The following is a 141,891-nucleotide window of genomic DNA, read 5'->3' on the forward strand; positions in this document are numbered from 1 at the left end:
ACCTTTTATCTGTCTCTGCAACATCGGACCAGAAGGATCAGCAAAGACAGAATTAATACAGAAAGAAACGGATGCAGAGGAAACCATAAAAAGGGGGAAATGAGACACCTTTATGTGCCACTTCTTCTGATAATAGTCTCAGGTAAACCAATTAATTTATACAAGACATTCATAACTAAATGCAACACATTTTCTGTGGGATGACTTACAGAAGGGCTGCTTTCAGAGTCTGCTGTTGCTTTATAGACAAAGTATAAATGTTGCACACAACTAAATTTGACATCAATTAGGAAACCTCTTATGTTTAACAGTCTTCGCAGCTTCTGTCATTCAAACACAACTACCGGCCTTATCTTCAAACACACAATGAATAACTTCAGTCAGTCCGCAGACTTACTGACTTTGATGCTCAGCTTCAGTTACACTGCTCTGTTAAAATTCCCAATAATTTTAGGTCTCATTTTCCTATGATATGCAGCTGATCTTTAGAATATCAAACAGAAGAGACAGCATTTCCTCAAAGAGCGGGGGAAATTTAATTTCTCAAGAGCTGATGAGTCACACCCTGACTGTTACACATTTTACTAGTTGTTTCATTGTGTTGATACAAAAGTACCTGACTATAATCCACCTGTCCATCATCAACCCGCTTAGCTCTACTGTGTCAAATATTTTTGCCTTTTTCTGATCGCTAAATTTAAAAGTCTATTTATTCAACAACCTTTGTTGTTAAGGGATAGCTGTACCGATCCGTTGTGGTGAAGAGAGAGCTGAGCCAAAAGGCGAAGCTCTCGATTTACCGGTCGATCTACGTTCCTACCCTCATCTATGGTCACGAGCTTTGGGTCGTGACCGAAAGAACGAGATCCCGGATACAAGCGGCTGAAATGAGTTTTCTCCGTAGTGTGTCTGGGCTCTCCCTTAGAGATAGGGTGAGGAGCTCAGTCATCCGGGGAGGACTCAGAGTAGAGCCGCTGCTCCTCCACGTCGAGAGGAGCCAGTTGAGGTGGCTCGGGCATCTGGTCAGGATGCCTCCTGGACGCCTCCCTGGTGAGGTGTTCCGGGCACGTCCCACCGGGAGGAGGCCCAGGGGAAGACCCAGGACACGCTGGAGGGACTATGTCTCCCGGCTGGCCTGGGAATGCTTGGGATTCCTCCTGAGGAGCTGGCCCAAGTGGCTGGGGAGAGGGACGTCTGGGCCTCCCTACTGAAGCTGCTACCCCCGCGACCCGACCCCGGATAAGCGGAAGACGACGGACGGACGGACCTTTGTTATCAGATAATTCCCAGCACAGTCCAACCGTTTTTCAAAAGTTTTATTCGTGTTGTGAAAAAAATTCAAAATGCTTTGACTGTTTTTCTCAAACAAGGCATTGTTAATGTTTAATAAATAACTGAATGTCAACCCAAAAAGCTGATATTAGGGCAGTAGTTGAAAGGAATGATTCGAGCACTGGCGTTCTTTTACCAGCAAACTCTGCACACATATAGAATAAAGGAGTGACAACTTCTCTTCAAGTTCAAGAATTTATTAACATAAATAAAATGAACATCCAGAGAACATCACTATAGAATGCTTAACTAATTTAGAACAACATTCGGTATGTGTTTCAACCCATTTACAATACAAATCCTGAGTAAAACAAAACATTATTTGAGAAAATAACATTTAAAAAGTTATTTACTCTGTAAAAAATCAATGCCTTTAGGACACTTGATTTTATTAATCTAATTATTCCTCCTGGAGGCTAGGAGCGCTGTAGCGATCGGTCACTTGCTGGGTTAATCCTAAAGTTATACACGAGCTCTCAACTCTCACACAATGACCGTGAGACACACGCATTCAACATGGTTTCATATGCACAGACGCCACACATGGCATTTCTCACACATAAAAATAACAATGAGCCAAACGGGCTCATGCAGATGATCCGTTCACAGCACCGTCCTTCCAGAGCTCGGTCTAAACCCCGCCTTCTGCGGAGCTGTTTTGCTTCCTTCATAGCTTGTGGCCATCAGTAATTATCCCTGCTGCAGTTCGTGTTAAAAGAGCAGCAGGAAGAGCGATGAGACTTCTCATAATTTTGGTCTTAACCAGTGGTGAAAGTATAGTCCGGTACTGCATCTGCAGCAGGAGGCAAGGGGGCTGAGCTGCTGTCTGATAAAGCCTTCATTAAGAACCAGTTGCTGCTGCACGCTGGATCAGAAAATATCCGCTAACCAGATGCAGTCTAAAACCCCACTTAGTCTGTTTATACGTTTTGTCTTTATTAATTCTTCATTCTTTAACTACATGTGCTGCTTTTCGGTGCCTCCACGCTCTTATTGTTGCTCTTCTCTCTCTTCCCTCAGAGCCGGAGGCTTTTATTAGCAGCTAGCCTTCAAAATGTGAACCACTACGTTTAATATCCCTTCCACCCGTAGCAAAATGTCTCACCTAAAATCAATAGGAGAGTTAGTAGTTGTGTTTCATGCAATTTTGTTTAACGACACATGCCAATGGTGCTGTGGTGTGTTGAATGGTCGCCTTGCACAGGTGGCAGGATTATGTTGCATCATATTTAGGTGCGCACTTTTTTGCTGCTAAAACTGGAGAAATGTGCTCTCATTTTCTGGTACCTGTTAAAAGAAGAACAGCAGCATTTTGGACCAGCTGCAGTCAAGCCACTAAAGTTTTAAGCCCAGTAAAGGAGAGTGTAGTAATCTAAGCAAGTTGTACTTAAAGCATAGATCAAAATCTTTAGTCAGCTGTCTCAGTTTGAAAAAGCCGGACTTGACCACGGATTTTAACTGTGCATCAAAGTTCAGATTATTCTCAAGTCTTACACCAAGGACCGTAGTCTGTCTTTAAGGTCCCAGGTCAACACTGATGTTTGATACATGCGCCCAAACAACATAAACTTATGAGAAGTCTATTTTTAGAGCAACTATTTTCCTTTTTAGTGTGATAAAAGTCTTCTGCCTGAAAAACTGAAGGCTAAACACTAGTTTCATATAACTGACTCCCCAGGGACAGGGAAAAGAGAGAAGATGAAGAGGCCAAGCGTGGAGCCTTGAGGCACTCTGCATAAGTGATACTCTAAAAATAACACTCTGTGGGGCATTATTATGGGGGCAATATTGTTGCAAAATTATTTGCAAATGTGTGTAGAGAGTTGTGTGTCTGTATCTCAATTTGTGCGCTTGCAGTGGGATTTGAAAATGTGTAAATAAATCTGCAAATGTGTGAGGAGATTTGTGTCTGTACAACAATCAACAATGTGTTGTTTTACACATTTGCAGATTCTTGTACAGAATCCGGTTTGCAAATCTACAAATGTGTGCTAAGATTTGCAAATGTGTAGATCAATCTGTAAACACACACAGAGACACTAATGTCTGAAGTATTTTCGCTCCAAGACCCAGAAATACAGTCAAATCATTGGTTACAAGTCAAGCGGTTTCTCCGTTGACTCTCTTTACACACGTGATTTTTGCTACACTTCTGCCGTGAGACATCCACAAATTTATAGGAGGATTTGTATGTGTAACCTACGGGTTTTGCCCCGGCATCCGCTCGCGGGATATTTGAGAAGATGGAGAGACAGAGAGGCGCCCTTTATTTCTTTTTAAGAAGTCGTCATTTGTCGAAGGAATATATTTCTTCACTGATGAGTGACAAGGTAAGTCACGCATATAAAGCAAGTCGCCTACTTGAAATCTGCCCAATTTGACAGTTATTATTTATAGTTAACTATATACTGAATACACCTGCAGTGCTGTGGTACCGTCTGTGGCTCTGTTTACACAACAAAAACAGGTTTGTGTTGCGTTTGTACTTTCAATTTACACGTCAAGGTTTAACTGTTGCTTAAGGTGACTTTCAGCTATAGCTGTGGGTCTATTCACAAGAGTTTTACAGCCAAAACAGTACTCCACTAACCCATGTTTTCTTCTTCTGGGCAATTTGACGTGGAGTTTCAAAGATCACAGCACTACTAGTGGTGCGGCATGGGAATTACACCGTTTAAGTACTATTGAATGATTGATGGGGCTATTTATATCAGCCCCATCAATCAACCCAGTCAACTACTGACATGCTTTAATAAGGGGAAAAAAAACTAATAATCCATTGTCATTGCTGTAAATTAAAGGTTATTATCAGAATTTATCAATAAAAGCTCCTCTGCAGGAAGGCACCACATTCTGTTTTCAGTTTATTAGTTGTTGCATTTGTTTGTTCTGATGTCTTTAAACTCACTCGGAAAAGAAAACAAATCTTAATCAACAACATTGTTCCATTGCAGTCTAGGTTTGAGCGATTCTAATATTGATACAGAAACAGATATTCTCCTTTTGATGGGGAGTTTGTAAAAGTACTTTTTTAAATTCCCATAAACAAAAACATTAAGGTAGGTGAACCAGGTTTAAGATGGCTACATTAAAAATATAGCCAAAGATTTTTTTTAAATCATGGATGTGCTGTTTTACATCTTGGAATGCCTATGCATTTGATCTGAAACTTAACTGTAAATACTTTAAAAAAAACTTTGAATTTGGAATATTTAGCTTCTCACATTTAGAAAAAGTAACGGGCTCAATTTGTAGAAAAGATAAATAAATTGTTATTTTCACCTTTGTTTAAAATAAAAAACTTGAAAAACAATAACAAAATTTCTGCCGTGTTTACAGGTTGGCATCTCTGAGGCTGAATGCATGGATGGTAACTGTCCAGTAATCCCAAAGTTATTGCTGGATATTTTGTTTCAGAAGTTGATAAAAGAGGGGGTACCACAGCCAGAATTCATATAGACGAGACAGAGAATGGTACAATGAAAGACATTCAATGATTTTTGCGTCTTGATGATGATGACAGCTATTTTGAAAACTGCTTCATTGTAGGATCCAGCACCCACAGCCAGCACATTAAGAGCTGGTGGGCTTTCTTAAAGAAACGTCATGCACAGTAATGGATGAACTTTTTTCAGATTACTTTACTGGTGACTTCTTGGATAAGCAGCTAATTCACCTGTTTAAATATCATTGATGTATGTTTGAATGTAAAAGATAAATACTATATGATACGCGCTTTTAAGAACTTATTTTCTTGTCTTTCAGAAAGAACTCCAAAAAGTGGTTCACTTATGGAACACCCACATCATTCGTAAGAGTAGAAATGCAATTGCTCTAAGTGGCTGGTCCTACATGATGTATACCCTTCCACAGCTTTTTCTTGGACAAGATAATCTCAAACAGGTTTCTGAGCTTGCACAGTCCAACGTCTTCAGAGGACCATTCACACGTGATGAGACAGAGTTCAAACTATCATACCTTCTGATGACAGAAAACTTTCTTCATGCACCGTCCACACCTGATGAAACAATTGAGTTATACTTATTTTTAAGAGCTTGTATACGTACAAACCTGCGAGACGTGTGATATTTGCTTGTAAATAATTAGAAGTTTGTGGAGCAAATGACTTTTGACTTGTCCAGAATGACCCTGTCCCTTTCCCACACAGTCAGAAATAGGCAGCTGCAGACCCCAAAACCAATAAAGGACAAGCAGACCTCTGTTTTCATTGACTCCCATGTACCTATAGGTTTCCTCATGATGTACATTTTGTGTGATTCTTGTTGTGTATCACAACAAATATATGCTGCTACATATATTAGGACAATAACAATCAATTAAAATTTGCATTTGCCTTGTAATTTATCATGCAAGACACAAAATATTTAAATTACATATGTTCTATAAACCACACCACTGCTCCTCATATTCAAGACATACATACTTTTCATATTTATAACACCAATGCTCTTATAGTTCTCTGTTACTGAACACTGAGACCTAAGTTATGTACTGTTTGACAGCGATGATATGGTCAAATGAGTTGAAAAATAAAGTGCCTATGCTTATGTTGAACATGGAAACTTTTAATGATTCTTTGGTAAAAAAAAAAAATCCATTACAAAATAAAGTGTTATGGTTTGTGATCAAATTAACTCATTCTTTCCTTAGGAAAATAACATTATATTGCAATGTTACATCAATTCACAGAAGAACTTATATTGAAAGCACCTTTAACAAGTGCCCTAAAATATCCTTTTGAAAGGAAGAGCTCTATCTCTGGAAGATGACTTAGCTAGAATATGATCTATGTGTATTTAAAAGGTAAATACATGAATCTCAAAACTGAACATGAGAAAATCCTTTCACATACAACAGACAAAAATCCTTGTAATAAATCAGGGCACTATTGCACTCAATGCATTTATATATTTTACAATCAACTTTGAAGAATATAAAAGAAAAATAATACCCTATGGAGAGAAAAGGAAAATAAATAGTGTTTAACACATGCTTCAAAACTTTTAACTTAAAGAAGCTTCGTATCAACAGCAATCATTTGACTTCAAAAACTTGTATTTCGCAATGTTGTTGGAGTAATCTTTTTAACCAGTATTTTTGCTCTATATCTTTGTCAGCAAAAACAAAAGCTAACTGATTCTATTGTGGTTCACTACCACATGTTCCTGAAAACATTTGGTCATTTTTCTGGAATGTGTAAATAAATCTGTGTAAATAAATCTGTAAATCGTTAAATGCATCCATTTGGAAGCAGTTGAAGCAGGGTGAAGGCTGGTTGTCTGAGCAGGCGGTTCCTTGGTGCCTGCAAAAGTCTAAAATTTCTTTGTGGTTTACAATTTAATCTGATTTTATCCTCATGGCTTGATTGCACAACACTGGCATCCTATCTCCTTCGTTTCTTTTTTCACTTTCATCTCTGTCTACCTCCGTCATTATGCTCTCCCTCAGCTCCCTGCCTTCACTGTTCTCAGCTGTCACCCCTGATCATATGAGCACTCTCACCAGCACTTAATGCTTTTCTCTTCCCACTTCCCCTGTATATAAGCTGCCTGGTCATAACTTCCCTTGTGTCATATCCTCCATCATGTAACCTCATGTTTGCCCCGTGCCCTGCCTTCGTCTGTGAGTTCATTTGTTTCATTAATTAGAACCATTTTCATCTCATCATGTGACTTCCAAGTTCCTGTCTGCGTTTTAGTCCAGCTCCTACTGATCAAGTTGTGACAATTAGAGATATTTCAATGTACAAACTTGCAGTAAAAATGTCTTAGTGGCTCCATTAAACCAAAACTGTACTCGTTGCATGTCTGCAGGACAGAGGTGCCTTCAGGTCCAACATGTGTGCCTGTTTACATACATTCGACCACAGTTGTCTGCTTTTGGTTCCGTTCTTACTGAATTTGAACAAAAATGCAGACAAAGAAAAATAACATTTACAAGAAGGAGGGCTTGTGAGGTTGTTTTGTTGAAAGAAATACAAAGGGCCATTTTCAAAGGGATCAAACAAAGAATTATGAACACTTCAAAGCAAGTCAAATACTGTAGGAAGTTTCATCATTCATCATTTGAGTATAATAAGTGATTGTGATCCTCCATATCAATTAGGATAGAAATATTCCTTATTGTCCCATGGTGGGAAAATGCAGGTGCACCAACAAACTGAAAGGAAAATAGGGCATCCAGGTTCACACAAAGGTAAAAAACAAAACAAAAAAGAGAGAGACAATACAACAAGGTAGGTGTTGTATGCTAACTGTTGCAGGCAAAGAGGAAACAGAAAACGAAAGCAATTGTTTGGAGATTTATGAATTCTCACAAATTGATGTTCCAGTCAGGGCAGAAAAAGATAAAAAAAAAAACAGTTCAGTAAGTTTTAGAACAATTAAAATGAGGGGAAAATGACCACAGCTTAAATATGAATCTAATTTTCACAAATGTATCGACTGTTCAATCAATGAGAGTGGTCCTGATAACCTGGATGATCATAACAAGCTAACAACATTTTTTATGAAAACAATACATATCTTTTTTGACAATTAATGGATTAAATATGAAATATAAATATATAATCTGTTTGCCCACTGCTTACATTGTTTATAGGGAAAAGGAGGTTTTTTCCGCTCCTAAAAGTTTCCTTCTCGGTTTTATTGAGTGAAAAAAAAAAAAAAGAAAACCGTTTTTGCAAGGTAGTAACTAAGATTATTTTCAGTTGTAAAACTGAGAAAAGTTGACTTTAGGTATTGGGACACCAAATAAATAAAAAGAATCCAAGGAAAAACTGTTTACATTGCATTTAGTTAAACCACCGGTAAAAGTTTGGTTTTGTGCACTGAAAGGTCTACCTTTAAATTTACATATCGCAGAACACGACTGACCGGACCAATTCTTGGCCATCCTTTCTGTTTTAGGCGATATGGACGTTAAAATCACTGGCTACCTAAAAGGAGATGTGCTTCTACAATGCGACTGCAAGGGAATGGACCAAGCTAAGGGATTTAAGTGGCAGATTACAACCAACAAGTCTTTTTGCTACCAACACAGAAGTCCAGGTGGGATGTCATCCAACTGCACGCGCCACATTGAGTCCTTTCTAAATGACAGCACTGACAACTGCGATATACGCCTGACCAACATCACCGAGGACGACAGCGGCACTTACATGTGTCTTTTTACCAGGAAGAATTACAACATAAACACTTTTTATTTAGGTAAGTCGATCCTTTTCTCTTTATTCACTCTATTTACATTTTCTCAGTAACAACTTTCTCAACCAGAGAAACACGATGACTGTTTTGACAGCTTTTCTCTTCTCGTTGCAGAAGTCAACATGACCTCACTGCTCCCAGGTTAGTGTTTGCATTAAATTGCAATATCACAAAAGTTTAAACCTATGTGAATCATTGCTGATGGCAGATTAAAATGTATTCTAACATGGAACCGATATTTGAAAAAAAAAAAAAAAACATTAATCATAACACATTCTCTGAAGGCATCCAAAAGACGCTAAAATAATTTGGTCATATTTCAGCAACACTTAAAACTTGAAGCTGCTTTGTAAAACCCAAATCTGTGCCAATGTGACTCAAAGCAACATCATAACTTTGAAATTCATCTTTAAAATCCTTGTATCCAACAAAACCTACACGATGACGCTTTTCTCTTCTGGTTGCAGAGGTCAGCACGACCCCACCACCTACAGGTTAGTGTTAGTGTCAGATTGTAGTATCACAAAATTTGAAATGTGTGTCAGAGCTGATGGCCGATTGAAATGTATTCCAACATTTAACCAATATAAAACAAAAGCCATCACAAGTCGTGACACATTCACATTCTGATGGTCTCCAAATCCTTTGGTCATTTATATTGTCACCTCCTCCCCTGACAGGGAAATCAAGGCACGCCACTGAAATCAGTACCTCCAAAGATCATCTCTGGATATGTTTTACAGTACCTGCAGTTCTACTGCTCTCTGGCTGCATTTGGATTGTTTTACGGTGAGTGCTGGAGAATGACAATTCAAACAGCTCCTACTTTGCCTATTCAGCAGTTCAGAATACCAAATATTTTTTTCAAATATTTCCTCTTTTTTTATTGAACTACCATACATGGATTTATAAGTTTACAGGTCACATCCGACCTGGACCCCGGGATGTAAATTACTTAAAAATAAGACAGAGGGAGATATCTCCCCTAGTGCCTGCAGCTGGTTTTTGTACAAACACAAAATTTCCTAATTGGTATGAACTTAGACTGCTATAAGGAGTAAAACCCACAAAACAATGTGTTTATGAACTTTAGACACCATAGTCTGCACATCGTGAACAAAACATAACACTTTAAGCTAATCAAAGAAACTTCCACTGTCTTCATGTGACGTGAAGGTCTAAGGGTGTTTTTTTGTTATTTTTTTGTCTTATTGCAGTAAATCAGATGGAAGCATATGCATCTCAGCAGCAAAGCATTTTTGTCAAGAAAGCTTTGAAGAGAATACAGACATTAGAAAATGGACAAAATATAAAAAAATGGACAAAAAATGGACAAAATATAAAAAAATATATCAACAACATTATTTTACTAATGTGACCAAAAATAGACAATAACTTTTTTTGAGTTACAAAAAACATTTTGTATCCTTAGTTTGCTCTGTAAAGTCAATTTTTATTACGTTCCTGTATTTTTTTTCTCCAGCCGTGTTTAAAAATGCAGAGGATCGTTGAGGTGATTTGAAATATTACAGGAGAGAAGGTGAATACCAAACAGCTAAGTGAAGATAATTACACTCATAACTAAAGATTGTTCCAAATGGGCACCTCTCTGTTAAGCTGTTTTTCTGCACGCCCTTGCTCGCTTGACACAACGACCGTTTGCGGAAAAGGTCGAGGGCTTCTGAGAACGAGCGACGGCAAGAAAGAGGTCGGACACTATGGAAACATGTACTGATGTGAATAAGTTGTTATAAAAGAAAAAAAAATGCTTCAGACACTTTAGGGATAACATAATTGGTTGCAGGTCATTCAGAGGCAACCGGGACTGTTGTGAGAAAACTATAATGTAATAAATCACATTGCAACATTCCTGTTAGGGTTGATCCAAAGTTGCGCAACTCTTGGCAGCGGTGATGGAAATTTCAAACGACTTTCATTATCAGCTGAAACTTGTTGGTGTGCCGTGGAATACCTTTTTCTATTTTTTCCTTTTCAACAGCGGACGGAGAAGGAACCCACCACAGCAGGCACTGACCCAAGACCATACAGAACCCTAAGCAACAAGCAACAAGCAATCACATCCTGCGGCGTTGTCATGTCAGGTCTTTATAGCTTCCCAGTTATGATCAAATGAGCCTCGTCGATGAGTTCTCGTCACTCATTGTAAACATACTTAGATACAGATTTGCTCTGATCTGCCGTTAATAAGAAAACCACTAGCAGATAAGGTTTAATCACACTGATAACATGAACATACTGCCTGGTTCTGACAGGAAGCCTTTGGTCCCCCTGCAATCAGTTAAATGTAATCTTTACCTAAAACTCCAGTGCAGTCATTCTCTCTGAAGACAGCAGCACGATTTAAAGCTTGCAGTCATCTCCAGATGGTTTTTGGCACTCATTCTGCCTTGATTAGGATTTTAATAAAAAAAAAAAAAAATCATCCAGATGAATCTGGACAAACCCAATGAAGCGACTGCTGACGTAATTCTCGACACACAGGAGGCAACAAGGCCCCTGCCATCATCCTGCTGTTAAACACTTCATTTCTCGGGGCTCTTTGTGTTGCATCTTTGTTTTTCATGGTGTAAAAGATCATTTCGCAGCTTTTTAGGTTTCACAGGATTAAACTAAGCTGATACAATAATAGCCAGATGCAAAATAAATAAATAATAAGTCTGACTATTGTAATGAAAATGTACATAAGCAGGAGAAATGCAAACAGTTTTGTTTCCGTTTCTGTCTAAAGGGAAATATTTTTTTTTTACGGTGACCTTTTTTTTTATCTGCACACTATATACGTGCAAATATGTAACAAGTATTTATAGGCAGCATGTCATTGCTGAATGCTTAATATTTCTTTCTTTCTGTACTTGCATTTCTCTTGTTAAGAGACATGGCAGTCATCTGGACTGCCATGTCTTTGGTATTTGTTAAGGAACAGCTTTTGCAATAAAGTGGATTTATGGTGAATGTGTTCTGTTTTTCTTTTTTTTACTCCTCTCACACAAATAAGGTTGATGTAAATAACTGTGTAGCTTTTGTAAGACATTCAAGATTTGTAATAGCTTTCGTTAATCCTTACATCCAAAGAAAAACTAATTTGATTTGTAGTCATTTTAAAGAGGATTTAAAAGAGGAACACTGGGAGCTGGACTCCAGCAACGCTTCACTATATAAACAGTAGATTAAGGTGTTTATGCTTGCGGGCTTCATCGGGGTCATCCAAGGCAAACTGCTGATGCAGACCATGGAGGGGTTTTTTTTAATGGAGGTAGTAAAAAAGTGAATAAAAGGTCATGGTTAGCAAAGACCTAAAGGGAAAAGCCCATCAGGACTCTTCCTTCTGCTCAGGGACGAAGGAAGAATGACCCTTCTGCCCCTGAAATATTCAGTACTGATTGTTGTTTGTTTTTTCTTTCTCGTTTTTTATGTGTCTTGGCGCCTGGCACCACTGTGATATCTGGAATCCCTGATTATTTCACGCCATACGGGAAATAATGTTGTAATGGGTCCATAAAGCCGAACAAATGTGCTAATGTGCTCTCTGTGAGCAGGTTCAGCTAGTAGCTACAAAGAAATGTACTGTGAGTCATTAAATGTGGTCAGACGAATTTTCTGTACGTTTTCTTTTTTTTTTTTTTTGCCAGGATCTAAAAGACTGATGCATAAAGTGTGTATGTAAGCGTGTTTTTAATAAAAGGTTATTTCCTTTTGCAGTATTTCGTTTCCTTTTTTATGTACTCACAAAGCATGCAGTGAGAAAAGATCCTTCATTATGTGACACAAGACAGACTCATTAGCAAATTGTACTAAAAATCCAAAAGAACTGTTCTGCTGCTAAAAAGTTTCACAGATATTTCCTGTTGGGGAAATGATTCATGTATTGTATTCAGTTTTCTTCGATCTTATACTCCTACATATAATCCACCACAAGCATTTTCCATCACAAGTCCTCTAAATAGTAAATAGGGTGAATCTGTTTGTGAATTTTCATCATTTAATCGAGCTGTTCTCAGCAAGCTTCAGAGGTTTGTCAGAGAACATCAGTAAATAAACCACATCATGAAGACTAAGGAGCACAGCAGACAGCTCAGGGAGAAAGTTTGGTAAATAAGGTGTTCTGGCCTGATGAGAAGCATGTTAGATGGACGGCGGTGTCCTGGTGAGGTTTCAGAGGACAGGTTGAACACTGATCTCCCAAATGTCCACAGCTAGGGACATGGTTTTATATTTTCTCCTGCACTCAACGCTGAGGATGTAGACCAAAGGTTCTTCCCACTCACTACTCCTCCTCTGCAGTGGGAGGAGTGAGCGGGAAGCACCTGAGATTTCGTAATCCAAATTTCTCTCTCTCTCTCTCTCGCTCTCTTTCTCTCTCTCTCTCTCTCTTTCTCTCTCTCTTTCTTTTTTTACGCCGTCTTAAAAGACAGCCCTGAATTTCCCCAGGATCATTGCAATGTAACCTCTAAGACAGATCTTCCTCTGCAACCTCAGACCAGAAGGACTCACAACTAATTAGTACAGATATATCATATTAAGGAATTCAGAGAAAACCATACAAGGAACAAAATGAGACACCTCTGTGTGCCACTTTTTCTGGTGATAATATCAGGTAAGTTATACAGTCAATTCATTTGAAGGGCAAATTTATTTTATACATTTTTATAGAGTAGGTTGAAAGGTGTTTACTTTCTTTAAAGTGCATTTAAAGGGCAATTTCAAAGGCAGTTGAATTCTCTGAAAACTTTGTGTTTTCACTTTATTTTTAGTGATCTAATACAAGTCATAGCAGGCTCTCAAGATACGGTGAAGGTCATGTTCTTACACCATGCCTGAAACCAAAGAGCAGAGTCAGAAAGTGAAAGTATTTTTTGGATGTGCAATTTTGACACTATTCTGATGCAAAAATATTATTTTATACAAGGCTGAACAAGTAAACATTTAGTCACTTGAGCCATAAGCAATTCCCAGCACAGGCCGACTTAGCTTCATTTTGCAAATTTCTAATTTATTAAACAAACATGCTATGACAGGCAAGATTACGTTTTAGGCTTTTTTATATTCTGGTCAGGACCTTAATTGTAAATCAGAAATAATGAATCAAACCCTTTCACTGTGACCGCTCTGACTGCTCCCTTTCTCTCTGTCTACAGGAGTCCCCACACAAACAGCAGGTCAGTTTTTGAATTAAACTGTCGTTTCATTAGAAATTAGGATGTTACTGTTTATAAAGGTGTTTATAGTGGCTCGATGGTTTTGCACAGTTGGTTCATCAAACCCATCGAGTTCCTGCAGAAGTACAAAAAAGTATTTTAAGCAAATGTTGCAGACTTAAAACATGTTTTCTTACTAAAGAAACAATGATGAAATTGGTTTGTATTCACAGTTGTTTTTTTATTGAATGGATTTTTATATTTATCACTCATTAGTGATGTCTTCTGTTACAGATAAGGTCAGAGCTGTTGTAGGTTACGAAGGGGACGATGTCATTCTGCCATGCAACTGTGTGAATAGAAACTTGAAAGAAGGATTTAAGTGGAAGACTGAAAATCCAGAAACACTGATTTTCAAAGTCGAACCAACTGAAGAGATTAATTGGGGAAACTACAAAACCAGGGTTGTGATGTTTGTGAATGAGAGCAGCAGTAACTGCTCTATCCTCCTGAAGAAAATCACAGAGGATGACAAAAAGACCTACACATGCAGTTTTAAGATGAAAGAAGTGCACAAGGTTCATGCAGTAAATCTGAGTGAGTCAATTATTTACTTATTATCACCATTAATGTTAACTATTATCACTTCAGCAATTAACATCATAATTCTTTATCTTAACGGACAACTTTTCTCAATAAACGCATTTCAACACCTTGCATGTTTTTGTTAAAATTCTCAAACAGTGTCTGCAAAACACAGATTCAATATTAATATGTTCCACCCAAAAATGTGTCAAAGCTTCAACTGTTATGTTTATTTCTTTTTATAGAAGTCATGCAACGACCAGCTACAAGATCTACAGCTACAAGATCTACAGGTCAGTTTTCCTATTAAATTATGGTTTCACAAAAAATAGGCCATAGGTATGTAGGTCTATTAATGATAACATCTTTAAATAAGTTATAATATTATTTGTAAACACACAATGTCTCAAACATTATATCAACATTATGTTTAATTCAGTGTTATGCGCACTGTTCTAATTTCTTCTACTGTTGTTTTTTGTTAATATGTAAATCAGTTCCTGCAGCTATCCCTACTAAAGACTCTCAAAGAGGTATCGTCCCAAGCGAACCACCCAAGCCTCCCAGGCAGTACTTCACAATCATTCCAGTAGTTGCCCTTCTTCTGATCGTGGGTTACCTCGGGAATATTTATCTGTGAGTTGTTTTTTACATGACTATTTACAGTTATATTCAATAAATAAGAATATAAATATCTAAAAGTTTTGTTTGTCCGATTGAAAGTATCTTTCAAAACAAGATTTTAAGGCAGTAAACGTATGTTTGTTTAAGCCCCCATTTCAGCATTAGAAATTTAGATTTGGTATTGGTCTGATAAAATATTTTAATCTGAAATTGGGTGTTTTTATTCGCTAGTGGTGGGAGGAAAACATAATTAACAGAAATAAAGGCTTTAAAACATTATCAGTCTGTGTTAATCTATATAATGTTATTCATTAGTGAATTGAGTTACTGAAATATATACATTTCTGAATAACATTCTAATTTATTGAATATGACCGTAGACAGTTTATACATTGCTCATTCATTTGTTAAGTATATTATTGTAATGTACACTTTTTACATCCTCTCCATTTGTTTGAGTTTTTTTTTTAATTGTTGACCTCCAGTGCATTCTTTTAAAAAAAGATAAAAGTATAAGTTTATAACCTGCCCCTCAACTTTAGCACTTGAAATTATTATGTTTTACATTATGTTTGCAAAGGAAACTAAATTCGTACTCTACCATAGCTCAAGGTCTTGCTTTAAGTAGTTACTTTAAGTCACACAGACAGAATATCTTTTGCCTGACAACTATAGAGAATGTTAAAAAAAAAAGCTTAGTTAAATATTGACCTGGGCTCAATTCAATATATTTTGATATAATTAAGCAAGAATTCAGATTTCTGAATATTATTTGCTTCACCTGTAAAGCGGTTTCATTATATCTGTATATTTACTTTGAAACCTCTTCTAAACACAGTAGTACCACTGTGTTAGGTTGTGTTGAAATCTGCTAACCTCATATAATGGTGGGCTCAACATATTAATAATGAAGACTGGCCAGATCTGTCAGTATTTTCAGCGGTCATACCAAACAGTGGTTAACAGTGGTTCTCATTTCTGATCAAATCTACATGCAGCAGAGACGATGTGCTTCCTTTTAATTAATACCGGAGACTTTCAGCGCTTTGAGAAAGATGAGAGCAGCTAAGAAAATATAAGTAATATTGAGGAAACTGGACACCATGCAAGTGTGTGATATGTTATTGCGGTTAGTTAAAACAGAAAGTGAAATGTTTCAAAAGCAATCAGAACTGTGGTATTTCTACACCGTGTCCTGGTTAACCTGTTAATCTAGAGTTGCACAGTCTTGGCAGCCGTTGTGAAAAGATTAAACTGATTTTAGTAAGAATGGTTGAATTGTGTAGTCGTTGTTGGTAAAAATTTATATTTTCATCTTTATCTATCAACAGCAAACACAGAAGGAACTGGGGAGCTCCTGACCAAGGAGATACACCACTTTCCTCTGAGGACAACGTCTAATACAGCTGCAATCTCCTCGTCTCATTACAAACCCACTGAGATACAGATTTATTCTGATCTACCAATAACAAGAAAACCACTAGCAGATAAGGTTTAATCACACTGATAACATGAACATACTGCCTGGTTCTGACAGGAAGCCTTTGGTCCCCCTGTAATCAGTTAAATGTAATCTTTACCTAAAACACCAGTGCAGTCATTCTCTCTGAAGACAGCAGCATGACTTAAAGCTTGCAGTCATCTCCAGATGGATTTGCCACTCATTCTGACCGGATGCATCTGCACAAAGCTAATGAAACGTCTGCTGACGTAATTCTCTACACACAGGAAGTAACCAGGCCTCTGCCAGCATCACGCTGCTAAACACCTCATTTCCCAGAGATCTTTGCGTTGTGTTGTTTTTTTAACATGTCGTGGAAGATTGTTACACTTTTTTTTTAAGTTTTACAGAATTAAACTAAGCTGATAAAGTAATAGACAGATGCAAAAAAAAAAGCTATAGTAATGAAAATGTACATAAACAAGAGGAACATAAAATGAATCTATTTCCATTTCTATCATAAGAAAAATAACTGTTTCTTTTTTCTGTACATATGTGTGAATATGAAAAGGATCTTTATGGGCAATGAGTGATTATTGGATAATTCATACTTACTTCAGTCGTTATAGGTTGATGTAAATAACTGTGTAGCAACCATTAGTTGAAACTGACTTCCAAAGAAAAACATTTTGATATTTAATAAAATATTTTGAACAATGGGAGCTGGACTCCAGTAAAGGTGCACTAAGAAAACAGTAGATTAAGGTATTTATGTATATGAGCTTTATCGGGGTCATCCAAGGCAAACTGCTGATTCAGATCATGGAGTTTTTTTTTTTTAATGGAGGTAGTAAAATTGTGAATAAAAGGTCAGGGTTAGCAAAGTCTTAAAAAGGGAAAAGCCAACAATAACTCTTCCTTCTGCTCAGGGACAAAGGAAAAAGTCCAGCTGTCACACAATATGGGAAAATAATGTTCAAATGGGTACATAAAGCTGAGAAAAGGTGCTAATTAAAATCCAGTTAGAGAAAGTCTGATGACATTCAGCTCTCTGTGAGCAGCTGCAACTGGTAACTAAAAAAATGCACTGTGAGCCATTAAATGTGGTCAGACGATTTTCTGTACGTTTTCTTTTTTTTTTTTTTTTTTGCCAGGATCTAAAAGACTGATGCATAAAGTGTGTATGTAAGCATGTTTTTAATAAAAGGTTATTTCCTTTTGCAGTATTTCGTTTCCTTTTTTATGTACTCACAAAGCATGCAGTGAGAAAAGATCCTTCATTATGTGACACAAGACAGACTCATTAGCAAATTGTACTAAAAATCCAAAAGAACTGTTCTGCTGCTAAAAAGTTTCACAGATATTTCCTGTTGGGGAAATGATTCATGTATTGTATTCAGCCTTCTTCGATCTTATACTCCTACATATAATCCACCACAAGCATTTTCCATCACAAGTCCTCTAAATGGTAAATAGGGTGAATCTGTTTGTGAATTCTCATCATTTAATCGAGCTGTTCTCAGAAAGCTTCAGAGGTTTGTCAGAGAACATCAGTAAATAAACCACATCATGAAGACCAAGGAGCACAGCAGACAGCTCAGGGAGAAAGTTTGGTAAATAAGGTGTTCTGGCCTGATGAGAAGCATGTTAGATGGACGGCGGTGTCCTGGTGAGGTTTCAGAGGACAGGTTGAACACTGATCTCCCAAATGTCCACAGCTAGGGACATGGTTTTATATTTTCTCCTGCACTCAACGCTGAGGATGTAGACCAAAAGTTCTTCCCACTCACTCCTCCTCCTCTGCAGTGGGAGGAGTGAGCGGGAAGCAGCTGAGATTTCGTAATCCAAATGTATGTCTCTCTCTCTCTCTCTCTCTCTCTCTCTCTCTCTCTCTCTCTCTCTCTTTCTCTCTCTTTTTTTACACCGTCTTAAAAGACAGCCCTGAATTTCCCCAGGATCATTGCAATGTAACCTCTAAGACAGATCTTCCTCTGCAACCTCAGACCAGAAGGACTCGCAACTAATTAGTACAGATAAATCATATTAAGGAATTCAGAGAAAATCATACAAGGGACAAAATGAGACACCTCTGCTTGCCACTTTTTCTGGTGATAATATCAGGTAAGTTATAAGTCAATTCATTTGGAGGGCAAATTTATTTTATGCATTTTTATAGAGTAGGTTGAAAGGTGTTTACTTTATTTAAAGTGCATTTAAAGGGCAATTTCAAAGGCAGTTGAATTCTCTGAAAACTTTGTGTTTTCACTTTATTTTTAGTGATCTAATACAAGTCATAGCAGGCTCTCAAGATACGGTGAAGGTCATGTTCTTACACTATGCCTGAAACCAAAGAGCAGAGTCAGAAAGTGAAAGTCTTTTTTGGGTGTGTAATTTGGACACTATTCTGATGCAAAACTATTATTTTATACAGGGTTGAACAAGTAAACATTTAGTAACTCGAGCCATAAGCAATTCCCAGCACAGTCTGACCTAGCTTGATTTAGCAAATTTCTAATTTATTAAACAGAAATACCATGGCAGCAGGATTAAGTTTCAGGCATTTATTTTCTGGTCAGGACCTTAATTGTAAATCAGAAATAATCAATCAAACCCTTTCACTGTGACCGCTCTGACTGATCCCTTTCTCTCTGTCTACAGGAGTCTCCACACAAACAGCAGGTCAGTTTTTGAATTAAACTGTAGTTTCATAAGAAATTAGGATTTTACTGTTTTATAAAGGTGTTTATAGTGGCTCGATGGTTTTGCACAGTTGGTTCATCAAACCCATCGAGTTCCTGCAGAAGTAGAAAAAGTATTTTAAGCAAATGTTGCAGACTTGAAACATGTTTTCTGACTAAAGAAACAATAATGAAATTGGTTTGTGTTCACAGTTGTTTTTTATTGAATGGAAGTCTGTGTTTATATTTATCACTCATTATTGTTGTCTTCTGTTACAGATGAGGTCAGAGATGTTCCAGGTTTTGAAGGGGACGACGTCCTTCTGCCGTGCACCTGTATGAATAGAGACTTGAACAAAGTATTTAAGTGGCAGACTGAAAATCCAGCAACAATGATTTTCAGAGTCGAATCAACTGAAGAAAGTTATGGAGAAAACTACACAACCAGGGTTGAGATCTTTGTGAATGAGAGCAGCAGTAACTGCTCTATCCTCCTGAAGAAAATCACAAAGGATGACGAAAAGACCTACACATGCCGTTTTAACAATGGAGTGCACAAGGTTCATGCAGTAAATCTGAGTGAGTCAATTATTTACTTATTATCCCTGTTAATGTTAACTATTATCACTTCAGCAATTAACATCATAATTCTTTATCTTAACTGACAACTTTTCTCAATAACTGCATTTCAACACCTTGTATGTTTTTGTAAAATTTCTCAAAGCAGTGTCTGCAAAACACAGATTCAAAATTAATACGTTTCACCCAACAATGTGTCTAAGCTTCAACTCTTATGTTTATTTCTCTTTACAGAAGTCACGCAACGACCAGCTACAAGATTAACAGGTCAGTTTTCTTATTAAATTATGGTTTCATAAAAATAGGCCACAGGTATGTAGGTCTATTAATGATAACATCTTTAAATAAGTTATAATATTATTTTTAAACAAACAATGTCTCAGACATTATATCAACATTATGTTTAAATCAGTTCCTTATCCACACTGTCCTAATTATTGCTACTGCTTTTTTCATTTTATTATTATTATGTGTTTATATGTAAATTAGATCCTTCAAACCACTATCCTCCAGATCAAGTCTCAGACGGACCATCCAAGCTTTACTTCACAATCATTCCAGTAATTGCCCTTCTTCTGATCGTGGGTTACCTCGGGAATATTTATCTGTGAGTTGTTTCTTACATGACTATTTACAGTTATATTCAATAAATTAGAATATACATATCAAAGAAGTTTGTTTGTCTGATTAAAAGAATCTTTAAAAAAATATGCCAGTAAATGTACTTTTAATTAAGGTAATTAAAAATGTAGCTTTTGTATTGGTCAGATAAAATATTTTAATCTGAAATGGTGTGTTTTTACTAGCTAGAGGTGGGAGGAAAACATAATTAGCAGAAATTAAGGCTTTAAAACATTATCAGTCTGTGTTAATCTATATAATGTTATTCATTAGTGAATTGAGTTACTGAAATATATAAAGTTCTGAATAACATTCTAATTTATTGAATATGACCGTAGACAGTTTATACATTGCTCATTCATTTGTTAAGTATATTATTGTAATGTACACTTTTTACATCCTCTCCATTTGTTTGGTGTTTTTTAAAACTGTTTGACCTCCAGTGCATTCTTTTAAGAAAAGATAAAACGATTATAACCTGCCCCTCAACTTTAGCACTTGAAATGAACATTGTGTTTGCAGAGGAAACTAAATCCGTACTCTACCATAGCTCAAGGTCTTGCTTTAAGTAGTTACTTTAAGTCACACAGACAGAATATCTTTTGCCTGACAACTATAGAGAATGTTAAAAAAAAAAAAGCTTAGTTAAATATTGACCTGGGCTCAATTCAATATATTTTGATATAATTAAGCAAGAATTCAGATTTCTGAATATTATTTGCTTCACCTGTAAAGCGGTTTCATTATATCTGTATATTTACTTTGAAACCTCTTCTAAACACAGTAGTACCACTTATTGTTAGGTTGTGTTGAAATCTGCTAAGCTCATATAATGGTGGGCTGAACATATTAATAATGAAGACTGGCTAGATCTGTCAGTATTTTCAGCGGTCATACCAAACAGTGGTTAACAGTGGTTCTCATTTCTGATCAAATCTACATGCAGCAGAGACGATGTTTTAGTGCATCCTTTTTATTAATACCTGAGACACTCAGCGCTTTGATAAAGATGAGAGCTGAGAAAATATGAGTAATATTGAGGAAACCGGACACCATGCAAGTGTGTGAAAGGTTATTGCGGTTAGTTAAAACAGAAAGTGAAATGTTTCAAAAGCAATCAGAACTGTTAACCTGTTAATCTAGAGTTGCACAATCTTAGTAGCAGTTGTTAAAATATTAAACTGTTTTTAGTAATAATGGTTGAATTGTGTAGTCGTTGTTGGTAAAAATTTATATTTTCATCTTTATCTATCAACAGCAAACAAAGAAGAAAGTGCCGAGCTCCTAATCAAGGAGATACACCACTTTCCTCTGAGGACAACGTCTAATACAGCTGCAATCTCCTCGTCTCATTACAAACCCACTGAGATACAGATTTATTCTGATCTACCAATAACAAGAAAACCAATAACAGCTAAGGTTTAATCACACTGATAACATGAACATCCTGCCTGGTTCTGACAGGAAGCCTTTGGTCCCCCTGTAATCAGTTAAATGTAATCTTTACCTAAAACTCCAGTGCAGTCATTCTCTCTGGAGACAGCAGCATGACTTAAAGCTTGCACTCATCTCCAGATGGTTTTGGCCCTCATTCTGACCGGATGCATCTGCACAAACTAATGAAACGTCTGCTGACGTAATTCTCTACACACAGGAAGTAACCAGGCCTCTGCCAGCATCACGCTGCTAAACACCTCATTTCCCAGAGATCTTTGCGTTGCACCTTTGTTTGTTTTTTTAACATGTCGTGAAAGATTGTTACACTTTTTTTTTTTAAGTTTTACAGAATTAAACTAAGCTGATAAAGTAATAGCCAGATGCAAAAACTAGCTATTGTAATGAAAATGTACATAAACAAACGGAACGTAAAATTGATCTATTTCCATTTCTATCATAATAAAAAACTGTTTCTTTTTTCTGTACATATGTGTGAATATGAAACGGATCTTTATGGTAAATGAGTGATTATTGGATAATTCATACTTACTTCAGTCGTTGTAGATTGATGTAAATAACTGTGTAGCTTTTACATTTCAGATTTTTGATACCATTAGTTGAACCTTACTTCCAAAGAAAAACATTTTGATATTTAATAAAATATTTGAACAATGGGAGCTGGACTCCAGTAACGTTGCACTAAAAAAACAGTAGATTAAGGTATTTATGTATATGAGCTTTATCGGGGTCATCCAAGGCAAACTGCTGATTCAGACCATGGAGGTTTTTTTAATGGAGGTAGTAAAAATGTGAATAAAAGGTCAGAGTTAGCAAAGTCTTAAAAAGGGAAAAACCAACAGTAACTCTTCCTTCTGCTCAGGGACAAAGGAAAAACAACCTTTCTTCCCCTGAAATATTCTGTGCTGGTTATCGTTTGTTTGTTTTTTTCTCACTTTCAACGTGTCTTGTTGCCTGGCATCACTGTGACATCTGGAATCTCTGTCAAAGTCCAGCTGTCACACAATACGGGAAAATAATATTCAAATGGGTACATAAAGCTGAGGAAAGGTGCTAATTAAGATCCAGTTAGAGAAAGTCTGATGACATTCAGCTCTCTGTGAGCAGCTGCAACTGGTAACTAAAAAAAATGCACTGTGAGCCATTAAATGTGGTCAGACAATTTTCTCTACATTACCTTTTTTTTTGCCATGATGTAAGACTGATATGTAAAGTGTGTATGTAAGTATATTTTTAATAAATGGTCATGAAAAAAACAGTGGTTTACTGTTAGTCTTATTTCCTCTTGCAGTATGTCATTTCCTTTTTTATACCCACAAAAATACAGAAAGAAAAGAGTCAGATCCTTTATTACGTGAGGAAGACTCATTAGCAAATTTTACAAAAGCTTCAATGGCGTACATACAACAAAAAACCCAAACTGAGTGTTTCAGAAGTGTAGAATCCCGTGAAAACGTTATTTAGCTGACACTCATGGTGTCACACCCTAATCATCTGATTAACTCAAACCCCCTGCAAAGGTTTTCGGAGCCTTTAAACAGTCTCTCACTCTGTGAGTAGGCGACACAATCATGTGGAAGACTGCTGACTTGACAGATGTCCCAAAGACAGTTATCGGCATGCTTCACAAGAACAGGACACCGCAAAAGTTCATGGCTGAAGTAGCTGGCTGTTCACAGAGGTCTGTATCCAAGCATATTAACAGGAAATTGAGTGGAAGGAGGAAGTGTGGTAGGAAAAGGTGCACAAGCAACAGGGATAACCACTTCACAAGGGGTGGACTGAGGCTGGAGTCGGTGCATGAAGAGCTACAACACACACAGACAAATACTAGACAACAGTTTTCATTTACAGTCCCAGGCTTTGATTTCCTGGGGCTTTAAGTTTGACATGTTTCCATTTTCTAAGGGCCATTTAAGTAAATCAGCCCCATGACATACGGGGAAGTTATGAGGAAAACTGAAGTACACCTCTGGTCCAGAGGGTGACGACAAGAAGACACCATAAGTCAAACAGAGAAAGGCAGACTGAGAAGATGTATCCATATCCTGCCACTTCTCCACAGAGCAAGATGGAGATCGTACAACTGGTTTTCTGGATGGCATTACACCTCATTAGCCCCTTTTACACTGGCCTTATGCTAGCCCCTTTCTACCTGGCCCCACTCTATTCTGCTGGTGTTGGTATAAATAAATAAAAATAGAACATTGCTTCTCTCTGCCTGCACAGGAATAGGATCACATGTCCAAAGCAGAGATGGGAGACGAGAAATAATTCTGATAGGTTGGATATTGGATATTCGCACTGCACAGATCAGGCTCTTCTTTCCTCCGCTTTCTCCACCACTGCCTCTGCAGAAAGCAGGTCTTTATCATTAACAACTTTAAAAAGCCAAAAACATCCAGTGGAGATTTTCACATTTGATATCTGGTACTTGCAGATATTCCCCACAAACTTTGTAAACGCTTTATATCCAGGATGAACAGATCCAGTCTCCCAGGCGAGACCAGCTCATCAGTTTGGATCTGGCGCTCTCAATGACTCTGAAAGCAGATTTAAAATTGGCTCATAACTCTTGACGAGCTCACTGCACATTTGAGAAATGGATGTGTACTTTCTTGCTTAAGAACATCTTGAAACTGCTTTTTGTGCAGTTTGTGCAAATCGATAGATTTGTTAACCCATCTTAAAATTAATTTTGGGCTGTCATATCCTTCAGCCTCATTCAGTAAAATTGCAGTAAATGTAGAACTGAAACATTTACGCTATGTGTAGAGAATCTATATATAATGTAATTTTCTGAAATGAGGGTGTTAGGGTTATTAAAGATAACCCATTTTATCCTAGAATGAAAAGCACACAACACAAGTTTCAGACTCTTCTTATAGAAGAGGACAGAGGATGACCCAAACGGAGAACTGCACTCCCTGAAAGTTTGGTATCGTCTGCGCTGGGTCATTTCTGTCCTCTTGCTTTTATTTTCACACATCAGGAGAAAAGGGTCAAGGGGGTTGGGTCAGGAGCTTACAACATGAGGGTTAAAAAAAGGGTCAGGAGGCTTCAGGAATTTACAACATGGGGGTGGAAAGCAAAGAAGGGAGCAAGGCACTCCTTATCTGAGTAGAATTATTTGTTATTCCTGTCTGAGGTTAAATACAACAGAACTTTCCTAAAGGCAAACTCTTAAAACAAGCCAGATGGCTATAACTTGATAAAAATAAGATGATTACATTCACATAATAAAATGATTACATTCACATTTTCTAACAGAGGGACAAAGAACTTTTTCACAATATTCACATTTCTTCGCCAGTCCTCCAGACTTGCAAAGCTATTATTTTATGATTCATGCTCCTCTTTTCCAATTTGTTAGTTTAGATCAGGGCTGTCAAACTCGTTTTGGTTTAGGGGCCGCATACAGCTTAATCTGATCTCAAGAGGGCCACACGAGTAAACTCATTGCAAGGTTAAATAGAACTAATCAAAGTGGACTTGTTGTTGGTTTTTATATTAAATGAATTTCACTTTTACACAATATATTATGAATAATCTCAGCGTTTTTAAGAAAAGCATGTGCAATTTCAACAATACCTTCACTCAGTTAAACATTTAGTGCATTATGCATAAGAACTGATCACAGTGATTGTACAATGTTGAAAAACATTTATTCACATTTTTTTGGAATTAAAAACACTGTCCTGCATGACAAAATACATCAAACAGATAAAAATTAAGAAATGATATAAAATCAATTTTCCACATCTGAAGCTCAGTCCTACCATCTGCTGATTAAAACACAGCGCCACTCGTGGACAATATAGGAACTGCAGTACATGTTTTTTTCAATAATTGTTTTATCATTCTCTTCCTTTTATCTCCTCATTTTTTCACCTTTTCTTTTGTCTTCTTGTTCTTCCTTTCCTCTCCTACTTTCCCACTGTAGTGTCCATATCATTTGAGATAATCCCCACATGAATCATAATAAAACTATTCACATTCATAAATCAAGCTGAGCACTATGGCAAAAGCCGTACTGCTCCACTTGTGAAAGTCAAATCTGATGAGCTCTTTTTGGCATTAAGACAACAGTTCTTATTGCCACATTGCCAGACAGGACACTGTATTAAAAAAAAAAAATCATTGTTGAATAATGATAATGCATTTAGCCACCAGGCCGGACTAAATTGTTCGGCCCAGGCCGTATGTTTGACACCCCTGATCTACATGGACGGGTGTGTCCTGGTGAGGTTGCCATCATGTCATGTTCCTTCCAGTTTCAAATGACAGGTAGAACACTGAGGTCCAAAGCTAGGCATGTTGTTTTATATATTCTCCTACACTCTGTCAATGCTGAGGATGCAGACCAAAAAGTTTAACATGCTTCTCATCAGGCCAGAACACCTTATTTATCAAACTTTCTCACTGACCTGTCTGCTGTGCTCCTTAGTCTTCATGGTGTTGTTTATTTACTGATGTTCTCTAACAAACCTCTGAAGCTTTCTGAGAACAGCTCGATTAAATGATGAAAATTCACAGATTCACCCTATTTACCATTTAGAGGACTTGTGATGGAAAATGCTTGTGGTGGATTATATGTAGGAGTATAAGATCAAAGAAGGCTGAATACAATACATGTATCATTTCCCCAACAGGAAATATCAGTGAAACTTTTTGTAGCAGAATAGTTATTTTGGATTTTCAGTACAAGTTGATAATGAGTCCTACTTTTGTCACATAATAAAGGGTATTTTCTTATTGTGTTTTCTGTGGGTATAAAAAAAGAAAATTAAATATTGCAAAAGGAAAAAAGCACAAACAGTAAACATCTTTTTTCTCCATTACTATTTATTAAAAACAGGCTTACATTTATACTTGATTTGTCTTAGATCCTGGCAAAAACAGAAATATACAGAAAATCGTCGGACTGATTTTTAAGGGCGGCTGGACTTTTTTAAGTTACTAGCTGCTGTTGCTCATAGAGAGCTGAATGTTGTCACACTTTCTTTGACCGGATCTTAATTAGCACCTTATTGGACCCATTTGAACTTTATTTCCAGTATGGTGTGACAGCTGGACAATACGGGGATTACAGGTTATACAGTGATGTCAGGGACCAAAACACATTGAAAACAAGAGGGAAAAACAAAAGACAATCCGTACAGAATATTTCAGGGGCAGTAAAGTAATTCTGCCTTTGTCCCTGAGCAGAATGAAGAGCCATGATGGGCTTCTCCCTTTTAAGACTTTGCTAAGCCTGACCTTTTATAAACAAAAATTTCACTACCTCCATTTAAAAAAAAAACTGAATCTTTTTTTTTTTTTTTTTTTGATAACCCCATGAAGCCCACAAAGCATTAACATTTTAATTGACATTTCTGCACTGTTCTTAGTGCAGTGTCAATGATGCCCAGCACCCATTGTTTATAACCCTCTCTAAAATGATTAAAAATCTAAATGTTTTTCTTTTGCAGTAAGATTTAATTAAAGCCATAAAAATGCCTTACAAAAGCTGCACATTTATTTACATCAACCTAATATGACTGAAATTAATATTAATTACTGGATAATTGATATTAGTTATCCAGTAATTAATTGGATAACTAATTAATATTAATTATCCAATAATCAGTCATAGCTTTTACATATTTGCACATGCAGATAAAGGAATTAAGTCAATGTAAAAAAAAAAAAAGGTTTGTTTTTCATTAAAAATGGAAATAAATTTGTTTTGCATTTTTCTTGTTTCTCTTGATCATTTTCATTACAATAGTCAGACGTTTTGTATCTGGCTGTGACACAATCAGCTGAGTTTGATGCTGACACAGGCTTGATGACTCGACTGTATTAGACGATCAGAAGAAAGTTGTTTCTCCTTTTTGTTAGGAGCTCCCCAGCATCTTTCTTGTTTGCTGTTGACAGATAAAGATGAAAAGATGCATTTTAACTACAACGACATTACATTTCAACAATCATTATTGTAACCACTTTAGACTCTTCCTGCAACTACTACCAAGATTGTGCAACTCTAGATTAACAGGTTAACCAGAACACGGTGTAGAAATACCACAGTTCTGATTAGTTTAGAAGAATGTAACTGTTGGTCACAGATATGTCTGTCGTAAGAAGTAAGCATAGATGAATAATAACTATAATTTCACTTTCTGTTTTAACTAACTGCAATAACATATCACACACTTGCTTGGTGTCCAGTCGATGCCTCAATATTACTCATATTTTTATCAGGTCTCATCTTTCTCAAAGCGCTGAGTGTCTCAGGTATTAATAAAAAAGGATGCACTAAAACATCGGTTCTGCTGCACATAGATTTGATCAAAAATGTGAACTGCTGTTAACCACTGTTTGGTATCACTGCTAAAATACTGACAGATTGGGCCAGTCTTCATTATTGATGTTCAGCCCACCATTATAATGCTCCCCAGGCGCCGCAGTGGCAGCCCACTGCTCCACAAGGGGATGGGTTAAGATGCAGAAGTGAATTTCTCCATTGTGAGATCAATAAAGTTAAATTATTATTATTAATATTATATGAGCTTAGGAGAGTTCAACACAACCTAACAGTAAGTGTTACTACTGTGTTTAGAAGAGGTTTCAAAGTAAATATACAGATATAATGGAACTGCTTTACAGGGGAAGCAAAGAATATTGAGCAGTCATCTCATTTCTTGCTTAATTATATCAAAATATATAAAACTGTACATATTGTGCACATAAGTTATTTTGTCAGAATGATTTAAAGTAACTACTTAAAGCAAGACCTTGAGCTATGGTAGAGTATGAATTTAGCTTCCTTTGCAGACGTAATGTAGCGCCGGTTATAAACTCATAGTTTCATCTTTTTTTTAATAATGCAATGGAGGTCAAATAGACCTTCAGTGTAACTCAAACAAATGCAATGGATGTAAAAACTGTAAATTACGATAATATACTTAACTAGTAAATGAGCTGTGTATAAACTGTGTATCTAAATAGTCTAAATAAATAAAACACTCACAGATAAATAATCCCGATGAAACACACAATGCAACCCATGAGCAGTAGAGCAACTGCTGAAATCATTATGAAGTACCGCCTGGAATCCTTGGGTGGAGTGTCTGGAGAATAGTGGTCTGGAGAAACTGATTTACATGTAAACAAAAAATAACAGTAGCAATAATTAGGACAGTGTGCGCAAGGAACTGATTTAAACATATTGTTGAAATAATGTCTAAGACATTGTTTGTTTACAAAATTATACTAGAACTCATTTAAAGATGGTAGCAGTAATAGACTGGCCTATTTTTTTATGAAACCATACTTTAATAGGAAAACTAACCTGTAGATGTTGTAGCTGTAGATCTTGTAGCTGGTCGTTGGATGACTTCTGTAAAGAGAAAAAACGTAAAAGTTGAAGCTTTGACAGGTTGTTCGTTGAAACGTATTATTATTGAATCTGTGTTTTGCAAAAATATGCAAGTTGTTGAAATGCGTTTATTGAGAAAAGATGTCCGTTAAGATAAAGAGTTATGATGTTAATTGCTGAAATGATAATAGTTAACATTAACATGGATAATAAGTAAATAATTGACTCACTCAGATTCACTTTATAAAACTTGTGCACTACATTCCTTATAAAACGGCATGTGTAGGTGTTTTCGTCATCCTCTGTGATATTCTTCAGGAGGATAGAGCAGTCATTGCTGCTCTTATTCACAAAGATCTCAACCCTGGTTGTGTAGTTTTCTCCATAATGTTCTTCAGTTGGTTCAACTTTTAAAATCAGTGTTGCTGGATTTTCAGTCTGCCACTTAAATACTTCTTTCAAGTCTCTATTCACACAGTTGCATGGCAGAAGGACGTCGTCGCCTTGGTAACATACAACATCTCTGACCTCATCTGTAACAGAAGACATCACTAATGAGTGATATATATAAACATTCATTCAATAAAAAAACTACTGCGAACACAAACCAATTTCATTATTGTTTCTTTGTTTGAAAACATGTTTTATTTCTACATCTGCTTAAAATGCTATTTCTACTTCTGCAGGAACTCGATGGGTTTGATGAACCAACTGTGCAAAACCATCAAGCCACTATAAAGACCTTTATAAAACAGTAAAATCCTAAATTCTTATGAAACGACAGTTTAATTCAAAAACTCACCTGCTGTTTGTGTGGGGATTGCTGTAGACAGAGAGAAAGGGATCAGTCAGAGCGGTCACAGTGAAAGGGTTTGATTCATTATTTCTGTTTTACTATTAAGGCCCTGTCCAGAAAAGATTTGCCTGAAACTTATTTTTTACAGAAACTGTTTTTTTTTTTTTAAATAAATGAAAATTTTGCAAAATCAGCTTAGGTTGGACTATGCTAGGACATGCTTATGGCTCAAGTAACTATAGCTATTATACACATATAGATTTAGAAAATTGGTAGACAGAATCATTATTTATTTTACCTTGTATAAATTGAGTGGAAAAAAAATTGTACACCAAAGAAACGCTATCGTGAAGGCCTTCTATATTAGACATTTTAGGGAATGACTGCACACCATTCTGCAAAAGGTGAAAAGCAGTCCAAAATTCTGTTAAATATTACACCTGTTTTCTGTCACACCAGGTTCTTTTATCTGATAATGTGGTGTTTCTATTGTAGACAAAATCCAACAACAAATAAACAAAAAGCTTGAAAACTGTTGAAACGGCCACACACTCTGAGACAAAAAAAAAAGTTTTGCACAGTGCAGTGCACCGATCCAAGGTGAAATCACATAAAATAAACTATAAAAAACATCAAAGTGAAATCACAAAGTTTTCAACTAATTCAACTGTCTGTGAAGTTGCCCTTTAAATGCATGTTAAAGAAAGGCTGTTTGGCATGGAAGTAAATACCTTTTTTATACAACCTACTCTATTGTATAAAAATGCCTAAGAATAAATGTGCCCTCCAAATGAATCGACTTTATAACTTACCTGAGACTATCAGCAAAAGAAGTGGCAAGCAGAGGTGTCTCATTTCTTCCTTTGTAATGATTTCCTCCGAATTTCCAAATCTGTTTTATCTGTACTGATTAGCTGCGAGTCCTTCTGATACGAGGTTGCAGAGTCAGATCTCGCTTAGAGGTTATATTGCAATAATCCATCTGAAAGCCAAGGCTGTATTTTGAATCGCTGGAGCACAAAAGGTGGAGCTAAAAGAGGTTGAGCACAGGTAGCCACAGGTAGGAGCTTTGATCCTTTGATTTTGAAAGGCATGCCCTGACAAGCGATTCGTCCTGCTTGGGTTCGCACGTCTTTCTGTTATCCATCCATCCATTTACTCACACACTTATCACAGTATTGTATAGTAACGAAGTAAAAATACTTCACTACTGTAGTACTACTTAAGTATATTTTGGAGTACTTTATGATTTTCTCAGGTATAAAATGTTTTGATTACTTTTACTTCACTATATTTCCGTACTTAAATGCATACTTTTACTCCGATACATTTTCAATGTTTGGTTTAGTTACTCGTTACAAAAAAAAGTGTCGGTTTTGTCTCAGCCAGGCGTATATGTACAGATGCGCCCGGAGCGCCTCTGTTTGAAGCCCTAGGCGTTTCATTTCAAAGTTGCTGTGCGCCAGCGGGGGCGGGGCCTGGCGCTCCACGCAGCCAATCAATAACGCGCCTGGCCTTTGATTGACAAGGTAGAGACCCCCTTTAACTCCGCTCTTATTGGTTGTGCTGTCTTAAATACCGCCCTCCCTCTTCCTGATTGGCTGTTTTCTATTGCGTGTGTGTGTGTTGCATGTTCGTACGTGCTTGGAGCACGAGATTTCAGTTTTGATTTTAACTGGGATACTGCCGTTACCACAATTAATACTAGACTACGAAACTAGTTCCAGTTAAGAAACTAAATATTATCTGCACTAAAATAGGTGAAAGCTGCTGAGTGCAGTTCTGAACAGAAGCAGCAGAGAGAGTTTTGAATTGTTGAACTTGAGAAATGTAACGTTAATATCTCAAAAGAGCATTTAATTCTGAAGTATAACACATTTTATCAACAAAAACCTAATCTCCTCTACAAAACTACATATTCTGTGCCAGGCAGGAGTTCTGAAGACTGCTGGAAAGATGGAAAAGCAAAGACTGTAGGTCATAAAAAATTCTGATTCTTAGCCACAGCCGTCTGAAAAAGGTGAGAGTGTCACTTTTACCATTATTTCGTTATTATTGTTGCTTTCATTTATTTTCGACCATTTGAGGCAGTTGTTACTCTTGTTTAGACCTTTGCGTAGTTATAATAGTATGATTAGGGTTCCACAAAATAATAGTGTTATTCATTTGACTATTTCTACTTCTAGAATTAGGATAAAGACAAATAAAACAAAGGAACACAATTTACATTGGTTTTATTGTTCATAGATTTCCACACTGTCCATTAATAAATTAGTATAAACCAGGGCCGGAGCTAGCAGATTCAGAGGGCAGAGAATTCCCAAAGTATCTAACATATTCTACCTCCTCCAATGGAAGGGAAATATTGTTATGGGCTGGCTAATATACAGCAGGTCAAAAAAGGCCATATTTTGGCTGCAGTGCTTGCTGTTCTCTTATGAAGAAAAGATCATCTAGTGCACTAAATTCAATAGCTGGGTTGAAAATATCCAGTATAAAATACAGATTTGTGTGTGTGGTGTGGTGGCAGAAGGTGTTAAGGGGGGGGGGGGGGGGGGGGGGGGGGGGGGGACTGTGTTGTCCCGGGCCCTAGCAAAGCTGTCAGCTGGCCGGCCTGCAGGTGTATCTATTAGCAGGTTTATCACTTCCTGTAGGTTAACTAAGCCTGGTTTATCACTTAACCATGTTCTTAGTATACACCCTGTTTGCCTGCACTTGGTTGTGTGTTGGTTGCTTAGCACTGACCTTGCTTAAAGAAGGAAAACTGAAAAAAGGTTGTATTTTCTGTCTAAACTTGGTCTAAATTTCTCCTGCACTTGGTTGTTTATATTATTTTAAGTGAATTTGACTTTCAAAGTTGACCAAAATCTAAAAAATGTCATTCAAACTGCATGTGCTTCGTTTTACTTTTTACTTATACTTTTCATTACATTACTTGAGTGCATCTATTTTTACAGTAATTTTCAGATACTTTAAGACTTTTACTCAAGTAACATTTCAGTCAGTGACTTGGACTTTTACCAAAGTCATATTTTGGAGAAGTACTTATACTTGACTCCGAGATTTCAGTACTTTATACAACACTGATCTCTCATAGGGTCATGAGGGGTGCTGGTGGTGCCTATCTGCAGCTATCAATGGGCGAGAGGCGGGGTACACCCTGGACAGGTCGCCAGTGTACCATGTCTACCATGTTATCATTTACACAAAAAATGGATTAAATGAAAATAATTATAAAAATGAAAAACGCGAATTTTATGAGGAACAGGAATCCTCCCAGGAGAACAGGGTTCCTACCCAGCATCTTGACTGTGTTCGCCAGAAAGTAGTCCACGGATGAGTTATCGCTTTAATCAGCATCTCAATTGATCCACAGCTTGATGAGTGGTCGCTTCTCCATCATTCACATTTTACACCGAGACAAATTAAAACTCTTCAAACATTCTAATGTTTTGGCTATTTTATATTTGTATTCATTTATTTTTATTCAGTATTTTATACTTTTAATTATACTAATTGCTCTCTTATTCTGTAATTTACTCCCAACTCACCTCTGTTAGTTTTTCACTCTTCGTTTTTTAACTCCTAGATCCTGGGTCCAACCATCCACGCATCCAGTATGTGTCTTTGGGTGCCCTGTATAAAGCCTAACCTCTTTGGGAATACAAATAACTTCATAATTGCAGTGAACTTTTTAATTTATGTAGTACTGAATTCTGTGATCCTTTGAAAGTTTCCTGCCCACCCTGTGGTAAACTTTCCCATGTTGGGTGACCATACGTTCCTGCAGGCTATGATAGTCCTGTAGGTTATAAATCAGAAACATATATGCTACTTGTTGTGAAGCAATTTTTTAAAGTTTGCATAAATAATGATAGACAGATGACTGATAACACTGATGGATACTGAATGCCTTTCCCATAGATGGATATTTTATGCGGATACGGGCGTGTACCATCACAAGCCTTAAGATTAAGGTTCTCAAAGCAGTGGGGATCTTTCTTAACTACTTCTTAATTGTTTACTATCTTTGGCTTTTTGTACAACATATTTTTCTCTTATGTCATATAACCAATGACATCCTCTGGAGGAAGCGTAGAAGAGCCTAGGGCTGCCTTACCGCTATGTCACCACCACACTTCTGCAAACAACCCCAATCAGGGAATGTTTTATTTTACATAGAGCATTACTCATGTTGCTATTGTGAAAAATGCTATATTTAAGCGTTGACATTATCTCACTAACAGATAAGCATTATTCTGACATAGGGGCACTTTCAGCTGCTCTCTGGCCGGAGGTCCTAGTATCACCTCTGCACAAAAGAACCTGAATCATTCAATGTTTTCTGGTAAAATCCTGCAGGTAAGAAAAAGATTGTTGCTCAGATAAAATGTGCTTGGCCTCACATATATACGCATCAGGGTAATGCACCCCCCTCCCTCCCTCCCCCCCGTGCTCCAATCCAAACATATCCAGCTTTACACCGCCACCTCCGGGAGGAAACAGGGAAGGATCACCGGGATCGGAGCGCCTCGGCTGGCCCGCTTTAATCTCTTCGGACGTTTTCTCCTTTTAATCCCGGCGACACAATCCGTGGTAGGGGGTCGCGACGGTGGTGCTGGATCTATCGGGAGGCCGGTATGGGGGAGCACACGGCGTTTCTGCTCTTGCTGGTGGCGACCTTGACGCTTTCCTCTGAGGTGAGCACGGTTGGCGGAGAAAGCCGCAGCCCGTGGCGCGGTGGCTCGGCGAGCCGATCCCGGCGGACGCCCGAGAGGCTGCGGCGGGCCTGCCGGGGAAAGGACGGCGCAGCCCGCTGTGGCGCATTCAGATCACGGCTTTAACCATTAGGCGTCAAATAATTACCTTTACCAGACAATGCATTGATCTAATAGACGGCCCCCGCTTACATTTAAGCTGAAACAGGGTTTATTTTAAACATTTATAGCGTGTTTTCCTCGGGTGTCCGTCTTCACAGCAGGCCCGCTGATCGTGGAGATTTGCTGCGTAGAGGATAAACACATCAGGAACGTCCAGGCCTGCCCTTAGATGCCAGGGACTGACAGCTCGCTCTTTGTCGGCCACGTTGGATGTTTTTCGTTTGTTTTTGTTGTCCTGTTTGGTATATATTTTTTTGCATCCACTCATGTTTCGTGGAACGTGTTCTCACAATATTCCGTGATAAATGAGGATTTTAGATTCAAGTCACACAGGGGTCACGTTAGCTAACGTCAGCTAAGCTTTTTTTTTTCTGGAAAGTTTCACAGACTGGGATCTGGCTAACAGGAAAAAAAAAATATTTAAAAATATTTATGTAATGTCGGTTTGCTCTGTTTAATATTATTCGACACGACATACACTTCACTTATATTGGGAATAATTGCCCAGCTATTATTGTAAACAACAGAATGTGCGGTAGCTGCGGGCTGGCGAAACTGCTGAGGAGAATGGAAAAAAAAAAAAGAAGGATGCAGCCCGACTAGTTCCACTCAGCAAGATGGCGCCTGTAGCTCCTCTGCTGCTGCTGCTGCTGCTGGAGCAGAGATGCTGCTGTGCTACTCAGGCCTACCGACACCCTACATTAGGCTGCTACAGGTTAACATGACATTACTGGTGTAATGTTCCAGCTACCAGCCTGCGTCTAGTGCGCCCCTTCAATCAACCTTTTAGGTTATTAAAGTACAATAAAACGACAGGTTGCCCTGCACATCGTGTAATAGACATTTGGAGAGGCAAACTCTCTCTATTCTGCAGTAAGACTCAATATTTTTATTCTTTATAACCTCCCAACTGCCTAGATGCATGCCACTCCACATGTAAACAAAGTGCCTGCAGTAAAAGCCAAACTATCATTTTCCACGCTCCTGTATGGAATTGTTAATTTCAAGAATCAAGAATGTTTTTTTTGTTATTTATGCAGCCATGATTAACTTTTTTGGTGAGACGTCAGCTCTGAATGCACACATAATAGCAAACGTACACAAAACACTCATGGAAAAACAACCGAGCATTCCTTGAGAAGACCCTCAGAAATGCAAACGCACAATGTGGAAAAACTGACTTAATTTATATATAAAGTGTTATCTTTAGACTTTAGACAGCTTTATTTGTCATTTTGTATGCACAAAGTGCGTACAGAACGAAATTTCATTTGCATACAGCTTGAAAAATCACAGTAAATTGCACTAATTTTCAGGATAAAGATGCAGCAGCGATTTATGTAAACAATTGAAATGTAAACAATGCAGGGGAAATAGACAGTGTGCTATTCACGGTAACCAGGAGAGTATTATTAAAACCGTGTAATATACGAATGTGGTGCAGTGTCCATTTTGAGCTTCAGCGGTCCAGCATTCTGAAGCTGGACTGTGTACATCTTGAGCTGGTGCCTGCCTAAAAAAAAAAGATTTCACTGTGGTAACTTGATTCTTGAAGCTCTACAACAGAGAAAGATTTGTCAGAAGGGGAAACATACTGTGCAATTATTAATAGATAATACGGCATGATTAGATAAAGAGATGTTCCAGTTGAAAAGAAGAGAAGCAACCGTCGATTCACAGAGCGAATGTACCATGTGCGAATTTGCATGAATGTACCAGACAAACACTACCCGAGAAGCTAAAAAGTGTGCAAATAGACGTTAGCATATAAAAGGCTATTTAATAATTTTCAGTCGGATCAATTTTGAACACAGCAACAATATGTCTTTTTTTTTTTTTTTGATAGGCAGATAGAAGGGCAGCTCTTTTAAAGTACAAAGGCGCAAGGTGCACACTGCAGATGTTTAAAGTTATATAGCCAATAGGGGGTGAAATCCCTTGTTTGAGTTGCACACATTTAAAAGATCCCACCTACCTCAACTAAAGAACACGTTCGGTTGGATGTAAAACAAGAAATCATTTATCATTCATTTAAAAAAAAAAAAATCAAAACCTATAAATGATCTTTATACCTAATCCTCGGTGGTGTTTGTGGATCTTTTCCAAAAAAATTTGGTTGTAGTTTGTGGTGTAAGTCAACCAGTTGGGTAGTGCATCTTAATTAAGACCAACTCTGCAGTACGACTTTATATCGCACGCATAGGATTATCGCTGTCTAGTTGTTTATGTCTGGAGTTATGCCAGAGTGTAGAAAGGAAAGTGGGATGAGCGTGATAGGAATAATAGCATAATAACAGGAAAGCAGATTAACGGGCAAGACAAGGGGTGCAACAGAAGGACAGACAGGCAGACACAGAGTAAGATCAAAGACCAATGACAAAGAGCTTAAATGCTGAGGGAAGAATGGAGAATGACAGTGGATGTAGGTGAGTTAATAGAGGATTATGTGGAGCAGCCGAAGCACGGAAACTGAAAGAGGGAGGGAGACTTAACAGATGGGATTGAAGTAAGACACAAAGCACCTACTGAACCTAGGGGAATAAAAACAACAACAAAGGGCAATAAACCTGAATACATATGGATCAGATCACAAGAAAATATCCTCTAAAGAAATGAACGGGTATGGCTAGACACCAATGACCGCAAAAGAGACACAAACGATTGTTGATTTTCTGTTTTAAATAAAAGCAGTCACGTTATAAAGTTTTGTTCTTACAATGTGAGAATCTCATACCTCCAGTGCCTGCAGGTCCCAAGGCTTTCTGAAAGACCTTTGTTGAGACTTGGGCCTGTTTCTGCCCTTTTTGATCTTTGCAGCTAATCCTGACAGTAGTCTGTCGTGTGGCTGTGTGCACGAAAAAAATGTAAACATGCAGAAATGCGATAGGCAAGAGAAGAGCCAGACCTAAAAATAAAAGTGTCTACGGAAGATAACTTCTAGATAGCTTCTATCCTAGATCATCACTCAGTTGATAGTCTGCTGTAAACCATGTTTTTAGATAAGAACCGTTTGAAAATCTCACTGGGGATAGTACAAATGCTATGTTATGTGTACCAAAGTGTGTATCTGGTATTTTTAATGCAATTGGACAAGAGCATTTGTTAGGGGTGAGCGATATGGACTATAAATTTAATTCTGATAAGTTGTGGTTATGTTTGAAAATGGTAAATGTGATGATAAAAGATAAAAGCTTTTTTTAACTGTAACTGTGTGGCTGTGATTGCATGTCAATTATAGCCCAATAAGCTCAAATACTGTCCTTAAATCTTTTAAAAAAATGTAATATTGAAACAAAATTCGAAATGTGTTTAATCAGGACACTGGTTACACAAACAAGTGTGATTTCTATGACCTAGCTGCACACAGTAACTGTATTTCGTTATATTTTTTAATGTATTGATGTTTATTGATGCTTTCAATAAACCAATAGTAGAGAAAACTACAAAAATAACAATCCTGACAATATTGGCAGTTTTGGGGGTTTTCAAGTCATTACTAGTTGGAAGTTATCATTGTCAAGATAAGTCCAAATTCTTACCATGATAAAAGGAATTTCACTACAATGACAAAACGATACGATAAAGGCCCAGCCCTAGCATTTGTAACAAATTGTGTAAACGCAAAACATGAAACCCCTTTTGGTTTAGGAGTCGCTTTATGCTTGGATATCCCATAGACCAGTTCAGTAGCTTACAAAGCAACCAAAGACACAAACAAAAAGAAAGCTCTCCTCTCACAATGGTCACTTTTTCACATTAACTGAGCATAAAACGTGCAAAAAAGGCAGCAGAAGTCCAAAGAAAAGCTCAAGATAACCAGAAAGTCTTAAAAACATCGGAGAAACAAGTGGTGAACTCTTTAACTGGAAACTGTCCTCATCAGGCCGGACTCTAAACGAGTTCCAGATTTGAATTTACTCTGCAATTTAGCGGTGATCAAAGATGTTTGCTTTCTGCAAAAAGCCTCAGGAATGTGTTCAGCTTTTTGTCCCGTGGTATTCACTTGGCCTCACCCGTCTTAAGGCGAGGTTGTTTATTCTGACGTCTCAGGGAGGCTGACCGTTGGAAATAGCCACCAACCGTTTGAAAGCTGTTGTTTCCCTCTGGGATTATTAAAGTATGTCTGATTGTGATTCTGATTGTTGGGCATGACTTGTCTAATTTCTCAAGGCAGCCTTTGCCACTCCCTAGCTGGAGTGCTGGTCCCTAAGCAGTATACAAAAGCAAGTCTGACGAGTTCCGTCTGTGCAAATGCTGGGGGTATTGTTGGCAGTACATTTTAGTGCTTATGCACGCTTTAAAGGGATTTTCACATGAAATCCCTTTCCTATACTGGGTACAATGAGCAGCTTTGTGTTGAATGTTGCAGTTGCAGGCAGATGGAAAAAACAAAATGACACGATCCGTCCGTCTCTGATCATGTCGTTTTGTGTTCTCTAGCCCTGTCTGACACATTTCCCTTTAAATACCTACATTTAGCTGGGGCTTCGTTTATTGCGCACTAACGGCAAACCGTTTTTTGAGAAAGTCTAAAAACGACTTAGCCGCATGACGTCATAGTCATAGAAAGCAAACTGCCTTTTCCGACTGACCGACAGACATCACTCAACTGGCCTCGCAGGTTAGGTTGGAACCGAGCTGTGGGGGAAAACAATGTTGCGCAGCAGGAGGCGACTGGTTTGTACATCTCTTCGGGCAGCGCTCGTCAACTTTATTTCAACTTAAACATAGTTAAGAATCTTAGTCAGGTTGTGGCACTAGCTTTCTTTGATAGCAGCTTCACAAGGTCTAGAAAGTCAACGTCATATGGAAGAAAGTCTCTATGCACGTCTGGTGGTCTGTAAATGGATGGATGGCTGAAGCTAGTTTATTCATTCATGGTTCTAATGACTTATGGATCAGTGTTATTTTTTACTCTCTAGTTAAAAGATAATGCAAGATAGCAAAGAATACCACGCTCCTTTGTTGAGGTTATGATTGTTGTCTTTGAAAGTGGCAAAGAATGAATGGCACCTATTTCCTCCATTTACGCTATGAGGCCACGTGACAAACTTTATATCCTGTGCAGGTCAACTGGAACAGTCAGCTCCGTCAAATGGAAATGGAAACTGATGGAAAAAAGAGAAGCTGCGATAAACAGGTTGCACAAGTAATAATCATCTAGATCTGTCATCGCAGGACACATTCCAATGCAATTCGGATGTCTCCAGTCAACCTATCCCTTTTAGGGAGAAGGGGGGCTGCATTCTAGAGTTGGGTCTTGCTCAGGGTCCCAGAGCGGGAGTCTTGTAAATGATGCAAGAAGGGCTGGGTGATATGGCTTAAAAATAAAATGTCTGGTTTTATTTCACCTAATCAGATTTATCTGTATTTTTTTTACCTTTCCTTTTATGTAAATAAATTACTGAAATTATTGCTAATAACATTTGATAACATGTCATCTTAGAGTTGACCTGAATTCAAAGTCCAGCTAATTATTAAACTTTGAAACATGCCAAAACCAAATGGTAGGCCCTGCCATTGTAAACGATAAAAATTTAATTACTGTATATAACTATAAATATAATACAATGAATGTGGTAGTGGTATTGCACATCTAAAAACGGGCATCGCTTCACTTGTGTAGCTTCAAATTAACTTAAAAAAGTACTTAAGTCAATAAATTAAAGTGACTCATCTTATGGTTGAACATATATTTTGAGAGTACATTTTTCTAAACATACGATATATTCAACATTGTATGTTACTGGCAAAACAATTTCCCCTTTTGGGACTGATATAATGCAAAGTTTCATGTAAACCCAAGAGAATGCATTGGCCTAAAAAATCTTTATTTTTTTTAAAAATCAAATCTTAAAGAACTGCAAAATCGAATTAATCGATAAAATAGATTTATATCCCAGCCCTAGATGCAAGTGACCTTGACGTGTGCCTGGATTTACTGTGATGAATCTGGCAGACACGTGTAGGGTTTGGGTCAGTGCTGACTGAGGTTTGGGACTGTTCATTATTTCACCCATCTTGACAAAAACTCCTGTTCCATCTGAAGAAAAGCAACCCCAAAGCACAATGCTCCCGCCGACGTGTTTTACTGCCGGCACTGGGCTCTTTTGGTGACGTGCAGGGTGGTTTGACACAAAAGCACCTTTCCGAACTGTTCCCAAAACACCTGGTTTGGCTTCATAAGGCCAGATCACATTCCCCCACAAGCTATTGGGAGATTTTAGGCCGGACTAGATTGTTTTTTTAAATTTACATATTTGGAAGAAAAACGTATTATCTTCAACCCCCCCATCTTTGTCCAGACATGCGGACAAATCTAGGAGATTCTTGTGGACAGCTAAAATATCAATATATTATACTCATAGGACAAATCCATCAGTAAAATTCTGTTTATAATAGTATACATCTCTATATTTATTCAGTAAAAACCCATGTCCTGTACTTATGGAACCATTGTTTATCCTGCACTTGCTGCTATTGCACTTCTGGTTAGACCTAAACTGCATTTCGTTGCCTTGTACCTGTACCTGTGTAATGACAATAAAGTTGAATCTAATCTAATCTAATCTAAATCTAAAAAATGTAAAAAATTCTCTATATTTAATGGCAGGTGTGTACTCAAGAATTGCTGGTTGCTAAAATTAAACCAAAAGAAGGATCAACAAAGCATTTTTAACGGTTGAAGGGTGTGCCCAAATAGCAAAAATGTCATTGCACCCTGACTTGTACTGACTGACACTTTACCCGCAGTGGTCAAATGAACTGAGAGCGGGTATATTTGGCTAATCTTCAGCAGGTTGTTCCAGGAGTTTTCACTGCTGCCTTCTTCCCTGTCCAGGTGCCCATGGACGACTCCGTGGGTCTGCTAACCGAGCCTCAGGTGGCCATGTTCTGTGGGAAGCTCAACATGCACATCAACGTACAGTCTGGGAAATGGGAGCCTGACGCATCCGGCACCAAGAGCTGCATTAGCACCAAGGAGGGCATCCTGCAGTATTGCCAAGAGGTACTGAGACAGAATGTAACGGCGCTGCAGAGAGAGTGGGAGTCGGGGGGGCGACAGACAGGGAGATGAACAAACATCAGATGGAAAGAACCAAAAGGGCGAATAATGCAACATAAAACCTTTTTTTTTTCCTTTTTAAAACAGGTGTACCCAGATCTACAGATCACAAATGTCGTAGAGGCCAACCAACCTGTCAGCATTCCCAACTGGTGCAAGAAGGGCCGCAAGCAGTGCCGGAGTCACACGCACATCGTGGTGCCGTACCGCTGCCTGGGTGAGCCGCTGGGACGTTGCAGCTGTGGGTGACTGGGGGGGGGGGGGAATGTTTGAAGAGATGCGTGCAGACAGTAAAAACATGACTGTGTTGCAGTCGGGGAGTTTGTCAGCGACGCCCTGCTGGTTCCAGACAAGTGTAAGTTCCTGCACCAGGAGCAGATGAACAAGTGCGAGAGCCACCTGCACTGGCACACCGTGGCCAAAGAGGTAAGTGGGCCACAGCTGATTTATTTAACCAGTGTTGAAATCATAGGCTCACGCATCAGACCTTAAATGTCACAAACGGCAGATTCACGCACATCAGAAAGATTCAATTCGCTGGTTAAAGGCCTTTGATTTATTTATTTCTTTCCCAGTGTCCTGTCTAGCAATGTGGCAATGAGAATTGTTGTCTTAATGCCAGATAGAGCTCGACAGATTTTGCTTTCACAAGTGGAGCAAACAGCTTTCGCCATAGTGCTATGCTTGATTTATGCATGTAAATAGTTTTATTGTGATTCAAGCGGGGAGTGTTTCAAATTATGTGGACACTACAATGGGAAAGTAGGAGAGTAAAGGAAGAACAAGAAGAGAAAAAAAAAAGAGAAGAGGTGAAAGAAAGAAGAGATAAAAGGGAAAGAATGATAAAACATCTTCCGTCTGCTTCATCACTTGGAAAGAGAGATGTAAAAAGAACAGCACAACCAACAGACATAGTGTAACAGATATAATAGAGTAACACCTCAATGCCATTGCTAAATCAAATGTATTATTATTTAAGCTGACATGTGTAAAGTGATATCTGAGAAAAGAAAGTGAAAAAAAAAAAAAATTATTCGATTTGATTTGTTTGCTTAAATCAGTCCTGTGGAGACCGCTCGATGAATCTCCACGACTACGGGATGCTGTTGCCGTGTGGCATCGACCGTTTCCGAGGGGTGGAGTTCGTGTGCTGCCCGGCGGAGGAGCAGCGCAAGTCGGACAGCGCGGAACAAAACGAGGAGGAGTCGGACGTCTGGTGGGGCGCGGCTGAGAACGAGTATGCCGACAACAGGTATTGACCCCCCGCCCACCCACCCGCGCGCGCCTGCTCACATCTGCTCCGCACGGGCGCTGACCCGGCTCCTCTGTCGGCAGCATGACGCGCCCGGCCGACGCAGAGCCGGCCGCCGCCGAGGACGACGAGGACGAGGAGGAGGACGAGGAGGAAGAAGCCTTCGAGAGGGACGAGGATGGAGACGGCGACGAATACGACGATGAAGAGGACGGCGGCGTAATCGACGAGCGGTACGGCGACGAGCGCGGCGCCAACGTCGCCATGACGACCACCACCACGACCACCACAGAGTCCGTCGAGGAAGTCGTGCGAGGTAAGGCGTGAGAGCGGGAGCCTCCGAGGAGTGCGTCTGTTTTTTTTCATCCGTCTTCAAGTTGTGCGTTGAATTCAGAAGCTGCTTTGATGTTGGTTTCGCTGTGCCTGTGTGCCTGTGTGTGTGTGTGTGTGTGTACGTGACCTCAGCGGTGTGCTGGGCCCGCGCCGAGTCAGGCCCGTGCCACGCCATGCTGCAGCGTTGGTACTTCGTGCCCAGGAAGGGCCGCTGCGCTCCCTTCCTGTTCGGGGGCTGCGGGGGCAACAGGAATAACTTTGAGTCGGAGGAGTACTGCCTGGCTGTGTGTAGCAGCTCGTGTAAGTGCGTCCGGACCGGAGCGCCACCGCCAACGGTCCTCCCCTCTACGGCCTGATTCCTGTCCTCAGGCTGCCCGCCGTTGTTTTTCCTTCTCTTATTCGCTTTTCTCTGCGGTTGCGCCGACGCTGACCCTAACCACTCAGAGCTCTGCCGACTGTGTGTAGTCTCGTCTCGTGTCGTCCGAAAGAAGCCTAACGAAGCGTCTGAATCAAGCATTGAGTTCAGTTGAGATCTTATAAAGGCGGCAACATTCAGTTATCAGGTGAGAGGTTTTGAAATTTCCCATATGTTGTCGTCCATGTGATTTAAAAAAACAAAACACCAAGAAAAGCCCGTGTTTCCTGATCTTAAAGCTGGTGGTATTCATAGTTTTTTTTGGATTGTGCCAGTACGTTGAAAATAGTATAAAAGGATAGGATTTATAATTTCATCACTTTTCTGCAGGGATGTCGCACTTAGGATCATTTCTCCTCCGTATCAATCAAAGTAATTCAAGATCAGGCATTCAGCTGATTCTCAGTCAGAACTTCATTCAGGTGAATTCAATCAAAACCATGTGTACGCTTTAAAGTGTGGTAAAACAAGGCACTCACAGCACACTTTATTCACTCCCCAGAAACACTTCTACATCTACTCTTTCCCCTTTTTTTTTACATTTTCTCCGCAGTTTGTCAGAAGTTAAGCCTTCAAACCTGCTTCTTATCCAGGTTAACAGAGCTACTATTATGCTCTGACAATATGCCGCTCTAAAACAGGCAAAGGGTTTAAAGTAACAGTCACAGCCTTCAACCAACTCCCCAAGAGCTAGGCTAACTTTTTTTTATGACTTTGTTATTATTTGACACGTAACATATTTGAATCCAGTTGTAGTTCACCACATATAAACAACGTAAAAGAAAACGTCTAAACGGTTTGCTTTGAGCATAATCAAATGTAATAATTACTGTCACTTTTTCAGACACGCAGGAGGCTCCGGTAATACCGTTTTGCAAAGCGTGCACGCAAAAAGAGGCTGTGATAATTAAACGACCCCTCGGGTAAAGCTCTGCCCCCGCAGGGACGCAGCCGTCAGAATCCCAGACAGCAGACCCACCAGCCGGTATCAAGGGTGGCGTTTCGTCTGAGACTACAGACAGTTTAAAAAAATGTTTTTGATTAGGACTCAAGACAAAAGAAGTAAAAGAGCCGCTTGACTGGTTAAATTATTTGGTCTTTAAGCTTTGGAAAATTAATTAGCCCCTGGGAGTGCCTTTGAGCAAAGCAGACAGACATAAGAGACATAGGAGCAGCTACCTCATCTAGCTCCAGGCAGGAAACTTAAATTCCTCCGTGTGTCAAGTTGTTGATTTCAGTCAATGAAGAAGGTTTTTACGTTAGCAGTATGACAAGAGATTGAAGCAAACAGAATTAAAACAGTGTGAGGATTGCACTGTTTGAATTCTGGAAAACATTAAAAGGAAATAAATATCCTCAGCAGATGCAATTTAATGCAGTTAAACACATGGTAATTAATTGATTTTGCTTAGGATATCATGACATAAAGGATAAGTTTCCATAAGTAGCAACAGAATAATATAGAATATTACCAGCTGTATTATTCTATAAGCATTTTGCCCGTTACCCAGTGAGTAGTTGTTAATTACCGGCGTTTCTAACCTGAACCACTAACCCTTCCTCCAGCATGAAGACGAAGAGGTCTGCATGTCAGCGTGCGTCTGCATGCGTTTCACTTCGTGTGTGTGTCTGCATGCTTTGTTGTGCAGTCTGCTGAGTTCACTGTCGTCACTCTGTGTCCGTGTCTTGGCCAGGTGAGTGTGTGTTTACAGCTGAACAGGCTTGAGTAAAAAACTGGAGTGAAGAAGGTTAAGGAAGCGGCGGCGTGTTGCAGCTTATGTCCAGATTCCCACTGATGACTCCTCCTTGTTTAAGAAAACTTTGTGTCCGTTCGTAGCCTGTATGACTTTACGTGGGTATATTGTAAAACTGCTTTTATGTGACTAACTGTCTGTCGGAGAAGACCGATTCCACTTTCTCCATCTTTTTTTTGTCAGCCTTCCTAACTTCCTGTGTTTTTTTTTTTTTTTTATCCTATTCGTCATTCTGCTCTGGATTAATTCCTCTCCTCGTTCCCCTCCAGTGCCCACCATAGCACCCAGTCCTCCGGATGCTGTGGACCAGTACCTCGAATCGCCAGGGGACGACAACGAACACACCGACTTCCGAAAAGCCAAAGAAAGTCTCGAGGCCAAACACCGTGAACAGATGTCCGAGGTATGCGTCTTCACATCGGCAACCTATAGTTTATTCCGCGGTCTGAAAAATTTCACCCCGTGAATCATTTGATGCTCAGGTCATGAAGGAGTGGGAGGAGGCTGAGAGGCAGGCCAAAAATCTTCCTCGTGCCGACAAGAAAGCTGTGATTCAGGTGGGACCCCTGCTTGTTTCAGTGAAACGAAAGCGACGTGCCGGTTCCGCTAAACCGAAACAGATTGAATCCTGTAGCTTCTGTGTGGTCAGAGTAAACTCCTTCATGTCATCCAATGTTTTTTCCTGGCATCAGACCATTCGACTGTTTTTCCAAAATGTAATCTGGTCTCATGAAATGTCGCACACACGCAGCACTTCCAGGAGAAGGTGGAAGCTCTGGAGCAGGAGGCGGCAGAGGAGCGACAGCAGCTGGTGGAGACGCACATGGCCCGGGTGGAGGCCCTGCTCAACAGCCGCCGGCGCCTGGCTCTGGAGAATTACCTCAGTGCCCTTCAGACTACTCCTCCACGGGTACGTCTCCACACTCACGCACCCACTTATTTATTGCATCTTCTTTCACGTTACAAGCGAACACGTCTTATTGGGAGTTCATTTGACAGACCATAATTGTGAAGTAGAAAGAAAAGTGAAAATCAGAAGAACATGTGGCTTGCATTCCTGTTCAACACCCTTTCTTGAGGTACAAAAGGTGTACCTCAAGGCTCCGTGTTTAGGTCCCATTCTATTCACAATTTATCAAACGCCTCATACCAGGGCCGGAATGCGACTTATTTTTAACCCTGGAGTTTCATGCCTCAGACCGGCCCACTTAATGACCTATTACTATTAAAAGATATGCAGATTTATTTCATAATTCATTCTATTCCCTTTCACTGTGGGCTATGTATTTCCTGTCTTACTTTTAATGATTAAAAAAACCTATATAACAGGTCACTGATATTGTTTGGGCATAGAAAGCAGCTATATTAGAACCAATGCTTGTTTGTTCATACACTGTTTTTTTTTATTTTTTATTTTTTTTTTATTATTAGTTTATTTGTCAGGGACAATGAAGCGCACATTATTACATTCATAATTGTAATAGGCAGAGCCATAACAAAATGTGTAGATGTGTTGCATGAAAGGTTTCTAGCCTATAGGCTAATTTGCAACCCCAGTCCCCAGTCAGGCCTTTATAAAATACATTTTCCTAAAACGTAGCTCACATTGCACAATCATATATAAAATACATTATAAAAGACAACCATTAACATTTTACACAATCCTAACAACATTACACAAAACAACACCTTACATCCAACATAATCATAATGACTCAATGTTCACATATTTGATTTTCTTTCAGCCAATGTTTCACCTTACTATTAAATGTTTTCAGGTCAGTTTCTATTTTTATTTCCGTTGGTAAATCATTCCAAAGACGGATCCCAACAGCTTTGCCTGTTTCGTCCACGCAAACAGGAGCAATCCCCTCATCACTACTGGCTCTGCTTCTGACACTAAATCACATTTTTAAAAATGGTCGTAATTCTCAGCACAAATAAAATCGTCCCTCGTCGTTACAAAAAGCCATCTGATAAACTCAGGTCAGTTTCCTGAACGTAGAGCTGGATCATCTAACATCTCAGGGCACTGTTCATACAGAACAGCACCATATTCTTTATTATATTTATTCTAATATTCACTTAATGAGTAATCCTACCTGCCCTCTAAGGACTTGTGGGCTCATGGCTGGTATTTGGTGCCGTATCTTGCTTTTGATTCTGAATTATGTGCGTTTCATCATACTATTGTTTAAACTATATAACATCACAGAATGACTTGGTAATTATCTTGTACCCATTTCATCGTCCTCATTTGACGTTTCAAACCGTGAGCTTGTTTTATCGAAAAGGTGCCCATTTTTGCACATTTAGCATCGTCTTGTTTTCAAAGCTTTCCTCTTTAACTCCAGCTTGCTCCTTTGACTCTCTATCAGCATTGACCGAGAGCGCTGACGTTACATCAGGGTGCGTCTAAGAAAGAAAAGCTGCCAGTGGAGGCGGAGACAGCCCAGGGATAGTGCTAGCAGCGTAGCGTACGTGATCCACTCTACAGTGTCATGACCGAACAGTCCCCTGCCTTAAAAAGGTCTGCGTCTTTGAGAACAACGACCCTTGTAGCCCAAATATCAGACCACCCACCGGGAATTGTCCCGGTCCTCCCGATTAGCCACTCCGGGCCAGTCAGATTTTGATGCAGTGCAGATTCACTTGGCGAAATTGAAACTGGTTTTAAATACATAAAAGTCCAAGATAAGGCTTTTCTCAAAATCGTCTGTTCCTTCAGAGAAAATTCCCTTAATTAAAACCATCCAAGGTAAAATGTGACTCTGGTTTACAAGGCTCATTGGCCTAGTTCCAACTTATTTATGCGCTTTTCTCTGGGGAACTGATAGCCGGTATGCATCATGTCCTACGGACATTTTGCATCTGTTCCATGTCTTCGGACTGAAAAGTGAAAGAACGCCTTCAGTTTCTCTGCTCTCAAATCTGAACTTAAAGTGTGAGAAAATGTTTCCCTGAGGGCCCTCGTTGTCTTGCTTGAGAAAACGAAAGTGTGAATCCTTTGAACAGGGACCTGTGTTTTAAATCTTAACCTATTACAGTTTCAGGTTTTTAAGTTGCTACTGAAATTACAACTCTTGCATTGTAATTGTCAATTTTATCCATATTTTAGGTTGTAAATGTTTGTTTTGTCGTTGCTTTGTTTGTTTTTTCCGTTAGTTTTTTCCACTATGACCTGGGCTGCTGTCAGGTCACTCTTATAAATGAGTATTTGACTTCAATGGGTCTTTAGCCTGGTTAAATTAAGGTATGATAAAAAAATGATAACCCTTGATTAAAATCCCAGTTCCCCATGTAGGGGAAACAGCAAACCTATGGAAGAAGATGTGCATGTTAGATGAGTCCAGAGCTGAAATATTTAGCTTACAAACAAATCCTTATGTGTGGCGGGGAGCATAATGTCGCGTTCAGACCAAACGCCTTTTGAGCATCAAAAAGGCGTCCAACACCTCATCTCGGACACACATAAAAGTTCTACGGGCTGTCTAGCACCTCAACGCTCTGACGCCGCCTCTGACAGCTCCCGTGGGGAGGAGCTGCTCTCGTCTTTTCCTCTGCCAGACTCTTTGGAAAATTGCGGCTGAAATCCCCGCATCTCCTGCCTGGACAAATACAGACGCCCCATATCAGCTGAAGAGCGGCTGTCCATCTGTTTCGGGTTACATTTATCAGCGATAAGAAATAAAAATATTCTTCCTGTCAGAAAATCCCCCCCCCCCATTGCGTGACATAGCAGACTCTCTCTGATTGGTTGACGCCCCGCGTCTAGCTGCAAAGGTTTCAGATTTTCCAACTCTTCGGCCACTCTAGAGGCGCTTTATGTGCGTCAAGCCAAACAGGGAGCAGGAAATGCGGCAAAAGCTTCAAAACGTGCAACCATAGACTTGGCGTGTAAACCCGATGCCCTTCATGTTCCAAAGGCGTTTGGTCTGAACTGGTTATTGCTCCGAAAAGCGCCGTCCACATGGAGATACATGGTGGTGGCAGCATCATGCTGTGGAAATGCTTCTTTTTAACAGGGAAGTTGGTCAATGTTGATGAGCCTGTTTGTTCTTTTCACTCATCAATCAGGTATTAGTAATTATTTGGTTTGTTTAATAAAATCCTGAATAAGTAAGCATATTTTTGTTCTTGTAAAACGTGGGCTATGAATGCCTTTACATGACACCGCATTAAAGTTTTGGGTTTCTGTTTGAACACACCCTAAAAAAAAAAAGAACGAGAATAAGCCAGAAACATGTTATATCTCAACAATTGCTCCCCACCCACAGCCTCGACAGGTGCTGAGCCTGCTGAAGAAGTACGTGCGTGCAGAACAGAAGGACAGGCAGCACACGCTGAAACACTACGAACACGTCCGCACAGTCGACCCAAAGAAGGCCGCGCAGATCCGACCTCAGGTGCTGGAACGTGTTGCGTCGAAACGATTCGATTTTAATGTGATGAAAATAAACTTCCTGCTGGTAGAAAAGGGCTTAGTGAGTTATGCCTGAGATTTTGACTCTGACTTTTATTTCCTGCTCTCCACCTTTAGGTCCTGACCCACCTCCGTGTGATTGACGAGAGGATGAATCAGTCACTGGGTCTGCTCTACAAGGTGCCCAGCGTAGCTAATGAGATCCAAAAGCAAGTTGGTAAGCAAGTCGTTGTTTCTTTGGTTAAGCTTCCAGCATCGAGGCACAGTTTGGGCTCACTTAGCTACACAAATCCTCTGTGCTTAAAGTGATTAGGATTTATTTAGGAGTGCACACCTTTCTACCTGCTGCAGGCTGCAATTAGCTGCGACTCAAAAGGGTTAAAACACGAGCCTAATCCCAAAATGACTGTTCGGTTTCACATGATCCTAATCCAAAAAGAGACAAGAGAGCAGACAAGGGGGCTGTTTTAATGCAGCCAGTGGAGGATCTAAATAAACCTGTGTGCAATTTAATCTTAGACACAGCTGGGATGAAAGAGAGAGAAAAGGACGGCACTTATGGCAGCGGAGGAGGTGGCAGGCTGACGGTTGAAGGTGCCGGAGCTAGTTACACACTGCAAAAACAGAACTAAAAATTAGTGAAATTTTCTTGAAATCATTGTAATTTTCCTTGATTAGAGCAGGTAAATAAGACTATTTGCCAATGGAATAAGATTTTTGCACTTAAAATAGGAACAATTCATGTCCATCGTCTTATTTCAAGTGCAGGATGTCTAATTATGTTATTTTAGAGATGAATTGTTCCTGTTTTTAGTGCAAAAATCTCATTCTATTGGCAAATAGTCTTATCTACCTGCTCAAATCAAGGTAAAATACACTAATTTCAAGAAAATTTTACTTATTTTTAGTTCCCTTTTTGCAGTGCATGGGAGCACCGATGTCTGTGCAGAGAACAGGGGGCCGGATCTTCCTTTCAGAGCCAATCCCCACCTGATCGCTACCTGACAGGGTGGGGGAATTTGTCAACAGGACAAATGTCAGCCATGCACATCACAAAGAAGAGAGCCAAAAGAAATCTGTTTTCCACCAACAAGGAAGGAGCTAAGACTTGAAGAATCGGTACGCAAACACTCTCCATCCAGTCTGACCGAGCTGACATAACCGCACCCCCAAGGACTTCCAGCTAGACAACAAACTTTTCTGATTTTTATTAACAGGAACATTTTCTGTGGTTCCAGCCACATAAATATTTGTGGTTGCATCCAGCAAAAAAAAAAAAAAAAAAAAAAAGCCTTTAATAGGAAAAACCAAAGTCTTCTTCCAAAGATACAGGATTGTTCTAGCTCCCTCTGCTTCATCAGTTGGATGAAACTACTGAACGGTTGCATAATTGAACTGTATCTGACTGTATTAAAAGTATGCGGCTAACTCGCCACACAGAGACACCCAGACAGCACTCACAACTTGGATTAGATTAGTCACGTTGCAAGAATGTTGGTGAAAATCCAGTTTCTGCGCTCAGAAGGCTTCAGACAGCGGATGACTCAGGCACCCCGTATGCGAGCCGTGTGGGAGATCTAGCGCGAACACAGCACGAATCCCATTTTTATATCCTCAATGATGCTGTTTCTTATTTATTGGATGTTTTCTTTGGAGAGCGAAGGGGTTGTCATAACCCTCGAGCAAAAGTAAACATATTCTTCAAATACCGGTGTTATGCTGGTCAGCATGAAAGTGTCTGAATGGAGTATATTTTACATCCTTCACCTCAGTGTGAGGATACACTGAGCATTAGGTAAAAACTGCTACATCCTCTTCAGGTGCTGATGGGGTTTTACTGCATGTCTGAAGGCTGAGCTCATTAAAACCACATGGTCATATTGCAGTAATTTAGCTTGGCTCCATCGGGCCCTTTGGCTTGCTTCTTTCCGCCCTTTTACTCACTTTCTGGCTCCCACCTTCTCCGCCTCCCATTTATCACCATCCTGCTCTCATGTCTCGTTTTATTTCCTTTCATTACAGCCACTATAGTCCAGAGAGTCCAGTCGGAGCTGTCTCAGCAAGTCTCTTCCCTGCAGAGCGACGGGCGGGTGAGTCAGGCTGCTCCCACTCGCACGTTTTACGCCTCCAACATGTAAAAATAGTGATAAAGCCCAATAATGTGACAGCTGGGACAAAGTCACGATGCACACGGAAACTTAGGCGCTGACGTGGTTGGAACTAAAATGGTGCAGAAAGATAGGAAGCTGAGGTCCAAAATGAAAGGTCACGCCATGAAGTATTCTAAAATCCCAAAAGTTTTACGATCATTTATCCGCAGCTGTTGCATAGTTTTGGCCCATAAGGCCGTTGACTGGTCCGATGAGTCGGTGCTTGGAGGACACTCATCAGAGCTGGAGAGCCGTCAACACCCGGAGGCGTCCTGATTAATGTCCTTCTGTGTTTGCAGGTGGACGGCAGGGTGAGTTATGGTAACGACGCGCTGATGCCAGATCAGGCCTACAGCTCGGCTCCGATGGAGCCCGGCCTGGACGGACGGGGCTTCATTCACCCGGAGAGCTTCAACCAGCCAAACACTGAAAACCACGGTAATAGTTAAAGTTAGAGGAAAACTTGACAACTAAACATTCTTGTTTTTTTTAAAGATGTTAAAGGGGCTTAGTCATGTATCTTGACTATGAAAAAAAAAACACAAAATATGTATACATCTATAAGCCAGCCGTTCATCCTGATAGTGTTAACTTGTCCTTTTTGTCACGATCAGCAGACATTAACATTGTTGTGCCTTAATGCCGGCAGTGCTGCTGATCTATCAGAAAGCAAGATGGTGATAATTGATGCTGCTGCTGTAAGAGCCAGTAGCCCGTCCTGCAACGCCTCGCAGTAAAGTGATAGCATCTTTTGCACTTTTTCGCACTTGATCTTGAACTTTCCTCTTCCTTTTCGCTCCTCTGCTGGGCGTTGGCGACTCGCTTCAACTCCTTTGCTTCTCCTTGTTTTTCACGATATCGTACTTCCCGTCACATGGTGTTGTGGTAAATAGACACAAAAACAGTTTGTTTGCTAACAAATAGATCCAAAGCAAAGTGTAAAACACAGAAATAAGATATAAAAAGCCAACAGACTGCGATAATTTAAATGGAAAACCTTTGTATGAACCAGAGTAAGTTACTGGCGTAGAAATTTGTGAAATCATTTTTAAGATAAAAATAAAGTTTGATTTGTTTAATATCAGAATATTAAATTCCCTAATTATTAGAGATGTACTTCTTTCGTATTTTATGTCCCCCATGCTTGACATTAATCACTTTTTATAACAACACCTCTGTGCCATGTTTTTGATTTAACAATTTCTGATAGTGAAATTCTGAGAATATGGAAGCCTGCGTATGTTTTGCCCTTGCTTAAAGGTGGTGAGCCCTCAGTAGTTGATGACTATAGGCCGATCTCTGTGTTCTCTCTAAAGTTTAAGTAAAGCTGGTTAGTGAACAACTAACTTGCTTTTAGGATGCTCATGATGTCCTTTCCAAAAATCAGTCTGGTTTTCCTAAACAGTACACTGCTGTTAAAGTGTCCAGCGACATCATAGAGGCACTAGATGGTCGTAAACACTGTGCAGCGCTTTTTATAGACGTGTCAAAAGCATTTGACACAGCAGACTATGCCATCCTGCCAGATAGACGTAACATGATTGGCCTCTAATCAGGCAGTAAACTAGTTCTCTAATTATTTACTACGCTGCTACCACTATCCCTAGGTAGAACAGAGTGTGTCCTTCCTTCCTCCCTATTGTAAAGGGTGTGCCTCAAGGATCCATACTGGGGCCACTGTTGATTACAATTTATGTAAATGATCTTTGTCGCAACTTATCTGATGCTACGCGTCATCAGTATGCTGATGACACAGTAATTTACTGTTCTTCTTTCTAAGCTTCAAAATCACTGGAACTGTTACAGTCAGCATTTCTCTATGTTCAGTCCCTGTTAATTCAACTTAAGCTAGTGCTTAATGCAGATAAATCAAAGTACAGGCTTTTTTCTAGAGGGAAACAGTGTCGTTCTAACCTTCCCAGGCTGTCAACTGTGCGTGGGGTCGAAATTCAAATAGTCACATCTTATAAATATCTCTGTATTTTAAATTATGAGAATCTGTATTTTAAACTGCACATCCATAATATCATTTAAAAGTTGAAATTGTTTTTTTTTTTCTTTTTTAGAAATAAATCATGTTTTTCTTTGCAAATTAGAATACATTTGATCACTTCTACTTTTTTTTCTTTCTTTGTTGGATTATGGAGACCTGCAAGTTCAGTTTTTTAAGAAATTGTATGCTGTTTATTACTGTGCATTGCCATTTGTCACTGGTTGCAACTATAGTGTACGTCATTGCTCTTTATATGCAATTGCACAATCTCCATCACTATATGCTAGTAGCTGACTTTTGTCTACAAATCTATTCTTGAACTTCTACCTACATATTTATGTCTGCAAATATGTAGAAACTTTAACAGATGTGGCCTGCGTTCTCAGGACTTCATACTGACGAAAATCCCCAGAGTAAGAACTGAATTGAGAATAAAGGCTTTCAAGTTCTCTGCCCCATTGACCTGGATTGATGCACAAAAGGACTTGAAATAGAGAACTCTTTTATCTCTGGGCCAAGTCAAATCTTTTAGATGAGTACAAAGCATGATTGCATGTTGTGACTGGACTTTCCAAACTGATAATCTTATTGCGTGCGATGATGTATTCAAATGTGCATTTGAGCAGCCGTCTTGATCGGGTCAGTCTTGGAAAAGACGTTTTTAGTCTCGCTGAGTTTTTTTACCTGGTTAAATAAAGGAGTCTATCAATACCAAGTTCCAATCTGACTACATTAAAGTTCATCGAACCGTAACAATTTACACACTTAAAATTCAATATCTTGAACAAGTAGTGTCATAATATCACCACATTTCATCAGCATTACATGGTCTGCACTAGTATTGGTGTAATGTCCCACTTAGCTAACTTACCAGTGATGCTCGGGACGCTGAAGTCTCCGTTATTCTTGACATTTTGCTTCAACGTTGCTTCCTGACTTGACAAACATCTACACCTGTCAGTAAATTCTTGTCGTTCTGATGATGTTTTCACGCGTCTAACTGTAGCATTTTTGCTCTGACTTCGGCTCTTAATTTATTTCAGTGTGTTTCCTGTTGCTTTCTGCACAGCTCTCCCTCTACATAAACAGCTGTCTGAGCTCAGGTATCACTGCTGCAGCAGCCAACACAGTCTCTCCTTAGCCTCAAAAGTCATTGTAAAACCCTGAGGGTGTTTAAAGAGAGCCCAGATCACATGACCCGTCTGTAACTTACGATTAACCACGTAAACAGCTTATGCTTGTTAAAAATTAACTGTGCCAAATGCTACCGCATAACTCCCTGAGGGCACAGTCAGCATTAAGTCTCAAAACAGTCGACCATCAGCAGGTATCAGGAGTCGGCTTTAGTCAGCAGCTCTCGACACCAATCATTTAAAAGCTGCTTATTTTCTTATTCTTCTTTTAAATCCCATTTGTCATTCTTTTTCTCTGCAGTTGAGCCCGTCGATGCCCGTCCTAACCCAGACAGAGGACTCCCGACACGACCCGGTAACAATCACTACTTTAGAGATCTGTTCACCTGTCCTAAACTAAAATATTACAACCGTAACAGCAACAGAGGCCTGTAGTATTCACTTTGTGGATTTTTTCATCTGCCACCAACATGAATTGCTTGTTTCCTCCTCTAAATCATTTGTCATTTATCTGCAGATGCATGTTTAGCAACTGCTGCTGCCATCTACCGAACTCCACAGGAATAAAGCATGACTAAAATCATGTTGCATGACTTGAATTGCTTATCTTAGCTGTAAAATAAATTGCTGGGTCCAGTTATCGCCCACTGCTGCTGGTTAGAATGTGCAGTCACAAAGAAATTTATGTCTAAAAAGTCCAGTTTCCTGAAGAAAAATGCGATTGAAGTTGGATTATATTTTCTCTCTGTTTCTCGTGGGAATTTGAGTGCAAGCTCTAAAAACAAAAGAACAAAGCTGGCTCGGGGGCAGGCCTTTTTAAAGTTAATTGAGCAAGAGCTAGTTTCCATTCAAACCGGTTGGAGAAAGTACCCAGAAGTGTGTACAGTAGTTCAGCCAATCAGGTTTCATCACCTTGTTTGCTTTGCAAAGTACAATTGTGTTCATGTGGTTTAACCACACTTACCGCTAAGAACAGAAAATATTTTATCTGAATAGAAACTTAAGACTCAAACGGGGTTTTTCTTTCCAGTCAAGCTGGATTCACATTCTTGTCCAACAGCATGTTGTTTTGTTGTGTGATTTATTACTATAAGTGCGTGACATTAGGTGTGCAACATCATATTTTTTTTTTTCTAATTTGTTGACAGTTTCTGCGCTGAAGCCAGAAGAGATGCCAGAGGTGCGGATGGACACTGAAGAGAGGCAGAGCGCTGGATATGAGGTTTACCATCAGAAACTGGTGGGTCATTCCCTGCTTCCAGAGTGACTTGTGGTAGTCTGGATCACACAAAAAATATATATAATGATTGAAAATAATGCACGTACTTATGGAACCTATGGAATAAATGAAACGAAAATGTGTACTATTACATAGTGGCTCAGTGATGAAAAGAAAATGTTTTTGTGAGAGCTTCGGGTATGCTAAGTTTCGGATGATAAGAGTTGCAACCCTAATTAGGAGATTTTTTTTAAAAATGTCACTTAACCAGATTAAGGTAAATGGTTTTAACTGCAGCGACACATATTTTTTATTTGATATCCTTCTGTCCCTGTTCTCGTACTCATAAATGGCCCTGAGCGTTGCATTTCTTGTGACGCCGTTGTCGTAGGTGTTTTTCACCGAAGACGTGGGGTCCAACAAGGGCGCCATCATCGGCCTCATGGTCGGAGGGGTCGTCATAGCGACCGTCATCGTCATTACTTTGGTGATGCTGCGAAAGAAACAATACACGTCCATCCATCACGGTGTGATCGAGGTAAGAGGCTCATTCACAGCTCCGCTCTGTGCCCCCCCACCCAATATGTCACGTTCCGTATAAACGCCCTCTCGGTGTGTTTAAAGGTGGACGCGGCGGTGACCCCCGAGGAACGCCATCTGGCCAAGATGCAGCAGAACGGCTACGAGAACCCCACCTACAAATTCTTCGAGCAGATGCAGAACTAAAAGAACTGCTGCCCGACGTCTCCTTCAGGTGTGCACCCAGCCCCCACAGCCCCCCCAGCCCCCCCACCGGCCACCATCTCGCTCTCTTCCATTCCGATCCCTTTCCCTCAGCCCCTGCAGGGACAACGACAGAAAAGATCAATCTTTGCATGTCTCAGTCAGGGGTTTGGGCCGAAGGAAACCGGCATGGAACAAAGTCTTTTTAATCCCCATTTTTTGCTTGATTGTACAGAGCTAAAAAAAAAAAAAAAAAAAAAAAAAAAAAAAAGCCCCTGCCCCACCCACCCCCAAAACAGACAAAGGTACCCCGGTTTACCTGCACGTTTCAGCCAATCGGAAGTCCCTCATGGTGTTTGTACAGGAAATACCTTTGTGTTTATATCGCATCATCGTCTGCTCTCAGATTACATTGCGAGGCTCTTAGAGCTCCTCAGCGCACGACTGAAGTGTTTCAGGTAGGTTTTACATAAAAGAAGAAGAAGAAAAAAAATATATCCTCAATCAAAATATATAAAAGCTGATAATATTTAATGTTTTCGTTATTTTCTTTTTTTTAAATGTGTAATATAATAAGCCAGAGATTAGCTGTAAGTGTAGTGCATGGCATTATTGATGACTTATGTATGCGGAGGTCCCGAGAGCGGACCTCCCTCTTGATATTTTAGCAGGATTGTATATTTCCAGTGTCTTCTTTGTGATCTCGTGATATGAAGAAGGAAAAAAAAAAAAAAAAAAAAGAAGAAGTATTGAGAATCTGTTCTGCTTCGTCGTCGCACAGACTTGCTTTAATTGAAACTTTCTGCTCATTATCTCCATGCTTCTGTTGCGTTAGCTGCATGGGCCAAAAAACGCTCTCTGCTCGTGTATGAAGTGTTATTAGCATCCGAAAGGAAGAAGATTGTGTTACTGTTTGCGTTCTATGCACTCTTTGTCATTTTTGAAGCCTGACTATTAGCACCAAATATGAGTATCGTTGATTTTTATGCCGACTGTCGCAGCACTTTGTGATCTCGTTTTGTTGTTTTTTTTGAACGAATATCGAATGGACAGTTCAGTTTTGAAACGAGGTTCTGTGGAGAGATTATAAGCCGTTAATATCCGACCTGCTGTTAACAAATTGGTGTTCAACTTGCGCTTATGACTCATGAGGCTTTGCGTGCCTTTTGTGTACAACTACAGGATCGGCAAAACATCTACCATAGAAAGAATGTGAATATAAAATGTGAAAAGATCGACCTTTAAAGCTTAAGTGGGATAATATAAACACGGCTGCAAAGCGCCACACCCAGGAGGAATTGTGAGCCGCTCACATGCTCCTGGACAGGAGCGATGGTGAAAAAATACAATTCAACAGTAAAATATTGTTTTTATGCTTTTAAACAGGCTGTTCGAAAATCATCTATTTAAATATTATTTCTATATTTATTTGAACCGTAGTCACATTTGCAGTAAGTGCATGTTTATACATGAGCTGATGTTGAGCCACCAATAACCATCCTGTGTGCGATGCATACCACGAAAGGAACATGTAAAGCTATTCTGATCAGAATAGTTGATAGAAAAATGTTTTTGCACCACTTTTTATATAGCTTCAGCTGCTACAATGTTCTTGAAAGGATTAGAGTTGTTTTAAGACATGGGCTTCATCCCTGAGGACTGACTAACCCAGATGGAAATACTAAAGACACCACTCCACGTAAGATATTGACTGCTTATAACTTCTGAACAGAACCTCGCTTCTGAATCCTGAACTGTCCCTTTATTAAGCTTTATTTTTTTGCTAAAGCATATCATTCCTGATTGAAGTCTATATCTTGATTGTAAATACTTGGTCTACTGAAGGTCTGGGTCATTGCCCCCAAGTAACATGATGGTTTCCAGTTATTGTTGTTTTTTTAAAGTTCCTCATATCAAAACGTATCAACTCATGTCTGGCAGCAATATTGTACGGAGGAGTCGTCGTTAAACATTCAAAACGGCTGTGCTTACTGGAAGTAAAGCGACCAGATGTTTTCCAGATGGGTCCTGCAATCACATTCCTTCACCAAATCAACCCTATTTTTCTACATCTGCTGTGTAATCATGTACAGTGCTGTAACGCTTCGTTTCTTTTCTGCCGTATCTGTTGGAGCGATCCGACTCTTCTTAAGTTATTACGATAGTTGCCATGAATGTGACGTGCATATATTTGCATCATTATCAAAATACAACACATATCACCTCTGCAAATGTACAGAAACCAACTGAAGCTCTTAATCAGGTGAATGTTGTCTTTCTTTTTCTCTCTCTCTCTCCCCTCCACTTCAATGGTTTAGTGACCTTCCTTTTAGCGTGTGGTTTGATGAAACATTTGCTTAAAGTTAGAAACGCTTTCTACACTTCTCATTCCATGAATAAATTTTGAACGAACGTACGAGTGTCTGGCTGTTTTTTTGTTTTTGTCTGGAAAAGATTTACATCTCGCACAAAGCTGTTAGAAAATGCTTGTCGCTTTATTCCCAATCCCCTATAGTGGACAAAACAAGGGTCCAGCACTGTAGGGAAATGCACTAAATAAAAATACAAAAAGGGTTCTTATGAAAATACACTTGCCTTCGTGGCTATCAAAAAACATAACATATTTGTATATACAGTGGAAAAAGATCCTGGATTACAGACAAAAAGAGAGAGCGCACGACGCCGAGCCTTTTTTTTTTTTTCATTGTGGTTTCAGTCACACTCATTCAGCCATGCACACGGACAGTCTGTCAATATAAACACATTCGCTCCTCATCCTGAGCACGCTGCTGCTGGGCAGAATTAATGAAAAGCTTAAAAAACAAAAACATCTCCTGCTTCGGTCTAAGCTGAATTTAACTGTATGGGACAAAGTTTTTTTTACTCCGTGCGGATCGGGGGGTGGGGGGATCGGCTTCGTCTCCTCCCTCAGCTGTCCTTGTCCAGCGTGGTGGCCAGCGTGACCGTGGCGATGGGCTGTCCGATGCCGTGCATCTGCATGCGGGCCAGTTTCTTCTGCTCGCACTCGGTCACCAGGTTGTTGAGCTCGGCGGCGCTGTAGCCGATCAGAGTCCTCAGGTCGCACACAAACTTGTAGACGAAGCGCTTGCCCTGCACCTTGCTGATCATGTCCCCGTCGTAGTAGTACCTGAACCAGAGCAGAACAAACGTCACTGCCTAAGAGAGCGCTGTGCAGAGCTATCATCCTCATCAGGCTGAACGGTAAATAAACTTGCGCTAAGTTTCGGTTCTTTTTTTCCCCCAGCTAGATCCTTGTTAAAGATTAACGCCTGGTATGTGTTATGATAAACCACTCACCTGTTCTCTAAAAACAGCAAGCTGTGCCAAGGTGTAACATCTAACAATGCATACCATGTGAAAGCAACATGTACTCCCCGCCTTAAGATAAAAATTATCTCGATGGAAAAATCGCAGACGGGTTAAACGAGTCTTATTAGTATAAATAGATTAACAAAGCCCATCATTACCTCTTTTCAAAAGCTTGTCCGCGTAAACAAACGTGCGAACAGGACTGCTGCTCTCGTCTGGGCCGTTTTACTGGCTGCATTTTTAGTGGAGCGCTTGTTGTACCCACAGGAATTCCCCCCCCCGTCTCCAGCTCTGTGCAGCTTCCCTAACCATCCACGCTGATGAAAAATCCTCCTCGTCACCTTTGCTCTGCACACAGGCTTTTTCATGTGGGACAGAACTGATTTTGGTCTCATGGGACACAGGGGAGCCTTCTACTTTACGTTTGTCGTGTCCCCTGCGGGACGTAAGGCAGAACCTCCTCGGTTTTCTTTTAAAAATGACGTTTTCTCCTCGCCCTTCTTACGTAAAAAGGCCAGCTTTGTGGATTGCATCATCAACTTTTCGTCTTGTCAGCAGATTCTCCCACCCGAGCTGCATGTCTCTACAGCTCCCCCAGAGCTGCCATTAGCCTCTTGGTCCGCTTCTATGACTGATGCCCTTTTGATTGGCTTCCCGTCCCTTTTTGATTGGACCGTTTGTTTGCTGCCCTGCATCATGGGGTTTGTAGTTTTGTCACAGCACTCTAAATGCAACACGTGGAGCTAGATAATTCAGTCAGTACACTTCTCAAGATAACTTTGAAAATGAAAAGAAGGGATAAATTTGTCTACAAATTAATAAAATCAAAAACTCAAGATGAAAAATCTGGACGGAGTTTGGAATTGCTTCAAAGTCACATGTGAGTAAAACAACTTTAGACTTTTTATGACCTGATAAAAGTCAATTAGGCGTTTTATCTAAGCTTAAGTATAAGTGCATGAGTAAGCCACGTACTTCAGTCTGTCACCCCTGGAAGTCCCGATGCTTTAAGGTAAACGTTATCTAAATGAGTCGGTCCTGCTGAGAAAAAGGCCTGGAATCAACGAGGAGAAACAAACCTCAGGGCCCTGCTGAGCTTCTCGTAGTTCATCGTCGGCTTGTTCTTCCGCTGGCCCCATTTCTGAGCCACCAGCTCCGGCTGGTTGAGCTTGAACTCGCCCTCCTCACCGACCCAGGAGATGCAGTCCCTCGCGTCTTTGTCCGTCAGAAGCTCCAGCAGGAACTGCCACAGCTGGATCTGACCGTTGTTACCTGAGCAGTGGGACGACGGAGCGAAACGACAGAAAGGATTTGGTTATAAATAAAATTACAGCTCCTGCAACCAGACATCTAATGAGCGCCTGAGAGTCGATTTATCAACACTATGAGGCCAATAATGCACCCGATTAATCAGAAAAGGTTTGGTTACATAAAAGTTGTCTGAGGGGTTGCGATACCTGTGCGGTTGCCGGGTGAACTGCGCTCCTCTCCTGAAATCCTTGGCGCTCTGGGGCCCCGGTTGTGTTTCAGCACCTTTATAGCCGTAGGCGTGCTCACTTGAGCTGGGATTATCTGGACAGCTGCAGGCGCACACACACACACACACACACAAAAAAATAAGCGATCAGTCACGCTGTAATCCAACTGCAGATCATTTTTATTTTAGGAATCGTTAAAAACAGAAATGGAAAACATTAACAGTGACGTCGTCAGACCCATGCAGGCGTAACCGTTAACACTCACGTTGGTCGATGGTGACCGTGGCGTCCCCGCCCGACTGGTCCTGGCTGGCCAACACATCTGAGACAAAAGCAAAGGTTTACTGTCGCCCGTCCCTTCACGCGGGTTCCTCTTCAGGCTAGAGGAGCGAAGCGGAGGGGGGGGGCTCGCTCTGACTCACATTTGCGCAGCAGCTCCAGGTGGCTCCACAGTATCTCGCCGTTGGGCACCTTCTGAAGGAACTCCTCCTGGTTGAAACCGCAGAGCTCCCGGCCGGGGATGTGGATGCTGCCGATTTCCATCTCGTCTATGTTGAACTCCTTCATGACCCACACGGCCCAGTGGATCACCTGATCGGCCGACCAGAGCAAGGGGTCTGGGGACGAGCGAGACGTTTAGCGCGCTTTCATGATGAGTTGAATTCAGCTCTCTCTCTCTCTCAAAGCGGAGGCATCCCTCACCGTATGGGATTCCGAGCCGAACCTGCTCCTTGCGGTAACCCTCCAGCGCCGCGGCCCAACGCGTCACCTGCTCCGAGGTCTCGTCGGAGAGGGAAGACCGCTCCACGGCGATGAGCTGCCCCTCGTCCACCAGCGTTCCGTCTTCTCCCGCCGCATCCGGGTCGATCACAACCTCTACTGTTTCTACTGGCTTCACTATTTCCAAAATGTTCAGCTTCTCCTCCCCTGTACAAAGAAAAAAAAACGCCACACATGATGATTTAGTGAAGGTTTTGGATTTTGGCGTAATTGTGTCATGACTCCTGGTTAAACTGGGACCTGTTTTGGTAATAATCTGCAGGCTGAGCTGCACGGTGCCGTCCGTCTTTACTCCCTGATCAAAGAGGCTGTGATCCGGGTGGAGCTGCAGAAAGGAAAACAATGAATAAAGTTAGCATGGAACCAAGGTCCGAGGAAATATCAGCTTCATAACATGAGATGATCTAATCCCAGAACGTGTATACCTGAATGTCTTGTAAGCAGATGTCAAATCCATCCAGACAGAATTGGACGCGAGGCTCCAAAAGCTTCTTCAGATTGCCGATTGGCTCATTGATGTCGATGTCTTGTTGAATTAAATCCGATGCAGTGATGGTCTGCTCCTCAATGCTACGAATAAAAGACAATTAGAACGGGAAAAAAAAAAAAAACAACATTTAGGCTCTGCACAAAGATAGGCAATTCACACTAAGAGCTCATTTAAACAATCTTTTAGCTCACCCTTCCTCTATGCATGCCTGTTTCTCCCGTTCATCGATCTCTATCTCTATCATCTCCTCTGGCTCGCTTTTAGCCATCCTGACAGATGGGTCGCTTGGAAGAGAGAAGAGACAATAAGTTTTAGTCAGATGAATTTAAGCAAAAGTTGAAGCATGAAAAACTATCAAATGCACACCAAAAAAAAACAACAACAACAAAAAAAGCAACGATATAGTTGTATTTTGCACAGAATTGGTTTTAAATCTGGTTATCATGCCAAAATATGAAGATGCTCAGATTTCTCCCATTTAAAAAAAAAATAAAAAATAACAGGACATACAGCACTATGAAAAATGTCCCCTTGGGTAACCATGAGGCGGATTTATTAGCATCCAAGTGCTCAGAAACACATACACATCATTAAACAAATCGTCCTTTTCATTCACATTTAAAACGTTGAGCTGTGCTGCCCTCTAGTGGTTCTCAAACGTACTTTTCGCAACCATTCAAAGCGTTTGAATTTATGGCAGAGATTACACACACAAAAATCTAAAATTATTGCACAGTTGTACATTTTATATGAAGTCACATACGTACGCTTAATAATCTGAAGAAAATTCTGCTCATAGTCATTTATGCTTTTAGCTGTAAAGGGCTCTCTGTTACTGTGAGCAGATTTGGGTTAGAATATAGTTTACAGGGGTTGAAATTTACCACCCAAAATGTTAGCTAAAAACACTTAATATGTCGCACAACAGAAAATCTTGAAAAAAAAAAACAAAAAAAAAAAAAACAGTTTTAAGTCATTTTGAAAAGAGGTCAAAGAAACTACCAGGTTGATTGGAGTTAGTTCTGGAGGACTAATCCCTCCACCACATGGAGCTGTGCACTGCTGATCAGCTGGCTGATCAGCAGTGGTTCTTTTTAGAAAAAAAAGGTTCTTTTTAGAAATGTAAACTACTTTAGCTGCTGATGTTAATGTCTTTAGAGCTCGCATGTGACCCAGCTTCACTGTCTCCAAACCCAGTTAAATATATTTTGTGACGGGGAGAGCAGTTTGTAATTAACTAGTAACGTGAATATTTTGATTGTACTCATCTAAAGAAACTATATTAGGCATCTTGGGGGAGAGGAATTTTTTTTTCCCCCAGGGTTTCTGGTGAATGCTTGAAATTCCTCCAAACCAGGTGGTTTAGTGCCCTACACATCAAGGATTCCTATAGTTTTGTCAGAATAATGACAGCTTAAATTCTTCAGCCAGAATCACAAGGAACAAATCAAGTCTACAAAAAAAATTAATGCACAAATATACAATTTTAAGGTGCAATTAAATTTTATCAAAGATCTTAAACGGGAAAGTTGGCCTCATATGAGACTTTTTAATACAAAACAAAGAATAATAAAAAATTTTTAACCCTGGTTATAAAGCTGTGAGACACTCACATTGGCTCATACCAACTTTATACCATCGACAAAATGTATGCAGATATTTCATGATTTAACAACTATTCTCAATTACAGATATTGATATATTTTATTAGTTATTCACAAGATTTGACTGCTATTTTGACTGCTACTATGGATGTGTGTTTATCAGCGACGACTCTTCATTACTGGTTTTGAAAAATCCACAATCTAGTAAGATTTTTGAAAAAAATAAGTCTTCCAAAAAATATTATATGGGAACATCGAGCATTCAAGATCATACTGAGAATTTTCAAGTTTGCTTTTATTGTTCTTGCACTTTGTCTCATGGTGAAATACATCAATAAAAAATGCTAAAACAGCTGTATAGCACACAATGTAATGCCCATATTCTGAACAGTATTGACATAAATAAAACAAAATATTTGAATTATCTGTCCAAATTGATATACATAATATATACCTTTTTTATTGTACTGTTCTACTTCTCACATAAACATCATTTGAGCGGCTTGTTCCGGTCTAGGAAGGCCTCGGAGCCTCGCCTCCTCATTGGCCGACCGGGACGCTTCACTGCCGGCCAACGGTAGCCAACGCGAGGTCGAGGCTGTGGCATTCGGGGCCATCTGTTAGGCCCCAAACTACAAAATACCGACCAGATATGACCGGTAGCCCCGATTAGGTGCATCGGGAGTACTGAAAAACACGTTTCCCGGGGCAGGCTACACGCGTGGCAACGCTGGAGCAGGCCTGTATCGAAACAAGTTAGCCACGAAACAGCGGCGCATTACACAACCGTCGATCCTCCCCTGGCTCCGGTGCCAAACTGCGGGTAAAATATCCTAACGGACGCCGCGGGGTTTGCAACTTCAGCGGGGAGGGTGGGTGTTTGTTAAACGACACAATAACTCTGGATGCCGAAAACTTTTAAAACGGAAATAGAATAAACGGAAACAAAACAGCATAGGGCAAATGAAAAAGGAGCCGGAAATCCTGGCTAAAGGTTTACAGCGTTACAAGACTTCCGAGATCCGCCGCCCGGATCGACAACACCCGCTCGCTTTTTTTATTTTCACTTTTTTACGCGAAAACCAGCGCCCGAAAACATCCACCGCCGCGTCGGCCGGTTTGATCAAACTCCGAACGGTTATTTTATAAAAGGCGGAAGTGTGGACTGCGCTTCGTTTAATCCCCCCGGGATGTGTGCCTGCTGTCTTGTTTGTAAGAGAGGGGTTCAGCTTTACCTGAAGCTAACAAGTTAGCGTGTCGTTTAGGCGGTTTCTGTGTTCCGGGCGACGAGAAAGCCCAACAAGTCACTTTGTCTGCGGTCTCCCGAGTTAACCCAGCGTCGGTAGGACTCCGCTATTACCCGAAGGGTGCTTGTCTGGAAGGTGGGCGGCCTCTTCCCAGTAACCTCGGTTTACTTCACAGCAGCTAGCAGGGTTAGCTTTGCTAGTTCGGCGCTAAAATAGCGGGAAGAGTCAGGGCACGACTTAACGGACCACTATGATATTACACAAACGTGTTTAAAAAAAAAAAAAAAAGAAAACCCCATAGAGATGACGTCATCGTCTGTTAATATCAGTACCTTTCAAAGTTCAAACTTAAAGATTATAAATCCAAAATCCCACCAGGTCTCGTCGTATCTTGAAGTTTTTAGGGCCAACAACACGGCTATAGCAACAAGGGGCGGAGACTAGCTGGTAACACCGAGCTCAAAATCTGCTAACAAAATACAGATAGTAAAAATAGTTGGTTTTTTAGCTTGTGTGTAGTAGTTGTACATCAAAAAGTGTATTGTAACCCTTTACCCCCTTTCACGTCTTGTCATGTGACCAACCAAAAGCTTAAGTGTTTTTAATTTATTTATTTAATAGGGATTTTATGTGCCAGACCATTGTGAAGTGGAAATAGTTTTATGGAAACCAGAACCATTGTCCTTACATGTGTTCAGCCACCACTGAGTAAATATTTTTTGCAGAAGCACATTTTTCTGCAGGTATTTGAGGAATGCCTGTACCAGTTTTTCAGAATGACTCAATCTAAATAGTATTTAGGAGAGTCTGACTGGTTTGTTCTACGAAGTTAACCATAAACAACACATTGTTGCTCTTTAGGGTTGTTCTGCTGGGATGTTCATCTCCTTTCCAGTCTAAAAAGTCCTCTGCCTGAAACCTGAAAACCAGTTTTCTTTCAAGATTTCCCCAAGTTGTTATTGTTCAGCATAATGTTTCTCCCCGAAGCACATGGCATTAAGCAAGGTTGGCTTTCACCTCTCCATCTTGAAAGGATGGAAGGATTTTTTTTAAAGCATTTTTGTTTTACCTTGATTGCATGAATGAGCTAAGTAAAACAAAGCACCTCCAACCGTTATCTATACCCGCTTATTGGTGCAGGGGCGGGGCGGCCTATCTCCAGCAGTCACTGGACAACAGAGGGGACACACCCTGGACAGGTTGCCAGTCCACTACAGGCCAACAGAGACTCGCGATGCACGCACACACAACTAAGGGCAACTGAGAGAGATCAGTCAACCTAACAGTCATGCTTTTGGACAAACAAAGCCCAATAAGTAAAGAAAAATGAAGCTTAAGGCACTGTTCTATTGCCACAGATTCTTTCTGATCTCGCTCACCACGTGTAGCACTATGTCTGCTGAACACAAGGCTGAACATTTTAGACTACCATACTCCTCACTTGTTGCATCATAAGACTTTTTAGAGGCAAATGTCAAGGAAACCATCACTGTAAAGAGGCAGAATGACTAAGTCTGTGGCATACATTAAATGAAGCCTATTATAAATCATTTATAAAGCTTATTTAGATTTATTGAAATATCAATTCAGGTTAAACTTGTGCTGGTGACAGTACTCCACCTTGTTGAACTCTATTAGATACTAAAACATTTGCTTTGCAGAGTTTAATATAAGTTCTATTATTATCAAATTGTTATCAGCTATTCAATGAAATCATTTCAATGATGTATTGAGAGACTGAATGCACCCAGATAAAAAAAAAAACAACTGATTGAAGTATGCTTTAAAAAATCTGTTTATACACTTGAGCTAATGTATTTGCCAAAGCCACTGACATGTCCATTCCAAAGTCAGATTATTGTCAATATTTTTGCCCTTTTTGTGTTTTCCCACTGGTACATGTAATGACTTTACTAACATTGTAATTGTTTTATATCTTGACAACTTTAGAAATGTACCTCAAAACAATAAAGTGAGATTCACTGATAAATATTGCTGATTTTGAAAAAAAAAAAAAAAAACACATTGCCAACAAGCAAGGTCTGGTTTCTATTGAGTATAATGTATCTCGAAGTAGAAACGGGATGTTTTATTTATGTTAAAGTCGAAATGTCGGCCTGTACATCTGAAGAGTCATCTCAATAAATCTAAACAGAATTAAAGTTACCTTCAATGTTTAAGTCTGAACTGCTGTGTCTTGAGTTCTTATTTTCACAATATAGTATGTATGTGTGTGGTTATATATGTTTATATAATGTTTTTGATTCAGGAAAAATAGTCTAATCTGATTATTGGTGGCCTAATATAGAGACCAAGAGCAGTAAAGTAAATATTTTGTAGTTGGCACTATTACATACTTGTTCCATAGTTCATAATCAGTGCTTTATTAATACCATGGGAAAATCAAGCCTACATCTGAAATATAGAAAACACATACAATTTAAACAATATTAATAAAACAACATAGAAAAACAAACTGACCATATTAAAGCAGGAACAACTTTGAGTTGTATATATAATACAACTTTATTTACAAAGCATTTTAACAACAAAATCGTCAAACAAAGTGCTGTACATGGATAGAAAGTAATAAAATGCAGAAATACCCTAGGCATAGACACATAGAGGCAAATTAATATATATATATATATATATATATATATATATATATATATATATTGATTTATTGGTTGTCTTTTTCACAAAGTTTTTCCTTTTAATGTTTTATTGTGAAAATCAAGCGGCGACAGTCAGTGTGCTTTTATTGTGAAGGACGTGGAGCGGAAGTGCACCAGTTGATGTAGCCTGTTTTGAATATCCAGGCGAGCCAAGATGGCAGAGTACCTGGCGTCCATTTTTGGGACAGAGAAAGATAAGTAAGTCATGAATCTTTGTTTGGTTGATTAATGTAGATTTCCATCGTCAATATTTTCTAATCGTAGTTCCGGATAACGCAGCAGAACTCGCGCAGTTCTGTTTGAAAAGCCGTAGCATTGCGTTAGCCGTGGCTACTAGTGCTAGCATGCTAACTGTCGTTCAAAAAATGTCGCAACGCGACAGTTAGTTTGTGCTCTGAAAAAGATGGTGAGTGGAAACATGTGGTTAAAAATCCCATTATTTAATTTATTTGAAAATATTTCAATTAACTTCAATATTAGTTTTATACAAAACTACTAGCTACCGTTCAGCTAGCCTCAAACATTTCTTTGTTGTAGCTGAAAGAAAACGTGATGCTCGTGGTTCATTTTAAAGAATGATACATTTTCCAAATTTCACAAAAAAAAAAAAATTTTACGCACGCCGAATCGCATTTTTTAAAATTACCCTACATACTATTTTAACTTCTGACTGCCTAATATACCAAAGATATCGGATAATTTCCATCCGGCCCTTGACGGCCAACATAAATAAATAAAGAAATGGCTAAAGTTTGAAATAAATGTCCTAGATGGGTAAACCTAAGCATTTTGGGTCAAATTGGTTTAGACAGAGGGAACAAGGGTTCATGAATGTATATCTTTTTTTCTTTTTTTACATTCTGTGTCAGCTGGTAATTTGTGTAAAACCAGTATTTATTATAAATCAGTATAATAATGTGTTCAAGGAGAAAGTATTTCACCGATTTTAACTGCTGCAAAGCTCTCTACATAGAAAAGTTGAACTAGGTCAACATCTTCTATCTAAAAAGCAGTGGTCCCAAGTCAGGATCTACTTTCAGTTCTTTCCCTGCTGCCGGCGCCTGATTCAACAAGTAAATCATTGGCAGGTTTCTGGAGAACTTCATGGGCTTTTCTCCCATAGAAAATATTTGAAACATATCTTTAAAGTGTTCTACAACAAAAAGGATCTGTAACTGCGATCAATGTTGTTTAAAACATTCATTGATCTGATATCTGATGCCAGTTTCGGTCCCTTCATGCAACATTGACGCTTTATTAAATTACTGGCATAAATACGTCAATCTACTTTGACAGTAATATGTTATAATCTAGAGATAATGGTCACATCTACAAAAGGAAACCTAATGAAGATCAAACAGGTAATAGCAGTGTTTATTGAATTTTAAATACATCCTTAGTATATTTATAGTGAAACGTGTAAATCGGTTAATCTGTAATATTGCGATAAAGTCTTCACTGTATATCTACATATAATTTATGTTTGTCTTTTGTAGAGCTCCTACTGTTTAAAAAAAAAAACTCTTTATTTAACTTTGCTGTTGTTTCCTCTTTTTTCTTTTTTTGCAGAGTCAATTGCTCTTTTTACTTTAAAATTGGTGCCTGTCGACATGGCGACCGCTGCTCCAGATTACACAACAAGCCAACATTTAGCCAGGTAAAAGAAACTCAACTTCACTGACATTCTTCTAGATAGAAAGCATGCTGCTGGGACACTTGTAAGAGACGATGCAATGTTTCAATGGGAAACAACTGTGAACGGTAAATAAAACGGTACGGGATGGATTAGACAGTGACATGACGATAAACAAGCAATTAGACGACGGTAAACAGAACGCAACAGAAGGCCTAACATCTGCAGTAAGAGAAACTTGGCGGAGGATGAGGAGAAACGGAGGGGAAACTGTCCAGTCTCTTCGTTTTTGTACTTTAATTATTGCTTAATAGCATTACATAGTTTGATTTAGCTCTAGAAGACATCACTACAGCACATTGATTGCTTTTCAGTCATTTGCTAGTAAATGCAGATATTATGTTCATACTTTCTGTGCGTTTGTCTTGACCCTTGGCTTTAATTGTTCAAATATGCATTGGTGTTTGTTTGTTTTTCAGACAATTGCCCTGCTGAATATTTACAGGAATCCTCAGAATAGCGCTCAGTCTCTGGATGGTCTGACCTGTAAGTAAAACCCTGAAAGTAGCAGTAACAGTCAGGGGTGTAACTCACCACGATATGGTGATGTTATATCGATTTGTTTGGATGAAGACACGATATGACAAAGTCTGTTATGATTTCCAGTCGATACGATATTATCCGCCCATCTCAAACCATTATTGATATAAATTTACAATAGTCAAAAACAATAGAAAGAGCATCATGAGATACAAGCTAAAAATGGCACAAAATTGATTTATTTGATCAATATTGAGGCTTTCTCCTGACTACAGGATGTAAATGTGACTTAGCGTACCCGTTTATCTCTTATTCTCCACTTTTACCCCCAGGTACCGTCAGCGACATGGAGATGCAGGAGCACTATGATGAATTCTTTGAGGTAACCGACGGCTCAGTTTCTTGGCAACGTTTTAGAAAACATATTGATCAGAAATCCTTCCTCAGAAAGGAAGAAAGAAATTTGGCAAGCTGCGTAAAGCAGCAGAAATAAAGTACAAAACCCAGGAGATCTGGATCTCCTCATTCCAGTGTGAAGGGAAGCAGATTCTTTTCTTTAGACATCGTCTCTGTTTTGACAGCCAGGCTTGTGTCTGGTCGGGCGCTGCTCACTGACTTCAGATATGTCCAGCGTAATCCTGACGACGCATAAAACCTATCGCTTGATTTCTCTTTCTGCCATCGCAGGAAGTCTTCACAGAGATGGAAGAAAAGTACGGAGAGGTGGAGGAAATGAACGTGTGTGACAACCTTGGGGACCACCTTGTAGGCAATGTTTATGTGAAGGTGAGCGCCAGTCTAAAAGCAACGACACTGTTCTTTTTGCTCCGCTGTGAGGGATCTTTTAGCTTTTGGATATATTTTTTTGTTATTCATTTAATATGTCGGTCGACTGCTTCATAGTTCCGTAACGAGGAGGATGCTGAGAAGGCGGTGATAGACCTGAACAATCGATGGTTCAACGGGCAGCCCATCCATGCCGAGCTGTCTCCTGTCACAGACTTCAGAGAGGCCTGCTGTCGCCAGTATGAGATGGGGTGAGTTTCCTGCTCGCGTTCTCCGCCGCACCGCGTCGAACATCAGCCTAAAATACGAGCTCCCCTTAAACTTAGTTCAGCACATGATCGATAACAGCTAGAAGTAGAAGTTGTTTCCAGATTACAAAGAATAATTAGATGTTTCCTTTATATTTTCAGATCGTAACAAAGTGAAAAATCCAACCTTTGCAAACAAAAACAAAAAAAGTTTTGTAAAATGAGCCGTTTCCACTAATACGGAAATGAAGAGAGGTACATAGCCCACCTAAAGATATAAACTTAGTTTAAAGCTAATAAGAGTACATTAAATTGCTTTTAAAGCTGTAAACCGTTGTTGCCTTTCTGTAGCAGATATTCTATGCATATATTGCATAAAACTTGCAGAAGAACTGTTAAATCGTCTCTTTCGTGTTGCCTTTATGATTTATAAAACATTTATTTGTTTTTATAAGAGCCACATTGGAAGGGCCAAAGAGGTTCTACACAAAATAATCATCTTTACCTCCATTATGAAGCAAAATTAGAGTAAAGTCAAATGAAATGTAGACTCGGGTGCAGATTTAACTTTTCCCTGTAAACATGTGGCCGTCCATAGCCTGGTTGTTACTGTTCGACGAAGCGTCGCTAAACTCGTACCAGGCATTAGTTTGAAAACGTGAACATGACTCAGGTTTGCCTGCAGATGGTTGCTAACCAGCTGTTAAGCAGCCATTGGCCTCTGGTTTGAAGTCGGCGTGAGACCTGTCCAGACTACAAGCACAGGGAAGAGTGGTTTTTGTGGTGTTTATCATCAATAATAAATCATTAATAATAAATTACTGGAGATGTAGGAAACGACTTCCGCTCTGATCGTAGCTGCTCACGTTCTCAGAGGAGGGGAAGTCCTGCAGAGGATGCAGCTCGAGCGTCAGGATGGCGACGCCTGTCAGTGAGAGATTATTCAGCTGGAAATCTGACGTGCAAAACTCTGAGCTATCTAGCTATTTTCTTTACTTAAAGGATTTGTATCTTCAACATAAAGAAATCAAGTTATTTCCTCACAGGAAGTATTAAGAGAGAAAGCTTAAATAGAAGCGATATTAATTAAACGATGCTGCACCAGAACAGGCACCAATCGGTCAGCCTCGGGTCCTTTATGGTGATGTACAACAAATCTGTGCAGCGCAGAAAATAAAACCCAAGCAGAACTGTAAACAAAATAATAATAAACAAAGTTATTTTGTACCATTTTTACAAATTCTGGTGAGATGGTCCACGGTCCCGCTCCGTGCGCCAGGTGCTGATGGGAGCGCACCTCTGATTGGTGGCTGGGGCAGACGCCTTCATAGTGCGACAGGTGGCGGTGTGTTACTCCTGCTGCATGTCAGCGGCTTCTGCTGCTTTCTGACCGGCCTTTTTCTACTTCTGTTTATACGTTTCTTATTTTATGAGCGCATGCCTGAGGACTACAGCGCTATTTATAAGTGGCTTGTACTTGTGTAGCGCTTTATCAAGTCCAACGACCCCAGAGAGCTTCACACTACAGTCGGTCATTCACACCCCGACGGTGGTGAGCTGCATTGTAGCCACAGCTGCCCTGGGGCAGACTGACAGAAACAAGGCTGCACAGTACCACACGTTTGGGCTAAATCTCACTGCAGAAAATGTAAATGATTTAAGTGCAATTAAATTTGAACTCTGAAAGATGTACATGCTCTAAGTTCTTCTATAGCAGGACCCCTACTCTGAAATAAAGCATCTACTGGTATACGGTTCATTAAAAAGAGATTTGACTTTTTCTTGTAATCGGTTAAATCAGTTGTATCTAAACTAAGTGATCTAAAATAAATTATTGCTGTAATTTGATTCTTGTAGTAAACCATGTAATCTATAATCTCAGGTCCTGGCCAGGTGTAAACTTGTACAGCCTTAGTGTGCATGTGTGACGTTGCTCAGAGGTCCAGTGAACGCTCAGACGTGAAAAATTAGGAGGAGGGGGGAATTGTTGCTGAGGATGATTGGCCAAACACTGTTAATTGCTGATCCAAGCAGAATTGATACAAATGCAAACATTTCTGACCTTTTTACGCTAAAGAAAAATGAAAATTTTGCATCAGTTTCCTTAAACTTCACAATCATGCACTCCTTTGTGTTTCACGTATAGTTCCAGTAAAATGCACTAATGTTTGTGGTTTAATGGGATTTTAAAGGTTTAAACAATAGTGCTGTGGTTGCAACCTTATTTCTAACACCTGTTGTCCTTGAACTAGTGACTTATCACTTTTAAAAAAAAAAAAATCCCAGAGTTAGTTTTTAAATGTGTTTTGTCTCCACAGGGAATGCACCCGCGGAGGTTTCTGTAACTTCATGCATCTGAAACCCATCTCCCGTGAACTCAGGAGAGAGCTCTATGGACGCCGCAGGAAGGGGTGAAGACTTCTCTTCCATGTTTACGACGTTTTGTCTCACCTCCATGTAAAGTCGTTTTTATTCAGACCATCTCTGCTTCTTCTTTACACCCGCAGCCGCCACAGGTCTCGGTCTCGATCCAGAGACCGGGACAGAGGGCGAGGAGGAGGAGGAGGAGGAGGCCGCAACCACGAGAGGCGTCGGTCCAGAGACCGAGAGCGTTCAGGAAGGTTCTGAGCCTCTCCATCCCTGAATCCATCACTGTGTTGATTTCTTTCTTTTTTTTTTTATTCTTTTTTTTTTTGTTTGTTTGTACCCTGTCTCATTTGGATTTAAAACAAGGCAGCAGGTTTTGAAGATTTGTGAAAACGAGTTTCACCTCATTAAATTTAAAGTTTCTACTCCAATGTATGCCGACTCATTTGTTACTAAACATTTAATCCCCAAACTGCTTCTTAGTTCTGATGAAACATGGGTTTTTCATTTCTTGTCTCTGTTTGTTCCCTTGTTTGAAAAAAAAAAAAAAAAAGTTTGGTTATTTGTGCCGTCAGGTAAATTTGTAGTTTTCAGGGTACCATGAGGATGTTTATGTGCTGGTTATGCTGGGAGCAGGAGAATACAGCTGGTCTGAAATCGTTCAATAAAGACTAATGACGTTGAAATAAAGAAACAAATGGAGAGTGCAGTTCATGTATTCAGTAGTGGCCCCTTTTCCAGGAGTGTGTAATGTAGATTAATCAAAATTGAACATCAGTGGCTCATTTATTTCAGTAATTCAGCTCATATAGTTTATTTATTACACAGCCAGCGGAGGTTTGGCTAGGGCCTTATGTGATGCTGCTCAGGGTTACATTAGAAAGGGCGATACAAGCACCAAATAAATCAAAAAAGCACTGAAATAGTTTTTCTTTATCAACCTGTGGCTTGAAGCTGGTTTCTATCTGCTGCATGTGTGGCAGATGGGGAGTTGGCGCCCCCGTGTGTTCAATGAGCGCTCCTGCTTGCTGCTGGAGAACCGTGACACGCCACACAGGATTTTATTCTACCCCACAATATCAGCTGTTTTCCTGGGCAGGAGCAAAAGAAAGGACTCCTTCAAGGTCCCTTTGATCCAAAAAAATAAATAAAAAATCACCGCTGCACAGTGGGAGGTTATCTCAAAGGTTTATTGCTGGTAATTTGGATGACTATGGCTCACAGCTCATGGAAAATTACCTTTATCGGAACAATATATTATTGTCAGACCAGTGAAGGAAAAACAAATAAATGTTGGCTTGTGAAAAATGCTGCACTGTGTATGCTCAATACCCATCAAGGCTCGTTTTGCATGAATTCTGAGAGACATGGAGGCGATCAGGATGCTGTGACAGCTGCCTTCAGCAGGCCTGCGTTTCTGGGTCTGATGCGTCTCTTCTTCCTCTTAATGATACTTTCTAGATTCTCTGCCTGGCTCAGGTCAGGTGGATTTGCTGGAGTGAACGCTATGGTCGCTGTAGCAGGTATCGGTTATTTTTGGCTGTGTGGGAAGGTGCCATGTCCTGCTGAAAAATTAAATCCTCTCCATTAAACATGTCAACAGAGGGTAGCACAGAGTGCTCAGGAGTTTCCTGGTAGACGGAAACTTTGACTTGAGACGCAGCGGACCAACAGCAGCAGATGAGACAACGACCCTAAATCCTCTCTGATTGTGGAAACGTCACTGGACCTCAACCAGCTTGGGTTCTGTGCATCCACCTCCCTGGCCTCTCCACTCCATGTTTTACAAATTAAATGCAAAATTATCTTTCTTCTGAAATGAGGACTTTGGGCCAATGGCATCAGTCCGGCTCCATTTCTCCTTACCCTGGTTCCACAGTAACCAAACACGGTGAACGTAACAGCTGGAGGCCAAGTCCTGGATATGTTTGTGTGAGGTCGTTCTTCAAAACTCGGACTGCAGCCAAAGCCCACACCTTGGGAGTCTCTTGCAAACCCTTGAATGCTTCACATCTCTCTTAAGGCTGTGGTTGTCTCTGTTACTGACCCTCCTTTTTTTTTTCCTCCCACACTTTTTCCATCCACTCAACTTTCCATTAAAACAGCTGGAAAGAGTGATGTTTGAACAGCCAGCAGCTTTTGTTGCTTACCCTCTACAGATACTTTCAATAATTGCCCACTGGACAAGTATATTTACCAGGGGTCTGCGACCTTTATAATGCAAAGAGCCATTCTGGCCCTCAGTCCAGCTAAATAAATCTGGACCGACGGCCATTTAGAGCCACAAATATCACACAACCCTTTGAAAAAACTGGGAAATCTGTTGCCATTTTATTTTGGGGAGTTTTAAAATAAATTAAAAAAAAACTTTTGCAAATAGAGGATGAGTGAATTTCCTCCAACATGTATTTGAAAATAAAGTAGAAAGAAATGTACATAGTTTCTAATCTCTTTACCCGAATAATAGACCCAAATGATAGTGCTGGTACATTTGCTGTCATTCTGTTGTGGAAATAAAGTGCAAGTATCCAATGAAATAAAAAAAAAACTTCCTAAAAACCTGCATTTGTTGTTATATCTATGGTTACAAATACTTAGTTTCTTTACAAATTTTTTGTAATTAAGTAATCAGGAGTTACTTGCGGACCCTCTGGACAAGGCCACAATATTCCTCATTAAATGTTTTTTTGGTCTTCTGTAATATTCTAATCCTCATAATTAGCAGATATATTTACCTGAGACATTTCCTTTTGTGTTTAATGAATCTAATTAGTGAAATAAATAGCTTTTCAATCATCCTAGTTTGTTGAGCTGTGCTTGTGAACTGCCAGGAAAACAACCCTTAACTTTCTGCTGAGTCAGCTTTAACAGCGGCGTTGTTTGCAGTGGCACCGTTTCAGTTTGGTCTTTTCTCACAACTTTATTTGCATTCAGTCGGACAATCTTCTCCAAGAGCTAAGAGGCAGTGATGACAGGAAATCTAAACTACTTCACAAACATGAGGCCCCTTGGTGTGATAGATTAATCACCCACTCATCCAAAACTGAGTGACTCTGGACTCTAACGAGCTTAGGCTTGATCTTCCTTGATTAACTCAAGTGTTTTTTTGTAGCAGAGAACTGCTCAGTCCTGGTATCGCTTTAATAATTTTGATCTGATCTGTTTCATTTTAACCAGTCACATTTAGATCAGAGCACAGATTAGATTCATATAGTATAACAACCATGGGTATTTATACAAAAATGTATGATGTCATAGGGCGTTCTTTTATTTCTAACAGAAAAGCAATGATTATTCCTTCTGTTGCTGAAATGACGTAACATATTATTTCAGTGGTACTATCTGTAATATTAATGAACTGTTGTTAATTTTTGCCTTTCTGCCCCTTGTACATGTTGCCCACCTGCTTGGGTTGTTTTTGGTTGCTGACTCCTCCATAAACCTTTGCATGCTTGTAGCTTGCCAATGAAAATGGTGCAAAGCGCTTTTGAAGCTGTGACCCTTTGAAACCGTGGTGTACCTTCACCCTGCCATCCAGCCCATGGCTAGCCACAATAAACCCCAATAACTGAGGTAACATCCTTTCAGCAACTAAAGACTCTGTATATTTGTTAATCACTGCAGCGCTTTTCTAAAGAGGCGCTTTTAGTTTTAACTCTTTGTACGGCTAAATCCAGGTAATCTTGCTATGAGATGTTTGACTGTCCCTAGATCAGGAAAACTGATCAGAAGACCAGAGTTTTAGTTTTTTGGTTGCAGGAGCAGCTTCACATGTATTCCCCCAGAAATACAACGGCTTCATAATTTTATATGGACTTTGATCTATAGCACCTCACCCCGTGGGTTCTCATTATGTTGTATTCTCTCTCTCTCTCTTTCTTTCTTGGTCACAGACAATGTTCTTTTTACTACAAAAAAAAAAAATTCTATTTCTTAACCTGGCCTACATCCTGGAAATCTTTTGAATTTTAATTCCAGTGTTAAAGATCACAGTTTTTCTTTCTTTGTCTTTCTCTCTTTAATAAAATATTTTTTTATCAGATATATGGATATTGGAATTTTGGGGGCTATTATCAGTGTCAAAACTAGGCAGCAACATTTGCTGTTGTTGTTGTTGTTGTTGTTGTGCAAAATCATTGTTAAATGAAATTGCTCCAGCTGAGTCTCTTGGAAACAAAAATAGTGCTTACCTGATAAAAAAGAAAAATATCAACATAAATATCCATTTTTATTTTCACAAATACCATTATTGGCTTCGTCCTTGCCATATGTATAACAAATATTCAAGACGTTTCTGGATTTCAATCACTTAAATGCCAGTTTTAGTGATTAAATCATTTTGTTTACAGTACATATAAAATAGCATTTTTTTTTTTAAATAAAAATGAAAGCTTGTAATTTTTAAAGGGAGTTGAACAGCAATAGATGCTCACTTATTGTATATTTGTTTGGGAGTACAATAGAATAGAAATGTAACAGAAATATAATTTATTATCCCTCAGGCGCTCCAGAAGGATAAAAAAAGATAAATAATAATAATAATAATAAATAATAATAATTAAAAAGGTAAAAATAAGAGACTGTGGTAAGGGGAAATTTAAAACATAATAAAATATACTGCACAGTTATTAGTTACTGAAATAGGAACAAATAAATAATGAAGTTTGCAAAATTGGGTGATTTACAAAAGAATTGCAAAAAATAAATTGCACAAAAATAGTAAACTGCACACAAAATGTCAAGGAGACACATGTTGTACACCTTTTTAGCTTGAAAACGTGTAAAAAAATTTGAAGAAAAATAATAAAAAATTAGGATTCAGGCCAAAATACTGAGCAACCCCAGAGAGCCGATGGCCTTGAACTTGGCAAAGTTGATGGATTTGTTTGTTGCTTGGAAAATAAGACGTATAGAAATTAATGTTTCTAGATAATAAGTAAACCTGAGACAGAATGTTTTTCTTAATTCATTGAAAAAAAAAGTTAGGACTTTGAACAAAAACAAGAATATTATATTTATATATTATAGGAATTTATATTTTAAATATGGGATTTCTTATAAGTGGCATGCCATTGTTTGATATATTGTCCAGTAAAACCAATGTCGACTCAAATAGAGGCATAAATTCAGAAGGATTTCAAATCTTTTTAATCAAAACAGTTGTTTACAAAGTTTGCTTTATGGTACAACAAGGGGGGGAACGGGGTAGCCCCCACGCATCTGAGCTGTAAATACATTTTCACCTCAGTTTATCCCTGTAGGCCAAAACAAATCAGCATGCATAATGCACCAATGTGCACTAAAATGGTGCTCATTAATGAAGCGTGTAAAGTGTTTAAATGCAGAAGTCTTGCATCCCCCCCGTCAGCGCATCTCAGTGGTTCGGTCCCCTGCATACAGTCCCCAAACCCCCCACTCATTCTGGGTCTGGGAACGAGTCTCTTTTGTGTGGAGCAGCCTTTGGTGGAGTGTCAGTGGTGCCCAGCCTCCTGTGAGTATCCCCTTTCACAACTTCACTGCAAAACAAGTGCTGCAGCAGAATTACCTCAGGCTTTATTTAAAACTCTTGTTTATTGTCTCTTGTAATTAGATGTTTTAACACCTGTGAGGTTTGACATAAAGGACAACTTTCTCGTCTTGTGCATCCAAACTTGGGGAAACCTTCTCCTTCTTTCTGCTTGGGATCAAATGCCAGACGTCTGTGTTTGATCCATCTCATGTGACCAAATTAAAGACGCAGCTTCACATGCAGAAATAATTCTGATTTGCAGACAGCAACAGATTGCTTGGTCTTCCCTTGGAATTTAAAGTATTTTCTTGGGAAAGAAATGAATACTTCTTCCACTGTGACTGAAGTGCTGTCTTTGTTTTTATTTAGCTGAACCTACAAAGAGGGGGTTTCTAAAACCCATTGCAGGAAATGAAATAAATGTAATTGTGCAAACCTTTCTATAAATCACTATTAATTATAGCCAATTATTAAAGCAGATGCACAACACATAACTTTTTTTGAAAAACATTTTAATAATTACTTTTCTGAGAACTGCATATGATTGAAATTGTTCTTCTTCTTTTTTTTACTTTTCGTTAATTAGGATGTTATTAACAAAATGCCCAAATACTTTCTGTGTCAGGAATGTGTCTTTTGTAAATCCATTAATCAACAAGAAGGCATTCCTCTGTCAGTGGTATGCCGAAAAAAAAAAACTTTCTCAGCAGAACAAGAACTTAAAGTCTATATATAAAGGCCACACCTGTTCTGCCGATCCTTTTTGTTTTTGGCAACATGGCACATTTTTCCATAGAGCTGTCTTGACGTTCTACCAATCATAGACCACCTTTATGTGAGCTTTGAAGCAACGCGGAACCAGAACCACCGAGAGTTGGTGCAAATATTCTGAATGTATTTGAAAACCAGGATGAAATCAGCTACATTTCATGTTCTCCACATATGCAAGACATGGGTGGGATCCAGGCAGGTCTGCTGAAAACGTTCATATAAACCTACAGGGGCAGTTTTTCTTATTATATGGCTTTCTGCCCAGGGCAGCAAAAGAAAGAGGGGTTCCACGCTGTAAATAAACAACCAAATAAACGAACAGAAGAACTTCAAGGGTTAACCATCATTGGCCACGCAGCTTGTTTATAGGTCCAATCAGAGGAGGCAAAAAATAATGCTATACACCACCGGTGGCTGATGATGCTGCGCTCCAATCAAATTTTTAACATTTTAAAAATTAGGTCAGTATCTTTTAGTTCTTAAGGTTTCAGATGGAAATAATTTCTACATCTTGTGCAGAATGTGCTTCGTCACGGGACTGAAAACGTGTGACCCAGATGGGCCCTGTGATTATCACATGTAGGAAAACAAATGATGGCAGCAGCAGATTATACTTTTATTTAATACTCCAATGAGAGGAGCTTATCTTCTTTGAAAACACACACATCCCAATCTGGAGTTATAAATTGGATTAAAAGCGTCTCCGTTGCAGCAAACTTAAAAGATCCCAAATGTAGCTCCTATCATTCAACCTGAAGCACTTTACATGTATCTGTGGTCGGTTGTTTCAGAGAGATTTATTCTGGGAAGGATAAATCTCTCTGAATATTTTTGATCTTATGTAATTTCAACAAATCTGATAATAATGGCATTTAATTCAGTAAATCTCTAAAATTGACCCAAGCTAAATTTAACATAGTTGCACACAATTTTTGCCCTTCTGCAACATTCGGTTTCAATAATTTTGAGCTACTGTCCCTTTCCTGATCTTTGACCCACATACATGATACCTTTTATTGTATAAAGGTTTAAAATGACGTAATTTTCTTTGAAAGTGTTGCTACCTGGCCTAGTTTTACCACTCTGCGGTAATTTTCACGGAGGTGCTGACAGGAGCCGTAGAGACTGCGGAACATGTTTCATCGTGACGTTCTTTCAGGGATGAAAAACACGACACAAGCACATTAAATTAATTAAATAAATCACTGGTAAATTAATTTAAACCAAACAAGCCAGTGCACTACAGCTGAGCTACATAACTCCAGCAGGATTTCATTTCTCGGAGATCATCCATGATGATATGAGAACTCTTTTTTTAGTGGTTGGGTCAAGTTATTCCTTGTCAAACAGTTCTGGTTGCTGTTTTTACGTCGTAATCACAACAGGAACTACCCAACTGACTCAGATCTAAAGTTTAAATGACCCATTTCCTAAAATCCCGCATTTCTCCCTTTAACGACGGCAGCTCGAAGTGTTTTGTGGCACGTCTGAAAGGTGAAGCCACCCCATTCTTCTTGGCCACCTTTAATCACAGCAACGTTTAACATAAACCTGATGAAATTAAAGTAACTTTGAGTTAAGAAAGGCAGGAAAATGTCACACACGACTGGATTTGATTGGATTAATCCCAAGAGTGATCAAGTATGGTTCTGTTGTTGTTTTTCTTGTCGTTTGTTTTTGTACTCTGGTGGTTTCAGTCATCACAAAACAGGTTATTTAAGTACAGTTTCTTATCTCGTTTTGATTAAGAGAAATGTTTATAGCTGGGTTAATAAGAACACAATGAAAGATTATTCATAATTATTTGCACGAGAGCTTCATGTCACTAACTCCTGTGAGTGTCAACCACTCTGGGGGCAGTAAATGTGCTTTCATGTGGAAATGAGCGTGAAGGGGAGTTCTCAGTTCAGTTAATGCTTGAAGTTAGGAGGAACAAACGGGTCAGACTTAAAGTTGCAAAAAGGTTCAAACCGATCCGATCAAACAACACTTTCAGACAAAAATAAGGTACAGGTCTGCTTCTTACGCCTCGTACTGATTATGTCACGAAACAGCAGCTTGCACTGTGACATGTGCACATTTCTTTTTTACTGAACATTTTTAAAACTCTGATTCTGATCACAATGAAACATTTCTTAGACCAGCTGCTTGTTAATTAACTTTTTTTTTAATGCTGATTTTTTTTCATCAAACCTTTTTAGGATTAGCTTGAACTAAAGCTTTAAAGCACCACTGCTCTTATTTACAAAGGTGATTATAGCATTAAAAAAAATAAATGTTGATTTGTTTCACATAAACCTGACCTTCACTAACATTATATTAAATGTATCTCCCGAGATATGCTTCTTTATTGGAGTTATATAGATGATCATCCCTGCAGGTAGCAGAGAGCTGTAGCCTTTTATTACAGTAATTTATTACAGTAAATTACAAAGTTGTGGCTTGTAGCAAAGCAGCTAAAAAACCCTCTTGAAAACCAACAAAATGTAAGTATATTAGTGGAAAATTAAAGCGCATATCAGGAAATATAGCAACGCAGGCTGAGTGCTTCTGTAGTACATATACAATTCAGTGAAATTTAATTTTGACCATCCTGTTGCATCTTGAAGCTTCAGTGTTTAAAGTGTGATGGGGCATCTCTCTGTTCCTGCTGCAGGTAAGCCATGCCTTCTGTGTTTGGAAGCAAATGCTTGAAAGATGGTCAAGCTCCTTGCACACGGGGAGAATCCTTGATGCACGCGGAGAAAAAGTCGCCCGTCGACAGGGTTTTTGAAACTTTCCCCGCCGGGCACAAGTCGTCTGCTCTCAGAGAAGACGACTCGTGCCTCAATGATGAGGACAAATCCCACAGGAAGTGTGGAGAAAACGGCGGAAATGGGACCAACGCAGAGGAGAAGGCTGCTCAGAAAAAGTGGATCCGTCCTGATTTGCCCAGCAGGTGCACCTGGAGGCCGGGTGCTCCGATGTCAGAGTCCCCTCACAGCCAGCCACCTCGGTAAGGGCCACATGACTCAGGACAGAGCAATAAAAAACTAAAGTAGCCTCTTGACGTAAAAGTGAAGCCTATTGCTTGATTCGATTCCACTTTTATTGCTTTATAAGATGGACAGCATTGACACAAAAAGGCTTAATACAGCCATGTTCTTGACTTTTTTTACTCTATACGCTGTGCTGCTATAATAATGTGGCTTATGACTTAAAATGCATCTAGTATCAAGTATCTATTTTCAAGTCTTGCCACAGCTTCTCAATTGAGATGATAAATTCAACTGATGCATTTTTAATAGTTTCTGCCACATTATGTAAAAAACAATATAACTTATAATTTATTTTGTGGTGGTTATTGCAAAATATGGCAGTTCCTATTTTTTTTTTAAAATGAACATGTAATAATGTGGCTTATTATGCAATACATTATCTCAAACCAATCTTTGTGGTGATCCTAATTAATATACATTTAATATATATATATATATATACCTTGCCACTATGACAGCTCACATTTCTGCTGTAATGCACAGAAATGGCATTGCGGGCGCTAAGTGATTACATCTGCATCCTCATCCCAGTATTTTGCAGTATCTGATGATCAGCACATTTTCTGCATATTCTTGAAGGCACTAAACGGAATGCGTCTGCTATTCTGCTAAATGTTTGGTATTTATTGAATAGATTTAAATGTTTAGGATCCTTAACATGACAGTGATCAAACGTATATTGACTAAGATGACCACAGAGACTGGTTTGTGACAGTTAGCTGCATAATGTACCACGTTATAATTTTCTAAAAAGAGGAACCGCCACGGTGTGTAATAACCGCTACAAAACATAGTCATGTTATCATATCATTCAGCAGAAACTATTTCAAAATGCAACATTTTGTTTACAATTTTGCTGCGCTTGTTACACAATGCGCTTTTAGTGAGATTTTATTACATTTTGCAGTCCAAATGTATTAAATTACTACATAATGGGGCGTTACAGCCTCTAACAGATTTTCCTTCAGGATTGCCATGTACTTAGCTCCATCCATCCTCCTATCAGTTGTCACCAACATGTCTCTCCTCGCTGAAGAAAAGCATCCCCGCAGCATGGTGCTGCCACCACAATGTGTGAGCGTGGAGATGGTTTCTTCAGATTGATGTGCAGAGTTAGTTTTTTCTTCTTCTTGCTATTCGTAATGCTGTTTGTTCTCTAATGTTCACTGACAAACCTCTACGGCCTCCACAGAACAGCTTAATAATGGCCACGAGAGTAAAATTAGCTAAATAAGACCCCACTTTGGCTGTTTTTAATTTCAAAAACATTTCAATGAGCGTGTATCCTTTTCCTTTCACTTTCCAATTATGTGCCAAGCTTGAACGGTATGAATGCTTTTTGCAAGGCTTCGACTTTAAAATAAATCAAATCTTTTAGATAAAACAAATCTAAAGTCTTTCTTAATGTCCGTCCTCCAACAGGTCTCATTGTGTCTGACAGATGTCCTCAGATTATTGTTGCCATGATGAAAATTGTAATTTTTGACAACGCTGATAGTGTCACTCGTTCTCTGTCCACCGCAGCATCACACCGCCGAGCATCCTCCCCAACATCCTCGGACACATTGGATACACGCCTCTGGTTCGCCTGAACAAAATCCCAAAGCAGTTTGGCTTAAAGTGTGAGATTTGTGAGTATGACATGATGCACCTTTCATACGCAGAGACGTTGATACAGCGAGTGAGATCGGCTTTTCACCCCCAAGTTACTTCAAATTAATCTAAAATGATGACGAATTTGGGGGATTTTGAGTTTATCGGGAGAACGGCAGAGATGCGCCGACACTTGGTGATATTTAACTGAGAACGCTGGATCCACGTACAACCCTAAAGTTTAGCCTGCCAAAAAAGTATGCATAATCCAGACAAGTCTTCTTTATAAAATGCATATTCTAAGTAAGTTTTTGCAGATAACAGAGAGGGTAGTATAAAAGACGTCCAAATTTGATCACCTCCTTCCTAAAAATGCAGTTTAGTGTTCACAAGGATGCCTTTCAGAGAGCTATTCTGAAGTTAAAGCGATACATGAAGGTGGAGGAGATGCTTTTGGGGTTGTTTCAGGCTGCAGAGACCACAGTGACCCTTTTGGCCTTCTGCTTACCTGTAAAAACTGAGTATCATGTAGCTCATGGCCTTAAACTGGGCCGTGCGCTACTGTTGGGGTTTTGTTTAAGGAGGCAGCGGGCTCCAATGGAGGCAAAGGTGAAAATGAAAGGCTCTTTGTTCTTCGGGCCAACAGAGGAAAACACACCCACAAACATAATGTAATGTGAAACTACTCTGCTATCTCACATTTAGCAGAAAAAGTGAGGCTTTCATACAGCCTCGCAAAAGTATTCATACCATTCATAGTATGGTATGGGGATTTTATGGATAGTAGCTGAAAATTGTGAAAAAGGAAGAAATGATGCAAGTTTAAAAATGTTCTCCAAGAATAAAAACCTGCAAAGTTTGGCGGCTTTTTGTTTTCAGCTTGATTCACTCTAAAATGCCTGAATAAAATCTATAGCAACTAATTACCTTGAGAAGTTATCCATCAAGCACACAGGGGCCATTTGGTTATGAATCTCAGTATAAAGGTAATTGTTGATGCTATAAGTGGTAGAAAAACGACACAGCATGTCACCCTGAACGCACCACCTCCCACAAAGAAACATGGGGTGCAGGAAAAGAAAAGACTTGAGGCTGGGCTCAAGGTTCACCTTCCAGATGGAAAACAACCTTAAATAAACCATGGTTATGTGTTAGAATGGCCTAGTCAAAGTTCAGACTTACATCCAGGGGGAAATCTGAGGCTAGACTTCAAACCTGATGCTTACATTCTCTCTCAATCCGACCTGACTGATCCTCAGCATTTTTGCAAACAATAATGTGCAAAAAGAATTAATAAATACGACTCAAATACTATAAAAGAAGAATGCATGTCGTAATTTTCAATTTTTTATTTGAAAAATTGAAAGTAAACCATGTAGCATTTTCCTTTCACTCAACAACTATGTGCTACTTTGTACTGGTTTAACAAATATAACCCTGTATAACTTATGTGTAGTAAGAAAACTATAAAAACTGTTAATTTAAACCTCTTAAGAACCCACTTTTTGCTGCCATTGAGACGGATTAAAGGCTATCTCTTTAGTTTACCAGCAGCTGCGGATGTTTTCTCAATAATTTTTTCAAACATACGAAAGAGCGCAACAACTCAGATGGAAAAAAATCCATTATACATGCAGCTATATTTTTCTGTATGAGAGTAGAATCGAAGCTTATCTTTTCTGTCACACGCTGGAGAAACTGACATTGTAGATCACCACATTAAATGTGGAGGAGAAAAATCCAAATAATGCACCTAGTAGTCATTTATCTGAGGCATAAGCTGCTCAGGCGTTTTACTGGTGGAAACCACTCAAAAGCTCTTGAGTTTCAAGTAGACTCTCAGAATGTTGGTGTTTGTTCCCATTTTTTTTTTAAACAAAAGTAGCAGTTTTCAGACTTGCTCCTGCACTGGGACACACATTTTGAAACTTTTAGCAATTCAAGAGGGTCTCACCAGGGTCCCTGTGCGGCCTAAATATTTGTAATGAGCGCCTGGGCAACATGTACCCCTGAACACATCCCTCAACCAAAAGAAGAGCACCAGAAAAAAAGCAAAGAATGAGCAGAGGAACAATATAGGCATTATCTGTTATCCATCCTTTTACAATGCTTCTTTGACAGAACTGAAGCACTGCAGACTAATTATATGCCCATGCATGGGATGCTTCAGTGCTTCTGACCCCAAAATGTGCACATATCACGCAGGAAGTTCGCTTTTCTTTAGCGGGGACAGAGAAGCCGGTTGTAATGTGGCAAATATCAGCAATGAGCGTGATGTTTACCAAACACAGATGTCCTGCTGTCTCATCCGTTGGCTTTGGTTGATCCCAAAATGAAATTTCTGGTGAAAGAAAATTTAGTTTTCGATCCAGAATAGCAAATTGTCTTTTAAGCTCTTTATGCTTCAGTCACTGGGCCCTAAATGTAATAACGCCAAGCTTTAAACATCTTACTGAGTCCATCGTTTGAAGCAGCCAAGAGACCCATGATGACCGTGGAGGAGCTGCAGAGCTCCACGGCTCAGCTGGGAGAATCTGTTAACAAGGCAACTATGATCAGCACTGAATCAAATTAAGAAAAGAAAGCCATCATTCCATTGGACAACCCATGTAAGGGAAACAGGAAATATGAAGTAGGTGCTCTGGTCCGATGAGACAAACGTCCCATCAGAGCCTGAACACACCACCATCCCTATGTTGAAACAAGGTGGTGGCAACTTCATGCTGGGGGGTTGCTTTTGTTTAGTGGTGACGGGGAAGCAGGATGCAATGTGACAAAATGTGGCGAGATTTAAGCAGATATTTTACAAGGCTCTGCAGGTATTTCTCTCAAATGAGAAATTAATTAAATGTATATTTAAAATAATAAAAAAAAACACATACAAATAGAAAGAGGCTAAAGTAATGCCCTATATTTGTCAGACTCAAAAAAAAAAACTCGTAGCTGTTTCAATTCAAGAAATGTCCATGCTGGGAACAGAGTTTTATTAAATTAAATCTTAGAAACCCTCCCCTGTGGTGTTTATTTTGGTCGTTTATTGTCTAGCACCATTAATACACAGAGTAATTCAAAGTGCATCACAGAAAACAACATACATCAAACACACAAAACAAATCAACATAATTAAATAAACACTAGGACACTAAACATCAAGAGAGCAATATTGCAAACTAGGCTTCACATAAAAATCCATGGTTTTATGCTAGCGCTCCTCTTAACTCTCCATTCAGGTTTATTTCTACACCTCCAAAAAAAATAAACTATTTAAAGCTCATGTGTCAACACCAGTGGTATTGCATGGCTTAATGTTTTTATGTGACAGCTGTTAATTGCTGCGTATCTAACATTTCATATCAGATGAAACGACTGCACCCTGTGTTATTCCTCTTTTCCTTTTACGTCTCTTGGTTTAGTGGCCAAGTGTGAGTTCTTCAATGCAGGAGGCAGCATTAAAGACAGAATCGCTCTGCGGATGGTGGAGGACGCTGAGAGAGACGGGACCCTCAAGCCAGGGGACACAATCATTGAGCCCACCTCTGGAAACACAGGTACGTCCCCTTTAAGAGATCACCTATCCAGCTGTGGTTTTATTACTGGCATCAGTCATCATATCCCGTCTGTTTTGGCTGCCCTTAGGAATCGGCCTTGCCCTCATGGCGGCGGTAAAAGGCTACCGCTGCATCATTGCAATGCCCGAGAAGATGAGTATGGAGAAAGTAAGTGTTTCGTGCGTTAAGTTTTTGCCTACGCAGACAGTGGGTCAGTACGAGCCGCTGGTCTTTCCCTGGGTTACAGGTGGATCTGCTGAAGGCTCTCGGGGCGGAAACCGTGCGCACTCCGACATCCGCGGCCTTCGACTCGCCGGAGTCTCACATACGCACAGCCTGGAGGTTAAAGAGCGAGATTCCCAACTCGCACATCCTGGACCAGTATCGTAACGCCAGTAACCCCCTGGCTCACTACGACACAACTGCTGAAGAAATCCTGGAGCAGTGTGATGGTTAGTAGTGTTTTTATCTATTTCTATTGTTTACATGTTAATTCATGAGTAAAGCAAAAGCTCTGCTGCTTTCCAGTCCTCTAAACTACATTTACTTTCCTGGCATAATTCAACATCTAATGACTTTATTTGCCCAGTAAGCTCAACAACTTCACAGTATATGCAGATGACCTACTGATACTTTGTTCTTAAAAAGCCACGGGTTTAAGATTTAAGTACTTTTATTTTAAAATCCACCAAACATTGTCTTGCAAAAGTAGTCACACCCTTTCCAAAAAAGTAAAAAACAAAGCAACTGGACTTGTTTTCCGACCTGTTTCGGTTGTATTTGCATGTTATCTAAGCCATTACAAGGCCTTTGTTTTGGCAGTAGTATAAAGCTTGTTACTCCACATTACTCCAGACTTTTTGAATTGAGAAAGCTTCCTAGAGAGGAAGCGAAACGTCTTCAACTACGGAAAACAAGTCCAGTTGCTTTGTTTTTTTACTTTTTTTTGGAACGACCATGACCTGAATGACTGAGAATCTTCACCAGCATAGTCACACCCTTTGTAATTTTTATTGTCATTCACATTATTCATTGAACCCCCTGAGTCGGTATTTGCTGTAATCACAGCTAAAAGCACGCTGGGGTTTGTTTCTACCAGCTTTTCACATCTTTGGACTAATTTTTGCCCATTCTTCTTTGCAGAATCTCAATGAGATTGAATGAAGAATTTTTGTGAAAACCAGTTTGCAGGTCCGGCCCGAAGATTCTGAATTATATTTAGGTCTGGACTTTGACTGGGTCGTTCTAATATGCTATTGTGCTTTAGTTAAGCATCGTTATAGGAGGGTAAACCTCCACACTAGTGTCAAATCTGTTACAGCTTCATACAGCTCCATTCATCTTCTCACAAAATCTGTCCAGCTCCCCTGTCCCCACGGCATGGTGCTGCCACCGCCCTGTTTTACAATGGAGATAGTGTTCTCAGGTGTCCTTACTCCTACACACACGTAGTGTTTTGCATCAAGCCTACATTTATGCCTAGAGCACCTTCTTCATATTTCCTGTGTCCACTTACATGGATTGTAACTATCCTCAATCAGGAATAATGGATCACTTTCAACAGTACGATTTTCTTGCCCCTAATTCCACTTCTAGATTCGTGGGGTGATCGATAGATTCACCCACCTGAGCTGTGGCGCTCTGCAGCTGCTCCAGTCACCATGGGCCTTTTGGCTACTTCAAATGATTAATTGAACAGGGCTCAGTGAGATGTCCAAAGATTAGGATATTCTGAAAATGCTGCGGATCCGATGGGAGCACTCCCAGATTGATAATGTCAGAAACGGAGAGTACTACACATTATCAGTCTGGGTTGCCAGGTTAGAATAGATCACAAATGTTATATATTATTGTAAAATAAAATAAAATGCTTTGACAAGAACAAAAGTGAAAAAATAAATAAATAAAAACATTGTTTTTGCTAACAAGAATTCATTATTGCCCTTAGTTTGAAGTAATGATTAAACTTTTAGAGAAATATCTGATTTTTCTTTCAGGTAAACTGGACATGCTTGTGGCCGGAGCCGGCACAGGTGGTACGCTCACAGGCATAGCGCGAAAGCTGAAGGAGAAATGCCCCAATGTCAAGGTAAGATACACATTCAAACTTACACAAAAACCACTCGTGATTGTGTTTACGGAGGAAAGCTGCTTTCGTCTTAATTAAAAGACAATACAGGTTTATTTTTTTATGCTGCTGTTTTTCCATTGCTGGCAGATAATCGGTGTGGATCCAGAGGGCTCTGCGCTGGTACAGTCAGAGGAACACAAGAGCGCTCATTTTGAGGTTGAGGGTATTGGGTATGACTTCATACCCACAGTGCTGGATAGATCTGTGAGTGTTGGTGTGAATGCGGGAAATTTATTGTTAATAATTTGTTTAGCTAAACTCCAGCTTCATTCTTCTCTCCATCAAACCTCCAGCTCGTACACAAGTGGTACAAATCAGGGGATAAGGAAACATTCACTATGGCACGCAAACTAATAAGAGAGGAGGGCCTTCTCTGTGGTGAGCTTGAACCACTGACCAACTCAACATGTTAGTTTTCCATGCACTATTTGTGTTGCTTTGCAGTAATTGTATTTTTGCTTTATTTGCGTACTATTCAGGTGGAAGTTCTGGCTCGGCGATGGCAGCAGCAGTGAAGATGGCTCAGGAGCTGGAGGAGGGACAGCGTTGTGTGGTCATCCTGCCAGACTCTGTCCGCAACTACATGTAAGAGAATAAACGCTAGAAAACGCTCCACAAAAAGACTGTAAGAGTCTTCTAAGCTCACCTACAGTCTTTTAAATCTTTTAAACAGTGTTTTAAAACCGAAATAAACTAAATAATACCTGGATTATTAGGTTTTATGAGAAGAATATAATATTTTAACAGCTTATAAGCATACTAAAAAGAGGCCTGTCATAATTTTTTTAATAAAAAAATTAAAAACATGCCCCCAAAGATACCAAACATCAGCTTGAAAAAAAGTTCAGAAGCCTGTACATATTACACAAAATGTATATTAATGATATAAAAAACTGTATCTACCGTTTCAAAGTACTAATTGTATTATTATTACAAGGCAGATTGCAGAACTATGGTTGAATGTGTTTCTATTAGGTCGCAGGTTATTTTTACGTAGTAAAACTGCAGTAAAACAAATGCGCAAGGAGGAAAATTAAGCAAAATGTAACATAAATTAAATAGAATCAAGGTAGAAATAGGTAAGATGTGATAAAAGTTCATAAAAGCATGGTAAAAACAAAAACACTTCAGGCAACCAGGATACCAAAAAAGGAGAAATATGATCCCCTCATGTGGCTCTGGTAAGAACCTACTCAGCATTATTCATTAGTCAACTGAGAAATAACACTTAGCTAAATTTAAATATTCAGGTCTACAGGTAACAGATGCATGCACTAGTTTTACTGCACTGCTGTGGGCCGAGATCCACACGATTTTTTAGTTATGGGTGAAACAAGGTAGGTTTAGAGACCAGTTCAAAATGTTTAATTTTAAACAATGTATGTGTGTGAAATTACTCCACTATTGTTGAAAGTGTCACTGGATGCTGATATATAAAGTTGGATGTCATCAGCAAGGGAATGGAAATTGACATTATGTTTCCTAATTAGGTAAAAAAAAAAAAAAGAGAGAAAAAAACTGGGCCTAGACCAGCGTCTTGTGGAACACCGTAACTGATTCTGGTGAATGTTGAAGGCAGATCATAAAATGAAAACAAAGGTTTGCTGAAATAGAAAACCAATTGAGACAAAATTTCTGAAATATGTATCTGAGCCGGGCATTGAAAGTGTTATGAACCAGAAAGCGAAGAAATTGTGGAATGAGGGAAATAATATAACATAAGTTTAACAGCCTGCAATAAGAGACCGAGGAATGAAAAATTGTAAAAGCTTCCAATTGTTAAAGATTTATCAAAGGCTTAGAAAAAAAGTTTTCTTTGCCAGGAAGGGAATTTATCTAATGAAACCAGCAGGCATGAATCCAAGATGTAAAAAAAGAGTTCAGGAAGACGGTGGACAGTTTCTGAAAGGGGTTGGAAGCATTAAGTGGAGAAGATCTGCAGGTAAATAGGATTACACAAGATGAGAGGTTCTGTGGGCTAAACTGGACCATGATTATGAATGTGGTTCAGTATTGTCTGGTAAACGCCAGGCTTAATTTCTTTTAGTTTCTTAGCTCCAGGATAAAAAAATAAAATAAAAACTAACAGCAGGATTTTATCTCCAGGTCAAAGTTCCTGTGCGATCAGTGGATGTGTGAGAAAGGCTTCCTGGAGAGTCCAAATGATATCAAACCCTGGTAAGAGTGATATAGCCCTTATAATTCACTACATTTAGGATATAATCAGATCACTTGATGTTAACACATTTTTCTTTGGCAGGTGGTGGAACGTCACAGTCCAAAGTTTACGCCTGGCCACGCCCCTCACATTTGCACCATTCCTGGCCTGCCAAAAAGTCATAAAGATCCTGAGAGAGAAGGCTTTCGACCAGGCCCCGGTCATCAGTGAATCTGGGTATGCTCTTCAAAACCGGTTCACCTTTAGAATCGGTTCATCAGACTTAATCAAATCCTCCCTTTTTAATAAAAAAGAGGCCATTAAAATCAAGCGAGGGAACGTTTTTGCAAAAAAAAAACAAAAAAAAAAAACACAGAGATGTGTTCAAAGAAATCTCCTGTCATCAACAAATTATTTTAGTTATAGGCAATTCCTGACATGATCCGTTATTTGAGGGAGATTTGCTGTTTTATGCGACTCTGCAGTGAAATCCTGGGCATGGTGACTCTAGGAACCATCCTGTCCAGCGTGCAGGATGGAAACGTCAAACTATCCGATCCAGTCAGCATGGTGCTCTGCACGGACTTCAGACAGGTCAGTGGAGACGCCGATGGCACCACAGCACGGATGGTAAACGTGTTTTTAGCCTCTCTGAACTTCTGTGGGTTTGCTTTTAGGTGCATCTGACAGAAAGCCTGGGGAGGTTATCCTGCATCCTCAAAACACAAAACTTCGTCCTGGTGGTGCACGATCAGACCCAGTGTAAGAATGTTTTTGTTTTTTTTTGGTGTTTTTATTCCCCGTCAAATATTTATTACAGGTTTTCGCTTTTTCTTTCCTTAATATTTCCTCTTAAACTCTCAGTGGAGGAAAGAAAGATGAAGCAGAAACACAGCCTTTACACGACATTTACTGTTTCTACACTTTTCACACTGTCAAACAAAACCCTGAACAAAATACTACAATAAACCCAAAAAGCTTGTTTATTTTAAGTAATGTACTATTTTATTGGCTCAGGTTTAAATTCACCATATTGTTTTCTTTTTCTTTTTAATTAGCATTTGTAGGGGTAACTTTGTCCTTTACATTATTATTTACCCAGTTTAAGCCTTAGAAACAAATAGACATATTTAAAAGCTCAAATTCATGCCTCTGTGTCCAATGATGACATGATTATGGTTCATCTTCTACATAATCCTGCAGATATTATATTTATATTATTTCATCCAGATGTTCAATGGATAGATTTGTACTGTACATCGTTATTGCACTAGAATTGGTAAATTGTTGGAATAGATGCATTTTTATTTTGATTATTTGATATTCTGGCTGTCTTTCAATCCTTTTCAATAGATTTTAAAGTAAAACATTCTTTGTTTAAGGTCAATAAAAAATACGCTAACATAGTTTAGCCCAAAATAATGGATATCATTGGTAGATTTAGCTGTAAAGTAAAGCTTTTGTTTCACCAACATGTTTTCTCTGACTGGAAGTAATACATTTCGTGTTCGGCTTAGAGTCCCAATTTGAATTTGTTGGAGAAAATGTGGAGGAAGATAGAGATTAGGGTGATGGGAAGTGGGCCTGCCAAACTCGAAGGCTTGGCGCTGATGGATAACATTATACGAAAAGCTGGTCAGCACAGGTTTGACAGACGTAACGCCAATGAAGATGTCTCCATTGATTTCTGAGAAGGGTATCAGTGATTTTTGACACGTCACTTTGAAAAAAAAAAGATATTTAAATGAAAACAGATTTTTTTTCTCTCCTAATTGATTCTCTCATCGAATTGTTTTTTATTTTTGGACAGATGCCTGACTCATTTCCTGGCAAAAACAAACTTCTTGGTACTATCCAATACTGTCAGGAGTATGAATAATTATGGGTTTAACTGTACATCACATATTTATGTGGCCCTATAGGACATTTAATGGAGGAGTTTTAATTTCAGAAAACAGGAAATTGGATACCTTTCTCCTTTTCTCCATTTTCACAAAGATTTCTTTGGGTTTAAGCACGACTACCAGTGACACGTTCATTTCCCTGTTTCTGACCAGACGATGCGGAGGGTTCGGTTTGTCCGAGGCAGATGGCGTTCGGCGTCGTGACGGCGATCGACCTCCTGAACTTCATCACCTCCCATGAAGGGCCCGATCACTCACAGTCATAATGTTCGCCGTCACAGCAAGCCGCCGGTTCCTGTTCCTGTTCTGAACGATGATTCTCCTCCTCAGCAGGAAGCAGCAGCACATGGTTTTATTAATTAGCTTCTTTTTTTTTTTTTTTTTTTTTTATAAAGCCAGCTCAATGTAAAACAAATCTCGTGAGACATGTTGCTTTATGTTGTCACTTTGTTTTGTTTACAACATTACTGCTGTATGTATATATCTATTAAATCCTGCAGTACACAAGCAAACTAATTCAATATTTTAGTTGAATCTTACATTTATAAACAATGGAAGATTGTAGGAAAAATGGCAGATTTGTTAATATTTCAAGTAGGATTTTTGTAGTTTAGAACTCATGCCTGATGACAGAGAGATTATTTTAAAGCGTATTTACATTAATTAAGACGGAGTTGATTTGATCTCCGCCTGGTTCAGGGAATGGAAGTGCTTGGGTTGATTGTGACTAAAGCATTGATGAGGTTAAAAACAGACAATTTTCAACTTTTTCATTGTTAACTAATGATGTTTTTATTTGTAGTGTGTTTAAGTCCAATGTGACCTTCTCTCTGAAGTTTTAAACCATGTGAACTGACCCTTCCTCACAGTTTTGAAGCTATTTTTGTTACCTTTTTACTCTCTCTTGGTTCTCTCTTTGTTTCTTTTTTTCTTGCCCGGAGCATGGGGGGTCGGGGGGGGGGGGGGGGGGGGGGGGGGATAAATGTCACAGCCCTGTGCTGAAACTGTGGTAGTTAAGGGAGATATTGTGAAAATGTCAGAGCGTGATGTGATTTGTTGCACATTTAAGCTCTTCTATGTAATTTAGTTTTTATTATCTTTCACTTGAATCAAATGTAGTCAAACAATAAATGTCACGGAAGCTGCTGTGGATTGAGTCTCATAAATGTCCCCCTCATCTTGTTATTCCTCTGTGACGCTGTTCTTCTATCTGATGCATTTTTACAATTCTTTGAAAAAGTAGCTGGGCCTTTGCACTTTTCTATGGTTTTTGCTTTATTTCTAAAGTAAATTTTTCCAGAAAAAGCCCAAAAATAACCAGAGTAAATACAAAATGTTAAGAGGACAAAAAAGCTATCCAAAGCACACTAACTGTGGGAAAAAACATGTCCAGTACTGGTTGTGTCACATTTGCTGGCAGCAACTTCTGTTTCTGATAACCGGAAGCGAGTCTTTTTGCGTCGCTGTGGAGGAATGTTTGCCCACTCTTCTCTGTAGAATAGTTTTAATTCAGCCATTTTGGGGGGTTTTAGATTATGATGTCATGCCACATCATCTAAATTGAATTTGAGTCTGAACTTAAGCTAGGCCACTGTAAAATCTTTATTTTGAGTCATTTAGGTGTGGATTTACAGCTGTGCTTCAGATCACTGTCATCTTGTAGCGTTCTTGTGCTTGAGGGTCACAACCTGATAGCCGGGAGTTCTGATTCAGGTTTTTCTTCTAGAGCAGATTTCACGCTCCATCAACTCCTGCAAACTCTCCGTATCCTGAGGCAGCATGACAGCCCAAGGCTGTGATACTACTGCTGCAATGTTTGACTGTGGGTGTGACTTTTTAGGACGTACTGTGTTAGCTTTACACCAAATGTTAACCTTCAGAAAAATTCCTCTTTAGTCTTGATCCAAAGAGGGGATCTTTGGGGGATTTTTATATTTTGGACATGTAAGACGCCTCTTTGAGTTTTTTGTGAATCTGCAGTTTTCATCTTGGAACTATGGATGCCATTTTTGCCCTGTCTCTTTATTCAGAAAAATACAATCCTGAATCCTGAACTCTGATCTTTGCAGAAACAAGTGCGACCCGCAGTGATTCAAGGGTTGTTCTGTAATTTTGGTAGAACAGCTTGGGAACATTCACAACTCTCCATTTGATGTGGATAATAGTTTCAACGTGGTTTCCTGGGAGTACCGATGTTTATTTGCAACCCTTTCCAGACTGATATGTGCCAATGCCTTTGTTTCTCATCTCAGTTTCCTTAGATAAGGGCATGATTTGTCGCTTCAAGATCTTTTAACCTACTTCATGCAGCCAAACAGGTTAATTTATAGTGATTTCTTCATTCTGACTGGTTGTGGCTGGTGAAATTGAACTAAGCTGTTTCAAAATATTTGTTTAATTTCAGTTCATTCATGATTTAATAAGGGAATGCGTTGTATTTATTCTCAGATAGAGCCTGATTTTGATCTTTTAATAACCCTTTGATCTGAAATATTTACGTCTGGCAAGAGAGTAAAACAAAAACTGCTACAAGAAGCAGAAACCTTTTCACAGCTATGTATTAAAACCTGAGCAGTTTTATTTTATTTTTTGTACTATTTCCTCTTTTGTTGCCGTTGTTCACCATCTCTTCATTTCTTGGTCTCCTTAATCTTGCCTGCATAAAAAGAGATGTCTCAGTTTTCAGACTTTGTATGGAACACCAGGCGGTGGATGGACCTCTGAAAAGGCTTGACTTAGAAATGAACACTCGCACACTTTCAAGATTCTCCACACTGGATAAAGCAGCATCCCTCTTTTAGGACCACATCCACATGTAATGTCTCATTAGACCACAGGGGGGCAGCATTGTCGCAGCACAGAGAAACGGCCAGTGTGGCTAAGAGCGTGTGATGGTCCAAAAACGCAGGTCTCTGTGGACGACTTGAGTCCTGAACATCAGTCACACTGAATTCAATCAGCAGTTTTTTTTTTTTTTTTCATTTTCTCATATTTGCTGCTCAAAGCCATTCTGTGATCAAATGACACCTGGGGAGAAAACTGGGTCAAAGGTTTGAGCTCAAATCATCTAATTTCTTCTGTTGAATGTGAAAAGCTTCAAAGAGACTCGCCTAGAGAGGCATGTCAGGCCTCACTGTAATCCATTTAAATTACACTATGTCCAAGCCCATTAAATGATTAGAACATTTGATTTTGTGTGATTATAGTTTCATTGTTGTGCTATCAATCGTCTCTTTTCTTTCAGTTTTCCTTCTTTTTATGCGCGTGACTAAACAGCAGGCTTTCTGAATAACAATGTCATGGCATTCATACTCAGGCATTTAACAGCAGTTCTTCCTCGGGGGACATTCGATACATGATTATGTTGAACTGCGTAAATTTGAAGTGTCAGATACTTTTCAGGTATAAGTTCTTTTGCACTTCTTATCTTGACCTTTTGTATCCAGTGGCAATATATATTTTTTGTTTTTATCCTTTTTGCTCCTTAATCAATGTGATTAATTATTAATTGCCAAAATTAATGTACACCAATGATTAAAACTTACGTGCAACAAGAATAATCCAGACAAAAAGGTTTTCATTTGACACAATGGCTCACAGGAGTTTTTAGCGGTTCCTTTCTAGCTTCCTGCTGCAGCCAGCTGTACTCCAGCGCTAATGCTGACTTGCTCAAAAACATTAACAAGGAAAGGAGGTTTGCTTCCAGCTGTTCTACTTCTGCCCCTCTTCTATGACAGTGATGAATCTAAAAACATTTTTTTTAAATGCAACATTCATAAGTCCTGCTTGCATAATATTATTGTTCAGGAGCCGCTACGTAGGCGAAAGGCGATAGCTAAAAAAAAAACAAAACAAAGAAAAACAATCATAGCAGTGAAAAAGTAATAGTCTGGCAACTTGAAGTTGGCAACTTGATCTCTACAAGCAAAACATCAAGCCCTGATCTGAAGACATTCAGGAACAGATGAGATGTAATGTTTGGCATCCTTTGGTCTGTTTACTGTTACAAAGCCATTTTTAAAGGTTTGGTACTCACTGGAGAAGCTCTTCAGGAGTGACCGGCCTACCAAAATTACTCCACGTCTGGTACAAAACTGAGATTTAAGATTAAAGAACATTGCACAGACAGTAAAACATCAATGTCTGGAGCTGCTTTTCTGCTTTAGTACCAGCAAGTCTACCTCTGAACGTTTCAAAAAAAAAAACAGAATAAAGGCTTTGGGATGGCCAGAGACTCAAATCCAATAGAGATGCTTTGGCGTCATCTTAGAGAGGCTGTTGATAAAGGGAGTCCTGATTTCACAACTGCTTTTTTGCATTTACTTGGGTTACCTTTGTGTGACGTTAAAATGTGTTTAAGGATCTGAATTGTTTAAGTGTGACACAGAAAATTATTGTAATGGGACAATTACTTATTTTTACCAGCACTGTAGATCCAAAAGCGTGTAGATGTTAGAATAATGTAAAACAGATACTAAAATAAAAAAAAGCCACAAATTGAGCATAAATAGGAGTAAAGTGAAGAACTGTACTGTACAGAACTGTAAGTGCTGCTGACTGAGACACATCAAGGCTAAAAACAGACAGAAAACAACACAACAGCAGCTAAGACCAGAAAAGCTCAGCAAAAAAAACCCTGCCAATTACTAATAACAGTGTTAAATCTTTTTATACAATTTCTCTTTAATATTTCACGCTGCTGATGAATCGCTGCTACCTGCATTTCCACAACATCCTGTGTTGACCCAGAACATGTGAAATTAGAGCATCATCGTGCTCCAAGCCGCCTCCGACAGCCTGTGAATCATTTCGAAGGATCGGCTTGTCATCGCACATCATTCCCTAATGAGGACTCGTGTCAAATAGCAGCTCTGATGTCACAGAGGGTTGACTTCACATTGAGGCGATTGAAACTGCAACCATCAACTCCATTATTTACCAGGCTCGCTCCGCCGGGCCAAAACAGTCTCACGGAGAACCTGCTGACGTCACGTCGTGTCCTCGGCCGGTCTCCATACCTCGTCCAGGGATGACGCTGGTCTCCTTCTGTCATCATCTCCACTCTGGATTCATGATGTCTTACTCCATAGATTCTGCAGCTTCTCCCAGTTTACACTGCAGATTATGTTCAACAGCTCTCAGCATGGAAGAGCTTTCCAAACTGGGTTCATATTTGTTTTGGTAAAAGTTTGAAAGTTGGAGACATGGTAAAGAAAGTGCTGGCTAAAACTGAGAAAACCAGGGTGATCTTTTTTTTTTTTTCTTTCTTACAAAGGCGTAGCCCTAATGAGCTACTTTTAACTATTTCTACACTTCTTCGTTGAACAGAGCACTGCAAAAACAGAACTAGAAATAAGTAAAATATTCTTTAAAATGAATGCATTTGTCCTTCATTTGAGCAGGTAAATAAGGTGATTTGCCAATGGAATAAGATTTTTGCACTTAAAATAGGAACAACTCATTTCCATCATCTTATTTCAAGTGCAGGATGTCTAAATATATTATTTTAGGGGTCAAAATACTCATTCCATTGGCAAATAATATTATTTACCTGCTCAAATCAAGGATAAATACACTAACTTTAAGAACATTTTACTTATTTTTAGATCCGTTTTTGCAGTGAGAGTTAGGCTTCCACTGCATTGGTTTTCAAGCATCAAACGTCACACCACAGCCTCTCAGTAAGATTAAAGTCCAGACTTTATCTGAGCCACTCCACAACTTTATTTCTCATTTTTTTAGCCGGTCAGATGTGGATTTTCTTGTGCGCTTTGGATCATTGTCCTGCTGCATGGTTGTGGTTTTACGGACGTAAAAGAGATGCAAACCTTCCGAAAAATACAATTTTTGTTTTGCCACGGAATAATTTCCCAAATGTAATGGGAACCACCAAGAATGTTTTGGGCCAATGTGGGACAGGTGTTTGTGTTGTGTTGGAACAGCAGGGGTTTTGATGTTAGAATCCCTCCTTGTAAAGTTTGCAGACTTTTTAATTGTTGAATCCTGAACACTGACCTTAACTAAGGCAAATGTGAACTGCAGTGCTTTAGTTTTTTTGCAACCTCCTGGATAAGCTGTCGCTGCATTCAGGGAATCCTGAAAAGATTCCCCTCTCTTCCTTTTTTTTCTTCATTTGTGGAATATCATAGTGTAAATCTGCTGCTGCGTTTCCTCTGATTAACTTGAATATTGCCCATTTTTTACCTTAACATCATTACTCTCTCAGATGCTAATGTCCGTTTGCAACCAGCTTTAGCTACTCTGGGTCTTGCTTGTACAATCACTCACATTGCGTATTTTTCTCACATCGTTGTGTAAATCGCCTGCTGTATTTCCTCTGTTTAAAGTGGATCTTGCAATTCTCACAAACCAGAAGCTTGGTAGATGTCTAACAAGGGCAAGGCAAGGCAGGGGAATCCAAAGATGAGATTAAGGTCGTGACACATCAGGCGGGCGTAAAAATTAACACTGGACATCTACTCACAAATAAAAAAAAATGTGAACAGGCCAGATCACGGCCATCTCTGTATGATAGTACGATTCTTTTTCTCTTGACAGTCTGAGAAATTTAACTGTGACAAGAAAGCAGGAACAAAAGAAATCTGTTGAAATCTAAAATAAGCATACATTACAGTGCGGTGTGAGTCCATCGCCGCCACATTTCAGTCGTTCAGCTGAGCAAACACGTGGGGAGAGAGGGGAGGAAGGACTCCCTTTTAACAGGAAGCAGCCTCCAGCAGCACCTGACTCAGACTGAGCAGCCATTCCTCACGACCGGCCGGGGAGTTGAGAGGACAGGAAGGTGGCACAGATAAACACAAGAAGCACTGGGTCAGGGGTACATTACATCGGAAGAAATTCAGCGAGACAATACAACTGCGATGGCAGTAATAATCACAGAGAAGGTCTACATTGGGAGTCAAATTAGTCGGCAAAGCAGAGCGAAGAAAAGGTGTTCAGTGTGTAAGCCAGCGCAACGATAGACTAAATCACAGACCTTTACTCTGAAATGATGTCAATTCTTTTGAGACATCTTAGGTTTTTTTAAATGTCTTCATATTGACCACAATCGCCTCTGTTTAGCATGTTTTTCGTGAACTCTGACTTCAGATCTGGCCGCTGTTTAATGAGGAAAAAGGAAACCAAATTTTCAGAATCAGCAGGTCACCTGAACATCCCCCCTCCCCCTTACTGCTGCTGCTGAGAGAGAGGCAACTACAAGATGTGGAAATGTAGAATGACGCACGTAAAGGTCATTTCAACCAAGCCGCTTTCACCTGCAGTGGATAACAGCCGAATTAGAGGTTAATTATTCACCTCGTGCTCCAACCTTTGAATACACTGATCAGCGATAGTGAACTTCAGGCGGCTGACGGAAACTTTCCAGAGTTCAGGTCACAGCAGGAGCAAAGAGGGGGGTCGGCAATACTTTATAAATCACATGTAAAACATTTTTTTTATTCTTCATGGTGCTTTGAAAATGTATATATTTATAGTGCGTTGCAAAGGGATTTATACTCCTTTGACTTTTTAACATTTTGTCATTTTAAAACAACAAACCTCTATGTACTTTATTGGGGTTTTATGTGACCGATGAACTCAAAGTGATGCGTTCATTTTAAAATGAAAGCGACACGAGGTCTTTAAAACTGTTGTCTGATGGAAATCTGAAAAGAGTGGCACACTTTTGATTTCCTCTTCCTTTGCATTGATACTGTAAAATAAAATCCAACTTTAGTCATTTATATTTACATGTAAGGTGGCATGGCTAGATTGAAACAAGCCATTATTGAGATAATAGAACATGTTCGGTTACACGGTTTTTACTTATTTACTTATTTTTGCTCCAAAAATCCTGAGATCCTTCACTCTTCTCGATGAAAAGAGTAGACGTCTTTCAATCCGAGGGTTGGTGGGTTTGATTCCCGCTCGTTCCAGCCACATGTCCATGGGCCTCTGGCCAAAACACGTAACCCCCAGCGGCCCACCGATCTGCATATCAGTGCATAAGTGTGTTTTTCACAGTGTGATTGGGTGGATGTGGCTCAATAAAGCGCTTTCAGTGGTCGGCATAACTAGAGAAGAAAAATATAAATCCAGTCCTTTTACCTAATTAGTACCAGTTTGCGCTGGTGTGTATTTTAACTACTGTTGTGATTACTGTTCTAAGTCTGTGAATGGCTCAGAGGTGTGCAGAAATGTTCAGTAAGTAGTTACATTTACTCAGTTACATTTAGTTGAGTGTTTTTTTTAACAAAATGTACTTTCAGGGGTACTTTTACTGCACTCTACTTTTTATTTTTACTTGAGTCATATAATTAAAAAGTAGCGCTACTCTTACATGAGTAAACTTTTGGCTACTCCACCCACCTCTGGAGGTTTGTCCGAGAACATTGCTGAACAAACAGCATTCCTTGGCACCAAACCTAGCAAGACATTAACCAGATAACCAGTTTAAAGGCCAATGGTAGCTCTGGAGGAGCAGATGTGGTTTACAGCTCGAGTGGAAACCCAACTTTTCAGATTTTTATTTGTAAAATGAAAAAAAAGAAGAAAAAATGAAGCGTTTTCCTCTCCATTCACTACATTGCACTACCCGTTGTTGGTCTGTCACATAAAAAAAAAATACGTAGAAGTTTGTGTCTTTCAAAGGGGGCAGATATTTTGAAACGCACAGCAGCAACACATTCACACATAGGATAAAAGTCTCATTGCATGAGTCTTCCCTCATTTCCTGTTTGGTTTTGGCAGCAGAATCCCTTATTTATGGTCTTGCTGCCTGCGTTGACTCGGGCGTCCGGTTAAACTGCCACCCAGTTGTTTTCCTTTTGTCATTTACTCCGTCTGCTCCTGATTTTCTGGTTCTCGGATCCTGCTTTTAATCTTGTCAGCAGACGTAATAAATTGGTTCGTTCGTCATCAAGCTACCTCCTCCAGCTTCTGCATTAGCGTTCTGTTGCTCCACGTTTTTGCTCATCCTTTAAAAACAGTGGTGTCAAACTCCAGAACTTGAGGTCCGGTGTCCTGCAACGTTTATATGCATCTCTGCTTCAACAGCGGAGTCAAATAATTAGGTCATTGCAATATATTACAAGTAGAACTTTAATAGTAAAGCACTTTGAAAACACTGTTGGTCAAAGTGCTGCACACCGGTAAAAACTAGTAAAATTAGCAGGGCTCTGGAGAACTGCATACAGAGAAGCTAATTCAGCTATTAGATTCAGGTGAGCAGGGACACACCTAAAAGTTGCAGGACACCGACCCTTTAAGGGACTGGAGCTTGATGCCTGTGCCATAATACAGCATTTTACTTTACATCAGTTATTTAAGACCTATCCAAAAGCACAAAACACACATCTGGGATGTCTGTGACTAAAACATACAGTAAAACCAACCCAGTGGAGACAGACCAGTCCACCAGCACTTTGGGGTTTATCCTCAGTTACGCTGAAAGGAGAAGAGACCTGTGTAGCTATTCTACTGACCTCGTACATTTTGATATAGACATTAACAGACGCTGAATCAATCACTGGACTGTACTCAAGTTGTTATGATCAATGAAGCATCATTGTTTACTATTCCCCCCAATTACAAGGGAGTAATTACTATTTGTGGTTCATCAACGGGGTTGGACTGTGGCACATTTGGTAGAACTGTTGCCTTGTGGTAAGTAGGTCCTGGGTTCAAATCCAGGTGTGGGGGGTCTCTTTTTCTGCTTGAAGTCTGCATGTTCTTCCTGTGCATGCGTGGGTTCAATCCAGGTACTTCGGCTTCCTCCCAGCATCCAGAAACACAATTGTTAGTTTAATTGGTCTCTCAAAAGTGTGTGTGTGTGTGTGTGTGTGAGCTGAAAAATAGGGAAGCTTTCAGGCCTGAGAGCAGTTTCCCAGTTGTGAAGCATGAGCCTGGCAGCATCATGGTGCTGTGGCTATTCTGCAACAGGAGGGACTGGTGCACTTCACACAATCAATTTTCTCCAAACATCAGCCAGAACGTTACAGCTTGGCCACAAATAAGCAACAACCTATAGACTACAGCCAAATGAATTTAAGTCTACGAAGTCAACGCTCTGGAGTGACCGTTACAAATCCCTGATCTCAGTCCCACAGAAAATTAGCAGGCCGAGGTGAAAAGGCGTGTGTGAGCAAAGTGGCCCACAAACACTGACTCATTTGCATCAGTTCTGTCAGTATAGATGGACCAAAATTCTTGTGTTTAGCAAAAATAAATAATTTAATTGTCTTAAAAAGGTGAAATCGATTCAATGTTGGACTATTTCTCTCGTGTTGCCCTGCAATAGACCTGCACCTCTTGCCTCAATGACCACCGTAGATGGGGACCAGGCCCTCAGTGACCCAACAAGGATGAGCGGGTGCAGACAACGTTTTTTTTTTTTTTTTAGTAACATTTAAAACATTTTAAACGTCAGAATCACGTTATGTGTGTTGCAATCAGGCATGCTGCTCCAACCGGGAAAGACGTAATGGATGTGGAGTGGCATACGCACAGACAGCAGACTCCATGGTGTGACTGATATGTCTCAGTCGCCGCAGTGCAAACTGAGCCCTGTCAGATCCGAGCCAGTACTCAGCGGCTCTGGTTGGCGGAGGACTTTCGTCACTGGGCTGCTGATGTTGGTCATGTCTCCCGAGCCTGCCGTCTCTGCTGCCGCCCTGTTAGTGTCAGTAACAACTCTGCTGGTACAACCCATCACACCTCCGGGCCAACATTATCTAACCCACTGGAGTCAAGTCACTGGGTCACAGCAAATGCAGTCACGACCCGTTTCCCAGAAAGTTGCACTTGCGTCAGCACCGAAAAGGGTTCAGCCTCCGATCTATTATCGTTGTTAATCTGCAGTGGGAAATCAATAAGGTTGAAAATAGCCCAAGCCCGATGTTTAATGATGAAGAATGCACTCTGGCCGGCGATGGCTTGCTTTTTTGAACAATGTGCGTTCAATGTTCTCCTCTTTGTCTGGACAAATATAAAGTTTATTTATTTTATTTATATATATATATATATATATATATATATATATATATATATATATATATATATATATATATATATATATATATATATATATATATATGTGCATGTGCGTGTGTGGGTATATGCATTACAGAATAATGGAGTTTGCATGTAACGATATTATTTAAAAAGCAGCAATAAGAAAGCTAAAACAGTACGAATGATGAGAAAACAAAAATAAAAAAAGAGATTAAGGAAAAGAAGAAATATAAAGCCAAGAAAATTCCACAAATGTTAATTAAAATGTTAATTAATGTCCAACCGTTTGGAGTTTAAGCTGTCTTGAGCTTTGGAAGTGTGAATATGGTATAATAAACAAGTTAACAACGTATAATACTTCAGTGTTACCCAGTTCATTTTTTCCCTAACAAAGATCACACAAAGAAGATAATTCTCTTTTAAAGAAACGTTGATGTTCATTTTCCTAAAAAAGTTGCACAAGTCTATCCATGAGCTTTCAGTGTAATGTCAGCCACAAAAGAGATGAATCAGAGTTTCTTCGTGATCCAAACAAAACGTGCATATTGGGTCCAGGGCCCATTTATAAATTCTTATCATTTCAAGGTTTTCACAATCATCCAGCACCTTCAGATAACTCTGAAAGAGATCTCCTTTATCTTGTTATTCAGTACATTTTCAAGTTAATGTTTTAAAAGACGAGACACAAGATGGCGAGGATACAACATTTTCTAAACTAATATTTCTTATGATCTTATTAGTCGTTTTGCTGCTAATAAAAGGGCGTTGTGATCAACATAATTGGGGCTCAGGTCAATATATGTTGTAAATTTGTCTTCAGCTGTAGATGAAGATGACTGTTAATGATTTGGGAGGCAGAGTAAACTAAAAACGTGTGACGAATAATGACGATAATAATTGACCAGTTGGGTTGAGTAACTGACAAGACAAGATAAATAAGCTTTTCAAACCAGTCTCTAAAAGAAAGGGACTTTACTTTTGCATTTGATGCCGATGTTATTCCAACTAAGACATTTATGGGGTGAGAAATTATGTGTTTCTCACCCTGTTTGTGCATGAAGGAGCAGCACATCCACGTTAGTTGGGGAAAGTTAAAACTTAATTTGAATTTAAGATTTACTGCAGTTGCATCCGACCAAAAATAGTAAACCACAAAAATTATTAAAAATGTTGCAGTTTAGTGGCATTCCCAATTGATTTTGGGGGTTTAAGAAGGTTTTTGTCATCTAATTAAATTTTAAATGAATTTTTAAAAGTAGAGAAATCAACGGCTTTCATTCCTCCTTTTTAGATCTTATTCGTTAGAGCATTTCTGCTGATGAGATGACTTTTATTCTTCCAGATGAAGATGAAAATCTGTTTGGGAAGATTTAGAGCGAGAGCGGTGTGCACTAGTCTGGATAAACCTTCTGTTTTGGCTGATGGTGATCTTCCTGACTGAGTGCCGTCTCTGCTGCAACAAGTTGAATCTCAGTTTGATTAGTTTAAACAAAACTTTAAATTTTTCTGATTATCTTGGATCTTGTTCTTTGTTAAATGTAATTCCAAGATTTTCCACTTAGTTTTTTTTTATATAGGAATACTGTGTAATACATCTTCTGAGGAGGATGCAATGGGAAGTAATTCACATTTATTTTAGTTTGTTTTCTAAGCTCATTGAGGAACAACTGGATTTGAAATTTGCAACGCATGTCTTCGTCGACACCATGACAGCTGAAAAATCTTTTTATTTTTGTCAAAGTTTTTATTTCTGCAATATTTTCAGCAGAAATCTGTCGTCTGAGATTAAACTTTGAGGCAAAGCCACTGGGACGAAAACGAGTGCTGCTGCGTTTAATGCCGCATCTCAATGGGAAATAGTATTTGTCATGTTTTTACTTTTTTGACACACTCGAAAGTTTCAGATCATCAAGCGCATTTTTAACAGAGATAGGGAAAGTAGATCTAACATGCCGTTTTGAAGCACTGTTCCTACATGGAATAAAAAGCTAGCCAACCTTTTTACTCATTTATAAAGAGTTTGGCCCATTTGATCAGATTATCAAGTCGCATGACGAATAAAAAGAAAATAAATGAGATCAGATAAGTGATAAAGTGCAAAGGTAATGTTTAGCCGAGTCATTAAGTAGAAAAACTCTGTAGTTTCTTGTAGACCAAGGTACATTTACTTCTTCGGGGCCCAGAAGACCCCTAGGTCGATTCTTGGAAAGCTGGTTCCTCTTTCCCCCCTCAGGAACACCACACAATGGAGAACACTGTAGGTTTTTATTAAAGACTGTGAAGCAGGACATAGAAGAGGGGAAAAGCACATGCCCTGGTTTTAACTTTCTCATTTTGCGTCATTCCTCTGCCGAAACCTATAAATCACGACCATGTCATCTGACAAAACGACGGAGGGTCCGCTTCGGCTGTCTTCTCATCCGGCGCCGTCGTTACACTTTGTTTTTTTTAATCGCTGCCGTACCCGGCTGTACCAGGTGGAAGCAGAAAAAGAAAAAAAAAATAATTTAAATGGAGGCAGAGACGGCTAGAAAAGCGTAGAGACAAGTGAGCAAACACGCAGGAGAGAATGTGGAAAAAGTCAAAGTGAATGGAGGGCGGAGTGTGACTGTTTGCTCTGATTTTGTCATGTGCGTCACTCTCCGGCCCCTCGGGGTGAGGGGGGGGGGGGGGGTACAGCAGCTTGAAACTAGCCATTGTACTTTAATCAGCTGAACTACAGTGATGTTGGTTGAACAAATAGTATTTCTTATTCATTTTTAGTGGAAAGTGAAGGTAGAAAGCGAACATCTCTGACAAAGAACTCTGTTTTTTTGTTGTTGGTGTTTTTTATATTCATTTGCAGCAGAACGACAGACTTCCCTGCAGACTGGTCACACACCAACATAGCTCCATCACCCTCGGCAGGATGGCAGAGGGCCTCACAAAAACTGATTCAGAGAAGGCTCTATGATCACGAGGCAAGAGGTTAATTTATGCACCAAGCTCCCCGTGCACCAATGGGAGGTCAGGCCTGATGGCGTCTGTGGGAAGCATTCCACGGCGTTTTTTTCTGTTTGCTGTGAAAACAAAAAGCAACGGCGAGCTGACCCACTTTACGGATCCTCCATCCTCCAGGCACTGGCAGGATATCACCCAATGCTGCAGGAAACTTTAATGATGTCAATTAGGGAAGCATGAGCCGCACCGGCTGCAGGTGAGCATCGCCAGTATTTAGTCCCCGTAATGTGCCTGCAAAAAAAAGCCTCTTAAAGTCTTCTGCTTTTCTCAACTTATAGGTCACTGCACAAAGATTAATATCTGCCAAAGGCTTTCAAACTAAATACACGCGGCAGTTTTCGAATGATTCCTAACCAACCTGCTGTTAAATCGTGGAATACCTGGAGGTGTTGCAGAGAAGGCAAAAACCAAAGGGAAAGAAGGAAGGAGCCAATCAGCTCCCTCCCAGTCTGGAAATGTAAAAGCGAAGGGTGGGCACGTTTGACACATTGTGCATTTCACATAACACAACAATAAAAGGAGAGAATAGAAGAGGATTAACGGGGCGCACAGGCGAAAGCGCAAAAGATCACTGGCACGCGGACACACACGAACACGAGCGCGCAGAGCCGGCCGTGCCTCTGAGAGGAGTTTGATGCTGATGTGCAGTGAAAGGCAGAGGTGGCGCATGGCGCTGGAGAGCTGAGCGATTGTGAGTCAGGCTGTGTTGCCGTGTCAGCTCGTCCAGACAGACGCTGCTCTCCAGGCTGCGTGTAGGTGTCTCTCAGGGGGGGACAGGCGGGCTTTTCCGTTACGAAACCCGGAGCAGCCGCTGCAGCTTTTCAATTCTTTATGACACACAAAGGACAGAATTAACAACAGCTTTCATGTGCCAGGCCCAGGCCCGTCTGAGGGGGGGGTCACCGTGCTGCAGAATGAAAAGGCTTTACATCACGAGGCCATTAACAGATTATCTCCAGGTCTTGCTATGAATCCTTCATTACATCATTCAATCACAAAATGACATGTTTTTCTTAACCGCTCACTAAACATTCACGGTTTATCACATCAAAACTGCTGGTGGTTGTGCAGCCTGGCGATGCTTACTGTCTTAGAAACGTCTCAGTCTGCGTCTAAAATACGCCTCATGTGGAACCGCCGTATGATATCGGGCGATGACTCCACGGATTCCGCTGTTATCTGGAGCTTGTGTCTGGATATGTCTACGCTGACATTAGTGGAAGCCCCCGAAAGGCTCTGGCGGCTTTCCCACTTTGTCCTCGTTTCTCTATCAGTCACTATCAATGTCCTCGCTCACTACACGCTTGTGTAACTGCGGTGGTTTCTGTTACAGCTCACACACAGCAGTCCATGAACCCGATACCAGCCAAAGGCCTGCTAAAACATATTTGCCCACTTACAGAGTGTTTTTTTTCTCATGTGCATTTTCAGGTTATCAACCACTTTTATTATATATGACAAATATAACCTAGGTAAATACAATATGCAGATTTCTGATGATAGTTTTATTCTTGAAGGGGAAAAAAGTCAGTAGCAATTGGTTTATTTTACTGGATATGGATTTAGTCTCGTTGTTCTTTGTAAGAAAAAAATGTGTTACTGTTTAAGGTCATGACACGGCCTCTTACGTTTAAGTAAAGAATTTGACTGGGCCACTCCAGAACCTCCATGTTGTTTTTTTCCCCCAGCCATTCAGAGGTGGACCTGCTTGCGCACTTTGGATCGTTGTCCTACGTTTGACCCCCCCAGATGGATTTTCTTTCTCTGAAATGCTTTATTTGTACAACAGATACCGTATGATGGGAACTACACCCTCCACAAAGCTTTCATTTTTGTTTCATCTGTCCACAGATCATTTGCCCCAAACTCTTTGGGAATTAACAAGATGTTTTGCTCCCAAACATGATACGCACCTTTGTGTTCTGGTTTGCAGATTTTATTGTTTTTTGTTTGTTTGTGCACATTTTGATTACAAATCCTGCTCAGTTGCAAATGTCCTATAACCTGGATATGCTATTTTTAGTAACTGTACAGTGTTTTTTGCCTTTGTTGTAAAAAAAAAAAAAAAAAAAAAAAACATATTTATTTTTTATTATATTTTTCCTTGTGTGTAATTCGACATGCTTCAGTTTGCCTTTCACTTTGCGCTGGTATACTTGAACTTCCCCAATAAACGACAATAAAGGATATTTCAATTCGATTCTATTTAATTCTATTCTCCATGTTGTGATTGAATCACAAAGACTGACCCTCACAAGTACAAATAAAGACTGTAGTTGTTTTTGGAGTGATTTTGGTGGGCAGGTGACTGCTGAGAAGGTTCCTTTTTGAGATATTTTTGCCTACTTAATGTTACCAAGCTGGATATATTTCAGTGTTTTCCTGAGTCTACATATCAGGCAGCAATCAGGTCAGGATTTGGTTTGTAAATTGGAACTCAGCTTTCTAATGAAATGTGGTTAAAGGAGCGTAGCACGAGATCCAGGATTTTTGCACATGCCTGCCCCCTCTGGTGACATGTTGAAATTACACCAGTGTTGTGCACATGCATGGGAGAAGAGGAAAAGCATCTACCACTGCGACTACACAGGTCTTTTGTTTAGATGCATGATGTCTTCTGGGATAAGAAAGCTACAAATATTGAAGTTAACCTATATTCTCTCGCTAATGCATAGATTATGCCGGAGACTCGACAAAGTAGCCAGGGGAACGAGAGCGCAGCGCGTCACACCAATGCACACGGCCAGAGGATTCATCCTGAATCCCTCCCTCATGAATTGACTAAAGGGGTCTATAGAGGTAAATGGAGGATGACTCCTTTTACACGCCACGCAATTGTAAAGGCATATATGGGAAATAAACTAACTAATATTTAAATTTAAAACTTGTACTATGCACCTTTAATTAAACACTTGACTTAAATGGGGTAGGGCTTTGCCATTAGTAACTGAAATAATTGCTTTTTGTGTAAACTCAGGTTATGTTTGACTAATATCTGAATTTGCTTGATGATCTGAAACATTTAAGTGGGCCAAAAAAAGCTAATACACTGTATGTATGGGAGGCAAGTATTCAGAGTGCCGTAGTGTCTCACAGAGTTTATTTTTCTTACATCAGTAGCAGCAGTTACTCACTTTTTTTTATTGTGTCCATATAAGTGTGTTTATATTAGAATAAAACCAATTTAAAGTGTGTACTCGCACATGTGAGGGCTTAGGGATTTGTGTTTGTTTGTTTGCCTGCCTTTGTGCCAGATGTCGCTTATTGTTGCAGCGACTGGAGAGCTTTTCCATTTTGGGAGCCCCCTGGCTTCCATCGCTTATTTTCTTTTTTCATCTCTGACGTCAATGCTTCCAGACGTCTCAGAGCAAAAGGGTTTTCCCGCTCAGTGCCTCCTGATGGCTGCCCCACTTTTTCTCAGGTCACTTCTTCAGAAATTGCATATCGACTTCCTGGCTGACATGCCCGCTTCCCCGTCTCCTTTGTCAGAGGTCTTCCACACTCCACCCCCAGAACAGGTGTTTCTCTGGGTGTTTTTTAAACCGATTTGTCATATTTTTCCCCTACTCAGTCAAATGGCAGAGTGAACATGAGCTCATGGCGTCAGCAGGATATGCGCTCACTTCCTTTGAACAAAAAGCTCGTTCCTGTCATTGGGCTCGAGGTCAGAGAACCACTTTTGGAAACAACAGAGCGGGTTGTGAGGTGAGAGATAGCTTCTGTAGCGTGAAAGCCTTTAGGAGGGTTGGAAATCTGTCAGAGAATCAGCCTGAACGGATCTGAGTACGTGACACAAGGCACTGAGGAAAGGGGGGGGAAAAAAGGGGAGGGAAATGTAAGAAGACAAACAAAAGAACCAAGCTCTCCAGTCCTGAGTGTTGATAGCCTCTACAAATTCATCAGAGCTCCACGGCCGCAAAGCTGGAACATAATTGTCTCAGCTAAAGCCAGCCTATGTCCTTCTTCCCCAACCTTGATCTCTGCCCTCCAGCCAGCTTGTGCAAACACACACGACCTACACGGGTAAGCTTTACCACGCGGCGCGTGCCCCCGCTCGCACGCTTTCTGCAAGCTTGTATAACCCGACGGTTCAGAGAAATGAAAGGCCGACTTGTAAACAGACCGAGGACTGTCGGCTGCATTGTGGAGCCGCTGCAGCTGACGTCAGTGAGGCCCGATGACTTCATGTGTCCGCTGCCGCCTGAGGAGGTGATAGACAGCTAGACGGAGGAAGGTGACACCGAATAAACAAGCTGCGCATGTCAGAAACAAGGAGCCGGCCACTGAGAGTGGATGCAGCCTGAGGAGGCCGCTCTGGTTGCTCTGGTAGTCGAATGCTTGTTAATTAATATCGTTTCTGCCGTGGCACCGATAGACAAACTAGCATCATGCCGCTGTTACAGGCGTTGTCCCCTCAGCATCATGTGGAGTCATGTGAGGCTGTAAGGCTCAGCTTTTCCTTAACCCCCTTCACCTGTGCAGTTACTAACTTTATTTTTCATTATTTGGCTTTGTAACAGTCTGTGGAACTAATATTTGGTGAAACCCTTCTGTTTAGCAAAGTTTTGACAGTTCTGCATCTTTTACTCTTACATGCCTCTTCTACTCCAGTGATGGGTTTTACACCCTCTGACCACCATTGTGAGGCTTTTGCCTGTCAGCAAAGCCTCTGAAATATATATATATATATATATATATATATTTATATATATATATATATATATATATAATCAGTATGAAATAAATGAGGACTAAAGGCCTCCCAACATGGGTCGCTCTACCCGCTACGCCACAAGCGTGCCCTATATTGTTTATTTTATGGGGACATTTATTCATTTGATCGGATCTTATTGATTTATTAACAACAGTATTTATTTGATTATTTTTATTTTTTATTTTGAATGAAACGGTTCTTCATAAGTGGCACTCCATAAGTGAAAGCCAGCATGCCATCCATAGTTATGTGAATTTGGTGTTCATTATGCAGTCATATTCAATAAATTAGAATATGGGTTCCAGTGAGGCTCATTTGTCACATTAAAAGTACCTCTTGAAAACAACAAACTTTACGTCAGTATTACACCTACTTTTCATGACGCCCACATTTCTGTATTAAAAATGTAATTTTTTTATTTTGATGTAATATTCTAATCTTGATGCCCTGCGATAAATTGGCGACCTGTCCAGGGTGTACCCCGCCTCTCATCCATTGACAGCTGGAGATAGACACCAGCACTCCTCATGACCCTATAAGGGTTAGACGTGTTAGAAGATGGATGGATGGATTCTAATCTTGAATGTCATGTTTTCATTATATGTCAGCAAAATAATCATTGTTATTGACAGAAATAAGGCCTTTAAAGCATCGGTCTGTGAGTAATTAATTTATATGAGGTGGTGTTTACCTTAGTTAATTGGGTTACTGACACAAAAAGACCTTTTGGTCATATTCTTATTATTGAATATGACTGTATATGCAAGTTTTTAGTGTCTCAAAGAAAGGCCGCTTTTTTTCTGAACATAAGCTGCAGGAAGCAGTAATTTGTGATTATTTTTTTCCTGAAAGCAAATTTAGACCTTTGTTACTGAGTCTAAACAGTGCTAAACATCCTAAAAAAACAACTGAATCCCATTTCATTATAATGTGTTTCTGTTTTCTATTTAAAAAAAGTAAAATGCTACAACCCTAAAAACAAGTTTTCTAGTCAACGTTTTAAAAACATTTTCCCTCCAGATAGCGTTCAGTCAGCATTTCTGGGTGTAATTACGGGTGCAATCTATGATGGGTCCATGGATACAGTATAATTGTAACAAACTGTAACAGCTAAGCACAGATTTGTCATAATATTAGAGTCACATGGATAGAATATGGTTATTATAACCAAAGCAACTGTGCTCAAGCAGCTTCTTGACGCATTTTGCAGATATTGTCATTTTTACCAGGCAGGTTCCTTCAGTACAAAGGCACTTCATCAAAGTGCATTGCTAACTCACACTGCTGTGGTGTGCGGCTGCTTTTTATGTTACACAGACTGGCTACGGTTGCTAAAATAGAAGTATTACTGCAGAATCACTTTATTACTGCAGAATCTAACATTTCCAGAGTAACAGCTAATACTACAGGGATGTTTTTTTTTGGGGGGGGGGGGGGGGGAGAGAAATGTGATCATGTAACAAAAAAAACAAACAAAAAAACTCTTGTGATTACATGGCAGCTGTAACAGGAGACGGTAGCCCAGGAGTCAGGCTCGGTGACGCAGCTGCAGCCTGACTCCTACTCCTCAAAGTTTCCACCGAGACACAACTTCTGACACTCCTGTGTCATAATATCACCATGCGGTGCAACGAGGCCCTGTGACTCTCTGTCTTCACTGTTTCTCTGTTCTCCCTCTATTACGCACAAGGTCCTTCTCGAGAAAGATGAAACGCTCAGGAACTTAGCTCAATTTCTATTGAAGATTTATACAAAATATTGATTCTCCATTAACTGCAGACTTAATGTTGCTACATCTCACGCTCAAAGGTCGTAAAATGTTCTGAAAACTGTGGGTTTCCTGTCGATGTACACACAGCACAAGAACTTCACTGAGGTTATCGAGCTGTCAGTTTAGAAACCATTAATCCAAAAACTAAATCAGTTTGGATGTGGGGGAAAAAACAGGATTGTTGATGGTTACAATGCAGGAGAAGGATACACAGAGTTATTACAGCTTTTCAGTGACAAGTATCATCAAGAAGTTCAAAGAGAGCAACACAGGAAAGAACGAGGTGGGAATCCTTTCAGAATCCCCGTAAGAAAACTAGGGGAGGACGTCTCCAAAAGACCTCAGAACAACTGCCAAGACAATAATGAATGACTTTGCAGGAAGTCAGGAACTGTAATCTCAAAGAAGAAAGAGCCAAGGCTCTGCAGAATATGAACTGCAAGGTTAAAAACCAGGAAAAAACATGCCTTTCTGCATAAGAGACATCTTCAAGCCTGGTAAACTAGAGCTCCCAGGCCTCAGAGACATTACTTATGTTCAGAGGAAGAACTAGACAGGCCTGTAGCGTCCCTTCAGAGAAAAATGTTGGTAGCTTCACGTTAATATCGCCACACGTACTTTCTCCGTATATGCTTTGTCCTGTTTGAGGACTGAAGATTATCAGAACAATAAACAAGATGAGAGGCAGGACACGCCCTGAACAGGTCATTTGTTCATCACAGAGACACGGTTGGCAAAAAAAAAATCCCACATAGTCAGTCTTAAAGCAGCAATCTGTGAAAAAAAAAACCTAAAAGGAATTTGATGAATCCCAGCTTTATCCTGCCAGAATCAGAAGGGTCACCATAGCAAAGAATGACTGTTGTCAGAAAGATGGTATTCAGCATGCAGGAAAGGAGCCATTAACACGGCTGTAAGCAGTTTCTGCAAAACAGAAACGTGTGGTTTTCATACAGACTTTGTGATAACAGAGTGATAAGTGTGTGTTGTTGTCTGCAGATGGGAACAAAGTATTAAAATACATAAGTTAACCAGTAAGGCGTCAAGGTATTATTTAGGAAAACTATTGAGCGATAGAGAGTATGTGAGTGTGTGTGTGTGTGTGTGTGTGTACTTGTGAGTGAGACATAGACTAATTCAGCAAGCAGCTGCTGGTTGAACTCGGTAGGAGAGAGTACAGGAATTTATTGGCTGTAGTGGAATGCTCACACAGACGGCAAAGTCTACTGCACAATATTAACACAGCCCAACGTGCGTCATCGCTCTCGCAGCTGACACGGTTTCTCTCAGTGTGTGTGTGTGTGTGTGTGTGTGTGTGTGTGTGTGTGTGTGTGTGTGTGTGTATGCGTGCGTGCATGCCTTTGTGTTCTGCACTCCTCTCTAATCTCTTTACTGTAGTGCCACATCCGTCTGGTGCTGATGCATGATCCAAATCCAAGTCCTGGCTAACGTCAACATTATGACGAGAACAATGACAGAGCAGCACATTAATGCAATGCATGCAGAGAACGTTGATTGAAAGGAGTTGGAAGTGGAGCTGGCGAGCATTGTTACCCAAAAACATTCAAGACAAAAGACCTCGGAGAGAATCTAACGCTCGGCGAATGGCTGTAGTTTCAACAGCATCATCATTTAGATTTACTGTTCTTGAGTGCACAGCTAGCAGAAGTTTGGAGAAGAATTGAAGTTTGGAGTCTTTATCATTACAAGCCATTTTATTTTATTCACAAATAAAAGGAAAAGGCAAAATGATAATTGTAAAAGATTATTTATGACATAAATCTTCCAAAAGATACAAAAAACCCACAGGAGTCCCCCATAGTGCTGGATTGTCCAATCCGGTAGTGCTAATCTGTATAATCTGACCCAATCTGTATAATATGATTGAACTTAACTTTGTAAAGTGCCTTGAGATGACATGTTTCATGAATTGGTGCTATATAAATAAAATTGAATTGAATTGAATTGAATTAATCTATAGTGGCTTGTAAATAATTCTCTTGCGTTTATTCACATTTTGTAATGGGTATAGGAATATCAAAATTTCAAAATACGCTTGCAAAGCACTATAGGGGTCTGTATTGTGGGGGTCAACAGCTGAAAGGTTTGGAAACCTTGTAGTTTACTGTAGTGTGTTTTTCTTCATTGTGTGCTGGTCACGAAAAGCAACCCGTCAGCACAATCATTTGTTTGTGAGCTTGAAGGTCAACATTGAGACAAATTGGCCACCAGTAACAGTCATTTCAGGATTTGTCCCTGCAGGGCAGCTAGTTATCTCCCATCGACACTCTCATCTGCATAAACCAGTTTATTCAGAACTACAGTTTATCAGATCCTGAGTCAGTCTTGACCTCGACTGATTTTGCAGAGCAAACCGACCGGGCAGAAATGAGAATATTCCAAAGAGAAAAAAAGTAGATTTGTCTTGCAGTTTGCAGGTATAAAGACTAAAGGAGATTGGCAACAGTGAGATTCTATTAAAGATGAAATCATTGGGATTCTCCCAAACATGATCACCTCGTCCTCAATAAGTGAGGCAGCGTTGGAGGAATCTTTAGAACCTGTTAAGAACCAGTAGAGCTGTCTGACTTATCTGAAATATTAGCTTCATCGAAACTCTCAACTTGTATGTTAGACTCAAGCCCGTAAAATTATTTCAGAAAGTATTCCCTTTGAACACTGCCCCCATTTTAGACATGATTAATTTATCCTTAGTAAATGGAAATATACCACAGGCGTTTAAAGTAGCTGTTATTAAACCTTTACTTAAGAAACCCTCTGTTGATCAAGATGACTTAATAAATTACAGACCTATATCTTTTCTTACAATGACCTATTTGAAGAGTTTCAGTCAGGCTTCAGAGCTCATCATAGCACTGAAACAGCTCTGGTGAAGGTCACTAATGATATTCTCATGGCCTCAGATAATGGACTTGTGTCTATACTTGTCCTGTTAGATCTCAGTGCTGCATTTGATACAGTTGATCACAATATTCTCCTACAAAGACTTGAGCATACTGTAGGGATTAAGGTAAAAGCATTAGGCTGGTTTAAATCGTATCGGTCTGACAGATTTCAGTTTGTTCATGTTAATAATAAATCTTCTTCAAACTCTAGGGTCACTATTGGAGTACAACAGGGTTCAGTCCTTGGACCAATTCTCTTTACTATATATATGCTTCCGATTGGCAAAATTATCAGACAGCATGGGATTAATTTCCACTGTTATGCTGATGATACTCAGCTATATTTATCCATAAATCCTGATGAATCCAATCAATTACTTTAACTGCAGTCATGTCTTGATGACATCAAAAGCCTTTAAATTTAAATTCTGACAAGACAGAAGTTGTAATCTTTGGACCACAGTCCTCAAAAAATAAACTTCTAAATCAATCACTTAATCTGGGTGGCATAAATTTGGCCTCTGGTAGTAAAGTAAAAAATCTTGGTGTTACTTTTTACCAAGACATATCATTAAAATCTTGGTGTTACTTTTTACCAAGACATATCATTAAAATCCCATATTAAACAGGTTTCCAGAGTTTCCTTTTTTCACCTGTGGAATATTGCCAAAACTTATTTCAGCTTTTAACTTTTTGTTCTCCGTAATGTTTTTTCTTCATAGTTGGTGCACTTGGTCTGGCGTTCTGTTAGTTGTGACATCATCCAGGGTAGGCAGGTCATCCAATATTACCATATAACATAGAAAGGATTCCTGGATCAATGTGTGCTTCTGTGCTTTCGTGTCTCTGCTCTGTCTTCTCTAACCCCCAGTCGGTGGAGACAGATGTTCACACTGAGCCTGGTTCTGATGGAGGTTTTCCTCCCTGGTAAAGGAGAGTTTTCCTCTCCACTGTCGCTTCATGCATGTTCAGTATGAGGGATTGCTGCAAAACCACGGACAATGCAGACGACTGTCCCTTGTGGCTCTACGCTCTTTCAGTAGGAGTGATTGCTGCTTGTCAAGACTTTGATGCAATCTTCTTGGTTTCCTTAGATAGGAAACTTTTTTTTACCAATCTGTATTATTTGATTCAATTTGACTTTGTAAAGTGCCTTGAGATGACGTGTGTTGTGAATTGGCGCTATATAAATAAAATACAATTTAATTGAATTGAAGTGATTTGTAACCCGATGAGGATACAAACCACCTTTTCCCTTTGAGATCTTTGTTTTTAACTACTCCCATGACCTTTCCTTTTGGTTTGTATGAAAAGTGTCCTTTTGTTTTGGTCTGCCATTGCCTTTGGCAGTGTTATTTTTTCTTTGCCCGTATGAAATCTTTGAGCTCCACTGCTTAACATTTGCCATCTTGCATTAAATTTAAGTCACTGATATTAGCCTCTATAAAGTGCTTAATAGAACAAATTCAAAAGGCTTACATCACAATTGCAATGAACCGTCATGAAAGGATTGTTGGCTAGCAGCTCCTACATCTCTCTCAAGACAATCCAGATTATTTTCATGTTATTTCAAGATGGTGGAATGACCAGCTGAGCGCTACCAGAACTATCTTTAAGAAACTCTGGAGGACCCACCAACTCTTCAGAGAGCATCTACCCCTCTACGGCAATATTTATTAGAATTTATTTCTTTTGAATGATTTTTTTCCAGAAAAGGTTTAAACTCTTTTTATTTCTTCTTTTTCTTTGTGGAATTGTATTGGTGGTTGGCAAACAATGAAATGGCATTAAGTGCAAATAAAAAAGACTTTCATACTACAACAAACTAAATCAACAACAAATCAAAAACTTTTTAGAAACACAATATGTATTTTTCCCTTATTTCCATCAGCTGAGGGGGCTGATGATTGCTGATTAACAACACCTGAGTCAGCTGGAGCCCAAACAGTTCAAGTGTATAAAAGCAGCAGAAGGGGTTCTATGTATAATGAGTGTTGCTGTTCCTGCTTTTTAAAAGTTGCTTGTACAAGGTTGAGGGGCTGGTTTAAAAATGGGTAACAGTGTTCATCTCTTCTCTCTGAATGTACTTTAGAAAGTCAGTTTTCTACTGGCCTGGTGTGTGTAGTTTATGTAGATACTTAATGTTTTCTGTTTTGGTGCTAAATCTACTCTTTCCTGTCTTGGCAGCAAAGAAAGTGTTGATCGTGTACGCTCACCAGAGCTCTGGATCCTTCAATGCTGCAGCCAAAAATGCTGCTGTGGAGGTTCTGACTGCTCAGGGCTGCACAGTGGACGTGTCTGACCTGTATGCCATGGGCTTTAAAGCCACTGCTACAGCTGAGGACATCAAAGGTAGAAATGAGCTATTCAAATATTTAGCAGGATGATTGTTCATGTCTGACAAACCTTTGCTGCACAGGAGAAGTGAAGAATGCTGAGAACTTCTGTTATCTGGAGGAGAGCAAACTAGCATGGGAGCAGGGAAAACTGTCAGCTGACATCATGGAGGAGCAATCTAAGCTGACTGAGGCAGACCTCATCATCTTTCAGGTACTGCTGGACATCAGTGACTTATTCTTAAGTGCTCCATGTTGTACTAACAGTAGTCTCCCTCTGCAGTTCCCCATGTACTGGTTCAGTGTTCCTGCCATCCTGAAGGGCTGGATTGACCGGGTGCTCACCAATGGCTTTGCCTTTTCTCAAGAGAAGCGCTACAGCCAGGGAATCTTCAAGGTAAGGGTTCAACGAGGTTTTAATGGTATCCAAGAATCTTGTCTTTAAAGCAGTTTATTTCTTTCAGGACAAGAAGGCCATGCTGTCCTTCACCACTGGGTCTCTAGAATCCATGTTCAGCCCAACTGGTATTAATGGAGACATGAATGTTACACTGTGGCCACTACAGGTAATGTAGAACCTCATCTGGATGCAGTAAATCAGACATGAACAGGAAATATTACAATGACTCCCTCTTCCCTGCAGAACGGCATCCTGCACTACTGTGGCTTCCAGGTTCTGGCCCCTCAGATCTTCTGGGCTCCTTCTTCTGCTCTGGCTGAAGATCGCAAGAGCATGCTGGAGAGCTGGCGCACACGACTGCAAGGCCTGCTGGAGGAAAAGCCCCTGTCCTTCATTTCCTTGGACTGCTTTGACGATAAGGCTTTCCAGTTGAAGCCTGAGGTCCACGAGAAACATGCCAGCAAGGAGTTTGGGCTGACGGTGGGCATCCACCTGAACAAGCCGCTGCCCCCTCACAGCCAGATGAAGGCTGGATGTTAACATGCTGCTCTTACCTTGTATGATCAATAAAATGTTAAGACTTATTGGTGTCCAAGACTGTTTCAATGACTCCTTCAAAATGTGCAGCATTTTCTTAAAACTGCTTTACAATTTGTTTTGTCCTTTAAATATGGCATGATTAAGAATGCTGTCAGTTTTATTTATTATTTAAATGCTAATGATCCTAAAAATAAATGAACCCATCTGGTATTAAAAGTGTCTGACCCTGTCCGGATGATTTAATTGAATTTGACTTTGTAAAGTGTCTTGAGATGACATCAGTGCTATATTCATAGAATTGAGAGACTATGAAATAACTAAAGCTCTTGGTAGAAAGTCCTATATTTCAACTTCAGTACATTTGGCCTCAAATCAACACAATCTGCATATCAGACTTGGCTCTCTAGGAGACAATGCATATAGCCTTTTAAATGTAGATGGGGTTTTTTTTTTGAGGTACTTTGGCTGTAGGCAAGTGGGATTTTTGTATCAACTTGTAAAATATTCAATGGTTTCAACAGCTTTAGATTTTATTTAAAAGCTTTATAGAAAACAGACCTTCAAAAGGTTTTCCTGCCTGAATTTTGCTTGTGGGGCAAACTTAAACAGTAACGCATTACAATTGGATGAGTTCATATTTTCTCTCTATGCTCTTTTCTTTTTAAAATGGTATAGCTTGAGACTCTGTTCTGGAAAATGTGCAAAAATTGTATGAAACAAATATTGACTCTGGCTTCTGAATTTTGCTTTACTGCAACCAATGAAATTTACCTTTGGTAGATGAAGTTCAAGCAAAATGATTAACATTTATCTAAACTTACACAACCAAAATATTATGCTGCAATGGTGATACAATCTCTTATGGTTTGCTGTTGCCTCAAGGAAACATGCGTTTTCCCACGAAAGATCCTGATATGCTGTTCCCTCCACACAATAGTTTCTTTTTACAGTGATTCTGACCACGTGCACCAGCACACGTATTCACACAGAAAATAATATCCTGTTGCGGCCCTGTCGGTTTGATGTGCACATGTTTCAAACCAACACAGCGCTGTTTTAAACCTGAACATGTGCAGAATATTGATGTGTGGAACAAAGTGCTCAGTGCAACGTTCTGTGTCACAGCTTTAAAAAGTCACGCCAAAACAAAACGGAGAGTGCGCTAAGCTACGACTAAAGTCTGCTAATTAGGAAGATTATGTTTCTTCATGCTGCTACCGAGGAAAAGCAAAGAGGTGGACTGAGAATGGCAGAGCTATTTCTATTTGTTATGGTCTTCCGTCATTTATTAAGTATTGCATCACTCATCATAGGATTGTATAGATGTGGCAAGCTAAAAGTGGCTTTATTGCCTAAGGGCAACGTGGTACCAAAGAGGGTTCCAGGGGTCTTTAAAGCTCGGAAAGTTTAAACACCTACATTGAGTGGATGCAAAAAAGTAATCTCAATGTTTAAACAATAAGTGCCCAGGTGATGAGTAGAAAACAAAACCTCTGAAATATCTATGCTGTGGCTGTAGGTGGAACTACATCAACAAGAAATGCAAATAACACAAAGGGGGCACAAAGTCTCCATAGCTGCCACCCCAGAAAATAAATATCTCCACAAAATGAGACGTATCCTGTCACTGATCAAGTTCTGCCAAGCCTTTGCAAGCATGTTAACTAGGTGACAGCTCAGCATCGAAACTTATATGTGATCGAGCCGAGTGGGGAGCAATGTCAAGGCGGCTGCTGCAATCAGACCAGCTCTGGTCTTGGATTCTTTCGCCATATCAAACAATCCCTGCCACGTATGGTAGAGAGGAAATCTGTCTGACAGAGCACTCTCCAGCTGCAGATACCGCGACGCCTCACTAAAAAACACGAAGACGCTCCCACCACTTTTAAATGGTTTGCCTTGTCGGGGGCCAGCAGGAAGAGCAAATAGCGGCAGTGTTAGAGACGGATCGACATTGCTGCACGCCACGGCAGGCGGAAGGAGACTGAAGTCGGCATCCAGTTTGCTCATTCAGGGTTCCCACACCTTGGTGAACATCAAATTCAAGGACCTTTCAAGGACTTTTCAGGACCAATTTCCTCATATTCAAGGACCACACGTGGCGGCATTTACCTACTGTGACCGCTAAATAGATTATATTTTAATACAATGCAAATTCAATAAAAGACTAAACGGCATAGAAGTTGTTGGGTCAGAAGCAATGCAAGAAAGTGGACTTAATTTATAGCCTACATTGATATTGATTATATTCATAGCCTACATTTATATCCACAGTACATGGCTATGCCATACTACATTACATATAAGATGTACATTAGCCTACCGTTTCATGGAATTTTATGGAAAAAAGTGCAGCATTGAGATGTTCAGAATTATATCAATTTGTTTTACTTTCATCTTTGATTAAGATAGTTTTTGACTTTGACTCTGAAAAGTTGCTAAATATAGCGACAAAGTCGCTGAGTTGGCAACACTGCGTAAATGTAACCTATTGGACGCACGTAGGCCTAAACCGTAGCCTACCAACTAACGAAGAAGAGCGAACGTACTTTTACAAATTAAAAGTCTGTGGAATCAACATAATTTTAAAAGATCGTGTGGTAGTAAAATAATGACACATGAGTCATCATCCGTGTGAACTTTCAACCCCACAAAAAAATTCAAGGACTTTCAAGGACAAGGTGTTTTTTTTGGCTGTTTTCAAGAACTTTTAAGGGCCTTGGATTTATTTTTTCAGATTCACAAACTTTCAAGGATTTCAAGGACCCGTGGGAACCCTGCTCATTTTTATTCCTAGTTCAAAATCTAAAGCACTCACAGTGTTCAGAGCTCAAATATGTTATCGTATAACGCTTACATATTCTTTAAAAGAGAAAAGGGTTGGCATGGCTTATTCCTCAAATGGATCAAACTACTCCTCTGTGTTTTCCTGGTAATGATCACTGCCTGGATAACTGGAAAAAAAATCTAGATTTCTCCAAGTGCACGCTCCTGTGGTTTTATTTTTTTTGACTGGGCAGATAGCAATGTTTCGGAACCAAGCGGAATATACTGGCTGCTAACGTTTCCTCCTGGCCCGTCCAAGTGGCGGGTCTGCTCCAAAACCTTTATCCTGATGCTGTGCCACACGCCTGAGCTAAAGCCCAGGGCGCTGATGGAAATAGTGGGGACTCCTGCTACCCTTTGGGAAGTAGAGCAACTCATAACCAGGTAGACTTTCTAGACCGGCTAACCAAAGAGTACCACTTATGTATTATTTAGGTGAGCATCAAGAAATGCAGCAGGTGCCGCTCCCTCAAAAGTGCTGCTTAATGGAGGACCACTCAACTGAGATCCTCCCGAGAAGAAACACACATTTCTGGGTCATGAAATATTTCTAATACATGAACTGACAAATAATTTACCCTTTTAAATGTTGATTCAGAATAAATAATTCAGCTTCCATAATTGTAACAAGCATCCTAACTTTTTAATACATATGAAACAGGCCGTTTTCTATTTGGCAGCGGTGAGAGGGGTGCGGGTAAGAAGTTCTCTTTAGTGGTTTTTGTTCACATGAGCACATGTGATTGCTTTTCGTGTGTTTCTACAACTCCAGATTCTCTAACAGCAGGGTGCTGATTAGCTGCAGCCGTCCATGTGGGGGTGGATTTAAAGGTCAGGCCGAACCTGTTCTTCCTTCCCTGAAACATACTCGAGCTTCAGAGAAACCAAAACTCACTTTGTACAACCCATGGTGAGAATTACAATGAGGGGGACACCGTTTTTAATGAATGTTTACTACAATTCTCCAGCTAGCCGACAAGGTGGAAAGTACCGGTGATCAAAACCTTTCGCCGTTCTCTGTGGTCCAACTTTGCTCTAGTCAGGTTGTGTTGTTCTCACTCCTAACTTAATGGCTTTTTGGTCTCAGCACACAACTTTATGTCTGTTTTAATAAACTTCTGACTCAAAAAAAGTGTAACTGTAAGCTCAAATGCCTAGCAGATGTTTACATTTAATTAAAAAAAACATACCTATTCAAGTCTTTCTGCTTAGTTCAGTTAACATGAGCAAACTTTACTTCTGTGTCTAAATGCCAGAGTAATGACAGAGAGGTTTAAAGAGGATGTTTTATGTCAATTTAAGTTACTGTGCTGTGGCCCAGATGATGCCCTGACTCTGGAAAGGTTTTTATTGGTTGATTTATCAACATTTGAGGTAATTGGAGTCACATCTGTGCATGTTTTAAGAGAACCCCTTAAAAGTAATTGCTTTCGTGTTTGACAACATAAAATAAAAAGAAATCAGCCAAGATACACCTGCAGGTGATAATTTTGAACTTCTACAAGCCGGATTGAACCTCGGATAAAATTTATAGATGGCTAAAGGCACCATGTTCATCTGTTTAATCATATGCGAGCGTGAAAACCAGGTAAATGTCCAGGCATCAGACTGTTCAGGAAGGAGACAGGATTTGTGTACCAGACTTGAATGTATCTTAGTCTAAAATATGTTTATCAGCCCCAGAATAAAAGAGCAAAAGACCTCATGAAGATGTTGGCTTAACCTAGTGAGAGGAAACCACTATCCAGACTGAAAGGCCACTCAGAGAGGAAGAAGCCATTACTCCAAGGAACACAAAAAGCAACGATTGCTGTTTGAAAATGCACAAAGAAGACAAATCCTAATTTTTGAAGACATGCCGTGTTTTTCTGATGGAGCTAGGTTCCAAGTTATTGTACCAAAGACTAAATCTACATTTGGAGTAAAAAAAAAGCCTCAGAACAATCTCCTGATTGTGATGTACAGGGGTGGCAGTATCACGGTGTGTAGGAGTTTCACAGCGGAAAAAAGTGCATTTCACTAAATAGATGAAATTATGAGGGTAGGAGATTGTGGAAATATTCTTAAAGGACCCTAGTCGCATACCACGCTTTCACAAATTTCTACACCAGTAGCTCACTCTGGTTCTCTGGTTGAAGGTTTTCCGATGGAGTTATGACACCCTGTTAGCATATTATATTGTATTTATGTGTTTTAAACGTTGTTTTGGCTCTATTTGCATGAACGCTTGGCATATTTGGTTATATTTGAAGATGGATATAAGGTTTTTAGTGTTTTCTTTTTATGGTCAAATAAGTCACTAGGCAAGTTTATTTATAAAGCACTTTTCGGTAACAAGACGATTCAAAGTGCTGTAAGATGAAATGAGCCTCTTTCATTTCTCAGCCAGGAAGTCAAAGCTTGGGCATAAATTTGTCTTCCAAAAGGTGAACCTTGTGGGGGAGGGCATCACAAAGCCCTGATCACAGTCCCATAGAACATTTGTGGGCAGAGCTAAAAAAATGTACGTGAGAGTAAGGTGGCCTGGAAGCCTGATTTAGCTACACCAGGTCTGATAGGTGGAATGAGCCGAAAACAATTTTCTGAAAGGAAAAAATCTGTCAAGAATGTTCTCTCTCATTGTTGTGGTTTTTAAGAAAACATGAATAATTTGGTGATGCTACTTGACCCCAATGTCAGACAGAGAGAAATGTAAGGTCGTGTGTCTTTTTATAGTGTGTGTAAATATTTGGTTTCAACTAATGCGCTGAAATACTCGACAAAATGCTACGAGCAGACACTTTCGGGAGGGAGCTATGCGAACAATCTAAAGGAGCAGCAAGCCGTCATGCAGAGTCCCGACATGCTCGGCTGAACGCTGTTTATTTACTCAGGCTCTCAGGCTCCGCGACTTCCACAGATCCTCTGGTATTCATACTCGCCCCGCCAGAAAGGCCGATTATTGGCAGTGACGCATGTGCACAGTTTCTCACTCACGTACGCACAATTAGGACGGCGCTAATCTCCCAGGGAGGAGGGAAGATCTGAAAGCCTGTGCAGTGGCTGCACAAGAGTGTCTTTGAGCATGCTTTATCAGCCTCCGTCACACTCAGGGGATTTGTTTACAGTAAGTGTTTGCCTTACAGAAAGAGCCAAGCAATGCAACAGCTCTCGTGTCATTGACCTCATGAGTCCGAGTTCCCCTTCTGTCATCAGACATTAGCTTCCTCTGTCATCTGTGCCTGATTACCATGAGGGGAAGTGTGCTTTATTTATTTTAGCACTCTTTCCCCTCCAGCATCAGCTTTTTTTTAATCTTCTGTCTCTTCTGCTTTTTCTCTCACAAAGGTTATTTTTTTCCACCAAACTGGATCCGGAACCAAACTGGGGCCAGGTTTTGCTTGACTCCATCTCTTTCGAAGAACCGTCTCTAGCAATGAAAAAAAAAAAAACCCATACACAACTCTTGCTTGTGTTTACCTGAGGAAAGGATTCGCTTTGCGGGGGGCTGGAGTCGGGCTTGTAGAGGCTAACACGTTAAAAACTTGTCAAATACTGAGACATTTTTCCCTTTATTTTATGACTTTCCGAAGTTTCAATATTAACAAAGCTAGGTTGGCATTGGAATGTCATAAGTTGACCGTCCCTCGTAGCTTAATGCCGTTTATTTATTGATTTATTGATCACCGCGCTTAACGCGGGCCGGTACACCACATGCAGCTTCCGTCAGGACTGCTGTTTTATAAACACTGTTTGCAGTCGAGTCTTTTAACATCACTAGCCGGTGTTTCTAACTCCTGCTTGAAATAATGCATGTGCCGATGCACCACTTCACTTTGTGCCCGTTTCCCACCTACATGTCGCCATTTTAGTCCCTTCATAGTTCAATTCTGACCCGTAAACACACCGCTTCTTACCCATCTATTTTAAAACATTAAAGATATGTTCATTTATCCTGGTAGTCAAGTATTTTTGATTACTCATGGAGAGAAAGGATAAAAAAATGCGTTACGCTCTAGCTTAATTTCACTGTGTATACATTTTTGAAAACTAATCATCTCTATTGTGGTTCTGATCCGTATTTTGGTCCAGGTCACTCTGATGGACATGACATGGCAGATAAGGACACCTGATCAGACAAATATAATTGAACATTCCCTTACAATACACAAGGGATGTCAAACTCAATCAAATCAAATACTTAGACAAAGTTGCAGATATTTATTGATAAAGTTCATAAAATTGAGGACTTTTTTTCCTTCTCTCCAGGTATAACAATTGTCTTCTGATATGGCTCTCTTTCTTTGATCAACAAACTCATTCTCAGTTGTTTTTGTAGACTAAGGTAAGAACCCGCTCTGGCAACGTCACTGGTCAAGTTTTCAAAACGTTTTAGTTACGCGGCTCCCTTCTCAACCATCTAATTTATTTAAAGATCCGCGCGGATGGCACTGCCTGATCACTTTCTGACAGGACACTGGCGCCGGTCCCTTCTGCGCGAGGTTTGGATGTCTGGAGGTCAACCGTCTGGGATGTGTGAAAAATACTAAAACAGTGCCTCGCAGAGCTTTACTCAAAAATAACAGCTAAGCATCTTGAACAATGGCAAGAGCAACCGCTGCGACTTGGTCAAGTCCGGCCTCTTTAGTCCATCAAAGCTGATTGTTAAGTTGTGGGTTGAGGACATGAGGCCCGTGCTTCTAGTGGACCTTTGCAGTTCTACCCTCAGCCTGTCAGCCAGAGCTGATCAGATAATCAAAAGCACATAGGTTGGCAAGATGAGCGCTATGCTACAGTATATCACTCAGCCAAAAAGGTGAAAGGAGTCCTAAATTACAAAGAAGTTCTTTGTCAGTGACAGCTGACACTTGAAAGATGTGGGATTTCATCCAAAATATTTTCCTTTTTAACCATCTGCTAATGATTGCTTTGCACATTAGAGGTATTTTAAATAAATGTAAGAATTTATTAATTTAAAAGCCACTGCACACTGAACATATTTGACATAATGAACACTAAGCATTTACCCTTACGCTGAATGTCTATGGACCTCTAAATAAGAAGGGAGTGAGGTAATTTACCCACAATGACCTTGTGTTTTTCTCATGTGTGGAAGTCCAAAGCAGTTTAAAATGGCCTGACGGTTCAAAACGACAGATTAGCATTACTAATTTACAAGGTCAGCTTGATGACAGCTGTTCGGTGTGTGAAGATAATAAACCTTGATTTCCATTAAAATGGGCAGGACATGCTTCAGTCTTTTGAGATGAGAGAGCTAGAATGGGTTGGCTCATGGTATGGACTGTTTTGCTTCTGTTTCCGGTTCTAGTCAAAGGAGCACACTGTCCCAGATAAATGTCACGGTTTCCTTACTTCAGCACACCTGGAGCAAATTCATGGATCGCCACCAGATGTCCGGACAAAAGTTGCTGATCTTCTCCTGAGGCGATTCAATGCTTTAAAGGTAGAGTCTGCGATTTTTCCGAAAGTTACCCCAAGTGCCTTTTTGAATAACTGTGCACGCGCAAGACAGTCTTACCTGATCTTCCGCTCCTCAGGGGGGATTGTATCTCCCAAATCCACTCTGCTCTTTGTAGGCCTTTCTCCTCTTCTCTTAAACTTGAATGCAATTTGCTTCTTGCGTCTCTCAGCCATTTTCAAAGTATACGGTGAGAGTGGCGGAGCCACAATGAACAGCTAACAGCTAACCTAGCCGCTAAGCTAACCGGATACATAACACCAGAAGTGCGCATGCGCCGCCAGCAAGCGGAAGCTAGCAAGGAACGAGCACGCACACTGGCGTTACGTGAGCGCGTCAGAATGATTGGCATGTGGTATAATCGATAGATAAGGTGATACCCCCGGAACTTGAGGGACAGAGGGGGGTGAGAGAAGGGCCAATCCTCTGACAATCCCTTCCCTTTGGTGCGAAGAGCAGTGATTGCAAAAACTCTGACCAGAGATGACATTTTTTAACCTCCTTTCTTTCAATACATAATGTATTGACTACTGTCAGGATGGAAGCACCATTTCACCCAGCATAAGAAAATATAACTATAGCTTTAAATCGTGTGTGTTGGAACAGGTAAACATGCGGAGCACTTTAAGGTCTGGGAATGGGAAACGGTGTGGTGGAGACACTAATAAAGCCGTACCACTGTTTGCATCACTGGTCACTTGATCCCAGATCCTCTGAGGAATTCTCTGTACTTCCTGTTTGAAGCATGTGGACAGTCATGTAGCACTGGGAGCTCGGGGACAGCTTGTCCGGATCATATGAATCCTGTGTTTCTCTGCACCGGGTGACCGAGGCTGAACTGTAATAACCTGTGAGCTCAGTTCACAGGGATAAATACACAGCAATCATGGCAGGCTTATGCACAGCTGCCACAGTGGCCACAGACACGTACACTGAACTGAAGCTATATTGTGGTGTCCAGTCCGCCTTGTCAGATATATAAATAAATGGCAGAAATGTATGATATGGTTTTGGAACTTAGTCATTACTTTTCTGTACGTTACAGGGTATATTCCAGAGCTTACAGGTTACTTTACATGATGCTTGTTGGGAACTTTGGCGCTGGAAATTATAAGTCACTTTTCCATAGCTTAAAATTGACTTTCTGGTATTTACAAGGTACTTACCGGTAATTACATTTTACATCTCAATATGTAGTAGATACCTTTTTGGCAGTGCTTAAAATTTACAAGTTGCTGTTTTTGGATTAACGAGATACTTTCCAGAATTTGAAGGTTATTTTCCTAAAACTTGCATGCTTCCTCTGTGTTTTATTTTCCTTGAGCTCAGATGGTACTTAAATGTAATTTGCTTGAAATTACAATTTACTTTCCTTGAAATCAAATAGTACTTAACTTATGGGTGACTTTCCTTTCCTCTGATTTACCCAATACTTTAGGAACTTACAGGCCACTTTTTCCTCTAACTTGCAAGTTGATTTTAATAATTTTCAGGTTAGCCCACTACTAGAACTTATAGAATATTTGCTGGAACATATATGTTACATTGATCTGTACTTTGTGAAACTTCCTCTTTAACATTTTTAGGCACTTCTGGATGGAAAAGGTAGTTGGGAAATTCCAAAAAATGATTCAAATAAGGGAGAATTTGTCAGCATTGTTAAATTATTTGTTGAAAAGTAAAACAACAAAATAAATAGGTTCAGTCAAACGTTTCAAGTCTCCTTCCTAAACACAGAAACCCGCAAAAGGCTGCACAAAAGGCTTGTAAAACCTGTTTAGAAGCAGCAGACCAAGAGCTCGTTGCAACAGCTAAGTTAAACAATACAGGCTTTGTCCTGTGAAACACCTTTATCTGCTTTCGTAGATGCACAGTTTCCTGGTTAGGTTAAACAATCACCTTGGAGGATCTGGTGAAATTCTTTAAAAACCAATGTTTGCAGAGTTTTTTTTTTTACCTTTATTCATATAGAATACAAAACAATCTTGTTGAAACACAATAATAAATTAAATATATTTGGTGTAGCTTGCCGCCTATTTGATTGAGGTTAGTCATTACGTGTTTCTAGCACATTCTATCAATGTGCCGCATTGTATGTGGCCTGCTGGTCTCAGGTCCCGTAATAACAAAAGGTTTTGTTTCGTTGGCACAGTCAACTGTAGCATCAGACTCCACATCCAATGACATGTGTTTTGTAAAGGTCAAATTTTAGCTAAACGATCAGGCGACTTGAGCACGCCTATCGTCGCTGAAGTACTTTTTTGGGAGGAGTTTGGCTTTGGCTGATGAATGTTGTCACAGAAAACATATAAAGAGCAACAAGCAAATGACACACCCAGGAAGGTTTCATGGGAGTTTTCAGAGGCATACCCAAAGAAATAGGTCAGAAGAAGTTTCCATTATTGCTGCCGTGGCCTTAAGTTGATGCATTTCAACAATGGAGTTCTTTTTTACCCCCCTAGATCTGTAATGTAAAGGACATCTAAGTTGACCCAGTTTATTTGCTTGTAATTATCCATATATCATTCTTAAACATCAGAAGTCCACCGATGTGTATAAATCCAGCTTTTCTGTGAAGGCATCAGAGGTTTATTAGGGAACCTTTTTGAACAAACAGCAACATGAAGACCAAGGAACATAGGTCAGGGAGAAAGGTGTGGAGAAGTTTAAAGTTGAGTTAAATTATAAAACAATATCCCTGGATTTTAACAGCTCCTGCACTGTAAAAACAGAACTAAAAATAATTAAAAAGTTCTTGAAATCAGTGCGTTTGTCCTTGATTTGAGCAGGTAAATAGGATTATCTGCCAATGGGATGTGTATTTTGACCCCTAAAATAAGATAATTAGATATGCTGCACTTGAAATAAGATGATGGAGAAAAGTTGTTCCTATTTTAAGTGTGAAAATTTTATTCCATTGGCAGATCATCTCAAGGATAAATGAACTGAACTGTTAGTCATTTTTAATTCTGTGTTTGCAGTGTGGAGAGCTTTTCAATCCATCATCTGAAAATGTGAAGACCATCTCACCGCAGCTTACTTACAGAGTCGTGCTCGTCCACCTTCACTAGGCCAAGCAAAGAAGCAGCCAAGAGGCTCATGTCAACTCTGGAGGAGGTGCAGAGATTCTCAGCTAAGCTTATGCTGAAATCTGGCCTTTACAGGGCAGTAGCAAAAAGTAACCAATCATTGAAAGAAAGCCAAAAGAAGTCCTACTTGCAGTTTCCCACAAGCCATGTAGGGGGACAAAGGAAACATGGAAGAAGATGTGCGGCCGGTGCTTCTGTATTTGGCCCACAGCCGCTCAGTGAATATGCATCTCCATGGCATTAATGCCGTTTTCCTCATTTTGCAACATAACTGTCTTCATTGTACATCACTGTTGCACGTTCGGTTTCACAGATCCAAGACGTTTAAGACTTGAAGACATTATTTTGTTATTTAACGGCTGTTTCCTTGAAGAACAGAGGTTTGTGTTTTTGGTCATGTGACTGGGCGACCCAGAAGTTTTTAATGAGCGCCAAACGGACGAAGTAACAGCGACGACCGATTACCTCTTTAATGAGTCGCTGATGTCACTCAACAAGCTGTCGGTTTGCTGTAATTCACTACAAATATCCCCAGAGGTGTTTCTGTGATAGCCTGACAGTACCGTTGACATGGTTATTTGGACGTGGTTTGCATATGCATTAAGGGGCAGGGGACACGGTGGGCCCATCCAATCTCACGCAAATTGGGACGTATGAAGGTAACGTGCGCGGTAAAGCATCTACGCACTGATTCGTACGCCTGAATTTTTTTGGGTTCCAGGACTTCTCCTTACCGCCAGCTTTCAGTATGAGAGCTGCCCACTCTTTCGTGCACGAGGCCCCAGAGTAGTCACAGGATGCTCTTGTCAGAACCAAAAACTGTTTGAGCCTCCAAAAGATGCTAGACTGCAGTGACAACAGCCCTAATATTATAGCCACAGCTACAAGGGAATCACAGCATATCTATGTGTTATAATGGCCCAGTAAAAGCATAAACCTAAATCTATCAGGGGGTATGTTGCAAGATATGAACGCCTTCGTCCACAGATACACTCTGTCCAATCTAAGTGGAGTTTGAGCTGATTTCCAAAGAACAAATGGGCAAAAGATTCGCAGATGTAATGTTGAAAGTTGATAGAGACATATCGGAAAATACAGCAGTATCAGGAAAGTATGCCGAGAGGAGGGCTGGCTATAAACGCATGATATTCTTTTTAAGATTTTTATTTACAAAAGATACAAAAACCAAATATCATTTTTCTTCCACTCCACAATTATGCACTAGTTTGTGTTGGTGTAATGCATAAAATCTGAGTAAAGCACGGTAAGGTTTGCAAGACACTCTGTATCACATGTGTCCTGCATTGTTTACATTTCAATTGCTGTACTGTGAAATCACTGTGCACTTTATCCTGGAACTACTTTTTTATCCTGCAAAGTTACTTTATATCCTGCAAAGTTACTTTATTTATCCTGCAAAGTTACTTAATTTGTCCTGTAAAGTTATTTTATTTTCCTGCCAAGTTACTTTATTATCCTGCAAAGTTATTTTATTATCCTGCAAAGTTACTTTATTCTGAAATCCACTGCAATTCACTGAAATTCTCAAGCTGCATGCAAACGAAATTTCGTTCTGTATGCACTCTGTGCATACAAAATGACAATAAAGTTTGTCTTAGTCTAAGTCTAAGTGGTTGTAGAGAGACAAAATATGAGAAGTCCAAGGGGTGTGTATATTTTTGCAGTTCACTCTTAATGTGTAAACTGTAAACAGTTTACATTTGCAGAAGGAGCCTCATAATTCGAAAGACACTATGCATTATTTCAAGAGTTGATTTTTTTCCCCCTCTCGCTGATTTTAAATTCAGAAATCAGTCGTTAAGGATTAGGATTTTAAATCTGAAGATGGGATACCTCTCAGAAGCCATGCCTTTATTGCTTCAGGTTTAGAGAAGCTCAGCTAAACGTTTGCATCTGGGAAAACAGATATTTTAAATGACCCCGAGATGAGTTCCTGTTACTGGACAACTGACGTCAGAAAGAGTCAACAAAGTTTTTTTTTGCATTGCAGATACTTTGCAGAGATCTGCTGCTTGCACTGAACTGTATCTCTCTGCCACGCAGAGCATGTCGGCTAGCTGATACCGGATCCCGTCTGCAGCATGCAGCAGCTGAGGGTCGGATATTTTTGTGCCGGCTGGATATTAACGTTCCTTTCAAGGCTGAGGTTCAGGTTTCCACCCCAACAGCCACGAGCCAAATGTCAAGACATTATGTGTCGCAGGCAAATATGCGTAGGTCGCATATTGGCTGGTAGCAATGCAAATCTGCACACAGGGGAATTAAGGCAAGATAATTCACCTCAGCAGAACTTTTAACTGGGCGTTCACATCTCTGTTATCTATCAGGAGATGCTGAGTGAACAGGGAGGGATGGAGGAGCGCTGCAGAGTTCATTTGGTTCACGTACGGTCCGGTTTCCTTATTACGTTGCATCATTTGACTCCTCCTGTCAGACGTCAGACACCTGTCCTCCATCAGCGGGAGGGTGGACGGGGTCAGATGCATCACTGTCGTCGTCATTCTGCATCACAGCGTGGCCTCGGTGGGGTGAAGGGTGGCGATGGGGGATGTGTGCATCATCAGAGAACCTCGTCACCAGTTGTTGGACGAGCATCGGGAAAGGGTCGTCTGGAGCAAACACTGAGCGTTATTGCCAGCGGTTTGCTATCTTGCTTGATGTTTTTTAACGGTAAATGAGGATTGGGGTGTTTAAAAGTGCATCCTTCGTCATATTTATTAACACCTATGGTATGGATGTTTGAAAAACATTCAAATACTGTAAAGTAATCTTGTTTTGCAATGACAACCATTTTTCTTTTTTTTCTTGGCACTCCTGACAATGTCCTTCAAATAAACCTTATTGAAAGATTTCTAAAAGCTGTGTGTATGGAAATAAGTTTATATACTGCTTTTAATGGCTGATCAGAACTTTAATATGACATAAAAGCTTTGGTATTAATCTGTTTGGAGGGGAAAAAAGTGAAACATTAAGAAAACTGCAAAAACCTGGCAGACTAAATGTGCTCGCCCTTTAATGAAGACCTTGTTGAAGCACCTTTAGGTGAATTTGAAGCACTCAGTCTTCGTGGGCAACAAACCTACCATCAGTTATTGTGAATCTGGTTAACCTTGAATCTAGCTTAGCTCTCCCAGTAAGAACTTCCTGGCATTTGCTCGTTTTCATAATTTAGCTAAACCCATAGTTTGCAGCAGTGGCGGTTCTTGCATGAACGGGTTCCTGGTCGGGCCCCTCCTCCTGGGTCCGGTGTTACACTTTTCACTCTCAGATTTTGCAGTTGCTATGAAGCATCAACTTTTTTTTTAAGGTTTTCATACATAAATTGCGTTTGCATGTGCACGTGCAAATGTAAAGATTAACCAGCAAATCTATGTGTAGCATTTTTATCATGTATCCGGATAATGAACCATTATTAAAGTGAATAAAAAAGATACAGACAGTAGATCATTTTAGGCATCTAAGCTAAAATGTTATAGAGAAAGGCAGAGGCGCGGCATCTACTTTAGGAAGTGAACTTTATTTAAATAAATAGCCACATAAATAAACAATCTTTGTTAAACAAACATTGTCTCCCCTTCCTCTTTGTGGTCCTCCTCTTCACACACACACACACACACACACACACACACACACACACTCACACACATACTGACATGATCATGCTCAACCAGTCAAGTAACAATAAAAAAACAAAACAGGAAATACTTCTTATTATCTGAAGTTTTTATCAAAAGGATCATTTTACTGATTTGCATCACAATTCTTAGTGTTTCAACAGGTTTTTTTTTCCTCGTCAAGAGAAAAAAAAAACTAATCAAAGGAAAATCCTTAATATGAAATAAAGTGCAAATTTGCTTCCGTTGAAACAGTAAGCTTCAAAAATAAAAAATATCAGAGGGACCAATGAATGAATGAACGAATGAATGGTTGCTGCCAGGAGCATCCATCATTCTTTCTTCAGTCACAATCGGAGACCGTGGGATCTGATGTGAGTTTGTTCGGATAAAAAGGCACACGTGTCGGTGGTGAGTGCAATCAACCAAAAACTGGAATTTCAACACTGCACGTCTCCAGGTTCTGGGCAGTAACCTGGTAAAGGAAAAAAAAAAAAAACTGCTCTCCTATGATGAGATGTTTCACAGATATGAGACAAAGAACTGAACACACAATAACACACATCGCTTCATCTGAACTAAGGTTGTAGCCACTGAATAAAGTTCAGCTTCCTTCACAATATGGTATTGCTATATTTAGTTGTTTTTTTTAATTTCCTTTTTCTTATTCTTTTTCTAGAAAAGTAAAAAAAAAAGAGAGAGAGAGAGAGAGAGAGAACACAACCATGGTCCTGACGGTAACAGCTAAAGATACAAAGAAAAGGTGTAGCTTCAGGATTTGGTGGCAGCAGGAGCTCCAGATTACATAAAACTGGTGGCTAACCGCTGGGCTACATCTTCAGACAGCATTTGAAACGGAAAAAAAGTCAGTAGTGTGTCTTTGACAGATCACCCATCTCTTGTGCTGTTCGCTCTTTGGTAAAACCCAAAAATTCATCCTTATTGTTAACTACGAGCACGCTGCGCGAAGAAGCAGCGGTTAGCTTTTTGTTTTGTTTTTTTGTTCGTTTTTTTTAAATGCCTTCCTCTAAATCGCTACAGCGTCACGTTTATTGTGTCACGGAACGAGTACCTTTTCTGGTCGGCTAGCTAGCACGCGGCAAAAAAAACCCGTCAACAAAAAAAAAAAAAAAAAATGAAGAAAAAACCTCCGGCAAAACACACGTTATTCCGAACTTCGTCTTTCCGCCGTGTTTCTGTGTGAAATATTGCACTGTTCTCACAGTCTTTGTTCTGTCCAGCTTTCCTGATACCCTAGGAAGGGGAGGGGGCGGGGGGGGGGGGGGGCACAGATGTGGAGACGCCACATCTGGAGCGTACAGATCGTAGGTCAACGTCGCCGCAATAGTGTGAGGGCAAAAAAAACAACATATGAATGGTCCTGAGGGATTTAGGCCAAGCTGTGCGCCTAGCTAGAAGAAAGATTATAGCTAGCTTATAGCTAGCTTATAGCTAGTTTATAGCTAGTATGTTTTCACAGGTCAATTAAAATAAATTTACGTTATTTTTAAGTACTGTGTTGCATATCATATGTTGTTGTTTTTTTTTCAGTTATTGCTGCCGGTGATACTAAAATGAGCATAATCCATCCAAATTAGTTGTAGTGATTTGTTTTACGTTGAATGAGTCGGCGTACCAAGGCAGGTTTGGCCACTCACAATATGGCGGCCCAGTTGACATGTCGTTTCTACGGGGCAACGACGCGTCCGCTCCTCTGTGTCAAAAGTGAAAAAAAAAAAAAAAAAAAACGTGTTCTGCTGTGTTGTTTCCAGGTCTTAACCCTGTTGCCTGAGGAGGTAGTAAAAGCATCTAACATGGAGGTGCCCGGCGAACGAAGACATTGTGGATCTTGGCCCCCTACGACTACAGCTAGGACCTAAAGTACCTGTTTGTGCTTTAGCTAAATCAGCGAGACCACGTCGTCGGTCGGTCTCGGCTGATTACAACATAGTCGTTCTGCAGCTCGAGGTAAAAAAAAGCAGCATTTTGCGTAGCAAAAAAAAAAAAAACACCAACAAAGAATAAACCTCGTACAGAAACAAAACAAAAAAAAACGTCACAGTTTCGATACAAGTCCTTCAGTGATCCGCTTCAAAGCTCGGGGGGCCGCTATACTGCATGTTCATTGCACTGCTACAGAGAAATGTCTCTAGAAAGGCGAACAAAAACGTGGAAGAATTTCGGTCTTCTCACTTAAAACAAAGACGAACGGGAACGACGAGGAGAGGCGGGAGCTTTCCCGTTCGCTTTAGACAGCATCAGAGTTTGAGAGTCAAATATATTCAGCTGATCTCGTTCAAGTGAGTCCGTCGGAGAGCTGGAAGAGAGCGCTTCAGTCTGTTATTGCTTCTCTGGCTGCCGAATTTAGCGCCTCATCCAGAGTTTGGTTATTGCTTAGTCTTTAGCTTATATGGTCTCCAAAAGCACACATGCTGGGTACACACGTTGTTGCACCTCGTGTTAAACAATGAGTCAGTTCACATCGGCTTTTTGTTTCTACCCCTCTGTTGTGCTCTTTTCCTTCGCTTTATTTCACCATCACGCAGCTGCTGAGCTGCTGCTGTCCGGCCAGGCCCAGCTCCTGCATGCCGTGGTCCACGTCGGAGGCCGAGCCCCCGCTCCACGCGGCCAGCCTCGACGGCACGGGGAAGGCGCCCTGCGCCGCCGACTGGCGCTGCTGCAGGACGGCGAAGGGCAGAGGCTGGGGCTGCTGGCTGATGTGCAGGCGAGCCTCCAGCAGGTAGGCGGCAGAGGCCACGGGAGACAGGGAGGAGGCGTAGCAGCTGGACGAGGGCGAGGAGGAGCAGCTGGAGAAGGAGGAGGTCTCGAGGGTTTGGTGCCAGAGGCCCGCTGGCGCCTGCTGCTGGGGAGGCAGGACGGTTTGGGTGGCAGGAGCATCAAAGATGGAGGAGGGAGCAAAGGCGGACGTGGGCGGGGGAGAGGGCGACTGCTTCTGGGCCAGAAAGAGAAGGGGGTTCTGGGCGGGTCCGGTCTGAGTGGCTTGGGCCTGGGGTTGAGGTTGGTGCTGGATCTGCAGCATCCTGGAAACAAGACGCAATAGAATGAGATTCTGCCATAACTGGGATAAAGCTGTACCCTTAAAAATCAGCTTTTAGCCCAGAGGTGCACCAGCCAATCAGGAAGAGATCAACGCCTAGAAAGCGCACCTTTCCCTTTGGAGACCTAATTTACATGATCTGATCCGTGCAGCGAGTCTCACCTTTGCTGGTGCAGCACCTCCTCCAGCATGCTGCGGTGCTCAGAGAAGGCCGGGCCGAGCGAGCCCCGGCTGCCGCGGGTGGAGGAGGGCGGGGGAGCGACCTGCCTCGTCAGACCTTTGATCTTATTCAAGCCCAGGAGACCCTTGGTGCGCGTGTTTTTCCTCAGCTGCTGGCGGAAAGCTTTGAGGCCTGCGGGAACACGTGAAGCTTTAAGGTGAGACGGTGCAGACGGACGGACGGACGGACGGGGAGGTCGTTTTTTTGGAGGTGGTCGAGTGAGTCTGTACCTTGTGTGAGGGAGGTGTCCGAAGCCCTGCGGCCCTCCTGGAAGCTGGCAGCGGGCAGACTGCTCTGAGCTTGGGGAAGGAGGTGGGAGGAGAGCGCCAGGGGAGCTCCAGCGGGCAGCCGGGCTCCGCCCTCGGCCCCTAACGCCAGAAGCGTTGACATCTCCCCCACAGTCTGCATTGCGGGAGCGGGATTCGACGAGGACTTCAGACAGCTGTCAGACGACGCTCCGTCTGTCGGACTGACCACGATGCCTGCGGAGACGGGACGGAGGAGCGGGGGTTTTATTATTTGGACCGGGAGGGACGCGTTTTCCACAAGGCGTGTTTAAAATAAATACTAACATGGGGGGCTGCACTGGTGGAAACGGGCGGAGACCTCCGCCAGAGTGTGCCTGCGGGACGTTGTGGGCGGGAGCAAGGGCCCGAGGGTCTGCGTGGCCTCCTCTTCCTCCAGGTCCCTGGGACGCACCTCCTCGGTGATGCTCGTCTCCAGCAGGCTGTTGGGTGAAATGGAGCGGTTCCACAGCAGTCTGTTCAGGCTGGCCTCCACCGGGAACACCACCCGCTGGAAAAAAACACAAGGAAGACTGCTGTAGGAGACTGGTCGCCGCATGCTCTTATGTTCTTCAGGCAGAATGCTGTTAGGCGTTTGTTTACCTGGAATAATCCGCCCTGGTCGCACTCCACCTCAGAGTACACGGGAGGAGCGTTTTTGGCTGGAAGTGAGAAAGGAGTAGCTCTAAAGGTCTCACCGGACTCCATGATAACCTAGGGGCGGACAGAGGAGAGGCAACGACAAATACGTTTAAATATGGGGTTTAAATCGGGGGCAGATGTGCGTTTTTTCCACATCTGGACGGAGGGCTGACCTCTGGGCCGGAGGAGTCAGACGTGCTCCTGGGTCTCTGGGTCCACGTCCCGCACTGACGACTGAGCTGCTGAGCGCGGTGCTCTCGCACTCGCTCCAGCAGCAGGTAGTAGATTGCGGAGAAGTGATTATAGCTGCTGCCCTGCAGGGACTGAGGAGAAATCAACAGCAGATTAGTGGCCGTCTACAGAAATAACACACTGCAGCTGCTGATTTGGGGTAATGCGGATCGACAGTGCCTTGGTAAAAACCGACTCTGCATATCAAAGTGAACGCACCCTTTCCCACAGGGAAACATGGTGGTGACAGCAGCGTGATCTAGCTTTACAAGGCACTGTAGATGAGCGAGAAGCTTTTTTTTTTTGTTTTGTTTTTCCAGCCCAGTCACCTCGATTGTCCTCTGGCGATCGATGCCCAGCGTGTTCATGATGCCCAGCACCGGTTCGCTGTAATCGCCGAGGTTGGAGTTGTACTCTGTGAGCGAATGGCTGAGGGTCTGGTGGGCGGCCGACGGGTCGGCCAGCATCCAGCGGTGTTGCTTGATCTGGGCTACGCTGATCCGTTTGGCCGGGTCTACCATTAGCATCTTCCGAATCAGATTTTCACAGTCTGAGGGGTGTAAAAAAAAAGAGATGAGCCTGGCTGGTTCTGTGTTACTTCATTTTGGATTTTGTAAAAAAAAAAAAAAAAAAAGGGAGATGGCTCACCTTGTGACATGAAGAAGGGAATCCTGAATCGTCCCTCTGTGACTCTCTGTCTGAGGGTGGGGAGGCTGGGCGCGTCGAACGGAAGAGAGCCGC

At 40.2% G+C, this 141,891-nt stretch overlaps 8 protein-coding genes and 1 long non-coding RNA gene across 15 annotated transcripts in view; 6 read left to right on the forward strand and 3 right to left on the reverse strand.

The window, feature by feature from the left end:
• Window positions 1-13,028: 13,028 nt before the first annotated feature.
• LOC118563713 lies at window positions 13,029-17,584 on the forward strand. The gene is made up of 6 exons (XM_036139172.1): window positions 13,029-13,173; window positions 13,715-13,735; window positions 14,009-14,311; window positions 14,545-14,592; window positions 14,797-14,935; window positions 16,255-17,584. Exons 1-6 carry the CDS (start codon window positions 13,131-13,133, stop codon window positions 16,322-16,324), a joined length of 624 nt encoding a protein of 207 aa, XP_035995065.1. The 5' UTR covers window positions 13,029-13,130; the 3' UTR covers window positions 16,325-17,584.
• Window positions 17,585-18,330: 746 nt separating this feature from the next.
• LOC105925049 lies at window positions 18,331-22,814 on the forward strand. 2 transcript variants are annotated; one of them, XM_036139174.1, is made up of 6 exons: window positions 18,331-18,485; window positions 19,023-19,043; window positions 19,322-19,621; window positions 19,856-19,888; window positions 20,111-20,228; window positions 21,501-22,814. In XM_036139174.1, the coding sequence occupies exons 1-6, from the start codon at window positions 18,443-18,445 to the stop codon at window positions 21,568-21,570; spliced, it is 585 nt and encodes a 194-aa protein (XP_035995067.1). In that variant the 5' UTR covers window positions 18,331-18,442; the 3' UTR covers window positions 21,571-22,814. The 2 variants fall into 2 exon arrangements, with proteins under 2 accessions (XP_035995067.1, XP_035995068.1); XM_036139175.1 differs by having other exon boundaries at window positions 20,135-20,228.
• Window positions 22,815-28,618: 5,804 nt separating this feature from the next.
• On the reverse strand, window positions 28,619-29,587 carry LOC118563714. Its single transcript, XR_004931375.1, has 3 exons — window positions 29,288-29,587; window positions 29,031-29,078; window positions 28,619-28,833 (listed from the first exon to the last, which is right to left on the reverse strand). It is a non-coding gene; the product is annotated as an uncharacterized LOC118563714 (long non-coding RNA).
• Window positions 29,588-34,318: 4,731 nt separating this feature from the next.
• On the forward strand, window positions 34,319-57,934 carry LOC105934899 (amyloid-beta A4 protein). 2 transcript variants are annotated; one of them, XM_012875076.3, is made up of 18 exons: window positions 34,319-34,553; window positions 41,575-41,742; window positions 41,887-42,016; window positions 42,113-42,225; window positions 42,861-43,051; window positions 43,135-43,367; window positions 43,517-43,684; window positions 45,823-45,956; window positions 46,036-46,110; window positions 46,305-46,463; window positions 49,831-49,959; window positions 50,094-50,193; window positions 51,999-52,066; window positions 52,426-52,564; window positions 55,554-55,607; window positions 56,401-56,492; window positions 56,863-57,009; window positions 57,096-57,934. In XM_012875076.3, exons 1-18 carry the CDS (start codon window positions 34,494-34,496, stop codon window positions 57,195-57,197), a joined length of 2,262 nt encoding a protein of 753 aa, XP_012730530.2. In that variant the 5' UTR covers window positions 34,319-34,493; the 3' UTR covers window positions 57,198-57,934. The 2 variants fall into 2 exon arrangements, with proteins under 2 accessions (XP_012730530.2, XP_012730532.2); XM_012875078.3 differs by lacking the exon at window positions 43,517-43,684 and having other exon boundaries at window positions 34,320-34,553.
• Window positions 57,935-59,668: 1,734 nt separating this feature from the next.
• gabpa (GA binding protein transcription factor subunit alpha) lies at window positions 59,669-66,573 on the reverse strand. 2 transcript variants are annotated; one of them, XM_021322822.2, is made up of 10 exons: window positions 66,456-66,573; window positions 63,464-63,556; window positions 63,208-63,352; window positions 63,023-63,107; window positions 62,705-62,929; window positions 62,425-62,619; window positions 62,268-62,324; window positions 61,982-62,104; window positions 61,604-61,796; window positions 59,669-60,342 (listed from the first exon to the last, which is right to left on the reverse strand). In XM_021322822.2, exons 2-10 carry the CDS (start codon window positions 63,538-63,540, stop codon window positions 60,123-60,125), a joined length of 1,320 nt encoding a protein of 439 aa, XP_021178497.1. In that variant the 5' UTR covers window positions 63,541-63,556; window positions 66,456-66,573; the 3' UTR covers window positions 59,669-60,122. The 2 variants fall into 2 exon arrangements, with proteins under 2 accessions (XP_021178497.1, XP_012730552.1); XM_012875098.3 differs by lacking the exon at window positions 66,456-66,573 and adding an exon at window positions 66,112-66,398.
• Window positions 66,574-68,882: 2,309 nt separating this feature from the next.
• On the forward strand, window positions 68,883-74,806 carry u2af1 (U2 small nuclear RNA auxiliary factor 1). The gene is made up of 8 exons (XM_012875106.3): window positions 68,883-68,999; window positions 70,371-70,458; window positions 70,914-70,980; window positions 71,307-71,356; window positions 71,662-71,760; window positions 71,878-72,011; window positions 74,327-74,419; window positions 74,516-74,806. Exons 1-8 carry the CDS (start codon window positions 68,956-68,958, stop codon window positions 74,634-74,636), a joined length of 696 nt encoding a protein of 231 aa, XP_012730560.2. The 5' UTR covers window positions 68,883-68,955; the 3' UTR covers window positions 74,637-74,806.
• A 4,982-nt stretch (window positions 74,807-79,788) lies between these two features.
• Window positions 79,789-95,415, forward strand: cbsb (cystathionine beta-synthase b). The gene is made up of 15 exons (XM_012875066.3): window positions 79,789-79,866; window positions 83,312-83,650; window positions 85,218-85,324; window positions 88,700-88,834; window positions 88,923-89,002; window positions 89,082-89,286; window positions 90,832-90,923; window positions 91,053-91,169; window positions 91,259-91,343; window positions 91,445-91,550; window positions 93,072-93,143; window positions 93,226-93,360; window positions 93,609-93,717; window positions 93,801-93,885; window positions 95,181-95,415. The coding sequence occupies exons 2-15, from the start codon at window positions 83,319-83,321 to the stop codon at window positions 95,291-95,293; spliced, it is 1,773 nt and encodes a 590-aa protein (XP_012730520.2). The 5' UTR covers window positions 79,789-79,866; window positions 83,312-83,318; the 3' UTR covers window positions 95,294-95,415.
• Window positions 95,416-112,957: 17,542 nt separating this feature from the next.
• Window positions 112,958-121,751, forward strand: LOC105934887 (ribosyldihydronicotinamide dehydrogenase [quinone]-like). Of its 4 annotated transcripts, none has more exons than XM_036139179.1 (6): window positions 112,958-113,063; window positions 120,619-120,783; window positions 120,851-120,981; window positions 121,051-121,164; window positions 121,232-121,333; window positions 121,411-121,751. In XM_036139179.1, exons 2-6 carry the CDS (start codon window positions 120,744-120,746, stop codon window positions 121,705-121,707), a joined length of 684 nt encoding a protein of 227 aa, XP_035995072.1. In that variant the 5' UTR covers window positions 112,958-113,063; window positions 120,619-120,743; the 3' UTR covers window positions 121,708-121,751. The 4 variants fall into 4 exon arrangements, with proteins under 4 accessions (XP_035995072.1, XP_035995070.1, XP_035995071.1 ...); XM_036139178.1 differs by lacking the exon at window positions 112,958-113,063 and adding an exon at window positions 120,397-120,418; XM_036139177.1 differs by lacking the exon at window positions 112,958-113,063 and adding an exon at window positions 120,345-120,485 and having other exon boundaries at window positions 120,851-121,164.
• Window positions 121,752-136,599: 14,848 nt separating this feature from the next.
• Window positions 136,600-141,891, reverse strand: part of sik1 (salt-inducible kinase 1) — a 10,398-nt gene continuing 5,106 nt past the window's right edge. The window contains exons 7-14 of the mRNA XM_012875087.3: window positions 141,799-141,891; window positions 141,480-141,700; window positions 141,093-141,242; window positions 140,881-140,991; window positions 140,566-140,788; window positions 140,224-140,475; window positions 139,936-140,125; window positions 136,600-139,756 (exon numbers count right to left, since the gene is read on the reverse strand). The exon at window positions 141,799-141,891 is cut by the window's right edge and continues 31 nt beyond it. Of these exons, the coding sequence (XP_012730541.2) occupies window positions 139,243-139,756; window positions 139,936-140,125; window positions 140,224-140,475; window positions 140,566-140,788; window positions 140,881-140,991; window positions 141,093-141,242; window positions 141,480-141,700; window positions 141,799-141,891 (1,754 nt within the window). The 3' untranslated portion in view covers window positions 136,600-139,242. The remainder of the gene's footprint in view (window positions 139,757-139,935; window positions 140,126-140,223; window positions 140,476-140,565; window positions 140,789-140,880; window positions 140,992-141,092; window positions 141,243-141,479; window positions 141,701-141,798) is intronic.

Source organism: Fundulus heteroclitus, chromosome 7, assembly GCF_011125445.2.
Source record: "Fundulus heteroclitus isolate FHET01 chromosome 7, MU-UCD_Fhet_4.1, whole genome shotgun sequence".
In the NCBI taxonomy this organism is placed as follows: Eukaryota; Metazoa; Chordata; class Actinopteri; order Cyprinodontiformes; family Fundulidae; genus Fundulus; species Fundulus heteroclitus.

Coding starts and splice junctions, on each gene's coding strand:
- LOC118563713 (XM_036139172.1), top strand. CDS start 13,131: ATGAGACACCTCTGTGTGCCACTTTTTCTGGTGATAATATCAG. Junction 14,312..14,544: donor GGTTCATGCAGTAAATCTGA/GTGAGTCAATTA, acceptor TTCTTTTTATAG/AAGTCATGCAACGACCAGCT. Junction 14,936..16,254: donor TACCTCGGGAATATTTATCT/GTGAGTTGTTTT, acceptor ATCTATCAACAG/CAAACACAGAAGGAACTGGG.
- LOC105925049 (XM_036139174.1), top strand. CDS start 18,443: ATGAGACACCTCTGCTTGCCACTTTTTCTGGTGATAATATCAG. Junction 19,044..19,321: donor AGTCTCCACACAAACAGCAG/GTCAGTTTTTGA, acceptor CTTCTGTTACAG/ATGAGGTCAGAGATGTTCCA. Junction 19,889..20,110: donor ACCAGCTACAAGATTAACAG/GTCAGTTTTCTT, acceptor TATGTAAATTAG/ATCCTTCAAACCACTATCCT.
- LOC105934899 (XM_012875076.3), top strand. CDS start 34,494: ATGGGGGAGCACACGGCGTTTCTGCTCTTGCTGGTGGCGACCTTGACG. Junction 34,554..41,574: donor CCTTGACGCTTTCCTCTGAG/GTGAGCACGGTT, acceptor TTCCCTGTCCAG/GTGCCCATGGACGACTCCGT. Junction 52,565..55,553: donor GCCAAACACTGAAAACCACG/GTAATAGTTAAA, acceptor TTTTCTCTGCAG/TTGAGCCCGTCGATGCCCGT.
- gabpa (XM_021322822.2), bottom strand. CDS start 63,540: ATGGCTAAAAGCGAGCCAGAGGAGATGATAGAGATAGAGATCGATGAA. Junction 63,353..63,463: donor CAGGCATGCATAGAGGAAGG/GTGAGCTAAAAG, acceptor TTTTATTCGTAG/CATTGAGGAGCAGACCATCA. Junction 60,343..61,603: donor AAGCTCAGCAGGGCCCTGAG/GTTTGTTTCTCC, acceptor GCTCTGGTTCAG/GTACTACTACGACGGGGACA.
- u2af1 (XM_012875106.3), top strand. CDS start 68,956: ATGGCAGAGTACCTGGCGTCCATTTTTGGGACAGAGAAAGATAA. Junction 71,761..71,877: donor TAGGCAATGTTTATGTGAAG/GTGAGCGCCAGT, acceptor ACTGCTTCATAG/TTCCGTAACGAGGAGGATGC. Junction 72,012..74,326: donor TGTCGCCAGTATGAGATGGG/GTGAGTTTCCTG, acceptor TTGTCTCCACAG/GGAATGCACCCGCGGAGGTT.
- cbsb (XM_012875066.3), top strand. CDS start 83,319: ATGCCTTCTGTGTTTGGAAGCAAATGCTTGAAAGATGGTCAAGCTCCT. Junction 83,651..85,217: donor CCTCACAGCCAGCCACCTCG/GTAAGGGCCACA, acceptor TGTCCACCGCAG/CATCACACCGCCGAGCATCC. Junction 89,003..89,081: donor AGAAGATGAGTATGGAGAAA/GTAAGTGTTTCG, acceptor CCTGGGTTACAG/GTGGATCTGCTGAAGGCTCT.
- LOC105934887 (XM_036139176.1), top strand. Junction 121,165..121,231: donor ACAGCCAGGGAATCTTCAAG/GTAAGGGTTCAA, acceptor TATTTCTTTCAG/GACAAGAAGGCCATGCTGTC. Junction 121,334..121,410: donor TTACACTGTGGCCACTACAG/GTAATGTAGAAC, acceptor TCTTCCCTGCAG/AACGGCATCCTGCACTACTG.